The 137,384-nt window shown below is 45.5% G+C and overlaps 3 protein-coding genes across 8 annotated transcripts; 2 read left to right on the top strand and 1 right to left on the bottom strand.

Moving 5' to 3' along the window:
- Positions 1–43,041: 43,041 nt before the first annotated feature.
- On the bottom strand, positions 43,042–53,622 carry CEP19 (centrosomal protein 19). 3 transcript variants are annotated; one of them, XM_069727900.1, is made up of 3 exons: positions 53,524–53,622; positions 50,024–50,190; positions 43,042–45,458 (listed from the first exon to the last, which is right to left on the bottom strand). In XM_069727900.1, exons 2-3 carry the CDS (start codon positions 50,157–50,159, stop codon positions 45,097–45,099), a joined length of 498 nt encoding a protein of 165 aa, XP_069584001.1. In that variant the 5' UTR covers positions 50,160–50,190; positions 53,524–53,622; the 3' UTR covers positions 43,042–45,096. The 3 variants fall into 3 exon arrangements, with proteins under 3 accessions (XP_069584001.1, XP_069584002.1, XP_069584003.1); XM_069727901.1 differs by lacking the exon at positions 53,524–53,622 and adding an exon at positions 53,475–53,521; XM_069727902.1 differs by lacking the exons at positions 50,024–50,190; positions 53,524–53,622 and adding an exon at positions 48,707–49,099 and having other exon boundaries at positions 43,824–45,458.
- Positions 53,623–53,734: 112 nt separating this feature from the next.
- PIGX (phosphatidylinositol glycan anchor biosynthesis class X) lies at positions 53,735–69,922 on the top strand. 2 transcript variants are annotated; one of them, XM_069727898.1, is made up of 7 exons: positions 53,735–53,864; positions 54,481–54,556; positions 57,674–57,731; positions 60,353–60,494; positions 61,125–61,335; positions 62,964–63,064; positions 68,040–69,922. In XM_069727898.1, the coding sequence occupies exons 2-7, from the start codon at positions 54,487–54,489 to the stop codon at positions 68,340–68,342; spliced, it is 885 nt and encodes a 294-aa protein (XP_069583999.1). In that variant the 5' UTR covers positions 53,735–53,864; positions 54,481–54,486; the 3' UTR covers positions 68,343–69,922. The 2 variants fall into 2 exon arrangements, with proteins under 2 accessions (XP_069583999.1, XP_069584000.1); XM_069727899.1 differs by having other exon boundaries at positions 53,854–53,936.
- A 4,683-nt stretch (positions 69,923–74,605) lies between these two features.
- PAK2 (p21 (RAC1) activated kinase 2) lies at positions 74,606–136,964 on the top strand. 3 transcript variants are annotated; one of them, XM_069727895.1, is made up of 15 exons: positions 74,606–74,727; positions 111,357–111,568; positions 112,950–113,044; positions 114,098–114,248; positions 114,392–114,426; positions 117,637–117,741; positions 118,107–118,233; positions 119,013–119,076; positions 120,487–120,535; positions 121,037–121,149; positions 123,660–123,777; positions 127,406–127,505; positions 131,024–131,220; positions 131,456–131,593; positions 132,994–136,964. In XM_069727895.1, the coding sequence occupies exons 2-15, from the start codon at positions 111,379–111,381 to the stop codon at positions 133,078–133,080; spliced, it is 1,569 nt and encodes a 522-aa protein (XP_069583996.1). In that variant the 5' UTR covers positions 74,606–74,727; positions 111,357–111,378; the 3' UTR covers positions 133,081–136,964. The 3 variants fall into 3 exon arrangements, with proteins under 3 accessions (XP_069583996.1, XP_069583998.1, XP_069583997.1); XM_069727897.1 differs by lacking the exon at positions 74,606–74,727 and adding an exon at positions 83,795–83,898; XM_069727896.1 differs by lacking the exon at positions 74,606–74,727 and adding an exon at positions 97,734–97,752.
- Positions 136,965–137,384: the final 420 nt, after the last annotated feature.

The following is a 137,384-nucleotide window of genomic DNA, read 5'->3' as shown; positions in this document are numbered from 1 at the left end:
GCAGATACTGCTCTCAGTGAGTGGGCTTTTAGGTGATCTGGAGGAGATTCACCGGCTGAAGTATACGCAGCGCAAATGGTAGATTTAATCCATCTGGTCAGAGTCGCTTTTGAGGCTTTTTTGCCTCTATTCTTCCCAGACATCTGGATAAAGAGGTTAGAGTCAATTCTCCAGCTGTCTGTAAGTTTTAGATACTGCAATATTGTTCTCTTAACATCCAGGGAATGAAGAGAACGTTCTTTTTCGTTATTGTAATTCTGACAGAATGTAGGTAAAACTATTTCCTGGTTTCTGTGAAAGTTCGTCACAACTTTTGGAAGAAATGAGGGATCCAACTTTAAAACGATGCAATCTTCCTGTATCTTTAAGTATGAGTCTTGTTGTGAATTCTGTGATCAAGCTCCCTCCTGTGGTCACGAGTGGTACTGCGGCTTCTGAGTTTCCTTCCTCAGGTGATGAGGTTAAGCCGTTAGGTGCTGCTCTATTTAACTCCACCTAGTGCTTTGATCCTGGCCTCCAGTCAATGTTCTAGTATTGGTCTTGCTTCCTCCTGGATCGTTCCTGTGGCCTGTCTGCTCAGCATAAGCTAAGTTCTGCTTGTGTTTCTTTTGTTGCTATATTTTCTGTCCAGCTTGCTTTTTTGATTTTGCTTGCTTGCTGGAAGCTCTGAGACGCAGAGGGAGCACCTCCGTACCGTTAGTCGGTGCGGAGGGTCTTTTTGCCCCTCTGCGTGGTTGTTTGTAGGTTTTTGTGTTGACCGCAAAGCTATCTTTCCTATCCTCGGTCTATTCAGTAAGTCGGGCCTCACTTTGCTAAATCTATTTCATCTCTGTGTTTGTATTTTCATCTTATCTCACAGTCATTACATGTGGGGGGCTGCCTTTTCCTTTGGGGAATTTCTCTGAGGCAAGGTAGGCTTATTTTTCTATCTTCAGGACTAGCTAGTTTCTCAGGCTGTGCTGAGTTGCATAGGGAGCGTTAGGCGCAATCCACGGCTACCTCTAGTGTGGTTTGATAGGTTTAGGGATTGCGGTCAGCAGAGTTTCCACGTCTCAGAGCTCGTCTTATGTTTTGTGGTTTTTGTCAGGTCACTTGTGTGCTCTGAACTTCAAGGTCCATTGTGGTTCTGAATTACCTATTCATAACAGTACTGGAGGCCCAAAGTACTATGCTTCTCAATAGGGGGAAAAAAGAAGTTCTGAGACCATTTTTTTCATGTGAAGCAGGTCAGAATGGTGTTCCAGGTCCTGCGTGCGAATTCTTTGTTTGTGAAGGGATCAAAGTGTCTCTTTGGTGTTCAGAAGGTTTCATTTTTGGGGTTTATTTTTTCCCCTTCTACCATCGAGATGGACCCTGTTAAGGTCCAGGCCATTTATGATTGGACTCAGCCGACATCTCTCATGAGTCTGCAAAAGTTCCTTGGCTTTGCTAATTTCTATCGTCGCTTCATCTGTAATTTTTCTAGTATTGCTAAACCATTGACCGATTTGACCAAGAAGGGTGCTGATGTGGTCAATTGGTCTTCTGCTGCTGTGGAAGCTTTTCAAGAGTTAAAGCGTCGTTTTTCTTCTGCCCCTGTGTTGTGTCAACCAGATGTTTCGCTTCCGTTCCAGGTTGAGGTTGATGTTTCTGAAATTGGAGCGGGGGCTGTTTTGTCGCAAAGAGGTGCTGATTGCTCGGTGATGAAGCCATGCGCCTTCTTTTCCAGGAAGTTTTCGCCTGCTGAGCTAAATTATGATGTTGGCAATCGAGAGTTGCTGGCCATGAAGTGGGCATTCGAGGAGTGGCGTCATTGGCTTGAAGGAGCTAAGCATCGCGTGGTGGTCTTGACTGATCACAAGAACTTGACTTATCTCGAGTCTGCCAAATGGTTGAATCCTAGACAGGCTCGTTGATCGCTGTTTTTCTCCCGTTTTGACTTTGTGGTTTCGTACCTTCTGGGCTCTAAAAATGTGAAGGCGGATGCCCTGTCTAGGAGTTTTGTGCCCGACTCTCCGGGTTTGCCTGAGCCGGCGGGTATTCTCAAAGAGGGAGTAATTGTGTCTGCCATCTCCCCTGATTTGCGGCGGGTGCTGCAAAAATTTCAGGCTAATAAACCTGATCGTTGCCCAGCAGAGAAACTGTTTGTCCCTGATAGGTGGACGAATAAAGTTATCTCTGAGGTTCATTGTTCAGTGTTGGCTGGTCATCCTGGAATCTTTGGTACCAGAGATTTGGTGGCTAGATCCTTTTGGTGGCCGTCTCTGTCGCGGAATGTGTGTTCTTTTGTGCAGTCCTGTGGGATTTGTGCTTGGGCTAAGCCCTGCTGTTCTCGTGCCAGTGGGTTGCTTTTGCCCTTGCCGATCCCGAAGAGGCCTTGGACACATATCTCTATGAATTTTATTTCGGAGCTCCCCGTCTCTCAAAAAATGTCGGTCATTTGGGTAGTTTGTGATCGCTTCTCTAAGATGATCCATTTGGTACCCTTGTCTAAATTACCTTCCTCCTCTGATTTGGTGCCATTGTTCTTCCAGCATGTGGTTCGTTTACATGGCATTCCAGAGAACAGAGGTTCCCAGTTTGTTTCGAGGTTTTGGCGAGCCTTTTGTGCTAGGATGGGCATTGATTTGTCTTTTTCCTCGGCTTTCCATCCTCAGACAAATGGCCAGACTGAACGAACCAATCAGACCTTGGAAACATATCTGAGATGTTTTGTTTCTGCTGATCAGGATGATTGGGTGTCCTTTTTGCCGTTGGCTGAGTTCGCTCTTAATAATCGGGCCAGCTCGGCTACCTTGGTTTCACCGTTTTTCTGCAATTCTGGGTTCCATCCTCGTTTCTCTTCAGGGCAGGTTGAGTCTTCGGACTGTCCTGGTGTGGATACTGTGGTGGACAGGTTGCAGCGGATTTGGACTCATGTAGTGGACAATTTGACCTTGTCCCAGGAGAAGGCTCAACGTTTCGCTAATCGCAGACGCTCTTTGTGGGTCCCCGACTTCGTGTTGGGGATTTGGTTTGGTTGTCATCTCGTTATATTCCTATGAAAGTTTCCTCTCCTAAGTTTAAGCCTCGTTTCATTGGTCCGTATAGGATTTCTGAGGTTCTTAATCCTGTGTCTTTTCGTTTGACCCTTCCAGATTCTTTTTCCATCCATAACGTATTCCATAGGTCATTGTTGCGGAGATACGTAGCGCCTGTGGTTCCATCTGTTGATCCTCCTGCCCCGGTTTTGGTGGAGGGGGAGTTGGAGTATATAGTGGAGAAGATTTTGGATTCTCGTGTTTCGAGACGGAAACTCCAGTATCTGGTTAAGTGGAAGGGTTATGGTCAGGAAGATAATTCCTAGGTCTTTGCCTCTGATGTCCATGCTGCCGATCTTGTTCGTGCCTTTCATATGGCTCATCCTGGTCGGCCTGGGGGCTCTGGTGAGGGTTCGGTGACCCCTCCTCAAGGGGGGGTACTGTTGTGAATTCTGTGATCAAGCTCCCTCCTGTGGTCACGAGTGGTACTGCGGCTTCTGAGTTTCCTTCCTCAGGTGATGAGGTTAAGTCGTTAGGTGCTGCTCTATTTAACTCCACCTAGTGCTTTGGTCCTGGCCTCCAGTCAATGTTCTAGTATTGCATTTCAAAAAACCTGATCTGCACATCCAAACATAGACACAGTGTGAACAGGTGCTGAACCCAGAGTCGCCAACTCGTATATATTTAAGTAAATAGGGCAGCACACTGCAGCGCCAAAACATGCAAACTTGAAAACACAAAATTTGAACTGCATTACTGCACTGAAAATATGAAAAATGAGAGCTTTTAGCGCATAAAAATGGCCAATTTTATGTGTACCTCGTAGCCACGATAAGGCATCTCTCTTATACGAGGCCCTACGCTTGACCTACCTCTCTGAGAATAAACGTCTCCATCTGAATGGGTACATGTGAAACCTCTCCTTGGACTCAAATTCTCTCTCACTGTGGAGGGGTATTGGACCTATTATAATTAAAACACCTGAAGCTAGGAGGCGGGGAGTGCACGATCAGAAGGCTAGAGAATACATTTCAAAAAACCTGATCTGCACATCCAAACATAGACACAGTGTGAACAGGTGCTGAACCCAGAGTCGCCAACTCGTATATATTTAAGTAAATAGGGCAGCACACTGCAGCGCCAAAACATGCAAACTTGAAAACACAAAATTTGAACTGCATTACTGCACTGAAAATATGAAAAATGAGAGCTTTTAGCGCATAAAAATGGCCAATTTTATGTGTACCTCGTAGCCACGATAAGGCATCTCTCTTATACGAGGCCCTACGCTTGACCTACCTCTCTGAGAATAAACGTCTCCATCTGAATGGGTACATGTGAAACCTCTCCTTGGACTCAAATTCTCTCTCACTGTGGAGGGGTATTGGACCTATTATAATTAAAACACCTGAAGCTAGGAGGCGGGGAGTGCACGATCAGAAGGCTAGAGAATACATTTCAAAAAACCTGATCTGCACATCCAAACATAGACACAGTGTGAACAGGTGCTGAACCCAGAGTCGCCAACTCGTATATATTTAAGTAAATAGGGCAGCACACTGCAGCGCCAAAACATGCAAACTTGAAAACACAAAATTTGAACTGCATTACTGCACTGAAAATATGAAAAATGAGAGCTTTTAGCGCATAAAAATGGCCAATTTTATGTGTACCTCGTAGCCACGATAAGGCATCTCTCTTATACGAGGCCCTACGCTTGACCTACCTCTCTGAGAATAAACGTCTCCATCTGAATGGGTACATGTGAAACCTCTCCTTGGACTCAAATTCTCTCTCACTGTGGAGGGGTATTGGACCTATTATAATTAAAACACCTGAAGCTAGGAGGCGGGGAGTGCACGATCAGAAGGCTAGAGAATACATTTCAAAAAACCTGATCTGCACATCCAAACATAGACACAGTGTGAACAGGTGCTGAACCCAGAGTCGCCAACTCGTATATATTTAAGTAAATAGGGCAGCACACTGCAGCGCCAAAACATGCAAACTTGAAAACACAAAATTTGAACTGCATTACTGCACTGAAAATATGAAAAATGAGAGCTTTTAGCGCATAAAAATGGCCAATTTTATGTGTACCTCGTAGCCACGATAAGGCATCTCTCTTATACGAGGCCCTACGCTTGACCTACCTCTCTGAGAATAAACGTCTCCATCTGAATGGGTACATGTGAAACCTCTCCTTGGACTCAAATTCTCTCTCACTGTGGAGGGGTATTGGACCTATTATAATTAAAACACCTGAAGCTAGGAGGCGGGGAGTGCACGATCAGAAGGCTAGAGAATACATTTCAAAAAACCTGATCTGCACATCCAAACATAGACACAGTGTGAACAGGTGCTGAACCCAGAGTCGCCAACTCGTATATATTTAAGTAAATAGGGCAGCACACTGCAGCGCCAAAACATGCAAACTTGAAAACACAAAATTTGAACTGCATTACTGCACTGAAAATATGAAAAATGAGAGCTTTTAGCGCATAAAAATGGCCAATTTTATGTGTACCTCGTAGCCACGATAAGGCATCTCTCTTATACGAGGCCCTACGCTTGACCTACCTCTCTGAGAATAAACGTCTCCATCTGAATGGGTACATGTGAAACCTCTCCTTGGACTCAAATTCTCTCTCACTGTGGAGGGGTATTGGACCTATTATAATTAAAACACCTGAAGCTAGGAGGCGGGGAGTGCACGATCAGAAGGCTAGAGAATACATTTCAAAAAACCTGATCTGCACATCCAAACATAGACACAGTGTGAACAGGTGCTGAACCCAGAGTCGCCAACTCGTATATATTTAAGTAAATAGGGCAGCACACTGCAGCGCCAAAACATGCAAACTTGAAAACACAAAATTTGAACTGCATTACTGCACTGAAAATATGAAAAATGAGAGCTTTTAGCGCATAAAAATGGCCAATTTTATGTGTACCTCGTAGCCACGATAAGGCATCTCTCTTATACGAGGCCCTACGCTTGACCTACCTCAAGACCTACCTCAAATTTTGTGTTTTCAAGTTTGCATGTTTTGGCGCTGCAGTGTGCTGCCCTATTTACTTAAATATATACGAGTTGGCGACTCTGGGTTCAGCACCTGTTCACACTGTGTCTATGTTTGGATGTGCAGATCAGGTTTTTTGAAATGTATTCTCTAGCCTTCTGATCGTGCACTCCCCGCCTCCTAGCTTCAGGTGTTTTAATTATAATAGGTCCAATACCCCTCCACAGTGAGAGAGAATTTGAGTCCAAGGAGAGGTTTCACATGTACCCATTCAGATGGAGACGTTTATTCTCAGAGAGGTAGGTCAAGCGTAGGGCCTCGTATAAGAGAGATGCCTTATCGTGGCTACGAGGTACACATAAAATTGGCCATTTTTATGCGCTAAAAGCTCTCATTTTTCATATTTTCAGTGCAGTAATGCAGTTCAAATTTTGTGTTTTCAAGTTTGCATGTTTTGGCGCTGCAGTGTGCTGCCCTATTTACTTAAATGTTCTAGTATTGGTCTTGCCTCCTCCTGGATCGTTCCTGTGGCCTGTCTGCTCAGCATAAGCTAAGTTCTGCTTGTGTTTCTTTTGTTGCTATATTTTCTGTCCAGCTTGCTTTTTTGATTTTGCTTGCTTGCTGGAAGCTCTGAGACGCAGAGGGAGCACCTCCGTACCGTTAGTCGGTGCGGAGGGTCTTTTTGCCCCTCTGCGTGGTTGTTTGTAGGTTTTTGTGTTGACCGCAAAGCTATCTTTCCTATCCTCGGTCTATTCAGTAAGTCGGGCGTCACTTTGCTAAATCTATTTCATCTCTGTGTTTGTATTTTCATCTTATCTCACAGTCATTATATGTGGGGGGCTGCCTTTTCCTTTGGGGAATTTCTCTGAGGCAAGGTAGGCTTATTTTTCTATCTTCAGGACTTGCTAGTTTCTCAGGCTGTGCCGAGTTGCATAGGGAGCGCTAGGCGCAATCCACGGCTACCTCTAGTGTGGTTTGATAGGTTTAGGGATTGCGGTCAGCAGAGTTTCCACGTCTCAGAGCTCGTCTTATGTTTTGTGGTTTTTGTCAGGTCACTTGTGTGCTCTGAACTTCAAGGTCCATTGTGGTTCTGAATTACCTATTCATAACAGGGTCTGTTATGGACAGGGCTTGAATTTCGCCTATTCGCCTTGCTGACGTTATTGCGACAAGGAAAACAGTCTTGAATGTCACAGATTTTAGGTCTGCCTGATCAAGTGGCTCGTATGGAGCTTTTCGTAGCTCATTTAGTACCAAAGTGAGGTTCCATGAGGGTACTGAGCTTCGTATTGTTGGTCTGATACGTTATGTAGCTTTGATGTATCAAATTATCCAGGGATGATTCGCTAGTGGATAATCATAAAAGGCAGTTAAAGCTGAGATTTGTACTTTTAGCGTACTAGGTCTCAAGCCCATATCAAAACCTGTTTGGAGAAAATGTAGTATTTGAGGAATATCTGGTTGTTGGAGAACGGATATTGGAGTATTGGTCTGCGCACAAAATTTCTTCCAAATCTTCTGGTATATAGCCGAGGTCACCGGCTTTCTACTTTTTTTCATGGTTGAGATAACTGACTCAGACAGTCCCTTTGATCTCAAGATCTCCCTTTCAAGATCCACGCTGAGAGTTATAGCATCTTTAGATTTTGATGGACCAATGGTCCCTGTATTAGAAGATCCCGTCTCAGTGGTAGTAACACTGGGTCTTCCACCGCCATCCACTTCAGCAGAGGAAACCAGCTCCTCTTGGCCAATATGGCACTATTAGGATTACTACGGCTAGACTTTCCTGAATTTTCCTCAAAACTCTGGGAATTAGGGCTAGTGGAGGGAACGCGTATGCGAGTTCCATATCCCAATTTTGAGCCAATGCATCTATGCCAGTTGGATTGTCTCTTGGATTTAACAAAAAGAATTCTTTCGTTTTTGTATTGCCCTTTGAGGCGAATAAATCTATTTGTGGGGTGCCCCATTGTTGAATTAGCTGAGTAAAGATTTCTTCGTTTAGAGACCACTCTGACGGCTGTACCTTCTCTCTGCTGAGAAAGTCCGCTATTTGGTTCTGTGAACCTTTTAGATGTACTGCTGTGATGGACTTCACTTCAAACACTAGCAGAAACAATATTCTCCTGGGCGGAAGATACCGTGGACGGTGCCTTGGTCCTCCCTGATGTAGGAGAAAAGCTACCGTGGTCGAGTTGTCTGAGAAGATTCGGATGTGGTGTCCCTGAATCTCATGTTGGCACCTCTTTAGTGCTTCCCAGACCGCTCTGAGTTCCCTGTAATTGGAGGAACTGTCGCGTACCGACGGTGGCCATGTCCCCTGAAGGTATCGACCTTCTATGTGGGCTCCCCAGCCCCTTGAGCTTGCATCGGTGGTTAGGTTTATGCATGGAGACATTTTCCATGGTTTTCCTCTTTTGAGGTTTTTTATGTCGATCCACCATGAGAGGGACTGCTTTACCTCGCTGGGTAACCGCATCCTGTTGTCTAATGAATCTTTTCTTCCGTTCCATACTGAAAGAACTTCCCTTTGAAACGTTCTGGAGTGAAACTGGCTCCACTGTACACTGGGAATGCATGAGGTCATCAGACCTAGAATCCTCATAGCTTTCCTGATTGAAATGTATTTCCGTTTTTTTATTGATTGAAGTTCTTTTTTGATCGACCGCTGTTTTTGGTCTGGTAAGAAGGAGTATTCCAGTTCGGAATTTAGTAGTACTCCCAGAAATATCTTTCGCGTCTCTGGTTCGAGACTCGACTTTTTTGTATTTATTACCCACCCCAGACGTTTCAGGAGTGACATGGTAATTTTTAAGGATTCCTCCATCTGCTGAGATGAATCTGCGATTAGCAACAGATCGTCCAGATATGGTGCGATGAGAACTTCCTTTTGTCTTAAGTAGGCCATGACCTCCGTCATGAGCTTTGTAAATATCCTTGGGGCAGAGGAGAGACCAAATGGTAGGCACTGAAACTGGAAATGAAGTATTTTCTTGTGGTTTCTTATTGCGAATCTGAGGAATTTTTGATCTGAGGGATGGATGGGAACATGATAGTATGCATGTTTGAGATCTATCGTGCACATTACCGAGTTCTTTTTTATTAGCGGTGTAATTGATTTGAGAGATTCCATCTTGAAGCGTTTGTACGCCACCCATTTGTTTAACGGTTTTAAGTTTATTATTGTCCGGTAATCTCCGTTGTTTTTGTTTATGGAGAACAGACTGGAGTAATGCCCCTGAAAATGTTGATGATGGGGTACCGGTATTATGACGTTTAATTCTAAGAGTTCCTGTATGTCTGTTAGCAGTCTTTGATGTACTGCTGATGACTCCGTCTGTGTTAAGCAGAATCTCTTGGGGGGTAGATGAGTAAACACTATCTTGTAACCCTGTGCAACTGTCTGTAGAATCCACTGATTCTGAGTTATGTTCTGCCATCCTTCTTGAAAGTATTGTAGTCTCCCTCCTATATTGTTGGCGTCATTGTTTGCTGGGTCCTGTTGATTGGTCTCGAAAGGAACCTCTTCCTCTGCCCCCTTTAGTGTAGCTCCACCTGCCGGACTTTCCTTTTCCTCTGTAGTCCTGTCTTGGGTGGGAGCGAGTTTTTCGAAGAATTGTGGTTTCTTTGGCTTCTCCTCAGGAAAGCCTTTTTTCTTATCGGACGCTTTTTCAAGTAGCTCGTCAAGGACTGGACCAAAGACGTGAGATCCTGAGAATGGAATTGAACACAGCTTGTTCTTGGATTGGGTATCTCCCGTCCACGATCTCAGCCATAAGGCCCTTCTTGCTGCGTTTGACAGCGCATTATTCCGGGCAGCAAAACGTACGGATTCCGCTGAAGCATCTGCCATGAAATCAGTCGCCATCTTTAAAACTGAAAAGGATTTAAGGATTTCTTCTCTTGGAGTTCTGTTTTTAATATGACTCTCTAGCTCATCCACCCAAAGACTCATGGACCTTGCTACAGAGGTAGCCGCTATATTCGTTTTCATAATGGCGGCTGACGACTCCCAGGCTTTCTTAAGAAGATCTTCTGACCTCTTATCCATTGGGTCTTTCAACCCTGACGAGTCCTCGAAGGGAATAGCCGTTTTCCTTGTGACTTTGGCCACAGGAATGTCAATCTTTGGAACCGATTCCCAGACCTTAGTTTCTTCCGGGTCAAAGGGAAGACGGTATTTGAAGTCTCTCGGGACTACTAATTTTTTTCCCACGTCTTCCCATTCTTCCACTATCATCGCAGTTATGTGATTGTTGACCGGAAAAACTCTATTCCTGCGAGTTCTCAGGCCCCCAAACATCTCGTCTTGAACCGATAGAGGCTCAGACGAGTCTTCTATTTTCATAGTGCTTCTTACTGCTTTTAGCAGTATATCCGTATTTTCGGATGAGAACAAGTATTTCTTCCGTTCTTCTGGAAGCACAGTCAATGTATTATCCTATTCATCCGAGCCTGGATCGGAATAACCCGAGACCTTTCCTTCCTCGGAACTCACATCCATATCCCATCTAGGCCTTTTAGGCCGCGGAGACTGGGGTGGCACCATTGTAGACACCGTAGCTTGGACTTCGTCTCTAATCATAGATTTGATATTATCTAACAGCGAAGCCTGTTCGTCTTTAAGAAGTTTAGCGATGCATTTTTCGCATAATTTCTTTTTATAGCCCTCTGGGAGTTTGGTGGTGCACAATGGGCATCTAATAGTCCTTTTTTTAGTAGTTGACCTCTCGGGAATGTCCTTATCCTGAAAATGTAAAGGAGATCCCTGTAGGTACGGAACTAAAGTTTTGTAATGCATCCCATACCACGTACTACTCACGTGGTCCGTGTGTAGCTCTGAGGATTGGACGTCTGGGCGAGTAGCACCTTCCATGTTACTGGGTCAAGTGTGCTGTCAGATTTCAGTCATTAAGTAGTCAGTCTTACCCAGCTTCAAGACATCTGATTCGTCCTCCTTCCGAGCTCAGCTGCTGGCCTCCACGGTGATTTCAGGTTCCCAGCTGTACTGCGCATGCGTCATCTGGAACGCATGCTGACTAGCCTGGGACCTAGATTCCGGCGCATAATCCAGACATTGTTCTGGCTCTGATTTCCCCCTGCAGCTCCCAGGCGCACCCGGAAATGATCGGCGCCGCCGACCCCCGGAATCCGGCCACGCCCCCCGGAAGTCGTCACCTCCGACTGGAGCACCGGACCGGAAGTCAGGGGAGCGACGCCAGCACCGGCCGCATGTGGAGCCTGAGGGAGCGCCGGACACTGCCGCCGCAGCTGCTGCCTCAGCGCCCCTTTTCTGAGGGGATGGGGCAGCCCATGGGAGCACACAGCTCTACCTAGTCGCGGAGGGACCTCCATCGGTATCCTGCGACTTGGGGAGTCGCCAGACTCTCGCGGCCAGAGCCCCCTCCAGGAGGATGGGACCGCACTCAGGAGCTCCTGCTCTACCGAGACCTGACCTCGAATCAGGTAAAAAGAAAAATCCAATCTTCTGGAGATCTCTCTCCTGCGTCTGTCCCTGATAGGGACAGGAAAAACACTGAAGGGTGGAGGTGGGGAGGGGCTATTTAACCTCTTCTGTGTTCCTGTCCCTATCAAGGATATGAAGAGCAACCTCCTGTGGTGCTGTCATGAGGGACGACCTGGAAATAGATAATTTAAAATAACCAATATTTATTTCCAACATTTAAAACAATAGTAAAAATTCAAGCAAGACCAACGAACAGTGACAAATACAAGTCAATACATCTAACGAAATCAATCCAAATGGATATAAGCTCATAGGTATAGTAGTATTTCAAATATATCACTAATAGTCAATTTTTCAGTGTATATAGGTACAACCAAAAGTCCCTATATAAAGTGCATGTGCCAAACAATACCAGGGATTTTTGTGCCTAATACTATACTAAAGCCGAGAGATTGCGCTCACTAAGTAGGACAAAGGTGAAAGCAAAGTGCCTTTTTTGATACTTACATAAAGTGCCTAGGAGCTTAAATGAGGTAGACTTGATTAAATGTCACCACCGTGACAACGCCATTTTGCCATATGCTTCTTCAAAAAGGGGGCGATAGTTTCTAACAGAACTGCCTTCTTTCTATAGACCGGTGTGAACCTCTCATTGGTGGTCAGTGTTCATTCGGCGCATGTCAGTTACATGCTGCATCACTTGTTTAAGAAAGACTTCCGAGTCAGACCGCGCTGGAACGCAGCGTGGAACGCAAGCGATCCTCAATGCGCAGGACCAGAAGTCAGCAGAGCAGCTGAATCGACATGCGCACTTTCTGACCAGAAAGGAGTGTACCTATACCGTGGCGCAGTGTGCAGGGGGCGGAACTAAGTCCCAATATAACCAGGAAATGTATACCGATAGGATAAAGTGGAGAAAATAAGGAGGAAACTATAAAAAAAAAAGCTATGTGAGAGTTTTGTGAAAGTTCTACAGGGAGAACCTTTAGGTGTAGATACCTTTATAGAAATGTCTACTTACCCCCACTTGCTAGCTAGCTTTGGCATAGGCATTTCTCTGCTGCCACCTTGCTTCTCCTCCATTTATGTTCTCTGCAATGCAGCATCATCCTTACTCAATAACACCCTGTGCTAATACACAACATGACATAAAATAGCAACAATGTTACATCTGCATAGGAATAATGCAATGTAGGTAACTAGATGGTACCAACAAAAGGTATCTTAGTCCTGTTTCGCTAAGAACATTAAAGTAAAGATTCAATGGTACAAAGCACCTGTTGTACATCTGATAGCACATGGCACAATCTTTATCTATTGAATTCATATGCAGTTTGACAAATCTCTATATGCCTAAGAATAAAATCAAAGGCATCCTTCGGTACTCGGTTCTCATTCGCCACTATTTTTCCCAGTGTGCTCTCCCCGCCTTACACCAGCATGTGTCCTATAACATCACCAGTGCACTGGCCAGCACAGTTACTGGGAAGGTCCACTTAATGATCAACACATGAAGAAGTGCTTGTGATCAGGGATGCTACATTTCCCTGACGGCACAATGGATGAACCTAGTGGACCATGGGCTGGCACACATGATCACAACACAGAGGATTGCAGGTCCTAGTTTCATCAGGGTTTCCTCCATCTCCTACACCAATTCCTGCATCCTCTCCTCCACATCATCTTCTATCTCTGAATGGTCATCCATATCAGTCGCAAGATAGAAGCACTGTAGCATTGCATTGGTGAAGTGTCAAAATACCCTGCTGAAACTAATTTGTTTAGAAGAGTTGTTGAAATTTTAACAGACCAGACAGATCTGTGGTTCTAGCCATTGAACCTACAACCAGGCATGCTTGTATGTAATAATGGTCGAAACCTGGTGGCGGCTCTGAAGCTTGGCAAATTCACACTTGTACCATGTGTGGCCCACATGCTTATCTTAGTGGTTCAGCTGTTTCTGAAAACCTGCCCAGATTTTCCGGTGCTATATTAGAAGGAATGTCGTGTGTGCACTCATTTCTGCAAGTCAGATACATCTACCGCTGGTCTGGCAGTGCTGCAGCAGCGCTTGCATGTACCAGCTCACCAACTAGTAAGCAATATTCCTGTGATGCTAGTCACTTCTCACGGCTAAGCCGTGAGTCAGAGTGGTCAGGGTGTCCAAGGTCAGAAGCCAGGGGGGTATGTCATAAACAGAAGGAAGAGACAAAAGCGTAGTCAGGTAACGTTCCGAGGTCAGAATACCGGGAGTCTAATGGATCAGAACTGATGGGGTTAAACAGGCGGATGGTCAGAACGAAGTCCAAAGTCAGGCAACGATCAAGCATATAGAACTCAAAGCCCAAGAAGCACAAAGCACAAACCTCACAAGATGAATGTACGTCTGGCAGTGGTCTGGGAGAAGCTGTTCAGTTAAGTAGGCATGTGTTATGCGAGGCAATTCAGTATCACAATGGACATGGAGGTCAGAGCACATACAGTGATCTGACAATAACCCAAAATAATAGAACGAGCTCTGAGATGTGGGAACTCTGCAGACCGCAATCCCTGATCCTCTCCAAACACAACTAGAGGCAGCCGTGGATTGCGCCTAACGCTACCTATGCAACTCGGCACAGCCTGAGAAACTAACTAGCCTGAAGATAGAAAAAATAAGCCTACCTTGCCTCAGAGAAATACCCCAAAGGAAAAGGCAGCCCCCCACATATAATGACTGTGAGTAAGATGAAAAGACAAACGTAGGGATGAAATAGATTCAGCAAAGTGAGGCCCGATATTCTAGACAGAACGAGGATAGGAAAGATAACTTTGCGGTCTACACAAAACCATAAAGAAAACCACGCAAAGGGGCAAAAAGACCCTCCGTACCGAACTAACGGCACGGAGGTACACCCTTTGCGTCCCAGAGCTTCCAGCAAAACAAATAGACAAGCTGGACAGAAAAAAATAGCAACAAATAGCAAAGAAGCACTTAGCTATGCAGAGCAGCAGGCCACAGGAATGATCCAGAGAAACACAAGTCCAACACTGGAACATTGACAGGAAGCATGAATCAAAGCATTAGGTGGGGTTAAGTAGAGAAGCACCTAACGACCTCACCAGATCACCTGAGGACGGAAACTCAGAAGCAGCAGTACCAGTTTCCTCCACAAACGGAAGCTCCCAGAGAGAATCAGCCGAAGCACCACTTGTGACCACAGGAGGGAGCTCCGCCACAGAATTCACAACAGTACCCCCCCCTTGAGGAGGGGTCACCGAACCCTCACCAGAGCCCCCAGGCCGACCAGGATGAGCCACATGAAAGGCACGAACAAGATCGGGAGCATGGACATCAGAGGCAAAAACCCAGGAATTATCCTCCTGAGCATAACCCTTCCATTTAACCAGATACTGGAGTTTCCGTCTTGAAACACGAGAATCCAAAATCTTCTCCACAATATACTCCAATTCCCCCTCCACCAAAACCGGGGCAGGAGGGTCAACAGATGGAACCATAGGTGCCACGTATCTCCGCAATAATGACCTATGGAAGACATTATGTATGAAAAAAGAATCTGGGAGGGTCAGACGAAAAGACACAGGATTAATAACCTCAGAAATCCTATAAGGACCAATGAAACGAGGTTTAAACTTCGGAGAGGAAACCTTCATAGGAATATGACGAGAAGATAACCAAACCAGATCCCCAACACGAAGTCGGGGACCCACACGGCATCTGCGATTAGCGAAACGTTGAGCCTTCTCCTGGGACAAGGTCAAATTGTCCACTACATGAGTCCAAATCTGCTGCAACCTGTCCACCACAGTATCCACACCAGGACAGTCCGAAGACTCAACCTGTCCTGAAGAGAAACGAGGATGGAACCCAGAATTGCAGAAAAATGGCGAAACCAAGGTAGCCGAGCTGGCCCGATTATTAAGGGCGAACTCAGCCAAAGGCAAAAAGGACACCCAGTCATCCTGATCGGCAGAAACAAAGCATCTCAGATAGGTTTCCAAGGTCTGATTGGTTCGTTCGGTCTGGCCATTAGTCTGAGGATGAAAAGCCGAGGAAAAAGACAAGTCAATGCCCATCCTACCACAAAAGGCTCGCCAAAACCTCGAAACAAACTGGGAACCTCTGTCAGAAACGATATTCTCTGGAATGCCATGCAAACGAACCACATGCTGGAAGAACAATGGCACCAAATAAGAGGAGGAAGGCAACTTGGACAAGGGTACCAGATGGACCATCTTAGAAAAGCGATCACAGACCACCCAAATGACTGACATCTTTTGAGAGACGGGAAGATCTGAAATAAAATCCATAGAGATATGTGTCCAAGGTCTCTTCGGGACCGGCAAGGGCAAAAGCAACCCACTGGCACGAGAACAGCAGGGCTTAGCCCGAGCACAAATCCCACAGGACTGCACAAAAGAGCGCACATCCCGCGACAGAGACGGCCACCAAAAGGATCTAGCCACTAACTCTCTGGTACCAAAGATTCCAGGATGACCAGCCAACACCGAACAATGAACCTCAGAGATCACTTTATTTGTCCACCTATCCGGGACAAACAGTTTCTCCGCTGGACAACGATCAGGTTTATTAGCCTGAAATTTTTGCAGCACCCGCCGCAAATCAGGGAAGATGGCAGACACAATTACTCCTTCCTTGAGGATACCCGCCGGCTCAGATAAACCCGGAGAGTCGGGCACAAAACTCCTAGACAGAGCATCCGCCTTCACATTTTTAGAGCCCGGAAGGTACGAAACCACAAAGTCAAAACGGGCGAAAAACAGCGACCAACGAGCCTGTCTAGGATTCAAACGCTTAGCAGACTCGAGATAAGTCAGGTTCTTATGATCAGTCAATACCACCACGTGATGCTTAGCTCCTTCAAGCCAATGACGCCACTCCTCGAATGCCCACTTCATGGCCAGCAACTCTCGGTTGCCCACATCATAATTCCGCTCAGCAGGCGAAAACTTCCTGGAAAAAAAAGCGCATGGTTTCATCACTGAACAATCAGAACCTCTCTGCGACAAAACAGCCCCTGCTCCAATCTCAGAAGCATCAACCTCGACCTGGAACGGAAGAGAAACATCAGGTTGACACAACACAGGGGCAGAAGAAAAACGACGCTTCAACTCTTGAAAAGCTTCCACAGCAGCAGAAGACCAATTGACCAAATCAGCACCCTTCTTGGTCAAATCGGTCAATGGTTTGGCAATACTAGAAAAATTGCAGATGAAGCGACGATAAAAATTAGCAAAGCCCAGGAACTTTTGCAGACTTTTCAGAGATGTCGGCTGAGTCCAATCATGGATGGCTTGGACCTTAACAGGATCCATCTCGATAGTAGAAGGGGAAAAGATGAACCCCAAAAATGAAACCTTCTGCACACCAAAGAGACACTTTGATCCCTTCACAAACAAAGAGTTAGCACGCAGGACCTGAAAAACCGTTCTGACCTGTTTCACATGAGACTCCCAATCATCCGAGAAGATCAAAATGTCATCCAAGTACACAATCAGGAATTTATCCAGGTACTCTCGGAAGATGTCATGCATAAAGGACTGAAACACTGATGGAGCATTGGCAAGTCCGAATGGCATCACTAGATACTCAAAATGACCCTAGGGCGTATTAAATGCAGTTTTCCATTCATCGCCTCGCCTGATTCGCACCAGATTATACGCACCACGAAGATCAATCTTGGTGAACCAACTAGCCCCCTTAATCCGAGCAAACAAATCAGATAACAAAGGCAAGGGGTACTGAAATTTAACAGTGATCTTATTAAGAAGGCGATAATCTATACAAGGTCTCAGCGAACCATCCTTTTTGGCTACAAAAAAGAACCCTGTTCCTAATGGCGACGATGACGGGCGAATATGCCCCTTCTCCAGGGATTCCTTCACATAACTACGCAAAGCGGTGTGCTCAGGCACGGATAAATTAAACAGTCGACCTTTTGGGAATTTACCACCAGGAATCAAATTGATAGCACAATCACAATCTCTATGCGGAGGTAGGGCATCGGACTTGGGCTCATCAAATACATCCCGGTAATCAGACAAGAACTCTGGAACCTCAGAAGGGGTGGATGACGAAATTGACAAAAATGGAACATCACCATGTACCCCCTGACAACCCCAGCTGGACACCGACATGGATTTCCAATCCAATACTGGATTATGGGCTTGTAGCCATGGCAACCCCAACACGACCACATCATGCAGATTATGCAACACCAGAAAGCGAATATCCTCCTGATGTGCAGGAGCCATGCACATGGTCAGCTGGGTCCAGTATTGAGGCTTATTCTTGGCCAAAGGCGTAGCATCAATACCTCTCAATGGAATAGGACACTGCAAGGGTTCCAAGAAAAACCCACAACGCTTAGCATATTCCAAGTCCATCAAATTCAGAGCAGCGCCTGAATCCACAAACGCCATGACAGAATATGATGACAAAGAGCAGATCAAGGTAACGGACAGAAGAAATTTTGACTGTACTGTACCAATGCTGGCAGACCTAGCGAACCGCTTAGTGCGCTTAGGACAATCAGAGATGGCATGAGTGGAATCACCACAGTAGAAACACAGCCCATTCAGACGTCTGTGTTCTTGCCGTTCAACTCTGGTCAAAGTCCTATCGCACTGCATAGGCTCAGGTTTAAGCTCAAGTAATACCGCCAAATGGTGCACAGATTTACGCTCACGCAAGCGTCGACCGATCTGAATAGCCAAAGACATAGACTCATTCAAACCAGCAGGCATAGGAAATCCCACCATGACATCCTTAAGGGCTTCAGAGAGACCCTTTCTGAACATAGCTGCCAGCGCAGATTCATTCCATTGAGTGATCACTGACCATTTTCTAAATTTCTGGCAATATACCTCTATCTCATCCTGACCCTGACAAAGAGCCAGCAAATTCTTTTCTGCCTGATCCACTGAATTAGGCTCATCGTACAGCAATCCGAGCGCCAGGAAAAACGCATTGATATTACTCAATGCAGGATCTCCTGGCGCAAGAGAAAATGCCCAGTCCTGAGGGTCGCCGCGCAAAAAATAAATAATAATCAAATCCTGTTGAACTGGATCACCAGAGGAACGAGGTTTCAAGGCCAGAAATAACTTACAATTATTTTTGAAACTCAGAAACTTAGTTCTATCTCCAAAAAACAAATCAGGAATAGGAATTCTTGGTTCTAACATAGATTTCTGATCAATAGTGTCTTGAATCTTTTGTACTCTTGCCGAGAGCTGATCCACAAATGAAGACAGACTTCTAATGTCCATCTCTACACCTGTGTACTGAACCACCCAAATGTCTAGGGGAAAAAAAAGACAAAACACAAAGCCAAGAAAAAAAAAAGGTCTCAGAACTTCTTTTTTCCCTCTATTGAGAATCATTAGTACTTTTGGCTTCCTGTACTGTTATGCGAGGCAATTCAGTATCACAATGGACATGGAGGTCAGAGCACATACAGTGATCTGACAATAACCCAAAATAATAGAACGAGCTCTGAGACGTGGGAACTCTGCAGACCGCAATCCCTGATCCTCTCCAAACACAACTAGAGGCAGCCGTGGATTGCGCCTAACGCTACCTATGCAACTCGGCACAGCCTGAGAAACTAACTAGCCTGAAGATAGAAAAAATAAGCCTACCTTGCCTCAGAGAAATACCCCAAAGGAAAAGGCAGCCCCCCGCATATAATGACTGTGAGTAAGATGAAAAGACAAACGTAGGGATGAAATAGATTCAGCAAAGTGAGGCCCGATATTCTAGACAGAACGAGGATAGGAAAGATAACTTTGCGGTCTACACAAAACCCTAAAGAAAACCACACAAAGGGGCAAAAAGACCCTCCGTACCGAACTAACGGCACGGAGGTACACCCTTTGCGTCCCAGAGCTTCCAGCAAAACAAATAGACAAGCTGGACAGAAAAAAATAGCAACAAATAGCAAAGAAGCACTTAGCTATGCAGAGCAGCAGGCCACAGGAATGATCCAGAGAAACACAAGTCCAACACTGGAACATTGACAGGAAGCATGAATCAAAGCATTAGGTGGGGTTAAGTAGAGAAGCACCTAACGACCTCACCAGATCACCTGAGGACGGAAACTCAGAAGCAGCAGTACCAGTTTCCTCCACAAACGGAAGCTCCCAGAGAGAATCAGCCGAAGCACCACTTGTGACCACAGGAGGGAGCTCCGCCACAGAATTCACAACAGGCATGGCCATTACCCGGGATAGTGAACACCTGAGACAGCCGACGTCTCCCAGTCACAGATTGGCTAGTCGAGATGTCAATAAACACACCAACAGCTCAACATGCTGCTGAACAGACTGGATGGTCACGCTGTCAATCAAAATACTGACAGCTTCAGCACGCCCCTGTGCCAGATTGGACGCCCGAGCTGTCAGTAACTGCATCCCAGACATCCTGAGGGGTGGAACCATGACAGTACCAAGGGCTGGAACTCCACATTACACATGTTGACAAGGCTTTGTGAGCAACAGAGGGCAATAGCTGAATACCAGCTGCAACATGCCCATCGGTATTCCAGTCAACCTCCGCACATAACAGATGAGTGGGCATGGATGTCTGACATCGTGAGGTTCTCCAAAACTTTGAGGAATCAACCAAGATGGGTAACCATGATTACATCATAATCAGTGTAACCATCCCACTTCTGTGTCTATTCAAACTCTCGTTGCTCACGGAAGCTTTGCATATGCACCAGGTGGAGATAGAGGAAGAAAACACACAGGGTGATATTACCTAGCCCAGCCTCATTGCATCTTCTCAGTGCAGATTGGGTGACAGTGGAGAGGAGAAGGCTGAGCAGGAGGAACAAGAGATGGTTGCCTACGCTACAGCGGGTACTACACACACCAGCTTCATCTAGTCTGTTGAGCATGGATGACCTGAAGGGGAGGAGGAGAGTAAGGAGGAGGATATGGAGTCATCCTCCTGCTGGGGACAGGAAAGCCTCCTGTTGGGAGTCTGGCAAGTCTCTGCCATTCCCAAGACCCTTGCGTTATACGCATTTTGGCCAACACTGATTACTGGTTGTTCACCCTTCTTCCTGTTGCAGAGAGGGGCAGTAAAATGGTGTAATGTCATGATCCAGGTTGTGCTTTGCCTCTTGCTTTTCCTTCCCCGTCCTGGTTATGGTGGGGTTAACCTATCCTGTCTCTCTTTGGTTCGTGGGTGGCTATTTATTGGTGCCAGTCCCTGGCTTGAGCAGCTGACCTGTATACCCTAGAGATCCTTCTGCCTCCGATTACCCATATTTGTGCCTGACCCGTTCCCTATACCTGATGTAGTGTGTGTTTGGTGGTTCCTACAGTGTATGACTTGGGTTAAATTCTGAACCCTGCCTCCTGCTTTCTGTCTCTGCTACTATGTTTCCCGTCTGGCTCTGATTCTTTGGCTCATACCCCAACTATGTCTTTTGTCTCACGATTTGGATCCCGCGCTCCTGTCTAGTTCTGATCTCTGGCTTGTCTCTGACCATGTGCATTGTTGTGACTTCTGGTGCTTTGTCTTCCTGTTTGCTGCTGAACAGCCTCTCTAACTACTCTACCGCCTTCTGGTGGCGCTCCTCGCTTTGCACTGTTGTGCTGCACTGTGAGTGCTACCTTTTCCCCCTTACCCGCGCCCCCTGGTGGAGGTTTCCTACAACTGCCTTGCAGTTGCATTACATTATCACTGGCCCAAAGCATTTAAAGGGGATTTTGCACTTTTTTCTTTCTCTGGTATGGATCCGCTCTGTACTCTGGCAGACCAAGTGGCTAACCTTACTCAGATGATGCAGGAGTTATCTGTGGAGCACAGGGCTTTGGTGACTTCCCAGAAGCAGGTGCAGAGGGAGATGGCTGAGACTGCTAAGATAGTCTGGGGGACTCCCTCCATCAGTAAATCTGGTGAGGTGACTGACTTGTATCTGCACTCTCCTGAACCTTCGGTGAAACTCCCTGACACCTTCTCTGGTGAGAAGGATAAGTTCAGCATGTTCAGAGAGGGTTGAAAACTACAATTTTCCCTTAGACCCTGATCTTCAGGAGATGAGTCAGTGGGTGGGGATAATTATATCTTTATTGAGGGAGGGTCCACAGTCTTGGGCTTTTTCCTTACCCCCCGACTGCCCCTGAGAGAATGTCTATGGACAGGTTCTTTGAGACTCTGGGCCTCATCTATGATGAACCAGACCGAATCAGAGGCAGAAAGTTTACTAGGGTATACGGGTCAGCTGCTCAAGCTAAGGACTGGAACTATCACTGACAAATGCTACAGTGAGTTGCACCAATGAATAGCCACCCACTAACCAAAGAGAGGCAGGAAAGGTTAACCCCACCATAACCAGACCGGGGAAGGAAAAGCAAGAAGCAAACCCCGACCTGGATCATGACACCATGAAGGTTCCAGCTGCTTAAAAACAGTCCCAAACCATAATGCTGCCTTCACCATGCTTCATTGTGAGTATGGTGTTCTTTTGATGAAGTGCAGTGTTGACTTTGCCCCAAAAAGTCCTATTGGAATTATGGCCAAAAAGATCAACCTTGATCTCAACATACCAGAATAAAATTCCGACTTGCTTTTGGCAATTGGCCAACTTGTGTGAGTGTAATTAACAGGCAGGCTAGTAGTTGTGGCTAAACATTTAGGGCTTGGCTCTCCCAGGCCTTTCTCACATAGATAACAGGGTCCATTCTTTAACCCAGCACATACAGTACTTGCGGTGCTGTCAGCTTCTTCTCCACTGCTCTGGCTGACGGCCATCCTCGGTTTCAATGGAATAGAGGCACAGTCCAAAGCAACTTTTAACAAAATGAATTTATTTGCTTCAGGATACAGCACATCCATATGACTTCCAACATCATCTTCACAGTTAAAACAGCACATCTCCTTATCTGTCCCTTCTCTCTTCTCTACGTCAAAAAAAGTGTTTCCGTGGGTCGGAGTGCCTCTTTCAACCCCTCAGTGTCTCCCTAGTAGAACGTCACTACGATATAGCCTTCTTCTGCCTGTTTTGCCCCAGACATCAGATATACTACTTTCATAGCTTTACACCACTTAATGGGATGACCTGCCCGTACACTTTTACGGTGACCACTTATCTTCCTTTGCAGGCATCCTGAGTCTCTTCTCTGCTGCTGCCCATGCTGTGCCCTCTACTCTCCAGTTCCCCTCCTTGGATGGCTGGGCATCTGCTTCAAACGTTGCGGGGGTAGTTAAACAGCTCATGCCATAGGCCACCAGAACACACAGGGGTCTAGCCCGACTGAGTCTAACCAGGAAGATATCCCTGCCTTATTCCCCAACTATCTCCTCCTACAATTAACTCCTATTGTCCTACAGCCAAACCTATCATACAGTGAACTCAATGCCCCCATTTAGTGGCCCCTTTTCCATACTGCACTGTCCCTATTAAAATGTAGTGTAACATATATTACAATAATAGTGCAGCAACATCAAATATATGAAAACATGTAGCAACGATATATAGTATATTTACGTATAAATGACAGCACGAGGGTTCAAAGCGGTAAAACACTCAACCCCTTACATAAGTTTGGGCGCAAGATAGCCAGGCTAGGATATTTTTCTCTGTAAGAAAAGGCTTCCAACCTCACTCTTTACCCCACAGGCTACACATATAAAGAATAAGTGAGTTTGTTGTCACATGCAGTACAAATCTAGTCAAACATTCCTGCAGCTCCTTTAATGTTATTGTGGTCATTTGGCAGCTTCCCAAACTAATTTTCTTCTTGTCATTTCTCCAATTTTTTTAGGGACATCCAGTTCTAAGTACTGTAATATAATTGTGCCAAATTTAATTCACTTCTTGGTGACTGTCTTCACAGTTTTCTACAGTATATCCAATGTCTTGGAATTTTTTTGCACCCTTGTCCTGAATGATAATTTTCAACAATGAGATCCCTAAGCTTTACATGGGGTTAATCAGAATCACTGTAAATGATGGCAGCTGTGTACTGACTACTATTCAACACGAGTTTAAATGTGATTGGCTAATTCTGAACACAACCACATGTCGAAATGGAAGGTACAGTATACATATATATGCTCACACTTATGCAGCCACTCTATTTTAGTTTTGTTATTTTTATTCTCTCCCACAAAATGATTTCAGTTTATTTCTACAGCTTTTGTACAGATTATGGGTGGCATTAAAAGGTAAAGAAAGTTCTGAAAGGCTTCTTTGTATTATTTTTCTTTATATGGCACAAATTTGGCATTTTTACTGAGCTGTGTAGACTTTTTATGTTCTCTGCATATACAATATATGCCTTAATTGAATAAAAAATATAAACATAATACATAAAATTTAGGGATTTATTCTAGTTTTGACTTGTATTCATAACTGAAAAGAATTCTTCTGCAGTCATGCATTGCAACATTAAGAGTTTTTAAAGGGGAAGTGTAAGTGGCGTAATTTATCTTATCATAGCTTGTCGTGACAAAACAGTACTGTGGAATTTTGGGGGTATTTTAGTGAGTAAAGTAAGTGACTGCATTAAGCATTATGATCATTCTGTTTAAACCTGTAGTTTGATTCTCTGGAAATAGGAGGTGCTTATTCCGTTAAATTTAATGTAAGAAAACTCTACTCATGCTGCCCGTACAGATTACACTGATGTTAGGAGATGCTATTATTTTTGTCCTGCTGCACTATTGCTTCTCATAGGCTTTGCAATCCATTTGATGACTGGATAAGATGCCTGACAAGTCTGTCATTGTCCTGAATGGAATGCAGGCTTGATCTTAGCCGCCCATAGGTGTGCTGATGGGCTGAAAGTATAGATTAGATTGGACAAGTGACAGAGAGGCTGAGTGGAAGCAGTGCCCTCGGTGCCGTCAGATTGTCAGTGTGGTCAAGAGACGGAGATGACACCAAGAAGCAAAGACTGAGCGTTGGCACGGTGGAATTTAGAGGGGTCAGTGTTAAGGAGAACATTATGGAAAGCGAGAGTTTCAGGCTGCCGATCTCTTAATATAGAAGCAAAACTCTTATTTGTTGGGTGACATGATATTTTGGTTTGCACAAAAGATCTTGGTTCTCGGCAGCACACTTTCTTGAGTAAACTGGACAAGCGTAAAGACCCTCTATGCACTACTTAAAAAACTACTCTAGAAATCCATGAATGAGACCAGACATCCCTTCCTACCCAGTGGGAGACACTTAAATGTGCTATAAGGGGTCTTTTGATAAATCATGGCTCTAGATTAAAAAAGGAGATAGCTTTGCTAATGTCCAGTCTGCTCCAGCGGACTAATACATTGGAATCCTCACATAAACAATCTCTATCCTCTTCTGTGTATGCGGACCTGTAAAAAGCAAGGGAAGAGCTCAGGGTCCTACTGGATCAAATATATTCCCATCAAAATATCAGATTCCATCGATTTATGTATGAACATGCGGATAAAGGTGGCAGGGCATTGGCTAGGGTGCTACATCCCAGGAAGGACACTAGTTACAGTATATCCCACAAATCATGCAGATCGGGTTGGCTCGCACACAGGATCCAAGCCAAATTCCTTAATCCTTTCGAGCCTATCTTTGACCTATATAATATTAAGAGCCAATTCAGGGACATGTCAGCTTTGTCTCTTCTCCTTAAAATACACGGCAAAATAAATAAATAAATCAGACAAAACGCCCGCCCAACTGTCCATCCTGAACTTGCAGATTCTCTGGAAGAGGACTTTTCAGAGGAAGAGATTCCTGCCATCATTAAATCAAAGCAAAGCATGAACCTCCTCAGAAGCACAGAAACACTGACATTAACCTCCCACCAGAAATGAAAATAATCAGAAACAAAAGGAGGAAATGACATCTTTAAATCTGCCTCCCAGCAGTCACCTGACCACTCTGGGGCAATGCCCATTCTCCACCCCTAGACCACAGTGACTCTGGAGGAGGGGAGAGAAGACAGAAGGCAACCTCCCACCATCTGACTGCCCCAGCAGGTATGATGTCCCATACCCGTCGGCAGCAGCTAACACCAGGGGAGCCAGAGTTCCAAAGTCCCCGCCCAGCATAATCGCTGGAAGCGATGCTAGGAGTGCATCTCCTAGAATGCGATATCCGGACTGATCGAGTACCCCTGCAAGGTTAGTCCCTGGAGGTGAGACTCTGCCGCTCATGGCCAGTGAAGGGCGACGGGCAGGGCCATCATTAACAGCAGGCAGACCAGGCACCTGCCTAGGGCCCTCGCTCCCCCAGGGGCCACCAGCCAGAGGCGTGCCATTAATAGCAGCACATCAGGCAGCCGCTATGGGGCCCATGAATCAGGGGAGCCCACCAGCGCCGACTCCCCCCTGCTACCGCAGCATTCAACTGTGCAGCATTCAAAGCAATGATGGAGAAGAGAACTTCATATGATGCTCTATCTCCCATCATTCCTCTCTGCCTCTGACACTGCGGGTGCGCAATGACATCACTTCATCGCGCACCCACTGTGTGCCGCCGCTGAGACAGGAGCCAAGTCTGAGGCTCTGCTAGGGCCGGATTGGGACTAAAATTCAGCCCTGGCAATTGAAGTTACACAGACCCACTTGTCACATGGTGACTGTATAATATCTTTGTACACTTGTAGGTTACAACTGAGGGGGGTGTAACGCGACTATATAACATATAATCACAGCTGTATCCAGCATTACAGCTCCGTCCTATTTATTGCTTTTTGTTGCAGTACCAAGAAAAGCCGCTACTTTACCTACATAACTGGATCTCGTAGATAATGAAGGGATAAGATGACCAAAGGCTATGGAACCTCATTCTGATGCTCCATAAACTTTGCCTACAGCCACTTTTGGTTCCGCTGCGCAGCACGAGACCCGGTGACTCTGAAGAGCAGTGACATCAGTAACGTCACCGCTATTCAGATATTCCGGGTCTTGCGCTGAGCTCGGCGACTGTGAAGAGCGGTATTGTTACTACCGTCACCGCTCTTTAGAGTCATTGGGTCTCACCAGGTCTGGGCTAGTAGTTGGGGTGTCTGAAAGACACCTCTCCATTACTTACACCAGGAATTGATAGCAGCTGACATCAACCCTAAAAATCATTACAAATACCAGAATGAAATGCTCTGACGGCTGGGAAAAGCAGTAGAGTTAGCGCTTTACCCAGGCGCCGGGTGCTAACTACAACTGTCGTCATCCTTGCCTGGTCTCCCTGCGAAGCATTTCTGCTGTATTTACATGCTCTGATCTCAGGCCACTAAACAAGTGTGATCGACAATACTGAAGTCGTTCGCTTGTTTCCTGGCCTCTTTACACCAACTGAGAAAGAATGAAGGGAACAGAACAATCACAATTAGATCAATCTGTCCCCATACAGTATCATGTTATCAGCAGCACATCTACAGTTTACACCGGCGATGTGCTGCTGAGAACAAGGATTTCTGTTCCCACATAAACAATCCAATCACTCGATGAATAGGCAGCATTTTGCTTGTTAAGTATAATACACCCCATAGTCCTCCATATATTATAATGTGCACCTCAGTCCTCCATATAGGAAACAGGAAACTTGGCATGGTATTCGGCAATCAACTCATTGCCATGAATGCACCCCTTGCACAATTTATCTTCTGGTCCATACCTCTTCCAATGAATTAAATATTGAATGGAATTCTGCACTTTTCTGGATGAGAAAAAGAGGTTAGATTATATTCACCCAGGGGCGGTCCCACTGCGGTCCGGTCCGACGGGCGCCGGGAAAGGTCAGAGAGGCCCGGCGCCTGCGCACTGCAGTACTTTACTCTGCCATTAACAGTGCAGACAAAGTACGCCTGCGCCAGAGCCGCAGAGTGAAGACAAGAAAAGGACATCATCCTATGAAGATGGGAGGCCCCGGACCGCGAAGCCCATCGGATAGGACCGCCCGCCCAAGTGAATATAATCTATCCTCTTTTTCTCATCTTTCAGGATACATCGGGGGCTTATCTACAGCATTGCAGAATGCTGTAGATAAGCCCCTGATGCTGGTGGGCTTAGCTCACCTTCGATTGGGGGTGACAGGTTCCCTTTAAATACCCACCAGAACTGAAAATAATCAGCAACAAAAGGAAGAAATAGCAGGTTTAAATCTGCCTCCCTACAGTCACCTGATCACGCTGGTACAATGCCCAATTTCGCCCCTCAGACCACAGAAACACCGGAGGACGGGAGACAAGACTGGAGGGAACCTCCCACGATCTGACTGCCCCAGCAGGTACAGCGTCCTGCACCTGCTGGAAGTGATCACCGGGGGACGTGGCATCCTGGAGTCCCCGCACAGCGTAATCGCTGGGAGCAGCGGTGTCCCTCCTCCCAGCGCTAGGAGTGCATCTCCTAGGACTCGATATCCGGGCTGAGCAAGCACTCCCTGGAGGTAATACCCCACCCATCATGGCCAGTGAAGGGTGCCGGGTGACCCCCTGGAGAGCCATAGCCATAGCTCACCCAGGAGCACGAGGGGCCAGCTCAGATATGGAGCTACCATTCCTGACAGGTGCATTTTATACAAGATGTCTCCCAGTTATTGGCTGGGAGACACCTTACAAGGGCTCACATTAACTAAATGTCTCCCAGCTATTAGCTGGGGTCAATAACCATGTGCATGCACTGCCCCTTTAAGATCAGGGGGAGCACAGAGCAGCTGCACAGCAGGAAGGAGGAAGCAGAAGATAGGAGCATGACAGGGATCATGCTGAGGACAGAGGCAGTTAGTAAACCGGCGTCCCTGCATGGATAGGAAAGGAGACACCATGCAGGGTCACCGGTAGTAGCGCTACAGTGGAGACCTCACCGGCTCGCGCAGGTGCACTTTGCTCTGCATTACTTTGGGCAGAGCAAAAAAAAAACATAACTGCGCATGCGTTGTCAAGGTCCACACAATAGAGCAGGGAAAAGTTCACCTATGGGAGCTGGCGATGTGCCTGAGCAGAAGTAAGGGTGGTGCTGTTATGGACAGTAAGGAACACGCTGTCACATTAAGAGTCTGCACCCCTTTGTCTGGTGTGATGGAATGTTCTGCTTCTCCCCTGCAATTAGACTGTGTGAATGAACTGAACTGTGCAGAGGGTGGGGGTGGAGCCTGAACAGCATGTGTGAGCTGAAGCTTCTGCAGAGAGAACTTTGTGCTGTTTTCTGCAAGAGAGGACCCACAGCCTGTAACAGAGTGGACTTGTGAAATTTGACAGACTTTTCCGGGTGCAGCGAGAGTGGCTGTCCTGTGTGAGTTTGAGAAGCCACAAAGATACTGAGAAAGGGATTTACAGTTTCCAGGAGCACCTCCAGGACCCAGAAGCAAGGAGAAGACCAAGTTTCATGGAGCTGGCAGAAAGCCGTGCGCACCACCGTACTGGACTGTTGGGGGCCCCCGGGACTGGATCTGAGTCCCCAACATCACCGTGAGTTTGTTCCTGTTTTGTGCACATGTTAGGGCCTAGTGTAGGCTTCAATAGTCAGTATACGGAAGCCGTGTGGCCTGCTTAGTAAAGGACAGGAAGGTTATATGTAGAGTAGCATCATTATTTGTTTATTGTTTGCATTTACTTGTGTGACGTATGTTGATTCTGTAACAGTTGGAGCACCGTGCTATTTTACGGACAAGCTAAAGAATATAACTCTTGTAAATTATGTTTTACCATTGCATACCCCTGTTTGCATCTTCCTCATCCACTTCATTCCTTGCCTTCCAATAAACCTACCCTTTGTTGTTTGCAGCTCATCTTGTGTACGGTAGTCTTCCTGCACCATGGTGGTCCCCCGGCCATCGCTTTACAGATGCCAGATTTCTTATTGTATGTGTATGATGGAGGATACGTCATCCACATTAATCAAAGCTGGAGGACAGTGATTAGCAGCGGAGGGGTGGGACAGATGCCGCAGCAATGACGCCCATCGGACCGTCCTAATGTGCTTATAGCACAGGAGAAATTCAAAAGGTTTTTTTGGTGTATACAGGGAGATAATATACAGCTTTGTTCATACACACAAAAAATGGTGACAGGTTCACTTTAAAATAAAGATTCTGGGCAGAACATCATACCACATATATTGGGAAACCTAAAGAGAACAGATGTGATTGGAAATTGGCAGGAAAGTAAAATGGGGGAGTTTTCATGCCCACTCAGTTCCCCTTTCTGTGCAGTTCTCCAAGCTCTGCACCTTTCTTCAGAGGAAACCAGTTGCTGAAGGATAAAAAAAGAAGACCTGCATAATAGCCGCTTCCTGCTCAGAACTTCTTCTTTCTCAAGGGAAAGCAAATGTTCGTGCTCACTCTTAGATTGCTCAAGATGAATCGCTCAAACAGAAGACTATGCAACTACTAAGGGTCCGTGCCCACGATTGGGAACTGCTGCAGGCTTGACGCTGCATATTTATGCAGCCACAGCAGCAAACCCGCAGTGGGTACCTGTGACTGCATAGAGGAAGGGATTTCTAGAAATCCCATGTCCACTATGAGTGCTTAGTTGCCTGCGGATCATTTGCGGACACTGACATGCAGCACATCTTTTCAGACAGCAACATGCTAATCAGTCTCTGCAACAGAAATTACATCAATAGAATGGAATGGATGCAGTAAATCCGAACGGTTCAGTGAACACATACGGATGATTTACCTGCGTTCAATAGGCAGCACTTTGGACGCAGAGAATATACGCTGCTTCCAAAGAGCTGCTTGATCTGGATCGTGGGCACCTGACATAATATATTTTGCACAGCTATTGGTAATAAATGAATCCGCTGCACAAGCGTGCTTCAGATTCTACTTTCTTATTTGAAAAAAAAGTCCATCTTGATTCATTCTTCATTACACTAGTAAGCAAAAAAAAGTATCCATTAGGCAACAAAAATTTTTTTTGTAAATAAAAAAAATAAAATTGCAAGTTAAATACTTTATTGTCCCCCCCAAAAAATAGACCATGATTAAAAATACATAAAACACAGCAGAAATATGATAAAAAAGGATAAAAGCACAAATTGCAGTGGAACAAAAAATGCAATATAAGGCAGTGCCAAAAAATATATGTAATGAGAAAATCACAAATCTAATAATAATAATAGATATACTACAAATATACATTGCTCAAAAAAATAAAGGAAACACTAAAATCCCACATCCTAGATATCACTGAATGAAATATTCCAGTTCTAAATCTTTATTCATTACATAGTGGAATGTGTTGAGAACAATAAAACCTAAAAATGATCAAAGTAAATCACAACTAATATCCCACGGAGGTCTGGAGTTAGAAAGATGCTCAAAATTAAAGTGGAAAATGAAATTGCAGGCTGATCTAACTTCAGTGGAAATGCCTCAAGACAAGGAAATGATGCTCAGTAGTGTGTGTGGCCTCCATGTGCCTGTATGACCTCCCTACAATGCATGGGCATGCTCTTGATGAGGCGGCAGATGATCTCCTGAGGGATCTCCTCCCAGACCTGGACTAAAGCATCCGCCAACTCCTGGACAGTCTGTGGTGCAACACGTTGGTGGATGGAGCGAGACATGATGTCCCAGATGTGTTCAATCGGATTCAGGTCTGGGGATCGGGCGGGCCAGTCCATAGATTCAATGCCTTCATCTTGCAGGAACTGCAGACACACTCCAGCCACATGAGGTCTGGCATTGTACTGCATTAGGAGGAACCCAGGGCCAACAGCACCAGCATATGGTCTCACAAGGGGTCTGAGGATCTCTTCTCGGTACCTAATGGCAGTCAGGCTACCTGTGGCGAGCACATGGACGGCTGTGCGGCCCTCCAAAGAAATGCCACCTCACACCATTACTGACCCACTGCCAAACCGGTCATGCTGAAGGTTGTTGCAGGCAGATCGCTCTCCTCGTCGTCTCCAGACTCTGTCACATCTGTCACATGTGCTCAGTGTGAACCTGCTTTCATCTGTGAAGAGCAAAGGGTGCCACTGGCGAATTTGCCAATTCTGGTGTTTTGTGGCAAATGCCAAGCATCCTGCACCGTGTTGGGCTGTGAGCACAACCCCCATCTATGGACGTTGGGCACTCAGACCATCCTCATAGAGTCGGTTTCTAACCGTTTGTGCAGACACATGCACATTTGTGTCCTGCTGGAGGACATTTTGCAGGGCTCTGGCAGTGCTCCTCCTGTTCCTCCTTGCACAAAGGCTGAGGTAGCGGTCCTGCTGCTGGGTTGTTGCCCTCCTACAGCCCCCTCAATGTCTCCTGGTGTACTGGCCTGTCTCCTGGTAGCGCCTCCAGCCTCTGGACACTACGCTGACAGACACAGCAAACCTTCTTGCCACAGCTCGCATTGATGTGCCATCCTGGATGAGCTGCACTACCTGAGCCACTTGTGTGGGATGTAGAGTCCGTCTCATGCTACCACGAGCGTGAAAGCACAACCAACATTCAAAAGTGACCAAAACATCAGCCAGAAAGTAGTGGAACTGAGATGTGGTCTATGGTCCCTTCCTGCAGAACCACTCCTTTATTGAGTGTTTCTTTATAATTGCCAATAATTTCCATCTGTTGTCTATTCCATTTGCACAACAGCATGTGAAATTGATTGTCAAACAGTGTTGCTTCCTAAGTGGTCAGTTTGATTTCACAGAAGTTTGATTTGGAGTTATATTCTGTTGTTTAAGTGTTCCCTTTATTTTTTTGAGCAGTGTATTAAGTAAATTTGTCCATGATTCCACAATGGAGGCTAACATGTAAATGTGTGTAACTAAATAACACTGAACGCAGATATATAATGAACTAATAATGAAGTGACAGTGCACAGGGATAATCTATTTATTATATTGCATCTGCCTGAGCAAGTTACACATTTACACAAGAAATGTAATGATAATTATGTGCGTAAGGCCAGGGTCACACTTGCGAGTGTGATGTGAGAAACTCACGCGAGTCTCTCACATCAATGCCCAGCGCTGCTGCCGGCACTCGGCACCGAAATGTGCGGCTGCATGTATTATAGAAATACATGCAGCCGTACACACTCCAGTCCCGCAGTATCAGTACCAGTTTTTCACACCTGGATTTGGGGGATCCTCTGCCATTCTTCCTTGAAGATCCTCTCCAGTTCCATCAGGTTGGATGGTGAACGTTGGTGAACAGCCATTTTCAGGTCTCTCCAGAGATGCTCAATTGGGTTTAGGTCAGGGCTCTGGCTGGGCCAGTCAAGAATGGTCACAGAGTTGTTCTGAAGTCACTCCTTTGCTATTTTAGCTATGTGCTTAGGGTCATTGCCTTGTTAGAAGGTGAACTTTCGGCTAAGTCTGGGGTCCAGAGCACTCTGGAAAACGTTTTCATCCAGGATATCTCTGTACTTGGCCGCATTCATGTTTCCTTCAATGACAACCAGTCGTCCTGTCCCTGCAGCTGAAAAACACCCCCATAGCATGATGCTGCCACCACCATGTTTCACTGTTGAGATTGTATTGGGCAGGTGATGAGCAGTGCCTGGTTTTCTCCACACATACCGCTTAGAATATCACCAAAAACGTCTATCTTCATCTCATCAGACCAGAGAATCTTATTTCTCTTAGGCTGGGAGTCCATCTTCTGTATTTTTAGCAAACTCTATGCAGGCTTTCATATGTCTTGCACTGAGGAGAGGCTTCCGTCGGGCCATAAAGGCCCGACTGGTGGAGGGCTGCAGTGATAGTTCACTTTGTGGAACTTTCTCCCATCTACCTACTGCATCTCTGGAGCTCAGCCACAGTGATCTTTGGGTTCTTCCTTACCTCTCTCACCAAGGCTCTTCTCCCACGATTGCTCAGTTTGGCTGGATGGCCAGTTCTAGGAAGACTTATGGTGGTCCCAAACTTCTTCCATTTAAGGATTATGGAGGCCACTGTGCTCTTAGGAACCATGAGTACTGCAGAAATTCTGTTGTAACCTTGGCCAGATCTGTGCCTTGCCACAATTCTGTTTCTGAGCTCCTTGGTCAGTTCCTTTGACCTCACGATTCTCATTTGGTCTGACATGCACTGTGAGTTGTGAGGCCTTATATAGACAGGTGTGTGCCTTTCCAAATCAAGTCCTATGAGTTTAATGAAACACAGCTGGACTCCAATGAAGGAGTAGAACCATCTCAAGGAGGATCACAAGGAAATGGACAGCATGTGACTTAAATGAGTGTCTGAGCAAAGGGTCTGAATACTTATGACCATGTGATATTTCAGTTTTTCTTTTTTATTAAATTTGAAAAAAATTCCAAATTTCTGTTTTTTTTCAGTCAAGATGTGGTGCAAAGTGTACATTAATGTGAAAAAATGAACTTTTATGAATTTACGAAAGGGCAGCAATGAAACAAAGAGTGAAAAATTTAAAGGGGTCTGAATACTTTCCGTACCCACTGTCTGCTAGGTATGAACTGAAAGAGTCTTAGGCCGGCCTCACACTAGCATGTTTTACGAACGTAAGAGAGGTGCTGAAAATACGGATTGCATACGGTACAATGCTTCTCTATGGCCAAGCTCCTATCTGCCGTATTTTACTGATCCGTATTATATGGTCTTCTACGGCCGTAGAAAATCGCAGCATGCTGCGTTTGTCACCGTACGCCAATGAAAGTCTATGGAGGCCAGAAAAATACGGATTACACACGGACCAGCAGTGTGACTTGCGAGAAATACGCAGCGGTGTTAGAGAGAACAGCGGTGTTAGAGAGAAAAGCCGGCAATTCAGTGCGGTGTACAGTAAAATCACACTGACAGCTTACAATAGAATAGGTAGAATAAATGTGTACACATAGTATAGGGGTATATATATATACTAGATTGTGGCCCGATTCTAACGCATCGGGTATTCTAGAATATGCATGTCCCCGTAGTATATGGACAATGATGATTCCAGAATTCGCGGCAGACTGTGCCCGTCGCTGATTGGTCAAGGCAACCTTTATGACATCATCGTCGCCATGGCAACCATTATGACATCTACGTCGATACTGTACCCGTCGCTGAATCAGAAACGTGGGATTTCTACGTCCTTTATGACATCATCGTCGCTGTGCCCGTTGCTGATTGGTCGAGCCCTGGCGGCCTCGAACAATCAGAGACTCGGGATGTCTACGTCTTTTATGACATCATCGTCGATACTGTGCCTGTCGCTGATTGGTCGAGGCCTGGCGGCCTCGACCAATCAGAGACGCGGGATTTGCAGGACAGACAGACAGAAAGAAAGACAGACAGACAGACAGACGGAAAAACCCTTAGACAATTATATATATAGACTAGATTGTGGCCCGATTCTAACGCATCGGGTATTCTAGAATATGCATGTCCCCGTAGTATATGGACAATGATGATTCCAGAATTCGCGGCAGACTGTGCCCGTCGCTGATTGGTCGAGGCAACCTTTATTACATCATCGTCGCCATGGCAACCATTATGACATCTACGTCGATACTGTGCCCGTCGCTGAATCAGAAACGTGGGATTTCTACGTCCTTTATGACATCATCGTCGCTGTGCCCGTTGCTGTATATATATATATATATATATATATATATATATACTAGATTGTGGCCCGATTCTAACGCATCGGGTATTCTAGAATATGCATGTCCCCGTAGTATATGGACAATGATGATTCCAGAATTCGCGGCAGACTGTGCCCGTCGCTGATTGGTCGAGGCAACCTTTATGACATCATCGTCGCCATGGCAACCATTATGACATCATCGTCGCTGTGCCCGTTGCTGATTGGTCGAGGCCTGGCGGCCTCAACCAATCAGAGACAGGGGATGTCTACGTCCTTTATGACATCATCGTCGCTGTGCCCGTCGCTGATTGGTCAAGGCCTGGCGGCCTCGACCAGAGAGGCGGGATTTCCAGGACAGACAGAAAGACAGACAGACAGATGGAAAAACCCTTAGACAATTATATATATAGAAGATATATATATAAATTAAGGCAGCACTGAGAGAGACTTGCATCTAATTTTACTTACTAAAATTCAAAGATGTCTTCAACCCCCCTAAGACCAATGCATATTGGCATAATGTTAGTTGTTGCTTATTTCTGCTTTACTAAGTTTTGCTGCTTCTGACATTACTTTTGTATTGTGTTTTCTCACGCCTCTCCTGTGTCATTCCCTGTCATTCTATATAACACTAGATTGTGGCCCGATTCTAACGTATCGGGTATTCTAGAATATGCATGTCCCCGTAGTATATGGACAATGATGATTCCAGAATTCGCGGCAGACTGTGCCCGTCGTTGATTGGTCGAGGCAACCTTTATGACATCATCGTCGCCATGGCAACCATTATGACATCATCGTCGCTGTGCCCGTTGCTGATTGGTCGAGGCCTGGCGGCCTCGACCAATCAGAGACGCGGGATTTCTACGTCGATACTGTGCCCGTCTCTGGTCGAGGCCGCCAGGCCTCGACCAATCAGAGACGCGGGATTTCCAGGACAGACAGACAGACAGACAGAAAGACGGAAAAACCCTTAGACAATTATATATATAGATATGTCATTGAGACACATATACAGTGGGGCAAAAAAGTATTTAGTCAGTCAGCAATAGTGCAAGTTCCACCACTTAAAAAGATGAGAGGCGTCTGTAATTTACATCATAGGTAGACCTCAACTATGGGAGACAAACTGAGAAAAAAAAATCCAGAAAATCACATTGTCTGTTTTTTTATCATTTTTTTTGCATATTATGGTGGAAAATAAGTATTTGGTCAGAAACAAACAATCAAGATTTCTGGCTCTCACAGACCTGTAACTTCTTCTTTAAGAGTCTCCTCTTTCCTCCACTCATTACCTGTAGTAATGGCACCTGTTTAAACTTGTTATCAGTATAAAAAGACACCTGTGCACACCCTCAAACAGTCTGACTCCAAACTCCACTATGGTGAAGACCAAAGAGCTGTCAAAGGACACCAGAAACAAAATTGTAGCCCTGCACCAGGCTGGGAAGACTGAATCTGCAATAGCCAACCAGCTTGGAGTGAAGAAATCAACAGTGGGAGCAATAATTAGAAAATGGAAGACATACAAGACCACTGATAATCTCCCTCGATCTGGGGTTCCACGCAAAATCCCACCCCGTGGGGTCAGAATGATCACAAGAACGGTGAGCAAAAATCCCAGAACCACGCGGGGGGACCTAGTGAATGAACTGCAGAGAGCTGGGACCAATGTAACAAGGCCTACCATAAGTAACACACTACGCCACCATGGACTCAGATCCTGTAGTGCCAGACGTGTCCCACTGCTTAAGCCAGTACATGTCCGGGCCCATCTGAAGTTTGCTAGAGAGCATTTGGATGATCCAGAGGAGTTTTGGGAAAATGTCCTATGGTCTGATGAAACCAAACTGGAACTGTTTGGTAGAAACACAACTTGTCGTGTTTGGAGGAAAAAGAATACTGAGTTGCATCCATCAAAAACCATACCTACTGTAAAGCATGGTGGTGGAAACATCATGCTTTGGGGCTGTTTCTCTGCAAAGGGGCCAGGACGACTGATCCGGGTAAATGAAAGAATGAATGGGGCCATGTATCGTGAGATTTTGAGTGCAAACCTCCTTCCATCAGCAAGGGCATTGAAGATGAAACGTGGCTAGGTCTTTCAACATGACAATGATCCAAAGCACACCGCCAGGGCAATGAAGGAGTGGCTCCGTAAGAAGCATTTCAAGGTCCTGGAGTGGCCTAGCCAGCCTCCAGATCTCAACCCTATAGAAAACCTTTGGAGGGAGTTGAAAGTCCGTGTTGCCAAGCGAAAAACATCACTGCTCTAGAGGAGATCTGCATGGAGGAATGGGCCAACATACCAACAACAGTGTGTGGCAACCTTGTGAAGACTTACAGAAAACGTTTGACCTCTGTCATTGCCAACAAAGGATATATTACAAAGTATTGAGATGAAATTTTGTTTCTGACCAAATACTTATTTTCCACCATAATATGCAAATAAAATGTTAAAAAAACAATGTGATTTTCTGGATTTTTTTTTCTCAGTTTGTCTCCCATAGTTGAGGTCTACCTATGATGTAAATTACAGACGCCTCTCATCTTTTTAAGTGGTGGAACTTGCACTATTGCTGACTGACTAAATACTTTTTTGCCCCACTCTATGTATATATATTAATATCTCATCCAGCGCTAGATAGCTTTAAAGCCGGTAATTCAATTGCCGGCTTTTGCTATCTCCTTCCTAAACCCGACATGATATGAGACATGGTTTACATACAGTAAACCATGTCATATCCCCATTTTTTTTTGCATATTCCACACTACTAATGTTAGTAGTGTGTATGTGCAAAATTTGGGCGCTCTATTAAATTAAAGGGTTAAATGGCGGAAAAAATTGGCATGGGCTCCCGCGCAATTTTCTCCGCCAGAGTAGTAAAGCCAGTGACTGAGGGCAGATATTAATAGCCTGGAGAGGGTCCATGGTTATTGGCCCCCCCCTGGCTAAAAACATCTGCCCCCAGCCATCCCAGAAAAGGCACATCTGGAAGATGCACCTATTCTGGCACTTGGCCACTCTCTTCCCATTCCCGTGTAGCAGTGGGATATGGGGTAATAAAGGGTTAATGTCACCTTGCTATTGTAAGGTGACATTAAGCCAGATTAATAATGGAGAGGCGTCAATTATGACACCTATCCATTATTAATCCAATTGTCTGAAATGGTTAAAAAACACACACACACTTTATTACAAAGTCTTTTAATGAAATAAAGACACAGGTTGTTTTCATATTTTATTAGACTCTTAATCCACCTGAAGACCTTCGCTCTGTAACAAAGAAAAAAAAAAAAAAACAACAATATCTCATACCTTCCGATCTGTCACGTCCCACGCTGTAAATCGATCTGAAGGGGTTAAATTATTTTACACCCAGGAGCTTTGCTAATGCAGCTGTGCTCGTGGCTGTAAAACCCCAGCGAATGAATTGAAAGTAGGTCAAAGACCTGTAGTTACCTTCATTCGCGGTGATGCGCCGTCTGCTGGTTGTCCTCATATGACCTCGAGCGTGGGAACTTTTCAGAATATTTTCCCAGCCTCGAGGTCATATGAGGACAACCAGCGCATCACCGCGAATGAAGCTGTCATAATTGACGCCTCTCCATTATTAATGCAGAATGGGAATGGGAAGAGAGTGGCCAAGTGCCAGAATAGGCGCATCTTGCAGATGTGCCTTTTCTGGGGTGGCTGGGGGCAGATGTTTTTAGCCGGGGGGGGGGGGGGGGGGAAATAACCATGGACCCTTTCCAGGTTATTAATATCTGCCCTCAGTCACTGGCTTTACTACCCTGGCGGAGAAAATTGCGCGGGAGCCCACGACAATTTTTAACCCTTTAATTTAATAGCTAGAGCGCCCAAATTTTGCACATGCATACTACTAACATTAGTAGTGTGGAATATGCAAAAAAAAATGGGGATAGGAGATGGTTTACTGTATGTAAACCATGTCTCATATCATGTCGGGTTTAGGAAGGGGATAGCTTTAAAGCCAGCAATTCAATTGCCGGCTTTTGCTATCTCGCGCTGGATGAAATATTAATAAATATATATATATATATATATATATATATATATATATATATATATATGTGTGTGTGTGTGTGTGTGTGTCTCACTGACATATATATATATATATATATATATATAACAGTATATATGATGTTACGATTTTTTGAGAACATGGATCCATTGTATGTCCGTATGTTCCATACGGATTACATACGGAGGATGCCATGCGCAAAATACGCTGACACACCCTGCCTACGGAGGAGATACGGACCATTATTTTGGGGACTTTTCTGCGTATTACGGCTGTAAATTACGGACCGTATTTTTATATGGTGAGTGTGACGCCGGCCTTAGGCTTAAACAAAGTTATTGTTTGTGCACTAAATGTCTGAAAACTGCAGAAACTTGTGCACGCATAGTCTTAGGCCATGTGCACACACTGAGTATTTGGTCAGTATTTTACCTCAGTATCTGTAACCCAAAACCAGGAGTGGATGATAAATACAGAAGTGGTGCATATGTTTCTATTATATTTTTCCTCTGATTGTTCCACTCCTGGTTTTGGCTTACAAATACTGAGGTAAAAACTGACCAAATACTCAACGGGTGAACGTGGCCTAATCTAACAATGCATCATTCAGAAAAGTTTTTTCTGTAGATTTCTCAAACTACAATACAGACTCTTTCCTAAAGGTACCGTCACACTTACCGACGCTGCAGCGATACCGACAACGATCCGGATCGCTGCAGCGTCGCTGTTTGGTCGCTGGAGAGCTGTCACACAGACCGCTCTCCAGCGACCAACAATCCCGAGGTCCCCGGTAACCAGGGTAAACATCGGGTAACTAAGCGCAGGGCCGCGCTTAGTAACCCGATTTTTATCCTGGTTACCAGCGTAAAAAAATAAACAGTACATACTTACATTCAGCTGTCTGTCCCTTGCCGTCTGGTTCCTGCACTGACTGCTGGCCGTAAAGTGAAAGTACAGCACAGTGGTGAGTCACACAGCGGTGACTCACCGCTGTGGCTGTGCTCTGCTTTCACTTTACGGCCAGCAGTCAGTGCAGGAACCAGACGGCAAGGGACAGACAGCTGAATGTAAGTATGTACTGTTTGTTTTTTTACGCTGGTAACCAGGGTAAACAGCGGGTTACTAAGCGCGGCCCTGCGCTTAGTTACCCGATCTTTACCCTGGTTACCAGTGAAGACATCGCTGAATCGGTGTCACACACGCAGATTCAGCGATGTCTACGGGGAGTCCAGCGACGAAATAAAGTTCTGGACTTTCTTCCCCGACCAGCGATCTCCCAGCAGGGGCCTGATCGCTGCTGCCTGTCACACTGGACGATATCACTAGCGAGGACGCTGCAACGTCACGGATCGCTAGCGATATCGTCTAGTGTGACAGTACCTTAAGGATAAGCAATGAATATCACATTAGTGGTGGTCCAACTCCCAGCACCCTGCTGATCAGTGAATAAGGACTGGAGCCATTGTGTTTCAGCCAGTACTGCATCCTTCTCATGTGCAATATTTATTTTACCATAAAATGTACTGGAAAATCTGAAAAACAATTTGAAATGTGGTGACATTGCAGAAAAAAAGGACTTCCGCCATTGTTTTTTTAGGTTTTCTTTTTATGGTGACATAGCAATATGATATTACAGGTCAGTACGATTACGATGATCCTGAACTTGTATAGGTTTTTTTATTTTAATAGTTCCAAAAGAAAGACATTTGTAAACAAAAGAAAAATTGGTTTGTGTCACTATTATCTGAGACCCCTCACATTTTAAAATGTCTGCCTATTGAGCAGTGTGAGGGCTTGTTTTGTGTGTGGCAAGCTGACATTTTTATATGGACACCATATTGGGGTACATACAGTGTTTTGATAACTCTTTATTGCATTTTTTTTATGGAGACTTAGCAATTGAAAAACAGCAATTCTGGCATTCCAATTTTTGGGGGTTTTTACCATACCCGTTCAATAATACCTTTTTTTAGATCAAACTTTTACAGGTGCAGCAACATGGGATTTTTTTCTTGTGTTTACTCTTAATAAGGGAAAATATGGGTCCGAAAATAGTTTAATTTTTCAGCTATTTTTTTTTATTTTCTTCTTCTTTTATTTAATTTTCCCACTTAGGACACTTAAATCTGTATTTATATTATTGCTTGTTGCATACACTGTATTGCAATATATAAAACTAAAATATACAATACCATGTGTTGCTGTATATAGCTAAAAGACTCTGATGGTTGTGCTTTACAGGAGTACCAATATGGAAGCAATGGGGGCTTTCAGCATGCCCCTTGCTGTCAAAGTAGTCCATCACCATCCTTTTATTGGGTCACAATGAATGCTTGCAGTGGAGTGCGCCTTATATGTTGCTGTCAAAGATTGATGTTAGGGGTCGAGTTCCCGCCTCTGCACAGGTGGAGTCTCAAACCATCTCCGCTGCGGTCTCCTATTCTTTTCCAGCCGCAGTGGAGCCTGCTCAGCAGAGAGGTCAGTCTCAGCATCTGGCTCAGCCCGATACTGTGCGGATGGTTACTGCTGCCTTTCCAGGCTCAGCCATTGTAGCCAGTGCTGGTCAGCAGCAAGCAGACATCTCTGGGACTAAGTCCCGCTTTTCCCCTTCTGAGCATGCCCAAGGTAAGACCTCTCATTGGAGGTCAGGGGTCACATGCTCAGGTACTGCAGCAGCTCCCATTGGTCCTCTAGGAAGGTCCTGAAGTTGCTGCAGCTATAAAAGGTTTGCATGGCCACACGGCCATGCGCTAGGATCAGCTTATGTCATGAGCTTTTGAGGAGGTGTTTGCGTGCTTGCTACTCCCTGACCACTGATTGCTTTTGCTCTGTCAGGCAGCTGTGTTCCCCTGTGACGCTAACAGGGCACAGCATTACTGTTTTCCAAAAAGAAGTGAAAAAAAACATATTTTACTTATTTTTTTTCCAGCATTATTGTTGTCAGTTTTAAAGACCACTAAAAGACCTCAAACTATTAAAGGGAGTGTGTCAGCCCAACCTGGTAGTATTAGCACACAGCCTTGTAGGGGATGAAGTCTGTATGAAAATTGTACCTTTAGGGAATGTTCACATGTGGTGTAATTGCAATGTTTTAGTTGCGGATTTTACAATTTTGGTGCATACAATATGTAGCGCTTTACAGTGCCAGTAAAGTCAAGGAGATTTCTGAAATATTATCTAAACACTATTTTCTTTTGCACATTTATTGGAGTCCTGTTGTATTTTTCCCAAAACGAAGCATGTCAATTATTGCAGCATTTTTTGCAGTAATTTTCACCCATTCAGATGAATACCTGAAAAATGCAACTGAAAAAGCGTTAGAAAAATGTAATGTAAACAGCATTTTTCATGCCTTGTGTGGACATATCCTGATCGTTCTCATCACTGCCTCCATTCTGCAGGTACCAAAGCGCTATAAAACATACCGATTAGGGTGTTTAGTGCACCTGGAGGGTCGCAGAAACGTTCCAGGCACTATTCTGCCTTCTGGTCTTACATCCCCCCACCTCCGTTACTGGTGACATGCCTGTTTTTTATTGGCGTCACGAATAAAAGTCCCCCATACAAGTCTAAAGGTCAGCGAAAATCACGAACAGCACATGGATGTCCTCTGCTGTCCGGGAGGTTATGAACTTTATCCCCTTCCCCGGCAGCCTCACGATTTTAGTCACAAGGGTGGCGCTGGCACAGATTCTGTAACTGCGCCACTGGTACTGACTGACAACCGAACCTAATTATGGGCCAGTGTCAGTCAGTACCGGCGGCGCGGTTAAAGCCTCCACTCACTATGTACCGAGCGGTGACTGATACTGTCAGCACCATGCGTGACTGAAAGAATGCGGCTGCTTGGGGGGAATAAAATTAATTTCCTCCTGGCAGAGGGGCTCTCAATGTCAGCTCTGCATAGGGTTTGAACGCTATTATCCTGCAGATTAACCCCATATCTGCTGGGTAATAGTGTTATTTTACATGAGGGTTTCCCTTCAATAACATTGAAATGAATCTGAGAAGCTTTGCAATTTATTTATTTTTACATACGATAAGTAAAAATTACTGCTAAAAAAATTGATGGTAAAAAAACGGCACTGACCAAACACTGATGAAACTTGGATGAAAAATACAGATGACACTCCGACAGGTTTTTGCCTACGTGACAAATCACAGAGGTGTGAATTACGCATAAGAACAGTAGGACTAAGGTCAGTCTAATTTTACGTAACGGACTTTTAAATATAAAGTGTATTCCTGGATCAGTGTTCATATTTAACATTTAGCACCAGAAGGTGAATCTCTTCTCATTAATTAGCAGTATGGCTGCAGTGTGCAAACCAGAGGGAATTACGAGAAGTGTCTGATTAGCCAGAAGAGTTGGAAGAGCACTATTCCGCTGAACAACGCATTTACAGGTGATGCTTTTCACCATGTAGTTACACCACAAATTGTATAGGTGAAATATATTTATTAAATGTGTTTCCTTTGTAATAGCTGCATGATAAAACATAAGAAAATCCCAAGAACATTTTGGGTAACTGCAGTCTGAAACCAAGTCTCACGTTACTGCATATCTCAGGACATGGAGCAGCACACTGCGGCTACGTCTGTACTGTATAGATAAACCCCACTGACATCACTTTGTTCCGCTGGGGTGTCCTTCAATTTGACAAGAAGAAAATTGCTGCATGCAGTGTAAGGCCGGGGTCACACTTGTGAGAAACCCGCATGAGTCTCTCGCATCAGCACCCGACACTACCGCCGGCACTCGAGACCGGAGTGTGTGGCTGCATGTATTTCTATGCAGATGAACGCTCCGGTCCCGAGTGCCGGCGGCAGTGCCGGGTGTTGATGCGAGAGACTCGTGCGGGTTTCTTGAATTGCACTCGCAAGTGTGACCCCGGCCTAACTGTGACCATCTAAAGCTACCGCTACCAGGTGCGACAATCTGTCTCCTACAGCTCATTTGGCACCAGGTTTCCCAATATAAACTGCACACATTATTAGATGGATCTTTTAGACCAGTTAAAGGGTTTGTCTGGTCTATAATGACAAGTCTGCAGTCTCCCCGCGCTGTGAGGATTCTCTGGTGTCCGCATCAGGAACAGTGGTCAAATGACAGCGAGTATGTGATATACCTGCTCCCGGCCACAATCAGACTAGACTGTTTATGGTGCGCTCAATGCAAGTGTATTGCTTAAGGCCAGAAACAGTCTAGTCGTATTGTGGCAGAGATCGTGCATATCACATACTTGCGGGGTCATGTGACGCCGACGAATCCTCATAGCGCGCAGTGACAGAGTGACTGCAGACTTGTTGTGTTAGACTGGACAACCCCTTTAAGCTGTTGAACTTACTTTGAAAATCCATGTCAGAATGGATCTGTAATCCTAAAATATCAGGAAACATTTTTTGCTCGTTTATGCAGGGAAACTTTTGAAAAGTCTGACACGGATTTTGAAAATAAACTCATCAGCTTCATCAAATCTAATCTATGTAACAATGTATCTATGTAACAATGTATTCATTCATGTATGCAGCGGTAGTTTTCTTCAAGCATCTTTTCACTCGATTTTATATGGCGGCTCCGCCATCTTTGCTCTATACTTTCCAGTATATAGAGTGGGCGGGTTGCAAACAAATCCACCAAAAGAATGAATATAAAATTTCTTTTAACCGATTCAAGATTTCTGAACCCTGAAACTGTTAAAATTCCTGATGTAAGATGGAACGTGCACAGCAATGTCGGTTTTTCTGTTGCTGTGTAACGTTCATTTTTTGTGATAATTTTTTCAGATGCAATCCGATTGAATAAGTAGTGTGCTCATGCCCCAGTTAGGTTGTTCCTGAGCCACACAGTCCAACAGTAAAAGGCTTTTTTGAGCCTCGATGAGCCAGTTAGGTTTTGATTCAATTACATTTCCAAGAAAGTGCAGGCACTAAAATAAAAAATGCTGTGAGATTTCAGCTCTGAATGCCGGAGGATTGGGAATAAACTCTGTAGTGTAATAATCTTTAAAAAGAATTGTCAGCGTCACTTCACACATCAGCCCTGAGTGTTACGGACAGTGGTCAGAGGCCGATCTCAGATTCATCATCCCAACCACAGCTTTCCACAACCCCGTCCTCAGGAAAATCCATCTCTACATTGTACTCAAAGTCCGGGTCATCTTTTTTCTTTCTGTTCTTTTCAAAGAGTTCATCCATGATGCTCTTTCTCTTGGCAAGCTCCTTGTCATCCAGTTTGTTAAGATCTTCATCTGGATCTACAGTTTCTTCTCTCCGGATGGCATTGAGGCTAACGTCTAGACTCTCGCCTTTCAGATGCGCCTTCAGTAACTTATATAATCTTTCCATCTGCTTCAATGAAACGCCTCTCAAGTATTCCCTGTGTCGGGGATTGTTCTTAAGTTGTTCCGCTGCTCGGCCGCAATCTATGGGCACAGAAAACCAACAACACAAAGTATCACAAAACCCACCAGGATAAAACATCACCAATGTCACGTAGCCAGTCTCAGTCACAAACGATGTATGTATCACCGAAAAATAGTTGTCACATATGGCGTCTGCCCATTATCTAGACTCGGCCTGCACAACATATGGCCCACCGAAGGATGTTGTGCAGCCACTGGAGCTGTACGGGATGCGACTGCTCCTTCTTCCCATATTGAAATATATTTGTGTCTTTCGCGGACCTGACGTGCAGCGGCGTGATGAGGTCAGAACCCTGATGCCAGCGTCTCACAGGCAAAAGAGACGTCGGGCACTGATAAGCACTCCAAACAGGAGCTGAAGATTAAATGTCATGTTATATGAGGAGCTGGCGGAGGGAAGGGTTGTGTTAATACGATGGCACATAATGTGACAATTTGGGACATTATGGGGCATTGTAAAAGTGGGCATAGTATAGCGAGGGACAGTGGGTGGGGGAACTTGGAAAAACAGTTTAGGGGAAATATGGAAAGGAGCAGTATGTGTGGGGACATTATGGAGAGGGGTTGTGTGGGGGATATTTTGGAGAGGGGCAGTGTAAGGGGGATATTATACAGATGGGCAGAGTGGGGGATATTTTGAATAGGGGCAGTGTAAGGGAGGTATTAAAAGTGAACTTGTCACCAGGTTTGGCCGATAAGACATACGGCCACCACCTTTCAGGGCTGATATACAGCATTCTACAATCCTGTATCTCTGCCCCCATCGTGACCTGTAAGAGAAGAAAAGTAACTTTTATTATACTCACCAGGGGGTGGTCCGGTCCAATGGGCATCCCTGGTCTTGGTCCGACGCCTCCCATCTTCTTACGATCTCCATCCTATGTATCTTTGGCATGCTCGTATATTACGTTTGCATCCCTGCGGCTGTTAGGCTGGACACATGTGGGGATTGCCTGTTTGTTAGGGAAACCCCACATCTGATCAGGCTGTCTAACACCCACAAATCATGCAGCCGCAGGGATGTGAACATAATATACGAGCACGCCCAAGATGCTTTGATAACACCCGAGCATGCCCTGATACAACTTTATCAAGTTCGCTTATCACTAGAAGAGACTTATCAATCAAGCCAGCTTGGTGGGAAGCCATTCCCATAACTCTTCTTCTTTATTCACGACTTATTGTTCGATTATATGGAACACTTAAAAATATACAGGTATAAACAGTATTTTTTCACTTAAATGGAAGCATTTTGGCATAAATTGCAGTTGGGTTTCATTAAAAGTTATCCAATGTTTGCCTCCTATCATCTTTGTGCTACATTGTCTCTTGTTAGCTGCATAATGCGTTAAAGGGACTCTGTCCCCAAAAATCGTATCTGAGCTAAGCCCACCGGCATCAGGGGCTTATTTACAGCATTAAGTAATGCTGTAGATAAGCCCCGATGTATCCTGAAAGATGAGAAATAAAGGTTATATTATACTCACCCAGGGGCGGTCCGGTCCGATGGGTGTCGCGGTCCAGGGCCTCCCATCTTCTTACGATGACGTCCTCTTCTTGTCTTCTTGCTGCAGCTCCGGCGCAGGCGTACTTTATCTGCCCTGTTGAGGGCCGAGCAAAGTACTGCAGTGCGCAGGCGCCGGGAAAGGTCAGAGAGGCCCGGCCCCTGTGCACTGCAGTACTTTGCTCTGCCCTCAACAGGACAGACAAAGTACACCTGCGCCGGAGCTGCAGCCTGAAGACAAGAAGAGGACGTCGTCGTAAGAAGATGGGAGGCCCCGGACCGCGACGCCCATCGGACCAGACCGCCCCTGGATGAGTATAATCTAACCTCTTTTTCTCCTCTTTCAGGTTACATCGGGGGCTTATCTACAGCATTACAGAATGCTATAGATAAGCCCCTGATGCCGGTTAGGGGGTGACAGGTTCCCTTTAAGTAAGAATCCATCAGTGAGCTTCTACTAAGAGTGTTTATAAGCGTATGGTCACACTGAGGTTTTTTTTTAAGCAGAAACTCTCCAAAATTCTCTATAAACACTGCTTCAAAAACACTAGTAAAATTCTTCCAATTTATTTCTATGACTGTTTTCGTTCTGAATAGTTCGTGAAAAACTCCTGGGGGTAAAACAGAAAGTGCTTGTCACTTCTTTGTAGCGCAGGGATGGGGAACCGCAGGCCTGTGGGTTGTTCATGGCTCTCTATTACCTTTTAGCCGCCTTCCCCCTCACTGCTTGAGCCAGTACCTGTGCTTTGGTGGCAACCAGCTCATTAGTTCCTTCTTGCTCTGTGAGCACGTGCACGCAGCATTTGTGCCAGTGTTAGGACATACTTTGTGGGCAGAGTTAGCGCACAATTTGGCACAAAAAGATTCCCAACCCATGTTAGAGCAGAAGGAAACTTCTCCCAACAAGGAATTGTCTAAAAAAAAGGCTGTAAATAACTACTCAGGCAAAAAAAAAAAAGTGTCCAACATTCCTCCAAACAACTTCAGAAAAAAGAAAAACTCCTCAAAAATGAGGATTTCGTAAAGCGGTTTCTACTTGAAAAGTCATTGTTTGTCAACTTCTCAAATAAAACTTAATGTGAACAATGCCAAAGCTCTGCCTCCAAAGCTTTAAAATAATCTCTGGAGGCAGATACACAGGGAGATCTAAAGGGGCTTTTCACAAAATTAGAATATCAAAAAGTTTATATATTTCAGTTCTTCAATACAAAAAGTGAAAATCATATTATATAGAGTCATTACACAGTGATCTATTTCAAGTGTTTGTTTCTGTTAATGTTAGAATAATTGACAAAAAAACACCTGCAAAGACTTCCTAAGTGTTTAAAACGGTCCCTCACTCTGTTTCAGTAGCTCCACAATCATGGGGAAGACTGGTGACTTGACAGATGTCCAGAAGGCAGTCATTGACACACTCCACAAGGAGGGTAAGCCACAAAAGGTCATTGCTAAAGAAGCTGGCTGTTCACAGAGTGCTGTATCTAAGCATATTAATGGGAAGTTGAGTGGAAGGAAAGTGTGGTAGAAAATGGTGCACAAGCAGCTGGGATAACCGCAGCCTTGAAAGGATTGTTAAGAAAAGGCCATTCAAAAATTTGGGGGAGATTCACAAGCAGTGGACTGTTGCTGGAGTCATTGCTTCAAGAACCACCACACACAGACGTATCCAGGACATGAACTACAAGTGTCACATTCCTTGTGTGAAGCCACTCATGACCAATAGACAACGCCAGAAGCATCTTACCTGGGCCAAGGAGAAAAAGAACTGGATTGTTGCTCATTGGTCCAAGGTGTTGGTTTAAGATTAAAGTAAATTTTGCATTTCATTTGGAATTCAAGGTTCCAGAGTCTGGAGGAAGAGTGGAGAGGTCACAATCCAAGCTGCTTGAGGTCTAGTGTGAAGTTTCCACAATCAGTGATGGTTTGGGGAGCCATGTCATCTGCAGGTGTAGGTCCACTGTGTTTTATCAAGACCAAAGTCAGTGCAGCCGTCTACCAGGAAATTTTAGAGCACTTCATGCTTCCTTCTGCCAACAAGCTTTCTGGAGATGGAAATTTAATTCTCCAGCAGGACTTGGCACCTGTCCACACGGCCAAAAGTACCAATACCTGGTATCACTGTGCTTGATTGGCCAGCAAACTCGCCTGACCTTAACCCCATGGAGAATCTATGGAATATCATGAAGGGGATGATGAGACACCAGACCCCACAATGCAGATGGACTGAAGGCTGCTATCAAAGCTACCTGGGCTTCCATAACAACTCAGTAGTGCCACAGGCTGATCACCTCCATCCCACGCCACATTGATGCAGTAATTGATGCAACTTTTTGATGATATTCTAATTTAGTGAGAAGCACTTGTATGTCTGGACCATGGATCTTAACAGCTCATTTACATGAAGAAAAACATGAATGTCTCTTGAATAAGACAAAAGATCGCAGATATCAAGGAATCCTTTTATTCAGCCTCCTATGACCTGCATTCACATGTGGATGGCTTAGGAGAGTGGATTCTACTGACAGATTCCATTTAATAGTGCTCTTCACCTGCTTGATAAAACAGAAAAAGCCCTTTACTGCCACCTACAGGCAGATCAAAAGCAAGAAAACTGTCACATGTCAAATTTAGGCAATCGGAGAAAAGAAAAACGCCTGTCTCTCTAGTTCCATCTATAGGTAATTGAATAAAGTTCATACCAAAGACTACAAAAAAACATGAAAGTCAGTACACTGTCAAAGGTTTAAAGATATGGTGATTTCTGGCAATTAAAGCAAGTTTCCAGATTCCTTATTGAAATTGCTATAATTTCTCCTGACATCAGAATATAGCAGGTTGGTAGATCCTAGTGTGTGATGTCAATGGCAGCGTCCATCTTCTTCATTTGTATAAACCGTGCAGAAATAGCCGCCATCAGCACAGTCCTACACTACTGATTATCACCCATATTGTCACTGAACGGTGGTCTGATAGTTAGGCGGGTTTCACCGAGTATGGACCGTGATGTATGTTCTGGCCACAGCTCTCCAGATCTGACCTATAAGTATCTACATCATCTTACCAGAGAATTTGGAGAAGTTCCTGATGGGCATAATGCGTTGTCTGGATTTCCCTTCTGTCTTCTCATATACTAAGATAATGGCCGGCGGCTGAAACCGAATGCCACATTTTTTAGCAGTGTAACTCGTATTATCCATTCAGAATAAGAATTCACCAACGCGATACCACCTAGAAGATCAAGAGCAAAAACACAAAGAACAAGAATTATTTTTATAGATTCCTGCAGGAAGGTTTTAGACAGACCGGGAACCTCCACCTCTTCAATGAGTTTTCCATTATTATTTGCACCCTTGGTGTTCCTGAGTGGCTCAGTGCACCCCCTACATACTTGTCTTCAATCTATCTCTGCCTTCCTATGTAAAGCAAGAGCTGTCAATCAAGAAGGTGGAGGGAGGAGATAGATGAAAAACAAGTAGGTGGGAAGGTGCTCTGACCTGCTTGGCCACACCAAGGGTGCACTGAGCGACTGTGATTAGCCACACCACGGGTGCACCCAGCGTCTGTCCTTGGCCACACCAAGGGTGCACTGAGCGACTGTGATTAGCCACACCAAGGGTGCACCCAGCGTCTGTCCTTGGCCACACCAAGGGTGCACCGAGCGACTGAGCTTGGCCACACCAAGGGAGTACCCAGTGCCTGTCCTTGGCCACACCAAGGGTGCATCCAGCGCCTGTCCTTGGCCACACCAAGGGTGCATCCAGCGCCTGTTCTTGGCCACACCAAGGGTGAACCCAGCGCCTGTTCTTGGCCACACCAAGGGTGCACCCAGCGCCTGTCCTTGGCCACACCAAGGGTGCACCCAGCTCCTGTCCTTGGCCACACCAAGGGTGCATCCAGCGCCTGGCCTTGGCCACACCAAGGGTGAACCCAGCGCCTGTCCTTGGCCACACCAAGGGTGCATCCAGCGCCTGTCCTTGGCCACACCAAGGGTGCACCCAGCGCCTGTCCTTGGCCACACCAAGGGTGCACCCAGCGTCTGTCCTTGGCCACACTAAGGGTGCACCCAGCGCCTGTACTTGGCCACACCAAGGGTGCACCCAGCGCCTGTACTTGGCCACACCAAGGGTGCACCCAGCGCCTGTTCTTGGCCACACCAAGGGTGCACCCAGCGTCTGTCCTTGGCCACACCAAGGGTGCACCCAGCGCCTGTCCTTGGCCACACCAAGGGTGCATCCAGCGCCTGTCCTTGGCCACACCAAGGGTGCATCCAGCGCCTGTTCTTGGCCACACCAAGGGTGAACCCAGCGCCTGTTCTTGGCCACACCAAGGGTGCACCCAGCGCCTGTCCTTGGCCACACCAAGGGTGCACCCAGCGCCTGTCCTTGGCCACACCAAGGGTGCATCCAGCGCCTGTTCTTGGCCACACCAAGGGTGAACCCAGCGCCTGTCCTTGGCCACACCAAGGGTGCATCCAGCGCCTGTCCTTGGCCACACTAAGGGTGCACCCAGCGCCTGTCCTTGGCCACACCAAGGGTGCACCCAGCGTCTGTCTTTGGCCACACTAAGGGTGCACCCAGCGCCTGTACTTGGCCACACCAAGGGTGCACCCAGCGCCTGTACTTGGCCACACCAAGGGTGCACCCAGCGCCTGTTCTTGGCCACACCAAGGGTGCACCCAGCGTCTGTCCTTGGCCACACTAAGGGTGCACCCAGCGCCTGTCCTTGGCCACACCAAGGGTGCACCCAGTGCCTGTACTTGGCCACACTTAAGGTGCTCCGAGCGCCTGTGCTTGGCCACACCAAGGGTGCACCCAGCGCCTGTCCTTGGCCACACTAAGGGTGCACCCAGCGCCTGTACTTTGCCACACTTAAGGTGCTCCGAGCGCCTGTGCTTGGCCACACCAAGGGTGCAACCAGCGCCTGTGCTTGGCCACACAAAGGGTGCACTGAGCACCTGTGATTAGCCACACCAAGGGTACCCTCAGTGCCTGTGCTTGGCCACACCAAGGGTGCACTGAGCACCTGTGATTAGCCACACCAAGGGTGCCCTCAGTGCCTGTGCTTGGCCACACCAAGGGTGCACCAAGCATCTGTCCTTGGCCACACCAAGGGTGCACCAAGCGCCTGTGATTGGCCACACCAAGGGTGCACTGAGCGCCTGTGCTTGGTTTGAACAGTCACTTTATGCTGACAGAATCACTTTACATATGTCAAACTGTCCACATTTTCTGATAGTTCTGGAGAACATGCAGTGACGAAGAGGAGCAGTAAAACGTGCTGCCTGAGATCACACACAAGAAGATGGTGAGCATGGGCCACAGAAATATAGGGCTACATCTGTGTGCACACCCCAGTGCTGTCCCATTCTTTTCAAACAGTGCTCAGACCCATAAAGTACAAAGGAAGAGTTCACACATCCGATAAAATCAGTGATCACAGTGAGATCTGTGAGACACAGACCAACTCCTACTCCCATCCAGAGACACAAATCTACACCGGAAGCTTCCATTTTACATCTGTGGATCTCTTGGAAGAAAAACATGTGAACTTCCCAGGGTTTTCTTATTGGCTTGAAAGTAATCACACCTCTTCAGTGGGAAAAAATGGAATAGAAAAAAAGGGAGCAACTGAGAAAAAAAGGGACTTTATTTCTTGGATGGTAACACACACGGATGGGCGAACGTCATTTAACCATAAACCTTTAGTGCTGGGATTCTCATCATGAGCTTAAAAGGGTAGTCCGGCCGTAGGCTACAAGTCTGCAGTCACTATCGCGTGTGCACGCCGTGCTGCGAGGATTCGCCGTCACTGGGAGCGAGTGGTCATGTGACCACAAGAATGGGATTTGCATAATTCCGACATAATTGTTCGCTCAATTCTCCGGCATGGAATGAGGCAGCGCATGTCTAGCTGGAACACGACCTCATGTATGCGAGTCACACGCCGGAGAATCCTCACAGTGCGCGCGATGCGAGGATTTACAAGTCTGCAGTCACATATAGCCTAAGGCCGGACAATCCCTTTACAGGGGTATTCCCAAAATGTCAATTATCCCATAGGATGGGTGATAACTTATTAATCGCTGGGGATTCCGCCCCAATCCTAGCAGTAATTCCAAGTATCGATCTCAGGGACCAGGGGGCAGCGCTCGGCTCCTCTCAGCATTCCCATAGGCAATGGGTGGACCGGGGGAGGTGCGGACCACCACTGGCTTAGGGAGGGCTAGCTGCTGCCATGTTGGGTGCCCCATATGTCGGGCTCAGCAGACTGTGCTGTACAGTGATGGTAATAATAACAGAAGTGTTTCCACATGGCTGTCGGTGGGATTATTGGGGTACATCACTGAGGGTATAACGCGCCATATAACCCAGATACCTCACTTCACAGACAATGTGACAAAAGCTCAGAATGTGGAGGGAGACACCCCATGTACAGGAGTCTGGATCAGAGAACCACAAATCCCAGCATGCGGTGCCTGCCATGGAATCCCCGGGCCTGCAGGGCACACTCACATGTATCGTATCAGCTCGTTCTGAACGGAAACCACCTTGTATCACTCACCTGGAACCTGGCGAGAAGGCGTTACCAGGGCAACCAGCCGCCAGGCCCCGCACTGAGGCTGCCCTAGCTGCCTGCGGGAAGCCAGAACGGTAATTTATTTGTTAGCAGTGTACAGTAAGTGCCTCCAGGGCGGCGTGACAATGGTGTGTCGGTGACTACTGCGTGTTTATTTCGCACAGGCACCGTCCTATACGTCTATGACGGGTCCTTCGGAGGACCCCAGGTGGAACGCGGAAGTGGCTGCAGGCTGAGCAGAGAGGACATTGGTGAGCGATGACTGCTGCTGATGTGAGCAGAGCAGCTAGGCGCTCTGCGCATGCGCGCTGTTCTGTCCTGAGCAGGTGAGAAGCATGTGTAACGTGTGAACGTGGCTCTAGGGTCCACGGGCGTGTGACCGAGGCCTGACTGACATGGTATACCGGGTGTCCACATGATAAACTGGGGATGAATTCCGCCCAGGAGCAGCTGACTAGTCCAGCAGCCAGGCCTTAGGCTATGTGCACACTTTGCGGATTCCACTGCGGAATTTTCCGCAGCAGAATTCCAAAATCCGCAGTGAAAACCCATTGTGGTTTTTACTGCGGATTTATCGCAGTTTTTACTGCGGTTTCTTATGCGGATTTTCATCTGCATTTTCCTATTGGAGCAGGTGAAAATCCGCAGAAAAGAAGTGACATGCTGCGGATTGTGACATGATGCGGATTGTAACCCGCTGCGTTTCCGCACGTTTTTTTCCGCAGCATGTGCACAGCGTTTTTTGTTTCCCATAGGTTTACATTGTACTGTAAACTCATGGGAAACTGCTGCGGATCCGCAGCAAAATCCGCAAAGTGTGCACATAGCCTTATAGGCGGCGCACTCACTATGTAACTGTGACACAAGGGACACGTGATTTTGTGTAAATTAAGTTTTCTACCAATGGTCCTGATTAAACATTTTCTTACTTTTTTTTTACAGATTAACATGTCGAAATCAGCGGAGACTTTGGTGTTCTTCATACTGATAAGCTTCTTCTGTTCTGGGATCAGTACAGGTAAAATGAAATATTCTGGCATTACGGGGTCACAGTGAACTTTTTAGTACTTTTCCTTTTTTTTTCATTGTCCGTATGGCGGCACTTTTCCCTCTGTGTCTGGAGCTGCACCACCATGTAGTGATTGTGTGATGTATCATACTCTTATTCCATCTGATCTGTCCGCACATCACTGTGAGCTCAGTGGGGGTCTGACATTGGTCCGCGGCCGGATGTAACCATAGTATAGATCTGTACGGCACAGCCAGTGCCGAGTCCTGCTCCACAGAACAAGAGCTGATCTGCAGGACCCGGCAACGTCTGCTACACTCTGAATGTAGATTTGTCTTTCTGCTGCGCTGACAGCCCGCGATGCGCCACATTTATTACGAGGCTCATACCTCTTCTTAAATTGGTGCTTCTTGCTTGGGCTGGCTTGAAGTTAGGTCTTTTCAGATGTCTGGTTGGTTTTCTTTTGCGTGAAAAAAAACCAGACCGATTGTCATCAGTGGTCGGTGTATGTGGCAGCTTCTACCATCAGTGATTTTTTTTCGTATGCAATAAATAGAAAAAAAAAACATCTTGGAAGGTTCCCCTTGAGCTTTTTCAATTCCTGCAGTGTTTTGCTAGCACTTTTTTGCGGCGTTTTTTTTTTTTTTTTGAGGGTATCACTTCTAAAAATGGCAGAAAAAGTGCTTAAAAGAATCTTCCTATTAAATACTATGGTAAATCGACTTGCCGCTTATATGTTCAGGCTTCTGAGCATTTAAAAGATGCTTTTAAATGCTTCCAAAAGGCAATATTGGAGAAAAGAGAAATGTAGTCATGTCTCTGAAGTGGCTCCAATCAAAAGGCTACAAAAGAAATGTTTCAGGAAAAAAAACTTTGCAAAAACGCTGGTTAAACGCTTTAAAACTGTTGTAGGAAACCTAAAACTCCTCCAAAATCTACAAATCACCAAACAAAGCACTATACCGATAAGAATACAATAAAACTTAACTTTTAATAGTGTATATATAATGTAAGAAAACATACAAGCAAACAAACGGATAACCAAGGTCTGCTGTTCGGCCTTTGGTCAGAAAGTGCAGGGTAACCCTAATATTCAACTGTTAATCCCCTACCTTACTGCGGAGGTTGGCACCCTAGGACCTGCGCTGTGGTGACCCCGCAACGTAGACTCTCCCTAAGGGCTCATACTCACTTGCGAGAACCTCGGATGAGTCTCGCATGTTAATACCCGGCACTGCTGCCGGCACTCAGATCGGAGCGTGCGGCCGCATAGGAATACATACACCTGAGCGCTCCGCTCCTGAGTGTGGGGTGCAGTGCCGGGTATTAACATGCGAGACTCATCCGAGGTTCTCTCGAGTATGAGCCCTTATATGCCCTAAAGTGAAGGAAAATAGTCAGCCAGCAGACACAGTGATTCAGAAACATACACAGTGAGATAAAATAGGGGTGTATTCAAAAATAAGTGTTGTACATGGGAACGAAGAGGGGGTGCAAAAAGTGCAGTAAACAGAGAATAAAGGTTCAGATAAGTGGACACATATATAATGGGGAGCCCAATGGTAAGAAGGTGTAGATGAAAATTTGATGATAAAAAATATCAATTGCACCTATTTCCAATCCTCAGTTTTTTGAGGCACTTTATATATTGGCTTTTGGTGAATCAATCCTCCAAAAACTCCCCCCAAAAAAGAACAAGTTAAAGGACCCATAGACTTGGATGGCTCAGAATTTCATCCATGGCTCAGAACAAAAACAGATATGTCTCCGTGATTTTTTTTTTTTTGCAGGTGTCCAAAAAAACATGGTCATGTAAACCGCTCCATAAATTATAGTATTTACGCGTTCCATCTGTGAAAAACCTGCGTAACGCTTGTATGTGACAAAATGGACGTCTGAATGAGGCTTAAGGCTATGTGCACACGTTGCGGAATGGGGTGCAGAATTTTCTGCACAAAATCCGCATCTCCTGGCAGAAACCGCAGGTGCAGATTTGCCGCGGATTTTGTGCGGTTTTTATGCGGATTTTGTGCGGTTTTTACCACTGCGGATTTCTATAATGGAAGGGTGCAGAAACGCTGCAGATCCGCACAAAAGAAGTGACGTGCACTTCTTTTAAATCCGCAGCGTTTCCGCACAGATTTTTCCGCACCATCTGCACAGCTTTTTTTTTCCCCATTGATTTACATTGTACTGTAAATCACAGTGTGGATCTGCAGCCTTTCTGCGTGGAAAAATCCGCTGCGGATCCGCACTAAATCTGCATCGTGTGCACAGAGCCTAAGACTGACAAGCAATATTACATGCCAGACTTCAGAAACTCCCCCCAAGTGCTCATTACTGATTTTTTTTGTGTGTCTTTTTCGGAAAACGTTACTGCAGATGTTGATGTCTTTTTTCACTTAAAGCCAGAATTGGCTGTAGGAGCGAGCGGTAGAAGACCCTCCTGTATATTTTCCATTCCTTTTGTACCCACTTGTGGATTTGACTCAAAAATTGCATTTTAAGGTGCCACAAACTGCAGGTGGGGGATTTATGATGGGCTTTATTACAGCAGAGGATCGTATGTTTATGATGGAAGGATTGATGGCTTTTCAGGAGGAAAGATGTGACGCATGAATATGTCTCTGACTGTGTAATAAAGGAGACTTGTCCCATTTTCTTAGTGCCCTGGGCTAAGACTGGACCCTGAAATGCCGGCCTTAGGGAATGTCCAAGCGGCTTCTTTCCCAAGGCGAAACCGCTTCAGGAAAATGTAATGGTCGATATTTTTAAGCGTCTCCACCGGCGCATTATTGGTGGTTTTTGCAGCAGCACCGCCATCTGTGCTCCATACTTTCCAGTATGTAGAGCGGGGGGCTTCCATATCAGTCGTCTGAGGTATGAGCATGTCCCTCCTTAACAGTCTCAAGGTTCCTGAACCCTGGAGCGGGTAAAAGCCGTGACGTCTGGTGGAACGTGTGCGCAGCAATGTCATTACTACATGCTGTTACTTCATGCTCATTTTTTTGCTGGAGTCCACCTGAAGAACACGTCGTATCCGTGTAGCCCGGCTATCATTGCTTTTAGCTGCGGAAAGGTTTATCTTTTATGTAATATTTTATTATCTTTGTTTTTCAATTTCAGAAACTTTCTGCCCCAAGCTCACTGTAAGGAGAGAGATCTTGAAAAATGGTTTTCACAGGTACAGATTAATTTTAAGGGGTTATCTGCGATTTTTACATTTTGACCTCAAATGCAACTTGTCCGAAACTTTTTCTTCACCCCTTCACATTATCCCAGTACTGTGACATCACTGTGTGTAATATATGTACTAAGACATCACTGTGTCTATTATCCCTATACTGTAACATCACTGTGTATAATATATAGGTGCTTCTCACAAAATGAGACTATCAGCAAAAAGTGAATTTAAGTTTTTGAATACAAAAAGTTAAACTTCTATATTATGTCGAGTCATTACACACAGAGTGATCTATTTCAAGTGTTTATCTCTAATAATGTTGATGAAATGAAAACCCAAAAGTCGTTATCTCAGTAAATTAGAATACTTTATAACACCAGATTGGAAAATAATTTTAAAATCCGAAATGTTGGCCTACTGAACTGTATGTTTAGTTAATGAACTCAATACTTGGTCGGGGCTCCTTTGGCAGCAATTACTGCATCAATGCGGCGTGGCATGGAGGAGGATCAGCCTGTGGCACTGCTGAGGTGTTATGGAAGCCCAGGTTACTCTTATAGCAGCCATCAGCTCATCTACATTTTTGGGTCTGGTGTCTCATCTCTATTCTCTATGGGGTTAAGGTCAGGCGAGTTTGCTGGCCAATCAAGCACAGTGATACTGTTGTTTTTAAACCAGGAATTGGTACTTTTGGCAGTGTGGACAGGTGCCAAGTCCTGCTGGAGAATGACCTTATGTGGCTTACCCTCCTTGTGGACTGTGTCAATGACTGCCTTCTGGACATCTGTCATGTCAGCAGTCTTCCCCATGATTGTGGAGCCTACTGTAACAGACTAAGGGACCTTTATAAACTCTTAGGAAGCCTTTGCAGGTGTTTTTTGTTAACCTAATTTACAGAGATTATGACTTTTGGGTTTTCATTGGCTGTAAGCCATAATCATCAACCTTAACAGAAATCAACACTTGAAATAGATAACTCTGTTTGTAATGACTCTATACAATGTATGAGTTTCACTTTTTGTCTTGAAGAACTGAAATAAATTAACCTTTTGCATCCCTAAGCGGTCAGCTTCTAGTTATCAAGAATAGAGGGGTTCCCATGCCGTATTTTTTATTATTTAAATAAATAATCTTAAAAAAACGATGTCTGGTCCCCCCCCCCATTTTTGACAAACAACCTTGCTAAAACTCACAGCTGGGGGCTGGTACTCTCAGGCTGGTAAGGGGCCATGGATATTGGCCCCCCAGCCTAAAAATAGCAGCCCCCAGCTGCCCAGAAAAGGTACATCTATTAGATGCACCAATTCTGGCGCTTTGCCCAGTTCTTCCTACTTGCCCTGTAGCGGTGGCAAATGGGGTGAAAGTTGGGGGGGGGGGGTTGATGTCAAGCCCCGAGGTTAGTAATGGAAAGGCATCAATAAGACACCCCTATTACTAATCTCATAGTCACATTGTAAAGCCCCCGTCACACACAGCGAGATCGCTAGCGAGATCGCTGAGTTTTGTGACGCAACAGCGATCTCAGTAGCGATCTCGCTATGTGTGACACGTACCAGCGATCAGGCCCCTGCTGTGAGATCGCTGGTCGTGTCGGAATGGCCTGGGCCATTTTTTGATCGTTGAGGTCCCGCTGACATCGCTGAATCGGCGTGTGTGACGCCGATTCAGCGATGTCTTCGCTGGTAACCAGGGTAAACATCGGGTAACTAAGCGCAGGGCCGCGCTTAGTAACCCGATGTTTACCCTGGTTACCAGCGTAAAAAAACAAACAGTACATACTTACATTCAGCCGCCCCCACCGATGACAGGAGGTAATAGCGCAGATCGCGCGCTGCTTCTTCACGTGCGCGCAGTGGATTCGTCACTGCGACATGCGCACACCACTACGCCACCAACGTAAAGCTGAGGAAGAAACAGCGCTGTGACCACGCCCACCCGACCTGACCAGCCTGATTGACAGGCGAAAACGGCGACTTTGGTAAGTTATTTCGCAGCATAGGTGGGGAATCAGGATACACTATTGTAACGCACAGCGCAGGCCCTATTTAACAGTATTTTTATCTCAATCTGAAAAACCGGGGTGACAGGTTCCCTTTAATTCCCAGTGACGGGATAGTACGTCATATGCGATTGGCCGCGCTCACAGGGTGGCGCTCACAGCAATCCGGCATCAACAACCATAAAGGTCTCAAGAGACCTCAGGTTGTCATGCCGACGCATCGCTGCCCCCGATCACATGACGTGGCATTTAACTAGTTAATAGCGGCGGGTGGATCGCGATTCCACCTGCCGCTATTGCGCGTACATGTCAGCTGTCTTCGTGGGAACCGCGACTCTGACCGGCGGGGATGGTTACACCGCCTATCAGTAGCGTTGATTGTCGTGCTGTCTTTCACATTACAGCACCCCAAACACTGGATGTTCGGACCCCCCATTCAAGTGAATGGGATCTTGGTACTGTACTGGTACCCGAACCCGAACTTTTTGTAACTGTTTGGCCGAACCCGCCGGACCCGAACATCCAGGTGTTCGCCCATCTCTAGTTGTGGGACCTTTGTTGCAAATGCTTATATCGAGGCAGGACATATGTGTGTAAAATCCGTGTGTTTTGGTGGTTTTAGGGATGTGGTGACCAGAGTGCAGGTTTCCAGCTCCGCAGAGCAGATGGACGGCTGCAGCATATTGCTCCGAGAGACGCTGCCATCGGGGCTATTTCTGGACCCCTATCAGCTTTCCTCCCTGAGGCAGCACAATCTAACAGAGGTGAGGTCCTGGAAGATGCCACCACACAGCCTTCTTGTCACGGATTTCACGAGATAAAATACAACCATCCCAGAGCACTGGCCAGCTCGTCCCCTTCTGCTCAGGGCCTTCTTGTGGTGCCCTGCTGGCCAGCACTGGTAATGCAGAAAGTTCATCTTGTGACTGTCGAGGCCAATGATTGCATGTTATCCATTCTGCCATGTAGGCAAATATTCTTCATTCCTGCTGCCTCCCCTGACAATTCAGTTTTTTTTTTTTATGAATCCACCTCGCGGTTCTACAAATTTGGAACTTTTTATTTCTTGCTACTTTATGGTCTTCATCAATAGAGCGTGGCTTACAGGGTAACAATTTAGACCCCTCAGTGAATCCGCTAAGCCAAACCCCCTCGGAAAAGACCAGAAAAATCATCAGCACTAAAGAAAAGGTCACCATATGGCGGATTTATAAAAACCAAAACCCTAAGGGGAGCAGCAAGAATAAATTATGAAGTGGTGACTTTTCACCTGGTGACGGGTCCCCTGGACATCCGGCACATCTAGATCATACAGGTTGGATGTTGTCGATAAATCCACAAATGGCGATTTAATGAGTTCAGTAGTTACAATCTTGTGAATTGTTCCGATTCAGGTGTTTTTGATGAGTTTGGTGGATTTGGAAGCTCCGGAGTACCTGTCTGCAGAATCGCAGGCACTGGTGTATATGGAGCCGGACCAGTCGGGGGCCGGTGGTTTCATCTCTTCGGTACCAGTCCATGCCCGATACCACCGCCCATCAGCACAAGGCAGCGACGCGTCCATTGTGCTACCAGGACCCCAACTGCTCGTTCACTGCAGCAAAGGTAAAGTCACTAATGTTGGCCGAGCCGGAGTCATCCAGGGAACCTCAGCAGTATTTGGAAATCACTACGTGCACAAATGTCACTGATTCTGCTGTGTGCACCACAATGGCGCAGATATTTACTAACTTACTAAAGGGGATGTTCAGCTTTGGAGACATCTTTACTTAATTGCATGTATTTAGGGTGAAAAATTATATTTCCAATTGAGTTTCATTGAAATTGTTGCACTGCTTCACTGTCACAGACTCTGTTTCTCTGCGCGTTTGTCCTTTGATGCAATCTTTGGTCATAAATCAGCAGAGAGGAGCTCAGAAAAAGACAGATTAAAGAGTTAAAATCTACCCCATGAGAGGGAGCTCACTGATGGATTCTCAGTTAACTCTTTCTACAGCCATAAACAGACAGTGCAGCACGGAGACTGCAGAAGGCTAAAGTTTTAATGAAACCCAACAGCAAAAATGATTTTTAGCCCCACATACAGGCATTTTAGAAATCAAAAGAGCCCCAAAGGTGTACAACCCTTTGTAATCTGAGTTTGAATGGGATCAGAGTGGTAAGAATTGTTGGTTTTTTTTCCTTAAAAAAGTACCTTTTTTTATCATGCACATATGTGTTTTGTTTTTTTTAAATATAAAACTTTTACTCTAGTTGATTTCTTTCGGTTTTGCTTTTATTTCTTGCACTCGGTGACACAGGGTGCGGCCTCCATTTCTTTGGGTTGGCGGGTGTCCATAGCCGTGCCCCGCTCCTCCTCAGCCCTTATTCACATTGACATCACTATGACACATGGCAAGGTTTTTTTTTTTTTTTTTTAAACTGTAAATTTGTTACATTTTTCAGAATATAAAAATGTAAAATAAGAATTCAAAAATTCCAACAATTGCATGCGGAAACATTTTCCAAAGGACAATGTAAAGAAATGTAAAGGAGCTTCAAAGGCAAAAACCAAAATGTAGATTGATACAGTACATACTAGAACTCAGCTAAGCTTTGTAATAAAGTTATGTCTGGCACCACTGTAAACTAGCTCCAATGATGAACCTAGCAAATAATAACTACACATATGAAGACAAGACGGACGCAAGGGAGGATAGGGGGGAAGAAGCACAGGTCCGATAGTAGTAAGAAGAGAGAAGAAGGCGCCATTCTGAGCCCAATAATAGTCCCAAGGAGCCCTATCAGTGTCAAATCTGTCCACTCTGGCTCCCATCAAGGCCGCCATCTATTTTATCCTACGAATGTCAGCAATTCTGTTCCATAAAGAGGACCCCGCGTATTAAGGTTCTCGCCTCCTCCCAAGACACGTGGTAAGGTTTTAATACTAGAGGTTGGGACCATCCTGAATTTTGGCGCTGGTGAGGATGGCTTTTATGCCTTTTTTGATCAATATCTATGTACCCTGTGATATTCATCTGCGCTATTGCTTTTACTTACAGCAGGGTTTATGTTCATTTCTATATTGTTTTTTTTCTTCATATAATAGGATGTGACCTGGTCACTGTTAGTGCAGGAGTTCAGCACCTCCATCTTGCCCCCAGTACATACGTGTTGTTGTTGGTCAGTCTGACCACCCGTGACTTCTTTGTTGTTGTTTTTACTCGTGATGCTATTTTTTATCCCTTGCGTAGACTTCCTTCTGAGCGGCTGCTTGGATTATCCTTTAGTTGAAGCTCCTTGTGAACCTTCGGGTGCAGTGAAATGCCAGTGGATGAACCTGCCTTACGCCGAGGTCGGTGCCAGTCTTTGTGCCTCTCATACGGCTTCTTCTCTTGAATAGTTTGTCAACAAATCTTATTTTATTCTCTCTAATAATTACTCTCTATTCATCACTGTGTAGTGAAGCCCGTGAGCTGTCGGTCAAGGTGGGAGGCAGAGGCTTGGGAAGTGCTCTGGTCACACCCAGGGAACTTTAGCCTCATTTGTATTTTAAAGGGAATCTGTTTTTGCTATATAATCTGAGAGCAGCTTGATAAGGGGGCTGAGAGCCTGATGCTATCAATGTGTCAATTATTGGACTGCTTGGTTTAGTTTAAAAGAAATCCGTGTTTTATCTGTAGGAGATTATCACTAGAGGACTAGTAAACCTGCTGCCGTGTAGTTCTCCATATTCATGAGCTTTGTATAACCCGCCTCCACCCCTGATTGGCAGCTTTCTGCCTATGCACAGTGTACACATAAGGCTGCCAATCAGTGGTGTGGGAGGGGCTATACAGAGCTCAGCATTCAGAGAACTGCTAGTTCTGCAGCAGATACAATTGTAATTTTATCAAAATGACAGTAAGCAGCCCAGTAAGTGACACACCGCCGGTATCAGGGTCTCTGCCCCTTCATCATGCTGCTGTCAGATTACATAGTAAAAACCTGGTGACAGATTCCCTTTTAATTAAAGCAGCGATTTCTCAGGCAGGAAACAGACTGCATCAGTGAAGGTGCGGATGATATTATGTCTCAGAGAGCTACATGACCATACAAACAGGTTGGGGATGGTGGACTGTTCTGATTGTTTCCCTTTAAGCCAAGTCAAAGACGGCTACCCATATGGATACTTCCTGGCGCAGAAGAATAGTAAATTGCCAATTTCTCCACTGGTAAATAAATAAAAAGGTATTAAATGGAAAGCTGGGTTGTTCTGCCTTTGTCTTTTCAAGAAACAGCGCCATATTTGTCCTCGGGCTACGTTTGTTATTACGACTCCGTGCCATTCACCTGAATACCAAACACATTATCCGGACAGTCCTTGTAGTCAGACAAGTAAGCAGGCCACTTTTTCTAATCCCAGACAACACCTTAGGACCGATCTATGAGCTGACTTTATAATACAAATTGCATACATTATTAAGCAGATCTCTTAGACCTGATGATGCTGGTGTGCTGACTTTGAACATTCATGTTTGAATGGCTGCATTATCCTGATATTAAGGCTATGTTCACAATTTGCGGTTTTTACCGCGGATCCGCAGCGCTTTTGATGCTGCGGGTCCGCAGCAGTTTCCAATGCGGTTTACAGTACCTACCATGTAAACCTATGGAAAACCAAATCCGCAGTGCACATGCTGCGGAAAAAAACGCACGGAAACGCAGCGTTGTTTTTTCCACAGCATGTCAATTCTTTGTGCGGATCTGTAGCGTTTATGCACCCATTGACTTGTATTGAGTCGGGCACATCTGCAGCAAAACCGCAGATGTAAAAAAAGATCTGCAGTTTAGCTGCGGGTGAAACGCTGCAGATCGGGAGGGGGGAGTGTGTGGGCGGGCTCTGTGTGCGCGGGCGAGGTCCGTGCGAGCCTCTCGGGGGGGGGGTGTGCGGGCCTCTCGGGGGGGGGGGGGGGTGTGCGGGCCTCTCGGGGGGGGGGGGGGGTCTGTGTGGGCCTGCCGGGGGTCTGTGTGGGCCTGCCGGGGGTCTGTGTGGGCCTGCCGGAGGTCTGTGTGGGCCTGCCGGGGGTCTGCGGGGCTCTCGGGGGGTCTTTGTGTGTGAGTGCAGGCATCGTCAGATGGGACTACAAGTCCCATCGGGCTATGCCTGCTACAATGACAGTGATTGACACATTAGCCAATGATGGGACAGTAAGTAGTCCCATCATCCGGCTAATGTGTTGAATGTAAAAAAAAAAAAAACCACAAACATATAACATACAACATATCACGGAACATACAACATATCACGGAACATACTCACCATCACTTGTCACTTTGATCACCGAAGCCAGTGTCACCTGTAAAAAAATATTAAAATAATAAACAAACACTATACTCCCTAATCCGCAGATATCCAATAAAAACGAGTCTCCCACGACGATCTCATGTGGAGAGCAGCATCAGCTGATGCGACTGCTCTCCAGGGGCTCCAGGAATACAATGACGGAAGGTATCCTTCCGCACTGTATTCCTCCACCACTGTAAAAAATAGTCCCTAGTCTCACTTGTGGTACTGCTGTGTGAGAGAGTTCCCACGCAGCAATGCCTTAAAGTGAGAGAGTAAACTCAGGTAACCTCAGTGATGCACTGCAGGAGCCATTGTCTCCTGTCAGTGTGTCAGTGAAGGTCTTTAGAGCAGTGACATCACCCGATCTTACGATGTGCCATTTCTGGGGCGGCTGCAGACTGGTATTTGAAGCGGGGGGGGGGGGGGGGGGGGGGTGTTAGGGGGCAATATCCATGGCCCCTCTCTAGGCTATGAATATCAGCCCGCAGCTGTCTGCGTAGCCTTTCTGGCTATAAAATATAGGGGGACCCCCACGTTATTTTTTTTGGGGGGTCCCCCTATTTTAATAGCCAGTAAAGGCTACGCAGACAGCTGCGGGCTGATATTCATAGCCTAGAGAGGGGCCAGCCATGGATATTACCCCCTTCCTAGGCTATAAATATTGGCCCCCGGCCATCGGCTTTCCCCCTCTGGCACAGAAAATTGCACGGGAGCCCACACCACTTTTTCCGTTTTTTTTTTTTTTTTAAATTAAACGTTCATTAAGAAACATAGGCCTCACTATTATATATCTATGGATATATCCATAGATAAATCTATATATCTATACATGGATATCTATGCATATATGTAAAGATATAACTGGATATATCTATGGATGGATAACTATGGCTATATTGATGTATAGATATATTTATAGATATATCTATGTATCTACAGATATATCTATCTATCCATACATCTATCTGGCTACTTTAACACATCAGGTTTTTGCCGTCAGGCACAATCCGGTGAGTTTTGAAAAAAAAAAAAAGGATCCATGTTTTTTTTCCCGCCGGATCCGTTTTTTTCTCATAGAGTTGTATTAGCGCTGGATTGCGTCTGATGGCCACACGTTTCATCCATTTTTTGCCAGATCCGTCAGAAAAGCTGTTTCCAGCGGACGGAGAAAACATACAGAAGAACAGTTTTTCTGTCCGGCGAAAAAACAAAACGCAACGGATCCGGCGAAAAATGTATGGAACTGAGATGTGAAATGAAGAATCCGGCCTCCGAATCCAGTTTTTCATGCATTTTTTCCATTGAAATCATGAACATCTTTCATTCTCTCTCTCTCTCGCTCTCGCTCTCTCTCTCTAAAAAAAAAAAAAGGATCAGTTGCATCAGTTTTTCACTATTTGCAATGGATCCGTTTTTTTCAAAAACTCGCCTTTCACACGTCAGTTTGTTTCCGTCAGGCAGGATCCGGTGAATTTGTGGAAAAACGGATCCGCTGCAAATAGTGAAAAACTGATCCCTTTTTTTAGAGAGAGAAAACAGAAAATGTGCATGATTTCAATGGAAAAAATTCATGAAAAACCGGATTCGGAGGCCGGATTCATCATTTCACATCTGTTTCATACATTTTTGCCGGATCCGTTGCTGTGCGTTTTTTCACCGGACAGATAAAAACTTTCCTCTGTATGTTATCTCCATCCGGCGGAAACACTTTTTTTTTTTTTTACGGATGAAACATGATGCAAAAAACGGATGAAACATGTGGCCATCAGGCACTATCCAGCGCTAATACAACCCTATGAGAAAAAAACGTATCTGTTTTTTTTTTTCAAAACTCGCTGGATTATGCCTGACGGCAAAACCTGATGTTTGAAAGTAGCCTATCTGTCTATCTGTCTATCTGTCTATCTGTCTATCTGTCTATCTGTCTATCTGTCTATCTGTCTATCTGTCTATCTGTCTGTCTGTCTGTCTGTCTGTCTGTCTGTCTGTCTGTCTGTCTGTCTGTCTGTCTGTCTGTCTGTCTGTCTGTCTATCTGTCTATCTGTCTATCTGTCTATCTGTCTATCTGTCTGTTGGACAAATGTAAAAGAGGAGGTTGGACAAGACATGACATCACAAATCTTTTTTTTTGTTTTATTTTATCAATAATACATCTTTATTTAGCTTTCAAAAACGCATACAAAACAGCATAAAAGAACGCATGAAAAAAAGCATCAAAACCACGCAAAAAACGCACCTGCGTTTTCTGCCAAGAGCTGCGGATTTAGTGCAGAAAAATCCGCAGGCAAATTTGCAACGTGTGCACATAGCCTTAGCTATATAATGAAATAACTCAGGATCCCCTGTATTCAGCCTCCAAACACCCAGCCTGACTGAGTGCTGCAGCTTGTACTAAGCAGTGCGAGAGCTCAGCAGCGGCAAGGGAGGAAGTGAGTGGCTGTCTGCATCAGTATTAGGCACCTGTGCTGCCCCTGCACCCTGCTAAATATATAAATGTCTTTAATTAGTAAATCTCACTCTTTTTGTCTTGTGGGGTAATGAATAATTAATATGGCCAACATCGACAGATACCGGTTGCAGTTCCGCTGCTGTGACCTGTAACTAGCCTGTACCAGGTACGGTCACGCTATCACAGGTCACAGCAGCTGTAGTCTCTGAGGACCATCTCTTACATGATGGCATCCATGGCTCCTCTTGTGATTAGCCAACCTGGCGCCACATCACATGTGCATCATGCCACAATGATGAAGTCGTTCCAGGCAGGCTAGTCGAAACGAGCTGTGGAGGCTGGGACGTAGGACGTGGTCCTCCAGGCTCCCATCTCGCGCCCGCAGATTACTGACCCAGCCGATTGATACGGACCCTGTGAGTGGATTTGCACCATCTCTGCTGGTGACGGATATTCTTACACTTTGTTGTGTTACAATACACACATCCACACTTTTATTCGTCTGATTGCTGTGGTATTTCTGAGACTGATGATGCTGTTGTACTTACACAGGTTAAAGAGAAAGCTGCTCTCCAGGTGCCAGTGGGCAGAATACAACATGGACCCGCAGTCTGCATCATTACTGTCGCTGTCACACTGTTTTGCACTGGACTGATACTCGCATCCGTGTACAATCACAGAAAGGTTTACGGGTTATACAAAGACCCCCGAGACGTTAGATCTTGTCCAAATGATCCCCCACCTTTCCCATTTGCAGGAACACTTGGCTCGGCTGAACATTCATGTCTTCATATGAGTGAGCCGAGAAAGCCACCGCCAGACGGCTTCGGCAGCAGCTCTTGTCCTGGGGAATGACAGAGGCAGGTGCTAAAATTCAGGCTGCCCGATGCTCGTCTCCCCCAACATCATCTGACGGGGCGAGTCCGGAGGTCCCTACACGCATGAGACCGGAGTCTCCGAAATGGGCTGTGCTCAACACCTGGATGACAATGCTTCTAATATCCCAGAAGTTACAAAGGACTCGATGGGATGTCTCCAGAAACCCGGGGATATCGGCAGAACAGAAACGAGCAATGGAGGACGATAGTGTTGTGTGTTACTTTCACATATGGAAATGGGGTTTATAATGGTAAATCCTCATGGATTTATGGTAAAGTGATAAATCAAAGTGGAGTTTAGAAAAGAAAGAAAATCATGAAAAGTAGCCTGGGTTTCGTAATAAAATATTATGGTGTCACTGAGTGGGGAGGAGATGGGACGATGGTACATGACCACATACCGCCATGACGGCTCATGCACGCGTCTAGGGTTTGGCCGTACAAGATAATCCGTCAGTCACCAGCATTTTTGATCAAATGGTGAAAAAAAAAAATTCTAAAAACTTGATTCCAGCTCACTTAGTTGGTCTATGCTCATCCACCGGCCTCGCCCTGGCCTCACATCAAGGAAAATAGAAAAAATTGGAGTCCGGCTCAACAGGACTGGATTTTACGTTTATTTTTATCTTTCAAAAGAAAATATAATGCATACAAAAGAAAAATTTACACAGTCGACATGACCCAGTTGACGCGTTTCGACTGCACTAAGCAGTCTTACTCATGACTATATTTTCTTTTTAAAAAGAAAAGGGAAATCCAGTCCTGTTGAGCCAAACTCCTATTTTTTTTCTATTTTCCGTGAAAAAAAAAAAAGTTTCTCACCAGGCTCCTAGCCATTGGTCTGTGGGGGCGTCCCAGCGCTCTGTTTTTTTTTTTTTCACAGACCCATAGACTTTCATTGTCAAATCAGATCAACATAGGATGTCTCCTTGAATTTGAGCTGATCACGCACATGTGAAAGGGCCCCTATCATGAGTATGAGTGCCATCTGAAAAACACTGATCTGACGCGTACGTGAAAAACTGATGCCTGAATAAGCGCCAAGGGCTCATTCCGATGTCTGATAGTTCCTCGTACTAGAAAAACAGACTGATTATTCGGATCAGAGTTTGGTCCGAGTGTCATCGGTTTTTCTCGTACGTATAGAAAAAAAAGTTTCTTGACCGTCTCCTTTCTGATAGTCTGTGAACATTGGATGACATCCGAGTGCAGTCCCATATACTTGCATCGCCAATTTGATCCGACCCTTGATCCAAGATGAAAATTGTACATTTCCGCTGACTGCTCGCTGCCCAAACCATCACGGACATGTAACCTTCCTCATAGATTATCACAGGTATGAGTGCCAGCCATGAAAATAACTGGATAGCCCTCATACACAGAAATCAGATGTCTGAATGAGGCCTAACAGAAGGAAATGTGGCCTTAAAGCTGGGTTCAGATGAGCGTATTGTCATCTGTATTCCGTCCGTGCGCTGTCTGTCCGTCTGCTTTATTTTACATCTGCCCGTCATCTGTTTTTATACAACCAAAGTTAATAAAAGTCACAAGACTAAATTCAGTTTTCCAGGTTTAATACCTGCAATGTAAGAAGAAATAGCCATAAAATCTCACGCCATACACATGATCCATTTGACATCTGTTTTTTTTTTTTGGGCCCCCATAGATTTGGATAGGTGAGTCTCATCAAAATACGGAAGAGACGCTCGGCCTCGGTGAGGAAATTCTCATTGAACAGCCCTATTGAATCACATTGGTCAATGTGCGGATTTTAAGCTATGTGCAGACGTTCAGGAATTTTCACGTTTTTTCGGCGGTTTTCCGCATAAAAAAACGCTAAAAAAAAACTTACATTAAGCATCCTATTATTAGAATTGAATCCGCCATTTTTGTGCACACGTTGCATTTTTTTCAGCAAAAAAAAAACATCGCGGAAAAAACGTAGCATGTTCATTAATTTTGGGAGATTTTTCACGGATTTCCCACTATATTATTATTGCATTGGGAAGCTCTGGAAAAAAACGTGAAAAATCCGCACAAAAAACGTGTAAATACTCTGGCTGGATTTCCTCAGGAAAATTCTGCACACTTTCCTGAACGTGTGCACATAGCCTAAAGGTCACATTCACACTAGCAGTATTTGGTCAGTATTTTACCTCAGGATTTGTAAGCCAAAACCAGGAGTGGGTGATAAATCCAGAAGTGGTGCATATGTTTCTATTATACTTTTCCTCGGATTGTTCCACTCCTGGTTTTAGCTTACAAATACTGAGGTAAAATACTGACCAAATACTGAACGCATGAATGTGGCCTTACTTGTCTGAACGAACGGCATCCCCTCAGAGCAGACATCACAAAACATTACATGATAAGGGCCTTAGAGCCTTGGTGAATGATTCTCAAACTATAATGTTCCCAAGGTCAGGAACTAGCAGCGCTTTGGAGGCAGCACATGTCCGCTCCGTCCGTGTTGCCGGCTTGTGAACGCTTGTGATTCCTCCTGTGTTCATTGCACCGTGCAGAATCACCACATCCTATACATTGCACTGGTGATATTTATCTTGTGGAGACTGAGTGCCTGGAAAGACGCACCTCATGTCCATGTCTGCGGGTGAGCTGTGGGTGTCCCTGCACGCAGAGTAGAGATGAGATTTCTTGAACTGCCATCCGTTGTGCTGTAACATCTGGCCGCTGGGGGTTGGATGCTGCGGATGTATGCAGGGTCCTACCCGCAGCGTTTACTGACAGTAGGAACATACCCTAATAATAATAATCTTTATATAACGCCAACATATTCCGCAGCGCTTTACAGTTTAACGGTTCATACACAACAGTCATAAGTAACAATGTTAACAATACGATAATTAAAGCAAAATAAGACGACCCTGCTCGTGGGAGCTTACAATCCACAATGGGGTGGGAGAGATACAAAATACAGCCGGTTTCACACGTCAGTGGCTCCGGTACGTGAGGTGACGGTTTCCTCACGTACCGGAGCCACTGACACACGTAGACACAGTTAAATCAATGCATCTGTCCAGATGTCATTGATTTTTTGCGGACCGTGTCTCCGTGTGCCAAACATGGAGACATGTCAGTGTTCGTGGGAGCGCACGTATTACACGGACCCATTAAAGTCAATGGGTCCGTGTAAAACACGTACCGCACACGGACGTTGTCCGTGTGCAGTCCGTGTGCCATGCAGGAGACAGCGCTACATTAAGCGCTGTCCCCTCCCACTGGTGCTGAAGCCGCGATTCATATCTTTCCTGCAGCAGCGTTTGCTGCAGAGAAGATATGAATAATAGTGTTTAAAACAAAGATCTATGTGCCCCCCGCCCTCCCACCCCCTGTGCGCTCCCCGCTGTTCTGAAAATACTCACCAGGCTCGCTCCCTCGCCGGCGCTGCTTCCTGTTCTGGCCGCATCTTCTCCTGTATGCGGTCACGTGGGGCCGCTCATTTACAGTAATAAATATGCGGCTCCACCTCCCATAGGGGTGGAGCCGCATATTCATTACTGTAATCGGCGGCCCCACGTGACCGCATACAGGAGAAGATGCGGCCAGAACAGGAAGCAGCGACAGCCAACGAGGGAGCGAGCCTGGTGAGTATTTTCAGAACAGCGGGGTGGGGGGGGGGAGAAGAGGAGGGGAGAGGGCGCACAGGGGGCGGGGGGCACATAGATCTTTATTTAAAACACTATTATTCATATCTCTGCAGCAAACGCTGCTGCAGGAAAGATATGAATCGCGGCTTCAGCACCAGGTGCTGGTACGTGTGGTACCCAGCACGGTGCGTGTGGTACCCAGTGGGCACACGTGTGCCGCATGTGTGCCACAGAAACGTAGGGCCACACGGACACGGATAATTCCGGTACCGATTTTTTTCCGGTACCGGAATTATCTGTACGTGTGAAACCGGCCTACAGGTGTGCATTTACAATGATGGTGCAGCCATCTTCAGGGAGTGGGGGATAGGTGTGTTTTGAGCGAGCGCCTAAAACTATGCAAGTTGTGGATGGTCCTAATATCTTGGGGTAGAGCATTCCAGAGGATTGGCGCAGCACGGGAGTGGGAGGTACGGATTAGTGCAGAGGTTAGTCGAAAGTCATTTGCAGAGCGCAGCGGTCGGCTAGGCCGATAGACAGAAATGAGGGAGGAGATGTAAGGGGGTGCCGCACTGTGGAGAGCTTTGTGGGTGAGGACAAGTACTTTGAATTGTATCCTGTAATGAGTGGGCAGCCAGTGTAACGACTGGCGAAGAGCGGATGCATCTGAGTAACGATTAGGTTAGTTTCACACTAGCGTTTAGCCTGGCTGCGGAAGGATGCGGACTTCCTCCATGAAGCTCCGCCCACTACCACGCCTCTTCATTCAGCTCCGCCTACGGCTGCATGCGGCATGCACACCCTATCTTTAACATTGGGTACGCAGGCCATGCCGCAGTATGCGGATGCCTCCACCTGCGTTTTGATGGTGCGACGATCGGCGCCGAATGCAATGAGTTGCACTTTCATGCAGATGCCGCACCGTCAAAACCGCATGCGGCGGCATCCGCATACAGCAGCATGGCCTGCGTACCCAATGTTAAAGATAGGGTGCGCACGCCGCATGCAGCCATAGGCGGAGCTGAATGAAGAGGCGTGGCAGTGGGCGGGGCTTCACGGAGGAAGTCCGCAGCCAGGCTAAACGCTAGTGTGAAACTAGCCTTAGCCAGGTAGCTGACCCTGGCTGCTACATTGAGAATAGACAGAAGAGGGGAAAGTTGAGTGAGGGGGAGGCCAATTAATAGAGCGTTGCAGTAGTCCAGGCGGGAGTGGATCAGGGCGACAGTGAGGGTTATTGTCTCCATGGTGAGAAAGCGGTGGATTCTAGAGATGTTCTTTAGGTGTAAGCGGCAAGAGCGGGCAAGAGATTGTATATGGGAGGTGAAGGAGAGATCGGAGTCAAACATAACACCCAGACAGCGCGCCTGCTGCCGGGGTGTTATGGTGCCACCCACGGAGAGGGAAATGTCAGATTTCGGGAGGTTAGTAGATGGCGGGAGCAGAAGAAGTTCAGTTTTGGAGAGGTTGGGTTTCAGATAGAGAGTGGACATGATGTTGGAGACTGCGGACAGACAGTCAGTGGTGTTCTGTAGTACAGCGGGGGTAAGGTCAGGGGATGACGTATATAGTTGTGTGTCGTCGGCATAAAGATGGTACTGAAAGCCAAATCTGCTGATGGTCTGTCCAATTGGGGCTGTGTAGAGGGAGAAGAGAAGGGGGCCAAGGAGTGAGCCCTGAGGTACCCCAACAGCGAGAGGAAGAGGAGATGAAGTGGAGCCAGAGAACAGAACATTGAAGGAGCGGTCAGAAAGGTAGGAGGAGAACCAGGAGAGAGCAGTATCCTTAATGCCTAGTGACTGGAGCCTAGAGAGCAGGAGAGGGTGGTCAACAGTGTCGAAAGCTGCAGAAAGGTCGAGGAGAATGAGCAGAGAGTGGTCACCATTACGTTTTGCTGTCAGAAGGTCGTTGGTCACTTTGATGAGTGATAAGGTTGTGGTTGGAAGAGAAAGGAGCTAGGCTGGGAAGAGCGCAGAACAGAAGAGCTGTGCCCGGCCACTGCGTGGCTCTTTTTTTAATTACTGAAGCACCCTGGGCCAATTGATAAAAGTAGTGGACAATCCCTTTAAGGCCTCGCTCACACTAGTGTATAGATTGGATGAGTGCGGTCCGGTAAGTCAGATTGTACAGGGATCAACGTTATTCGATGAGGCCGTGCAGATCTGTGTATCGTTTCTCTGCTGTATTCGCGCCTCCTGGGTACACACCGCTGGTTATCAAGGGGGAGCCGCCCCTTTAAGAGAATGACAAGAAATGATGTTGTGACATTACATAATATCGCAATAACACACTCAGGGCAAAGTTAATAGATCCCTAGGGAAAAAAGGAGTACGCAACCGTGGTAACATGAAACTGTACACCCTGCCAGTGGATTGTGTAGAGTGTGAGCCCTAATGGGGACAGCGATGATGTGTGTACAGCGCGGCGGATATGATGGCGATATGTCAGGTGAAGGAATAATATGGCACTGAGCAGAGGCTCTGTAGTGCTCCCAGCAGAGGGCGCTCTACACCCGGCGACCTGCAGGAGCCGCACTGCGCAGGATGAGCAGCAGAGGGCGCCCTCAGTGAGCAGGAAGAAGGCGCCGCCGTGCAGTGTGTCCAGGCCGGAGGGGAAGAGGAGGAGGTGTGGCAACCCGGAAGCGGAAAGGGTGAGGAGGAGGAGGAGCCGTGCATCGAGAGAAGGGTCTGAGCAGCACGCAGGAGGGAGCCGGCACCGGCGGGGAGTTCAGGCCGCAGCTCTGCATTATAACGCCCGGTAATTATTAATCCGCGCTCTGTGCTGCACACTTCTCTCGGCCTCCTGCAGGGGGCGGAGTGCGCGCTTGTGATACCCGGATGTTAGGACTGCCGGTTTCTGAGGCAGGTGTGTACATGGCTGTGCGGCTTCTGACTGCTGCAGTCATGTGACTCCTCTCCAGAGCCCCTGTGTCTGGAGGCTGCGGTCCCTGCAGAGACGAGTGTAAGGCCCGGAGCCACCGACGGGCGGGCAGTGATCTCCATAGCGGCGGGTACTCTGGGATGTACCTGCCTAATGTCAGCCATGTCTCTTCCTGCCTCCAGCAGCACTTAGGCTACGTTCACGTTAGCGTTGCGCCGCCGTGCGTCGGCGACGCGACGCACGCTAAAACGCGCGCGTTTTGAGACGCGTGCGTCGTTTTCCGACGAAAATCGGACGCACAGAAAATGCTACATGTAGCGTTTTCTTGCGTCCGACGCTAGCGTCGGAAACGACGCACGTGGCGAAAAACGCCACCAAAACGACGCACGCGTCCCCTATGTTAAACATAGGGGCGCGTCGCCGCTGCGTCGCCGGCGCAATAGCGACGCACATTGGCGGAACGCCAATGTGAACGTAGCCTTAGAGGGGACTTCCTGCAATCAAACCCTATGACTTGGCCAATGGTGAGGTGTCGGGTGAGCAGGGGTCCAACGGCGGACCCCCCCCACTGCCCCAACCGCGGACCCCCCCCACTGCCCCAACCGCGGACCCCCCCCACTGCCCCGACCGCGGACCTCCCACTGCCCCCGAGTACTTCTTAGTGTAAATGGAGCAGCAGTGCACGTGTCGCCATCGCTCCATCTAAAGGGAATCTGTCAGCTGATCATTGTCACCCACAGGACGGGCAGCACGTATCGCAGCATGAGCGCCGCAGCGTTTCAGAGCACATTATACCTTAAAGGGAACCTGTCACCCCCAAAATGGAAGATGAGCTAAGCCCACCAGCATCAGGGGCTTATCTACAGTATTCTGGAATGCTGTAGATAAGCCCCTGATGTATCCTGAAAGATGAGAACAAGAGGTTATAGTATACTCACCCAGGTGCGGTCCCGTTGCGGTCTGATGCGATGGGCGTCGCGGTCCGGTCCGGCACCTCCTATCTTCTTACGATAACATCCTCTTGTCTTCAGGCTGCGGCGCAGGCGTACTATATCTGTCCTGTTGAGGGCAGAGCAAAGTACTGCAGTGCGCAGGCGCCGGAAAGGTCAGAGAGGCTCAGCACCTGCGCACTGCAGTACTTTGCTCTGCCCTCAACAGGACAGACAAAGTACGCCGGAGCGTGACTACAAGAAGAGGACGTCATCGTAAGAAGATAGGAGGCCCCGGACCGCAGTGGGACCGCCCCTGGGTGAGTATAATCTAAAGGTACCTTCACACATAACGATATTGTTAACGATATCGTTGCTTTTTGTGACCTAGCAACGATATCGTTAATGAAATCGTTATGTGTGACAGCGACCAACGATCAGGCCCCTGCTGGGAGATCGTTGGTCGCTGAATAAAGTCCAGAACTTTATTTAGTCGCTGGACTCCCTGCTGACATCGCTGGATCGGCGTGTGTGACACCGATCCAGCGATGTCTTCACTGGTAACCAGGGTAAACATCGGGTAACTAAGTGCAGGGCCGCGCTTAGTAACCCGATGTTTACCCTGGTTACCATCCTAAAAGTAAAAAAACAAACAGTACATACTTACCTACAGCTGTCTGTCCTCCAGCGCTGCGCTCTGCTCTCCTCCTGCTCTGGCTGTGAGCGTCGGTCAGCCGGAAAGCAGAGCGGTGACGTCACCGCTCTGCTTTCCGGCCGCTGTGCTCACAGCCAGAGCAGGAGGAGAGCAGAGCACAGCGCTGGAGGACAGACAGCTGTAGGTAAGTATGTACTGTTTGTTTTTTTACTTTTAGGATGGTAACCAGGGTAAACATCGGGTTACTAAGCGCGGCCCTGAGCTTAGTTACCCGATGTTTACCCTGGTTACCGGCATCGTTGGTCGCTGGAGAGCGGTCTGTGTGACAGCTCTCCAGCGACCAAACAGCGACGCTGCAGCGATCCGGATCGTTGTCGGTATCGCTGCAGCGTCGCTTAATGTGAAGGGGCCTTAACTCTTGTTCTCATCTTTCAGGTTACATTGGCAGCTTATCTACAGAATTAGGTAGATAAGCCCCTGATGCCGGTGGGCTTAGCTCACCTTCGATTTTGGGGTGACAGGTTCCTGTTAAGGATCCAGCTGAGAAGCAGAAACGTGATTCTTGTCCTGCCCAGATCTTTGAAGCCGGTCTCCGATATGTGCCGCCTGTGGTGCGGGCAGCATAACCCGGCTGACAGGTTCCCCTTAGTGTCTGTGGACTGATAGAGATACTACGCTTCTGGTGTGGACGCTCCACATGTAAAATCTGCTTTCCCCAGTACTGGATGAGCCTGGGCTTAGAGGGACGCTGTCAGGTGATGTATGCTGCACAAACCATGGACAGCACGTGTCCGGCACTGGTTGTACCATCACGGCTGTCAGCTGCCGGTGTCTGAGCCGTGTGGGTGACTAGTCATACAGGCGGCCCCCGGCGGTTTCTCGCTGGCAGTGACTACCAAGCTGCTGCCTCTATGAGCATGTGGGCAGAGACTTACACTCACTGTCAGTGAATAGGGACCCGCCTGTACTAATAGTCACCCGTGTGACTCAGATCTTGGCAGCTGTTAAAAATGTTTTTCCTCTGAAGCTTCAGACTATGTGCACTTGCTGCGGATTACTCTGCAGATTTTTCCAGACTGATTTTGGTAAACCACATTGGATTTCCTGCGGATTTACCACGGTTTTTGTGTGGATTTCACTTGTGGTTTTACACTTGTGGATTCCTATTATGGAGCAGGTGTAAACCACTCGGAATCTGCACAAAGAATTGACATGCTGCGGAATAAGCAACGCTACGTTTCCGCGCGTTTTTACCGCAGCATGTGCACTGCGGATTTTGTTTTCCATAGGTTTACATGGTACTGTAAACTCAGGGAAAACTGCTGCGAATCCCCAGCAAAATCCGCAGCGTGTGCACATACCCTCACAGCGTTTCGGACATCACGTGCCTGATGGTGCCCATGGATTGGACAGCGTGTATCATCACCAGACAGGCTCCTCTTAAGCTCATGCTACAGGATTTGATTTTGTGCAGAAAATGGCTTTGTTTTTTTTTGTTTTTTTAAATCCGCAGCATGTCAAGTTTCTGTTGCGGGAATGCCCCCTTTTGGTGCAGATTTTAGACCTGAATTTTCCCATATTGGGACCCTATATTTGCAGATTAAACCACTGGGCCAGCAATGTTCTGGTGTGTTTTCTTTTTTTTTTTTTTTCTTCTTTTTTTTTGCAGGTGTTGACTGAACCCCAAAATCCCACCATAAAGCTATGAATGAGTACAGGAAATAAGCACTGATTGTTAGACATGCTTTCTATTCAAGCTTAGAAATCCGTGTGTAAAATCTGCCCCAACTATGCAGCATGAGCCTCGGCCTTACAGTAGCACTGCCATTAAACGTCTTACTGCAGCTGTGTAAATGGAGGCTAACGTTGCCCCCCGACCCATCTGCCCCGGTCTCCGGCTTCGCTCCTCTTCTGGGTCACACAATGCAGTGTTCCTCAGTGCCACGAATAAGAGCGCACAGGCCGGGGTTATTCCCGTCAGGGTGTCCGGTTTGTAAATATATGTACATTTTATTCTTTTTGTTTCCGCTAATAAATGTTAATGATTTTATTTTTACACTGGAGACCCTGTGCTGGAGTTTGTTGTTTCTTACCTGGATTCATATTTATCCTTTTCACCTGAGATCCGTCCTCTCCTTACACACTCGGCCTAGTTTGTTGTGAGCTGAATGTTTTTGTTTTTTGTGTTCCTCATCTCCACTCCTCCTGACCACCAACCGATCCTGGTTTTGGTGATTCCTTAGTATTGTGCTGGTGATAATTCCCTCACCTATGCAATACTGAGGAATCCTGAAAACGCGATCTGTGGAGGAACACTGTCGTATCTGCTATTCCGACTGGCCGGATGACAGCGGGGTCTATGGAGTGTTGGAACCAGGCTCCATAAACTTACATTGTAAAAGCAGTTACCGGCTCACGCACAGCGATCTGGCAGTTCAGGGTGGCCGTCGCCTGATCGGAGGACTTCAGCGACGCCGATAACTGGGGCGCATGGTGATCGTTGTGTATACTGCACTAACATTACGCAGGTTTAGCTAATAAGTTTAATGGTGCCTGCGTACTTTGAGGGTGGTCTGCATGGTATATTCAGTGTGTTTTATGTAACAGCTTCTCCAGATCTCTGTATATCTCCGCTGTCCATGGACCCACTGTGTCCGCCATATTAGTGGTTCCTATATATGCTCCCCTAAAGCTTCTGGATAATGAGAACTTCATATAGAAGGACGGTCTCATGTGACAATGTAAAAGTTTTATTTATTTATTTTAATTTTTTTCATAAGTCTTTAAGTTCTGTGGTAAATGTGCAGTTTTGCAGCCAGTAATGGCAGGAGATAAGAGGTCACTTATCTAGAAATGCATCACTACACATGGATATGGAAGTTCAGCCATTGCAATGTTTAGGCCCCCGGACTCCAGCTGTACGGTGGTCGCTCTTCATGGTTTTTCTTTTAAACTCCTTTATTGGGAACATTGTCCCCCCTATAACTCCATGTCCCCCTGGGGCTGTGGAGTCAGTAAGCCAAGCCCACGACTCTGACTCCTTAGCACTGTGTCCCCCCTATAACTCCCGTGTCCCCCCGTTCTACTTCCAGACTTTGCTTTCTCAGCAGCTGCTGAACAAACAGTCTCCCGGGTTCATTCTTTCGGAGTGGCCATGTCTGCAAGGTGTAAAATCAACACCACCGTGCCCACGTTATGTGAAGACTCCGCAGGCTGTTGCTTGGCAGACTGCATTTTATGGACATATCGGACAAGACATCCAGTCAGCAGCGCAAAATTAGCATTTTTTTTCTCTTAACACTTTAACTGAGAATACAATTAAGGGGGGCTGTAAGGATGCCTGTTTATGGGATCAGTGGGGGTCAAGGAGCTGTATCCTTCACAGCTCAAAAACCTTTATTTGGAGGTTTACGAAACTCCTTCTTGGTCACCTCGCGTAGGCACCCGCGACTATTGCTGTGATACAGTTTGCTCATCCTCCTATTAGCCAGATGTGTAAGGCGGTGTGCACACTGCGCCTTGTCAGGCGGATCATGCCCCGCCGTGTCATACGGACATTCCGCTTTTGTTCCTGTGTTTACTTTAGGATTCGGTTAGCAGTGACGTGCTTCTTCAGGCAACTTCTGCTGGGAAATCGCTCGCTCTTTACACTTAGCGGTATAGCAAAGCCGCTGCTGGCAGAGGCGCTGCAGGAACGACGGAGAGGCCGCCTCTGGAAATGATTGCCGGTTTCTGAAGCTGATACGCCTGGGCAATCTCTAAATGATGCCTTGTCCTAAGGCTGCCGTCACACTCGCAGTATGTGGTCAGTATTTTACCTCAGTATTTGTAAGCCAAAACCAGGAGTGGAACAATCGGAGGAAAAGTATAATAGAAACATATGCACCACGTCTGTATTTATCACCCACTCCTGGTTTTGGCTACAAATACTGATGTAAAATACTGACCAAATACTGCGAGTGTGACGACAGCCTAAGGCTGTATTCACACAAGGGGGTCACTGGGTGTGGGCTTCCTGACATGAGCTCCCCAGCCTCATATGGATCTATGGAGGCTTTTGTGTTTTAGGCCTCAGTCTGTGAATCCAGCATAAGGGAGCACTAGCCGAGGCCGCTATGTATTACCTGTCCGCCTGTTCATGAGCCCCTGCAGGTCCCCAGATGGGTGTGAGGGACACAACTGATCAGTCAGGGAGAACGCTTGCTGCTTGGAGTTCTGCTACCACTTGCTGCTTGGAGTTTTGAGATTTTTTTATTTATTATTTTTTTATTTTTACACTAAGCAAAAGAATTTCCTGTGATCTTGTTGTCACTTGTAAGAAATAGTTGATCTGTTTAGAGACGGGATCAGGAGGCCGGGGATGAGCGCCGCAGGCCTGTCTGTCAGCGGCTGTGATGGTGCGCGGCCCCCTCTGCACATCAGTTACTATTTCATGCTTCATCTCCGCGTCCTGGCTTATGTTCAGATTTCCAGAGAGCCAGCGCCGGACCAGGGGAGGGTGAATAACCACATCTGATGTTATTATTTTAATCCCATGCTGACCTTTTAACGTTACAAACCCCTTTATTTAATAAAAGCCACCACCAGAGGGATTTCTTGAGTTCGACTTGGTGTCATCCTCTGTTATACAGGTCCTTCTCAATAAATTAGCATATAGTGTTAAATTTCATTATTTACCATAATGTAATGATTACAATTAAACTTTCATATATTATAGATTCATTATCCACCAACTGAAATTTGTCAGGTCTTTTATTGTTTTAATACTGATGATTTTGGCATACAACTCCTGATAACCCAAAAAACCTGTCTCAATAAATTAGCATATCAAGAAAAGGTTCTCTAAACGACCTATTACCCTAATCTTCTGAATCAACTAATTAACTCTAAACACATGCAAAAGATACCTGAGGCTTTTATAAACTCCCTGCCTGGTTCATTGCTCAAAACCCCCATCATGGGTAAGACTAGCGACCTGACAGATGTCAAGAAGGCCATCATTGACACCCTCAAGCAAGAGGGTAAGACCCAGAAAGAAATTTCTCAACAAATAGGCTGTTCCCAGAGTGCTGTATCAAGGCACCTCAATGGTAAGTCTGTTGGAAGGAAACAATGTGGCAGAAAACGCTGTACAACGAGAAGAGGAGATCGGACCCTGAGGAAGATTGTGGAGAAGGACCGATTCCAGACCTTGGGGAACCTGAGGAAGCAGTGGACTGAGTCTGGTGTGGAAACATCCAGAGCCACCGTGCACAGGCGTGTGCAGGAAATGGGCTACAGGTGCCGCATTCCCCAGGTAAAGCCACTTTTGAGCTACAGAGAAGCAGCACTGGACTGTTGCTAAGTGGTCCCAAGTACTTTTTTCTGATGAAAGCAAATTTTGCATGTCATTCGGAAATCAAGGTGCCAGAGTCTGGAGGAAGACTGGGGAGAAGGACCCACAGTACCCACAGTCAGTCACAGACCCACAGTCAGTGATGGTGTGGGGTGCCATGTCAGCTGCTGGTGTTGGTCCACTGTGTTTCATCAAGGGCAGGGTCAATGCAGCTAGCTATCAGGAGATTTTGGAGCACTTCATGCTTCCATCGGCTGAAATGCTTTATGGAGATGAAGATTTCATTTTTCAGCACGACCTGGCACCTGCTCACAGTGCCAAAACCACTGGTAAATGGTTTACTGACCATGGTATTACTGTGCTCAATTGGCCTGCCAACTCTCCTGACCTGAGCCCCATAGAGAATCTGTGGGATATTGTGAAGAGAAAGTTGAGAGACGCAAGACCCAACACTCTGGATGAGCTTAAGGCCGCTATTGAAGCATCCTGGGCCTCCATAACATCTCAGCAGTGTCACAGGCTGATTGCCTCCATGCCACGCCGCATTGAAGCAGTCATTTCTGCCAAAGGATTCCCGACCAAGTATTGAGTGCATAACTGAACATTATTATTTGATGGTTTTTTTGTTTGTTATTAAAAAACACTTTTATTTGATTGGATGGGTGAAATATGCTAATTTATTGAGACAGGTTTTTTGGGTTATCAGGAGTTGTATGCCAAAATCATCAGTATTAAAACAATAAAAGACCTGACAAATTTCAGTTGGTGGATAATGAATCTATAATATATGAAAGTTTAATTGTAATCATTACATTATGGTAAATAATGAAATTTAACACTATATGCTAATTTTTTGAGAAGGACCTGTACATACTGAGCAGACGACCCCTGAAGGGACCAGGACCTGTCCGATCGACATTATTTCTAGTTGTGCAGTAGTTGAAAGCCATAAAATTCATATTTTTTTTATTTTCAGTGCCGTCGGTTCTCCATCCATGTGTGTGGCAGAGGGCCATCGTTTTGTTCTCTTCTGCACACAGTACACGAGGGGCTGTGTAATGATAAATCTGGCATGGACTGAACCATGGCCAACCATCGCCCCCATCGTGTCTGTACCCCAGTCTTTTGGCATCATAACTAGTGATCAGCGACTTTACTCGTTGCTCGGGTTTTCCAGAGCATGCGCTCGGGTGACCTCAGAGTATTTGTTAGTGCTCGGAGATTTAGTTTTCATCGCCCCAGTTGCATGATTTGCAGCTTCCAGATACGCTGAATACATGTGAGGAATGCCTGTTTGTTAAAGGGAACCTGTCAGCTGAATTTGGCGGGACTGGTTTTCGGTCACATGGGCGGAGTTTTCAGGTGTTTGATTCACCCTTTCCTTACCCGCTGGCTGCATGCTGGCCACAATATTGGATTGAAGTTCATTCTCTGTCCTTCGTAGTACATGCCTGTGCAAGGCAATCTTCCCTATCTGGAAGCCTTAAATCATGCAGCTGAGGTGATGAAAACTATATCTCCGAACACTAACAAATACTCGGAGGACACCCGAGCGCATGCTCTGGAAAACCCCAGCAACGAGTAGACTCGCTCATCACTAATCATAATCCATTAAGGGTCATTACACCTCTATTCTACCCACAAAATTACTTCCCCCTGTGCTAATGGAGGTATAACAAGCCATTGCAAATATTTTATTAAAAAAAGTAAAAAAAAAATAACAAAAAAAAAAAAAAAAATATATATATATATATATATATATATATCTATATCTTTATGTTCATGGCTGGTTCCTTGCTGCACACATGAAGCTTCCTCTGTCTGGCTTTGTCCCTTTAAATCGGCCCAGCAGTGCCCGGGTCTGGATCCAGTTTCTGTGCTCTCTAAGCCGCAGCTCTTTGATTGCTTTAGTTTTGGCTTGTTTCTACATGTCTCCCACATTCTGCAGCAAATTCCACCTGCTTTCACAAAGTCCATGCCGGCGGGCACCTCCAGCTTCAGATGGCGCGGCTGCTTCTGCTTTTACACATAGGTGAAGGGAGTTTTGTCACGTACCACATCCACCACGTGCCATAATGTTCTGGATTACCGCCAGGGGGGCACAGACTTATCCCACGCCTATAATACAGGTATGTCCCTGCAGCTTCCTTATTCCACAGAAGAATGACAACATTGATCTGTTTGATCTGCCGGACTGCAAATACAAAAGGAATGTTCACATTGTCGGACGGCGCAGCGGAGCTGACAATGTTCCCTCAGCTTCTAGGCAGATCCCTTTTTTTATTATTATTTTTTTAACTTATAACTTGCTGAATTTGTCTTTTCTTTAGGCTAGAAGCAAACATGTAGTTTTGTAAGTAGCCAGAAGTGGCTAAATATAAAGTAAGACCCCTCTGTCTTTTTTTATTTTTATTTTTCTTCTCTCTCATGTGACCCCGTCCTCATTTGTCCTGCCCAAACCACGGGCTGCAGGAAAGAGGAAAACTGCGGCGTTTTCAGAGAAAATGTAGTTTAAAAAATTGTCCAGGAGCAATGGGTCCAAATCATTGTGGTGGGTTTAAGTCACTTTTCTTTATTGTGTTGTATTTTTTAGCAATTTAGCCCAGGAAAAAAACAAACGCACAATTCTTTTGTGCAATTCTAAAAATGCTTTTTATTTGTCGTTTTAACCTTATTGCGATGCTGGCGCACTATACATATGCAGTGGGGGAAATAAGTATTTGATCCCTTGCTGATTTTGTAATTTCGCCCACTGAAAAAGACATGAACAGACTATAATTTAAGGGTAGGTTAATTTTAGCATTGAGAGATAGAATATCAAAAATAAAATCAAGAAAATAATTGTATAAATTATATACATTTATTTGCATTTTGGCAGTGAGAAATATTATACTATTAAGTGTTCTGGCTCCTACAGACCAGCTAGACGCTCCTAATCAACTCGTTACCTGCATTAAAGACAGCTGTCTTTATACATAGTCACCTTTTATAAAAGACTCCTGTCCACAGACTCAATCAGTCAGACTTTAACCTCTACAACAGTGTTCCCCAACTCCGGTCCTTGAGAGCCACCAACAGGTCATGTTTTCAGGGTTTCCTTAGTATTGCACAGTTGATTGAATGCTTGCCTGGCCAGGTGATGAAATTATCACCTGTGCAATACAAAGGTGATCCTGAAACCATGTACTGTTGGTGGCTCTCGAGGACCGGAGTTGGGGAACACTGCTCTACAACATGGGCAACACCAAAGACCTTTATAAGGATGTCAGGGACAAGATCATAGACCTGCACAAAGCTGGAATGGGCTACAAACCCGTAAGTAAGGCTGGGTTCACATTGCGTTCTGCGCCTCCGTTAAACGGACTACGTTACACCGCGGCATAACGCGGTGTAACGTAGTCCGTTAATGCCGCCATTGAAAGCAAGGTCGGACGCATCGCTAGCGCACGCCCACCATGGTGTCATTGAGTGACGGACCCTGAGACGCGGGCTGCAACGTTTCCGGGTCCGTCACCGCTAGCGCAGATAGAGCTAGCAGATGCTCTATCTGCGCTTGCGCGCTGCAAAACCAGCACTTGCGTTAACAGCAGCCTGTTAACGTATGTGTTGAACGGGCTGCTGTTAACGCAATGTGAACCCAGCCTAAGACGCTGGGTGAGGAGGAGACAACTGTTGGTGCAATAGTAAGAAAATGGAAGAAATACAAAATGACTCAATCGACATTGGTCTGGGGCACCATAATAATCTTTAATAATCTTTATTTTTATATAGCGCTAACATATTCCGCAGCGCTTTACAGTTTGCACACATTATCATCACTGTCCCCGATGTGGCTCACAATCTAAATTCCCTATCAGTATGTCTTTGGAATGTGGGAGGAAACCGGAGTACCCGGAGGAAACCCACGCAAACACGGAGAGAACATACAAACTCTTTGCAGATGTTGTCCTTGGTGGGGTTTGAACCCAGGACTCCAGCGCTGCAAGGCTGCAGTGCTAACCACTGCGCCACCGTGCTGCCACCATGCAAAATCTCACCTAGTTGGGGTATCCTTGATCATGAGGAAGGTGAGAGATCAGCCTAAAACTATATGGGGGGGACTTGTTAATGCTCTCAAGGCAGCAGGGACCAGAGTCACCAAGAAAACCATTGGTAACACATTACGCTGTAAAGGTTTAAAATCCTGCAGTGCCCACCAGGTCCCCCTGCTCAAGAAGGCACATGTGCAGGCCAAAATTGAGGCCTTTGGCAATAACTCAACTCACCATGTTTGGAGGAAGAGAAATGCTGCCTATGACCCAAAGAACACCGTCCCAACTGTCAAGCATAGAGGTGGAAACCTGTTTTGGGGGTGTTTCTCTGTTAAGGGCATAGGACTACTTCACTGCATCAATGAGAGAATGGATGGAGCCATGTACCGTAAAATCCTAAGTGACAACCTCCTTCCCTCTGCAGGACATTAACCCCTTAAGCCCCAAGGGTGGTTTGCACGTTAATGACCGGGCCACATAGTGCCGGATGTCAGTTGCGATAGTCAGCTGACACCCGGCTGCGCTCCCCCCGTGAGCGCGACCGATTGTATATGACGTACTATCCCGTCACTGGGAATTAACCCCTTCCCGACCTGTGACGCCACGTAGGCGTCATGAAAGTCGGTGCCAATCCGACCTGTGACGCCTATGTGGCGTCATGGAGGGATCGCGTCCCTGCCGATCGGGTGAAAGGGTTACATCCAATTTCACCTGATCTGCAGGGACAGGGGAGTGGTACTTAGAGCTAGGGTTGGAAATCTGGTTAAGATTAGGCTTGTGGTTAGGGTTAGGGGTGTGTTGGGGTTAATGTGGTTGGGGTTAGGGCTGTGATTAGGGTTATGGCTACAGTTAGAGTTGGGGGTGTGTTGGGGTTAGTGTTGGAGTTAGAATTGAGGGGTTTCCACTGTTTAGGCACATCAGGGGTCTCCAAATGCAACATGGTGCCACCATTGATTCCAGCCAATCTTGCGTTCAAAAAGTCAAATGGTGCTCCCTCCGAGCCCTGATGTGCGCCCAAATAGTGGTTTACCCCCACATATGGAGTACCAGCATATTCAGGACAAACTGGGCAACAACTATCGGGGTCCAATTTCTCCTGTTACCCTTGCAAAAATAAAAAAATTGCTTGCTAAAACATAATTTTTGAGGAAAGAAAAATTATTTTTTATTTTCCCGGCTCTGCGTTATAAACTTCTGTGAAGCACTTGGGGGTTTAAAGTGGTCACCGCACATCTAGATTAGTTCCATGGGAGGTCTAGTTTCCAAAATGGGGTCACTTGTGGGGGAGCTCCAATGTTTAGGCACACAGGGGCTCTCCAAACGCGACATGGTGTCCGCTAACGATTGGAGCAAATTTTTAATTCAAAAAGTCAAATGGCGCTCCTTCCCTTCCGAGCCCTGCCGTGTGCCCAAACAGTGGTTTACCCCCACATGTGAGGTATCGTTGTACTCAGGAGATATTGCCCAATAAATTTCAGGATCCATTTTATCCTGCTGCCCATGTGGAAATAAACAAATTGTGGCTAAAAGAAATTTTTTGTGGGAAAAAAAAAGTATTTTCATTTTTATGGATAAATTTGTGAAGTACCTGGGAGTTCAAAGTGCTCAATATGCATCTAGATAAGCTCCTTGGGGGGTCTAGTTTCCAAAATGGGGTCACTTGTGGGGGAGCTCCAATGTTTAGGCACACAGGGGCTCTCCAAACGCGACATGGTGTCCGCTAAAGATTGGAGCCAATCTTTCATTGAAAAAGTCAAATGGCGCTCCTTCCCTTCCGAGCCCTGTCATGTGCCCAAACAGTGGTTCCCCCCCACATATGGGGTATCGGCGTACTCAGGACAAATTGTATAATAACTTTTGGGGTCCAGTTTCCGTTTTTACCCTTGGGAAAATAAAAAAAAATTGTTGCTAAAAAATCATTTTTGTGACTAAAAAGTTAAATGTTCATTTTTTCCTTCCATGTTGCTTCTGCTGCTGTGAAGCACCTGAAGGGTTAATAAACTTCTTGAATGTGGTTTTGAGTACCTTGAGGGGTGCAGTTTTTAGAATGGTGTCACTTTTGGGTATTTTCAGCCATATAGACCCCTCAAACTGACTTCAGATGTGAGGTGGTGCCTAAAAAAAATGGTTTTGTAAATTTCGTTGTAAAAATGAGAAATCACTGGTCAAATTTTAACACTTATAACTTCCTAGCAAAAAAAATTTTGTTTCCAAAATTGTGCTGGTGTAAAGTAGACATGTGGGTAATGTTATTTATTAACTATTTTGTGTCACATAACTCTCTCGTTTAACAGAATAAAAATTCAAAATTTGAAAATTGCCAAATTAACATTTTTTTTCACAAATAAACGCAAAAATTATCGACGTAAATTTACCACTATCATGAAGCCCAATATGTCAAGAAAAACAATTTCAGAACAGCTAGGAGCCGTTGAAGCGTTCCTGAGTTATTACCTCATAAAGGGTCACTGGTCAGAATTGCAAAAAAACGGCCAGGTCATTAAGGTCAAAATAGGCTGGGTCATGAAGGGGTTAAGTCCCAGGTCACCTCGACGGGATAGTATGTCATATGGGATTAAGGGGTTAAACATGGGTTGTGGCTGAGTCTTCCAGCAAGACAATGACCCAAAACATACAGCCAAAGAAACAAAGGAGAGGCTCAAAAAGAAGCACATTACGGTCATGGAGTGGTCTAGCCAGTCTCCAGACCTTAATCCCATAGAAAACTTGTGGAGGGAGTTGAAGCTCCGAGTTGCCAAGTGACAGCCTCAAAGTCTTAATGATTTAGCGATGATCTGCAATGAGGACTGGACCAGAATTCCTCCTGACATGTGTGCAAATCTCATCAACTACAAAAAACGTCTGACTGCTGTGCTTGCCAACAAGGGTTTTGCCACCAAGTATTAAGTCTTGTTTGCCAGAGGGATCAAATAATTATTTCTCACTGCAAAATGCAAATAACTTTATACAATGTGATTTTCTGGATTTTATTTTTGATTTTCTATCTCTCAATGTTAAAATTAACCTACCCTTAAAATTATAGACTGTTCATGTCCATATACCACTGTGCTGTATGATGTGGTGGCACACTATACATATTCCACTGTGCTGTATGATGTGGTGGCGCACTATACATGTACCACTGTGCTGTATGATGTGGTGGCGCACTATACATATACCGCTGTGCTGTATGATGTGGTGGCGCACTATACATATACCACTGTGCTGTATGATGTGGTGGCGCACTATATATATACCACTGTGCTGTATGATGTGGTGGCGCACTATACATATTCCACTGTGCTGTATGATGTGGTGGCGCACTATACATGTACCACTGTGCTGTATGATGTGGTGGCGCACTATACATATTCCACTGTGCTGTATGATGTGGTGGCGCACTATACATGTACCACTGTGCTGTATGATGTGGTGGCGCACTATACATGTACCGCTGTGCTGTATGATGTGGTGGCGCACTATACCGCTGTGCTGTATGATGTGGTGGCGCACTATACATGTACCGCTGTGCTGTATGATGTGGTGGCGCACTATACATATTCCACTGTGCTGTATGATGTGGTGGCGCACTATACATATACCGCTGTGCTGTATGATGTGGTGGCGCACTATACATGTACCGCTGTGCTGTATGATGTGGTGGCGCACTATACATGTACCGCTGTGCTGTATGATGTGGTGGCGCACTATACATGTACCGCTGTGCTGTATGATGTGGTGGCGCACTATACATGTACCACTGTGCTGTATGATGTGGTGGCGCACTATACATATTCCACTGTGCTGTATGATGTGGTGGCGCACTATACATGTACCGCTGTGCTGTATGATGTGGTGGCGCACTATACATGTACCGCTGTGCTGTATGATGTGGTGGCGCACTATACATGTACCGCTGTGCTGTATGATGTGGTGGCGCACTATACATGTACCGCTGTGCTGTATGATGTGGTGGCGCACTATACATGTACCACTGTGCTGTATGATGTGGTGGCGCACTATATATATACCACTGTGCTGTGCTTTTCAGCCGCTGTCGTCTCTAAGGGTATGTGTCCACGTTCAGGATTGCATCAGGATTTGGTCAGGATTTTTCATCAGTATTTGTAGCCAAAACCAGGAGTGGGTGATAAATGCAAAAGTGGAGCATATGTTTCTATTATACATTTCCTGTAATTGTTCCACTCCTGGTTTTGGCTTACAAATACTGATGAAAAGTCCTGACCAAATCCTGATGCAATCCTGAACGTGGACACATACCCTTAGAATTTTGTGATATTTTCCTACAACCTTGGCTCCATTTAGAACTTTGTTTTGTGTTGAGATAATGGACAGGAATTCCAGAAAAGTTACCCCTCCTCCCCATAAGTCTTCATCTTGACTCTTTTCTGCAATCCTCCAGTAATATTTACTTTCTTGAGCTGCTTCTTACCAAACTTCCCTCCATTGTAACACTTTGTAGCAGATTACAGCCCAATAAATACGTGTACAGCTGTGATAAATGGAGTGTAAAGGTACCGTCACACTTAGCGACGCTGCAGCCATACCGACAACGATCCGGATCGCTGCAGCGTTGCTGTTTGGTCGCTGGAGAGCTGTCACACAGACCGCTCTCCAGCGACCAACGATGCCGGTAACCAGGGTAAACATCGGGTAACTAAGCGCAGGGCCGCGCTTAGTAACCCGATGTTTACCCTGGTTACCATCCTAAAAGTAAACAAAAAACAAACACTACATACTTACCTACCGCTGTCTGTCCCCGGCGCTCTGCTTCTCTGCACTCCTCCTGTACTGTCTGTGTGAGCACAGCGGCCGGAAAGCAGAGCGGTGACGTCACCGCTCTGCTTTCCGGCTGACCGACACTCACAGCCAGAGCAGGAGGAGTGCAGAGCGCAGCGCTGGAGGACAGACGGCTGTAGGTAAGTATGTAGTGTTTGTTTTTTTTTACTTTTAGGATGGTAACCAGGGTAAACATCGGGTTACTAAGCGCGGCCCTGCGCTTAGTTACCCGATGTTTACCCTGGTTACCAGTGAAGACATCGCTGAATCGGTGTCACACACGCCGATCCAGCGATGTCTGCGGGGAGTCCAGCGACTAAATAAAGTTCTGGACTTTCTTCCCCGACCAGCGACAGCACAGCAGGGGCCTGATCGCTGCTGCCTGTCACACTGGACGATATCGCTAGCGAGGACGCTGCAACGTCACGGATCGCTAGCGATATCGTCTAGTGTGACTGTACCTTTAAGCTGTGTCCACATGTCATGGTGAGATTTTCTTAGAATATGACCTTTTGCCTGGAGTCTGAAAAATTGGAAAAACAGTGAAGTGTGAATACAATTTAAAAGGAATTTGTCAGCAGAATGTCACCCCCTAAACGATGTATCTGCACATGTAGCTGTTTCAAGGACAAGCCCAGCAATATCTTTACATGGCCGTCCTGTTTTTCCATTACTGAGAAATAGCCATTGGAATTTGATATGCAAATCAGGCTGAAGAGCTCTGGGTAGATCTGAAGTCTGTTACTCCAGCTCTATTCTCCCAGCACCGCCGCCTCCTGCTTGATGGCTCCTTTGCCTGAAGTCGCTCAGCATGGAGACCATCAGTCAAGCAGGAGGAGGTGGTGGCGCTCATCAGAGAATAGAGCTGGAGTGACAGAGGCTTTAGATCTACCATAGCTCTTCAGCCTCATTTGCGTATTAATTTTTTCCCTAACAGAGGACCGGACTGGTCATGTAAAGTTATTGCTGGATTTGTCTGTAAAATAGCTACATGCGCATATACATAGTTTTGAGGGTGAAATTCCCCAAAACCCCATCCAAATGTAGTCAGGAGAGGAGGGGATCAGTACAGTCAAATTAACAAGATGAGCTTCTCAATTATTAGGGGTCTTTTGAACGATCAGTGTTGGGGGGGATGTCGTGGGCAGCGCGAATCGGGCTCTAAACTCAGTCAGGTGGCGTGTAAGTCGGAAGGATATCTGAACGCAATGCTCGGACTGGCCGGTGGCTCCCCCGATCCGAGCGTGACGGCTATATAGAAATATTCAGATCGGAAGAGTCGCCGACCAGTCCGATGATTGCGTTTCCATCTCTGTCTGATTTGACTGTGTCTCCTTGATGCGTTTTTTCTGCAGCGTTTCCGGGAATACAGACTGTGAGCGGTTGGATCGGCCTCAGACAAGTCATTCTAGTTGCATAGTGGCAACCGACAGCTCTCCCCCTGTGTGTATTGTAGGGAGGGGAGAAGTGGCCGGAGGTGGAGAAGTGGCCGGAGGTATTAGTGTCTGAACCATGGCCACCATGGAGCAGCTGTAAGTTACCTTATAGGTAGTGTTGTGGTAATGGCACCATTTTTTATCTTTGTTTTATATTTTTAACTAGGTCACCAAAAATTACTGAATAACCCATGTCTAATTTCCGACATCTTGGTTTTGACTATCCCTTTTAGTGCTCACTCACCCTGGTGTAGATCTCAAGTGACAGAATCGGGCCAGTTATGATAATGACACTCGGCCCAAACTCTGTCTGGTCTGAGTGTAATCTGATTTTCTCCGCCTGAGAGAATCACAGCACAAGTGTGGAGGAGAACTTAATTTTTCCATCTTCACCGTCTCAGTGAGTGCACTCGGATGTCATCTAAGTGCAGTCCGATGTATGGTCTAATGTTTCACAGAGTCGCTTGATCTGAATATCCACTCTGCATGAGAAAATGATGGCAGATCTGCCCCATAGTATGACATGGGCTGAGTGCTGTGTGATAAAATGTCAGCTAGCACTCGGCCATGTTATCCTCCCGTGTGAGCGAGCCCTTACACTTAGTCTACATATTCCTTACCGTCTGCTCCTTGGTGTGAGGTCCTTTGTATACTCGGTGTATGAACCTGTTGATCTTGGGATGCTTGCTCTGTGCCGGCAGGATAAACAATGGCGTCCTGGCGCACTAGCTGGTACCCTGCCCTGCAGTATGTGTGCACAGGGTTATAAGCAATGATTACAGTCCACCTTCATTGAGTTTAGGAACATGCCTTCTGCACAGTTGACTGATGTCTGGGACTTGTAGTTCATTGTACTTTTAAACGAACATTTACTAAGTTAAACAGTTGTTCCACAAAATAAAAATGGTGATTGTTTGGGTCTAACCACTGGGGCTGTGATCACAGGGTGCCAGTAGGTTGTTGTAGTCGCCTGGGACCCTGTGAATCCCTGTCATGGCTACCATCTTAGTTCTCCTGTGATACTCAGCCTGTGAATGGGTTCATTTTGCAATGTAGCATTACAATAGACAGAAGAGACAGTTATATGGTCGCAGGTTTAGTCCCCTACAGGGGCTAAAGTAAAAAAAACAATAGTTTTAAAATATAAAAGATTCTAATTACCTGTTGGACTTAGTCAGAATGTTTTTTTATTGCACTAAACTGTCATAAAGACAACACTAAGAAAAAAAAAAAAGTGGTGGAATTGTTTTTTTGTTTTTTCCCCTCCATTGTTCAGCTTGTTTTATGGTAAAATAATGTCTTTAAACTGCAACTCGTTCTTCAAAAAACAAGCTCTGGCTCTAAGTAGGGAGAAATTGAAAGTTAAGAAAGTGAAGTAGTCTGGTCATAAAGAGGTTAACCATCTTAGATGTGTGATCATTACCTCACATGCTAATTGTCTCTTCAGAGAGGAAGAGGACTTGAACTCTATCCCCAACTATTGGCAGTAGCAATCCTAAAAGTTAATGTTCCTTACATGAGCATTGTGGCAAGGCTCGTTAAAGGGTCAATAGTGACTTTTAGGATTGCTATTTCCAGTAGGTGGCGCTACAGTTCTAGTCCTCCACGCTAAAGAGAATTTTGCATATTTAATTTCCCAGAGGCGCATGCATGGCATCTAAATCTCCTCACTCTGACATGCCAGGCTAGGCATGTCACTCTCCACAAGGAGAAACCTTACCACTCAGATCCCATAACGTCATAAGAACAGGGGCTTCTGAGCTCCATGCTTGGGATTGATAGGGGTCCTAGCAGATAGTGATAAATTATTGTAGTGGACCAACCCCTTTAGGAAGAAGCCATCCCCTTTACATACAATGTACATTTTCCCAGTATGTGGGCGTTGAGATGTTTTGCCGTTGTCTGGTCTGTCATGTGATAATGTGTATTAGAATATCATCACAACGTTTCAGTTTAAATTTCAGTTTTTCAATACAAAAAGTGAAGCTCATAGAGTCATTACACACAGTGATCTATTTCAAGTGTTTATTTCTGTTAATGTTGATGATTATGGCTTACAGCCAATGAAAACCCAAAAGTCATTATCTCAGTAAACTTGAATAATTGATGGAAAACACCTGCAAAGGCTTCCTAAGTTTTAAAAGGTCTCTTAGATGGTGTCAGTAGGCTCCACAATCATGGGGACGATTGCTGACTTGACAGATGTCCAGAAGGCAGTCATTGACACACTCCACAAGGAGGGTAAGCCACAAAAGGTCATTGCTAAAGAAGCTGGCTGTTCACAGAGTGCTGTATCCAAGCATATTAATGGAAAGTTGAGTGGAAGGAAAAAGTGTGGTAGAAAAATGTGCACAAGCAGCTGGGATAACCGCAGCCTTGAAAGAATTGTTAAGAAACGGCCATTCAAAAAGTTGGGTTAGATTCACAAGGAGTGGACTGCTGCTGAAATCATTGTTTCATGAGCCACCACACACAGACGTATCCAGGACATGGGCTACAAGTGTTGCATTCCTTGTGTGAAGCCACTCATGGCCAATAGACAACGCCAGAAGCGTCTTACCTGGGCCAAGGAGAAAAAGAACTGGACCATTGCCCAGTGGTCCAAGGTGTTTTGAGATTAAAGTAAATTTTGCATTTCACTTGGAAATCAAGGTCCCAGAGTCTGGAGGAAGAGTGGAGAGGTCACAATCCAAGCTGCTTGAGGTCTAGGGTGAAGTTTCCACAATCAGTGATGGTTTGGGGAGCCATGTCATCTGCAGGTGTAGGTCCACTGTGTTTTATCAAGACCAAAGTCAGTACAGCCGTCTACCAGGAAATTTTAGAGCACTTCATGCTTCCCTCTGCCGACAAGCATTTTGGAGATGGAAATGTCATTCTCCAGCAGGACTTGGCACCTATCCATGTGGCCAAAAGTACCAACACCTGGTTTAAAAACAACAGTATCACTGTGCTTGATTGGCCAGGGAACTCGCCTGACCTTAACCCCATAGAGAATCAATGGAGTATTGTCAAGAGTAAGAGGAGACACCAGACCAACAATGCAGACGAGCTGAAGGCTGATATCAAAGCAACCTTGGCTTCCATAACCCCTCAGCATTGCCACAGGCTGATCACCTCTGTGCAATACCGCATTGATGCAAAAGGAGCCCCGACCAAGTATTGAGTGCATTTACTGAACATACATTTCAGTAGGCCAACATTTTGGATTTTAAAATCATTTTTTCAAGCTGGTGTTATAAAGTTTTCTAATTTACTAAGATAATGACTTTGGGATTTTCATTGGCTGTAAGCCAAAATCATCAACATTAACAGAAAAAAACTTGAAATAGATCACTCTGTAATGATTCTATATGAGTTTTGCTTTTTGGATTGAAGAACTTAAATAAACGTTTTGATGAGATTCCTATTTTGTGAGAAGCCCCTGTATATTCAGTGGGTGCCTCTGTAGCTCTGTACATACAGTGCCATGTGGTTGCTGGCAGATGTGGGCAGCTATGTGCACTCGCTGCTTGTAGTCCTGCTTTCTCACACAGGTGTGTGACATTGACGGCGCAGTATACAGAGGAGGGTCCCATCTTTTCACATCGGCGCCCCTGTGGGCTGCACACCACCTGCTCTCATGGTGCTGTAATCTGACTACCTGGTAACAGGGCGGGATGGTTGGAATTTGGCCTTTACACAATCCCAGTGTTTGTTCCTGCAGACCGTGCGTATACTGCGTCTGCAGCAGGACGGGATCATCAGTGTTCACATTCCTGTTTCATCCGTCTCTGGATTCCTGGCTATGACTCCATTTCTGCACCAGTGTCTCTGCTTCCTATTGGCCGGGCCACTATGGGGTAGACAGGTTGTTGTAACCAGGACGGTGCGCTGCCATTCATCATATAAGCAGGAGCATGATGACTTTTTACACTTTGTTTCTGGTATTTCATGTGCAGGTTGTATCTGTGTTGCGGGTAGACTCGCAGGGGGCGGGAGTCCTCTGTTTATTGTCGATAGGTGGTCTCCTTATGGGTTTTTGGACAGCTGTATGACACAGAAGAAAATATGTAATCTTGGAATCTTTACCGGCCCCCCCCCCCCCCCACCCCGACCTCAATATATCCTGCAAAACCTCGACTTGGCCAAATGTCCAATTATCTCTTCTTCAGAGACTAAAGCATTTGCCATAAGGAATTATTTAGCATAAATCCATAATGCACCATCGATGCGAAGACTGTAAGAATCACTGGACAAGGCTTGTGTACCGTATAACTATATGGCTGGAGTCACAGCGGCGTATCTCATCCGCAGGGATATGGTAGTGACCTCTGCTCCAGCTCTGCCGAGTGTCAGCTCTGTGCTCCCATCCATCACACAGCTGGGGAGGAGGCGGAAAATGACCTTCTCCATCTCCTCTGCTGTCGGCTTACATTGCGCTGCACTTGGATGATAAGAGTGCTGTGTGTTGTCACTCGCTCCCATAGACTTGTATGAGTGAGCCGAGACTCGCAGCCTTCGCAGCATGCTGCCATTGTTCTATCATGCCGAATGGCAGATCTGAGCTGCCCCATAGAGCATCACTGGGCCAGTGCTATGCCATGTTTTATCACATAGCACTCAGCCATGTTATGCATCACTGTATTTCCATGTAACTGTTTTGAGTTACATGTTGAAGAAGCTACCAACATTTATTCTACTCGTGGGACGTTTCCACTGCTGAATTCCCACAGTGGGCAGTCCACAGCTGATCCAACAATTCTTGCAGATTCTGCTGTGGAAATGCTTTGGCCTCAGACTTCCATCTTTGCATTGCAAAATATCCTCTGAAAATCCTTATCCTAAATTGACACACTGCATGATTAATCTCATCTGCAAAATGCTGCAGATTTTATGCTTGGAAAATCCAACCTGTGTGCACATAGCCTACCATGAGCACCATATGGCGGCACACTTAATCCAGCCCTGTAGAGCCTCTGTACAGGGTCTGTGCACACAGCTATTACCTAGCGCGCACATATTGAGTTCCTGTTGCTTTCACCTATGGGTAACGCATTTGCTTCTTTGGCAGATTATCCTGGTAATGTGAGATCATGATGACCCTCCGATTAGAAGGAGCAGTGAAGCTGCAGATACATCTCCCTCCGGTGTGCAGAGTGTAAGCCTCCCATCAGGAATAGAAGCTGTGCTGTAAATGTGGTGAGCGTGCAGCACACAGATCCACACGAACAGCACCAATCCGCTCACCCCTTCCCAGCTGTATACAGAATAATCCCCCACACTGACCCCTCTCAGATCTGTGGGGACAGACCCCAGTCCCGGGACCGCTGAGCTGTGCGGAGCTTGGGACCCTGCTTACTGCCGCTTATTTGGTAATGGTTCTGTTTGGAGCCTTTTTTATTTGATGTCCTCGGTCACAGTGTCTGGACCTGTTTTCCTGAAGTGCGTGTTTGCGGCCGACCGAGGAGTCGTCTCGTCATCTGTAAGTCTAATTATGCCTGTGCGCTGGGAGCGCAAGTCCTTCTGTAATAGGAAATCCTGCAGGGAACTTCCTTCTATATCCACATTCTTAGGCTGTGGAGCCCGGTATCCTTTTTCCTGTTGAGCTGAGCTTACTTTACACTCATTATGGGGCGCAGATGAGACCTGCTGTTTGTGCACCTGCAGGCAAAAGTCATGGTTTACGGTGTGGTCCGGATCTCGCGGCTTTGTTCTAACCTTGTATCCAGAACTTCAGGTAGGATCCTATTTATACCTGTGCCAGAGCAAGAACTGGGTTGTGTGCCCATCGGCCCATTCATGTCCACTGCAAATATACGGCAGCCGCTGGCACTTTATCTTCCCATCCGGTCACTGGATTTTCTCACCCTAAACCTCCATCGCACTAGATAGTGTACCATCCTCAACGTTTCCCTATGTAAATAAATTACATCTCAAGAGTCATCTGGTGCTGCTATATGGGAGAAGGCAGTTTGGTTCCATTCTTGGCTTGATCCCGGCTGGGATATGTCATCCACAGCCAAATCCTGGCGAGTGGGGTCTCGTGTGGGGGGCACTGTGGGGAGGCCATGTGTGGCACCAGGGCTGTGGAATCATTAAGCCAAACCTCCGACTCCCCAATTTCCATGACTTCGGCTCCACCAAAATGAACTCTCACTCCACAGCCCTGTGTGGCACTGATTTTGGGTTTTATTTTGAACACGTGCCATATGCGGTCTGCACCAGAGTGCCCTGTGGCGGATGTTATCCACGGTGATGGCGACATCCTCAGCATGTGCAGCTTGTGAACTCGGGCTCATTTTACAGATTCTGTATTTAAAAGCATTTATCTTAATCTTCTTTCTCTTCTGTCTAAATATTTCTTGCAACGCAAATCGGTTTCAATGGGAAAAATTGTATTGATTCTTCTGAGGGGAATGCCAGGCGTCTGTCGCCAGTACAGGGCCCCTATGGGATCAGGCTTTATGAACCGTTTTAACCCCTTAGTGATGGAGCCAAATTTTAAAAATCTGACCAGTGTCACTTTGTGATAATAACTCTGGAACACTTCAACAAATCCCAGTGATTTTGAGAATGTTTTTTCGTGACACATTATACTTTATGATAATGGTAAATTTAGGTCGATATGTTTTGTTTATTTTTTAAAAATATCAAAAATTTGTGAAAAATGTTAAAAAATTAGCAATGTCAAACTTTTAATGATTATCCCTTTAATCCAGATAGTCATACCACAAAAAAGCATTAATAAATAACATTTCCCTCATGTCTGCTTTACATTAGCACCATTTATAAAATGTTATTTTAATTTGTTAGCTTTTTAAGAGGTTTAATAATGTAGCAGCAATTTTTCATTTTTTCATGGGAAGTAAAACATTTTTTTTTTTTTTCTTTTTTTAGGGACCTTTCCAGGTTTGAAATTACTTTAGGGGTCCTGTATATTGGTAAACCCCCAAAAGTCATACCATTTTAAAAACTGCACCTCCTGACACACTGAAAACTGCAGTCAGGTTGTCTGTTAACCCTTCATGTGCTTTTCAGGAATGAATGCACAGTGGCATGACGGGAATGAAAATGTGTATTTTTACCACCTAAATGCCGCTAACTTCTGAACAGGTTACAACAGCCGTCAGACTCTAAGGTTAGGGTCACATTACGTTATGTGACCGCGTTTAACGGACTACGTTACACCGCGGCATAACGCGGTGTAACGTAGTCCGTTAACGCCACCATTGCCTGTAATGGCAAACGCATCGCTAGCGCACGCCCACATTGGGCATGCGCTAGCGATGTGCCGTCATTTGAGTGACGGACCCCGAATGCTGCTTGCAGCGTTCGCGGTCCGTTCCTCGCTAGCGCAGATCGGGGATCTGCACTAGCAGGATCGGCTAACGCGATCCCTTTTGAGACATTGCGTTAGCGCAGTCCGTAGCGCTGTGCGCTAAACGGACTGCCCTAATGCAATGTGACCCTAGCCTTAGGCCGCTATTTGGTCGTGAATTGCCATGGCAAACATCAGGACCACACAATCATCATCTTGGGGCACAAATTGGGATAAAGAGGAATCCCCCACACTCTGTTAACCATTTATATGATGTAGTCACTATTGACAGCAGCATCTAAGGGGTTAAACAGATTTTGACGGTGCAAACACTCATCCTGGCTGATGCAGCAAGTTGTCAGCTATATCGTACAGCCAGTAGATGCTGTATTGTCACCTGTATGGGAATGCTATTCTGTTATATCTCAGGTCAGTTAAAAGACGTATTGGCTGTCATTAAGGGGTTAATCCCTGCAGATCTATAATACATGTACCAAGTGGCTTTTGAGTGTGTAGCTTGTGCCTGTGCTGCAGTTGAGGTGGTGTGTAACTGGCGTTGTGAAACGAGCTGTCATCACGGCAGGATTTCCTCCGCACACGGCTGAGCGCAGGCAGCTCTGCGTTTCCACGTGTGCATTCCTGCTATACAGATGTGACCTGTTTCCCAGAATGAAGCAGCTAGGAAGGGTGGACATTTGGGAAGAGCTCTGCCATCCTGAATTTATTCAGTGGATCCAACCAAAGCTGAGTGTACAGTACATAAATACTGAACTCTGTGTTTTATAACGCACAACCTCAGTAAGGCTGGCGGCACACATAAAGCGGACGGCGCACCTTGGGATGGAGTCTTTTTGCTGAGTTTTTGGAGCCGAAACTCTTTTGAGGATTATTTTGAGTTTCTGCGCTTACCCTTTTAGATGACTGTCGGCTCCACGCTCGTGTGGGCGATTGTTTGTTCTTCTGACTGTACACATGTATGCTCAGCTGAGCAGAGCGTGCACGTATTCTGCATGGGGAAAGGAGAGGAAGCGGCTGTCAGACATCTGGGGCCTTATTCCTCTGGGAGCTGACCATAGCTTCACAGATCGGGGATACATGGTAGAATACAAGCTGTATAGGCCATCCACATATTGCAGTTTTGCACATTGATAGCTGATTCTCGACTCTTTAGAGGGAACCTGTCACTAGATTGACGCTGCCCTAACCACAGGCAGAATGAATCTGAGCCTCGCACCCAGGTATGTCTTACTGTCACTCACAAACCGCGTGGGGCACCAGTAGACAAGTTGGGTGTCTCCCTTTAGTCCTCAGCCGGTTTTGCAAACTTTTTTTTTTCTGAGAAGTCACGGTAATCGAGTGAAACATGCCTGACTCGAGTTGTGAAGCGTTAATCTAATGACTGGTTCCTAGAGGGATTGTCTAAAATGTGATAAAAGGAGTTTTTTTTTCTCTCCCCCAGTTGATAATGATTTAGTTAATCCCACTTTCTAGATGTCTCTCCTTATCTTATGCAACCAGATTTCTTACATTCACTTCCTCCATAGCCCAAGATCTGGGTGTTAGGAGAGAGGAGGAATGTACAGGTGTGTAGGACCTGCACGTACAGGACTTGCAGCTTGTGAATCACAGCATTACTAATCCCGTCACTGTACATGAAATACAGCCTGTACATCGGGAACTGTTCACCAGGGACTGCAGTTCTATAAAGTTCTGGGCATTTGGGGTTGCCTTGCCTCGCCTACTTCTGCAGCAGAGGGGCGCTAATGATGTCACAGCTGCACATTCGCCCGGTGCACGCGTGCACGATGATCGGTGAGAGGTGGCTGCTCATTAGAGATTTTGGGCAGTAGTTTTCTGAAGTACTGTATGTGCCATTTTTATCATTGAAGGATGATGCTGTGGACTTCATTGCCAAATGTTACAGAAGCGTCCAATCCATCTCCGCTGTGATGTGTGGACAGGTCTTGATTTCCATTGATCAGATGCACATCTGTTATTTATAATGAGCATCGAATTACAGGACCCAACAACAGCTCCACAAAATCAACTATTTGTCAGTTAGCGGCCATCCACAACCACAGGTAATAAACACATGCCATTGGGTGTAAGATGTCATTGTCACCGAAAGCTCCTGCACTTGTTCTCTGTCTCAGATGGGCATGGCTTAGTCGTCACTACGAGACCCTACACTGCAATAAACGTACTGATGTGACGTGACTGTAGCATTACACTGTAGGATTACACCACGGGACCCTACACTGCAGTAAAGGTACATGTGGATGTGCACCAATGAATACAGAGATCGTAAAAACATTTTAATATAATGCTGGTCATACAGGGACACAGAAGGTGTTTTTTGGGGTAGTCTCAGGGGCAAAAAATGCCACCGCGTGCTCCAACATGTGCTGCCTCAGACCATGTATTTTCCTAGAGGCATTTATTCTGTGGTGGTCCATAGAGCTGCCAGAGACCACTGTACGTGCCCATTACGATATATATATATAACCTGACAGCAGATTCATTCTGTCCAAACTACATTCCGCATGAAACTAAAACCATGGAAAGGTGACCAGGGCGGAGCGAGTTCCCTCTGACCTGCTTCTTGGTCTAGTTGTGTTGGTCACCTTGTTCCTGCCCATTTTGTTTTTTAATGGTAGCTTGTGTTTTTTGAAATTCTGCATTGTCAGAGTAAAGCCCACACGTTTGACATAACAGCTGGTGTCTGATACTCTCCGCCTTGGTTTGGGCAGCATGAATCACCTGTTGGCTCCTGGGTTGCCTTTTAAGCTGCAGTCCGGATGCCTCCACAAATTGAAATCTTAAAGGGAACCTGTCACCCCGTTTTTTTCAGATTGAGATAAAAATACTGTTAAATAGGGCCTGCGCTGTGCGTTACAATAGTGTATGTAGTGTACAGTGATTCCCCACCTATGCTGCGAAATACATTACCAAAGTCGCCGTTTTCGCCTGGCAATCAGGCTGGTCAGGTCAGGTGGGCGTGGTGACATCGCTGTTTCTTCCCCAGCTTTCCGTTGGTGGCGTAGTGGTGTGCGCATGTCCAAGTTACGAATCCACTGTGCGCACGTGAAGAAACAGCGCGCGAGTTTGCATCTCGGCTTCAGGAAAATGGCCGCCGCGATCTCCATCTGCGCACGCGTGGCATCCCGCGGCCATTTTCCTGAAGCCCCGTGCAGCAGAGCACTCCATCTGCGCACGCGCGGCCTCAGGAAGATGGCCGCCCCCACCGATGACAAGGGTAATAGCGCAGATCACGCGCTGTTTCTTCACGTGCGCACAGTCGATTCGGCACTTGGACATGCGCACACCACTACGCCACCAACAGAAAGCTGGGGAAGAAACAGCGATGTCACCACGCCCACCTGACCTGACCAGCCTGATTGCCAGGCGAAAACGGCGACTTTGGTAATGTATTTCGCAGCATAGGTGGGGAATCAGGGTACACTACATACACTATAGTAACGCACAGCGCAGGCCCTATTTAACAGTATTTATAGCTCAATCTGAAAAAACGGGGTGACAGGTTCCCTTTAAGGTACGTTCCCATGGGACAATAAAATAGTGGATTCTCCATTCAAACCTTGCAGCTTCTTACAGTATTGGCTTTATAAATCTGCAGCTGCATCACATCTATTGTGGTGTACTTATTTATTTGTGCTAAATGTCCAACTGGGGGTCTGTATGTAGGGCTAAAGCTTAGAACAAGGATGAATTCTCATCGCCACACAATAAAAGGAAAAAGAATAGATTTACCTGTGGCCAAATATTTTTGTATCCCTGATAACAGCACCATTGACATGAAATTACAAGTATTAAAAGGTAACTTCAAATCTGAGAGACGGCAAGATCTGGGAGTATAAACTCATGATCCTCAACCATCTTTTGTAGATTGTGAACCCTCGTGGGCAGAGAGGATCACAACTGTTTATCCTTCTCCCGTAATGGTAGTTCTGCTTCACGTCACCTGTCTTATCTATTTCATTATTTCTGTGCCCTGTTGTGTTATAAATGTGACTCTTCAGATTTTTTATTAGTCTTTGCCTGATGAAGAGACCTGTGTAGTCTCGAAAGCTTGCAATTTATTACCATCTTTTCAGTTAGCCATTAACCCCTTCACCCCCGGAGCTTTTTCCGCTTTTTCATTTTCGTTTTTTGCTCCCCTCCTTCCCAGAGCCATAACTTTTTTGTTTTTCCGTCAATATGGCCATGTGAGGGCTTATTTTTTGCGGGACGAGATGTACTTTTGAAAGATACCATTGATTTTACCATGCCATGTAACAGAAAACGGGAAAAAAATTCCAAGTGTGATGAAATTGCAAAAAAAGTGCAATCTCACACTTGTTTTTTGTTTGGCTTTTTTGCTAGGTTCACTAAATGCTAAAACTAACTTGCCATTATGATTCTCCAGGTCATTACAAGTTCATAGACACCAAACATGTCTAGGTTATTTTTTATCTAAGTGGTGAAAAAAAATTCCAAATTTTGCTAAAAAAAAAAAAAAAAAATGCGCGATTTTCCGATACCCGTAGCGTCTCCAACTTTCGTGATCTGGGGTCAGGTGAGGGCTTATTTTTTGCGTGCCGAGCTGGCGTTTTTAATGATACCATTTTGGTGTAGATACGTTCTTTTGATCGCCCGTTATTGCATTTTAATGCAATGTTGCGGCGACCAAAAAAACGTAATTTTGGCGTTTTGATTTTTTTTCTCGCTACGTCATTTAGCGGTCAGGTTAATCCTTTGTTTTTATTGATAGACCGGGCGATTCTGAACGCGGCGATACCAAATATGTGTATGTTTGATTTTTTTTTAATTGTTTTATTTTGATTGGGGCGAAAGGGGGGTGATTTGAACTTTTATATATTTTTTATTTTTTTTATATTTTTAATCACTTTTTTTTTTAAATTTTGGCATGCTTCAATAGCCTCCATAGGAGGCTAGAAGCATGCATAACTCGATCGGCTCTGCTACATAGAGGTGAAGTACAGATCACCTCTATGTAGCAGAAATGCAGGGTTGCTTTGAACGCCGACCACAGGGTGGCGCTCAAAGCAATCGGCCATCAACAACCATAGAGGTCTCAAGGAGACCTCTGGTTGTTATGGCGATGCACTGCTGACCCCCGATCATGTGACGGGGGTCCGCAGTGCGAGCACTCCCGGCCGCGTGGCCGGGAGCGCTAGTTAAATGCCGCTGTCAGCGCTTGACGGCGGCATTTAACTAGTTAATGGGCGCGGGCGGATCGCGATTCCGCTCGCGCTCATTGCGCGCACATGTCAGCTGTACAAAACAGCTGACATGTCGCGGCTTTGAGGTGGGCTCACCGCCGGAGCCCACCTCAAAGCAGGGGATCTGCCAGCTGACGTACTATTCCGTCAGCTGGCAGAAAGGGGTTAAAAGGTATCAACCACTGAGGACTCTCAATTCTAAATATTTTTCTAGTCCATTTTTTAAATTGATGTGTTGGAAGCTGAAGAAATGGACCAGTACAACAATAGTTATTTTTATGAAGGACTAAATTTGTGACCGATGGACGACTGGGTCAGAGTATCTCCAAATTGGCAGATTTTGGCAATGTGTTCCCGATGTGTAGTGATTAATAACTACCACTTATGGTCCAAGAACGGACAAGCAACATGTTCTTAAGTGCCTAAGGCTTTAAAGGGGTTATCCCATGAACACAGCATGTTTTAATTAATCCTGGAGTAATAATTTCTACAATTTGATGTGTTTAAAATAAAAATGTTTCTGTGCTGAGATTTTCCAATTGCGTCCTTGCTATGTACTGTGTAATGGCTGACTCTGACCATGCAGAGCCGCTCCAGCTCATGGTCTGATCATACCACGGTGTGGACGGTGCGAAGTAAAGGTACCGTCACACTAAACGATATCGCTAGCGATCCGTGACGTTGCAGCGTCCTGGCTAGTGATATCGTTCAGTTTGACACACAGCAGCGATCAGGATCCTGCTGTGATGTCGTTGGTCGTGGCAGAAAGTCCAGAACTTTATTTCGTCGCTGGACTCCCTGCAGACATCGCTGAATCGGCGTGTGTGACACCGATTCAGCGATGTCTTCGCTGTTAACCAGGGTAAACATCGGGTTACTAAGCGCGGCCCTGCGCTTAGTTACCCGATGTTTACCCTGGTTACCGGCATCGTTGGTCGCTGGAGAGCGGTCTGTGTGACAGCTCTCCAGCGACCAAACAGCGACGCTGCAGCGATCCGGATCGTTGTCGGTATCGCTGCAGCGTCGCTTAGTGTGACGGTACCTTAAGAGTATACAGACAGGATAGCATGGATCATAGCCAATTCTTTTTGGGAGTTAAAGGGCCACTATCACCCCTTCCAGCCATTATAAAATAAAAGAGCCACCTTGTGCAGCAGTAATGCTGCATTCTAACAAGGTGGCTCTTTTAGTTTTTGGTGCATTTAATCCCAAAATAAAGCATTTTATAACTTCTCCAAAATACCTGTCTTTAGACAGGGAGGCAGGTGCTCACCCCCCTGCTTGAAACGCCACACTGCCGTCACTCAAATCTTCAGGGGCGCCGCCAGCTCCGTGCTGTTTTCCCATGAAATCCGGCGCCTGTGCTGTGTAGTACTGTCTGGTGCAGGCGCAGAGCACTGGCCATCTTGACGTCACAGCCAGGCTTGCAGACTGCACCTGTGCGGCCAGTGTGTCCACCCACCTTGGGAATCCCGGCCCCGCACTGTTATGCATTATGCACAGTGTGGGGCTGGGATTCCCAAGGTGGGCGGCCGCACAGGCGCAGTCTGCAAGCCTGGCTGTGACGTCAGACGGCCAGAGCTCACTGCGCCTGCACCAAACAATACTACACAGCACAGGCGCCGGATTTCATGGAAAAACAGCGCGGAGGGGGCGGCACCACTGAAGATTTGACTGATGGCAGTGTGGCGTTTCAAGCAGGGAGCTGAGGACCTGCGTCCCTGGATAAAGACAGGTATTTTGGAGAAGTTATAAAACGCTTTATTTTGGAATTAAATGCACCAAAAACTAAAAGAGCCACCTTGTTAGAATGCAGCATTACTGCTGCACAAGGTGGCTCTTTTAGTTTATAACTGCTGGAGGGGGTGACAGTGGCCCTTTAAAATGTTTTTAAACAGCCATGAGTGACAGATATGTTTTACCTCACAGAATAATGTGCTGTCCTGTGTGTATACTTTTTTGCTTTCTCCCTGCCCAGGAGCTGTGGAATGATCAGACCATGACCCTGCACTGTCAGACACGGCCATTACACAGTACACAGCAGCGGCACATTTATAAGATTATCTCAGCACAGGGACATTTTATTTAATCACATCCAATTGTGGAAATGTAGTATTCCACGATCTGTTGATTAAAATGTACTTTGTTCTTGGGGGAAAAAAAAACCAAAACTTTAATCCTTCCCGCTGAGAAGCGTCTGGCTGCGCTGGCTGTCGGTTTGTGCCCATACCCCAAGACCGCCTGAATTCTGTCCACTAACACTGTGTCTAAGATGACCCTGTACCCGCACTGTTTTTGCTATAGACAGATTCTTTAGGAGAACACAGGTAGTGTTTTTCCTAAATTGTCTTCCTAGACACTTTTTGTATCATTTTTCCATAGTCTTTACTCTTGACTTTAAAAAAAAAAAACATTTTCATATATGATTCTCTTTTCTTCTAAGCAGAAGCCCCCTGAAGATAGATCAGGAAGTTGCAGAAGACGGGACACATGCACGGCCATTGCTGTCCATCTGTTGTTTATTTTCTGCGTTTTTCTAGCACTCTTTCAGGTGGGATCGGATCCACCTGTCAGACATAGTGGGCACATTGTTATTTTCTGATTGGGTTCTTGGGTTTTGCTCCCTGCGACCTCCTAACCTGCCATCTCTGACAGTGACGCCGCGTTGGTCTGGCCGCTTTCAGCTTTTTCTGTTGCAGCCACTTCCTCCACAGACGTGTCTCTCCACAATAGGCACCGATACTTAACGCTTGGTATGTCCAGTAACTTGTCAGCAGAGGGGGTTTCCCTCCATGTGTAATGTGTAACTCGTACAATGTGGCCGTATCCCTTCAGGAAGGGCACAATGGTCTAATCCTTGTGTAAAGAAGCCTGCACACTGCTGTGTAATCCCCAGCCAGGGTTCTCTCCAGATCAGGTCACATTCACAGGGGTGTAAGTGTCTGTGCAGGTTCTCATGGAAATAATCATGTTTACGTATACACGGGGGAAGGTCATGGACCTGTCCAAAACGTGCAGACTGGACTAATCCGATAAGACTACCTTTGTCTGATCATGGGCGCAAAGGGGGGGTACGCCTGATATACAAAACCTTCTGCCGATCGTTGATATAGTTTTTCTAATGTACTAGACTTTACTCGGCCTCCTCAGTATTAGCGCCTGCTCCCCGCTGAGCTCCATGATTGGCTGCAGTGTTGTCGTCGTGTCATGACTGCTGCAGCGGTGGAGACTCAGTGCTGGTCCCGGGAAGGTTAACAAAACCTCGGTTTGTCCTTTTTAATACTGTATCTGCATATGGCAATACGTTTTCTAAAAGAGGACAAACCCTGTAAGTCCTAACTCGCCCATCATTATTTTTGCGTCAGTGTTTGTATGGCAAAACCTGGAGTGGAGCATACAGGGAAGAACGATCATTGAAGATTTACACCAGTTCTGTGGTTTGTTTTGTTCTTTATAATACACATTCCTAGTTTTGACATAGAAATAGTGATGTAAGGCTATGTTCACAAGTTGCGTTTTTGGTGTCTTTTTTTTTTTTTTTCTGCAGGCAAAACCTGCTCTCTTGGCAGTAAGAAACCGCGGTTTTGCCAGATTACTTTTGTCTCTTGTGTATGCTGATAGTTTACTGCCTCCCACAAAAATCTGATTCTACTTAATCAGGTTTTAACACCAAAAAAGCAGAAAAACCAAATACATGTGGTTATTTTTTCATCATTTTTTTTCACCACCCAGTGCTTTCAAAGGGTGAAAGAAGTGACATGCTGCATTTTGCAAAACCATGGTACTGCACAAAACACGGAGGCAAATAACCAAGACCATTAGAATATTTTGGGCATGTGAATTACCCTATAGGCTTTGAAAGGTACGAGTGCTATCTGCGGAGATTACGGATAGACCTCACTTGAAGAAAAACGGACTTGTGAATGAGCCGGTACCTAGATGTTGTTCTTTTTTCCTAAAAAGGTCCTGATAGTATAATGGCCAATTCTATTTTTGGTATCTTCACAGCTGTATTGGAGGCATGACAGGAAGGCTTCTAGTAACATCCGTTTGGCACTGCTGTTAAAAGCCTTAGACAAAGTAAAGTGACCAGGGCCTTACTGTCAAATATCTGGCTGCAACACTGCATGTGTGATTACAATGATGGGAATAGGTCTTTCTATAGTATATAGATCGATCTAGCACAGCAGTCAAGGTCCATGTTTGCCGACGCTTTTTGGTTGATTTGGATGATTGAACAAGCCCTCTTTCCAAAATACATGGCTGTGAAAAAATGCCGGTTATCACCCAACGAACAATCAAAATGCTCATTCATCAGGTGTTGGATCGTTCATGATTACAAAAATGTAATTGTCCTCGGTAGGACATTGCCCACAGTATATAGGAAATGTTCTGCCAATAACATACTATATGGAGACAGTACTATCATATTACGAAAAAGAAGCGCAGAGTGACTTGTTAAAAAGGTGACTGTCACTTGATGGGATGAAATTGGTATGTCTCAATGCACTGTTATTTTAGGGAATGAATTGCATCTATATGTTGGTGTCAGAAAACCTTAAAATGTTCAGTACCTGCTAAGTGGTTACTTGGGAGCCGTGGAGGGGCCGATCCCCTCACACATACACATAAGAGTAGACTATGGGGTCTGATTCCCTCATATATACACATTAAACTATAGGGGGTTTCTCCCCCTCAGACATTCGCATTAGACTTTAGGGGGTTGATTCCACCCCCCTCTCCCTCACACATACGCATTAGACTATGGGGTGCTGATCCCCTATCACACATACGCATTAGACTATGGGGTGCCGATCCCCTATCACACATACACATTAGACTGTGGGGTGCCGCTCCCCTCACACATATGCATTAACACATACGCATTAGACTATGGGGTGCCAATCCCCTCACACATGTAGAAAAGCCGTGGAGACACCAACACGTGATGGTGTCTCAGCAGCTTTTCTACATGCATTTGCATATTTCCCATAAGGGATGGGAGCAGTGTTCTGGATCACTGCGTTGAGAAATACGTGATGGCGTCTCCGCGCTGTTGGATGTTTTGATCTCCCCGAGGTCATTATTATGTTTATAATCCCCTTACACATACGCATTAGACTATGGGGTGCCGATCCCCTCACACATACACAGTCTAATGACTGTAGTCGTCTGAACTCCACACACATACACATTAGACCAGGGTTCCCCAACTTCGGTCCTCAAGAGCCACCAACAGGTCATGTTTTCAGGATTTCCTTAGTATTGCACAGGTGATGGAATTCTTGCCTGTCCAGGTACTGCAATTACCACCTGGGCAATACTAAGGAAATCCTAAAAACATGACCTGTTGGTGATTCTTGAGGACTGGAGTTGGGGAACACTGCATTAGCCTATAGTTGTCCGATAGTCTGATCTACATGGGGGCCCAACTCTTCCCCACCCCCTTTCCCATAGCTGGTGTTAGGGGGATCCAGCTGTTGGAATTTCAGGGGCCGATCCTTTTCTCCGGTGCTGAGACAAGACGTTGTCTGGGGGAATTTTGCAGAGAACACAGGAAATCGCACCTGAGCACCCTCTTTTATGGGGAGATTGGGTGAGCTGGTGGTCGGCTAAATGATCTAATGTGCACGGGGCCTTTAGACTACTGGTCAACCTAATGACTGGTAATGTGAGCCAGACCAAATGATCGCCGGCTCTGAAGATTCTCTGGTTGCATCATTTACTACTTGACGCTTGGTTTAAGGCTATGTGCACACGTTCAGGATTTCTTGCAGAAAATTCCTGAGAATTCCAGACATTTTCTGCAAGAAAACCGCATGCGTTTTTGCCGCGATTTTGCCGCGGTTTTTTCCAGACACTTCCCAATGCATTTTGGAGTGGGAAATCCGCAAAAAAACCGCAAAAAGATAGAGCATGTCCGGATTTTGTGCGGTATGCGGTTTTTTTTGCGGAAAAAAACGCATCATGTGCACAAAACATGCGGAATTCATTCTAAATGATGGGATGCTTATTGTATGCGTTTTTTTTGCGGTTTTATAGCGTTTTTATCGGGAAAAACCGCGAAAAATCCGCGAAAAAAACGCAACGTGTGAACACAGCCTTAAGGCTATGTGCACACGTAGGAAATGTGGTGCAGAATTTTCTGCACTACATCTGCATCTCCTGGCAGATTCCGCAGGTGCGTTTTTTTAATGCATTTTTTGTGCAGATTTTACCACTGTGGATTTCTATAATGGAGGGGTGCAGAAACGCTGCAGAACTGCACAAAAGGAGAGACGTGCACTTCTTTGAAATCTGCAGCGTTTCTGCGCAGATTTTTCTGCACCATGTGCACAGATTTTATTTTTTCACATTGATTTACATTGTACTGTAAATCACAGTGCAGTTCTGCAGCGTTTCTGCTGCAGAAAAATCTGCTGCAGTTCTGCATTAAATCTGCACTAAATCTGCATCGTGTGCACATACCCTAAAGGGTTTTGCCACTTTCAGGAACCCCCAAAAGCTGTAACATAACAGAGCACAGTGATTGGCTACAGCGGTAATGGGAGCTATATGTGCGATGTCACCGCTGCAGTCAAAACGCTGCGACTCGCACAGTGGCCGGGAGCCAGCACTGGACCCAGGCAGGGGAGCATCTGCTCTATTATTTGTTTATTTTCTTGAAGTGAAAAACCTCATTTTATGTCACTTTGACTTGCCAATGATTTGTATTATTGCTGTCATGTCAGTGTGGAAAGTATTGTGACACTGTATATTTTATATATTTTTCCACTTTAGGTTTCTGTCAGCTGCATCAACCATGTCTGATAATGGAGAGCTCGAAGATAAGCCTCCGGCCCCCCCAGTGCGGATGAGCAGCGCCGTCTTCAGCTCTGGGACAAAAGACCCTCTGTCCAGTAACCACAGCCTGAAGCCTTTGCCACTGATCCCTGAAGAGAGGAAATCCTCCAGAAACAAAATCATCTCCATCTTCTCGTACAATGAGAAAGGTGAGCGGACATGTGCACATAAGGGGCTGTAGTAGTTTACATCCCCTAACACAGAGAAGGGGTCGGACCCTCCCTCCATTGTGATCTGGCAGGGGATCACTCCTCTATGGGGGCTGTACTGTATTGCATGGTGGATATGGGGCGTCATGGATCACATGAGCCGGAGCTGCTCTGACAGATCTGGCTGTGTATGGAGGGGTTGCTGTCATGCAGGATCCTTCCGCTTTATGACATCGGTAGTGGAATATTAAAGTGTATAGACATTTGTTGTCTTGACAACCCAATATACGATGCCGATGTAGGGTTTATGTAGATATAGCAGAGACTGTCTCTTTTCTTGATATCTGTAAATGCCAAAAAAAAAGAAACAAAAAAAAACTTACAGTACATAAACCTGATTCTCGTGTTGCTAATGCTTTTCTACTTGCAATCTGACACTTTCCGGGTTCCCTGCTGGTATCCACTTCTTATTTACTCTCAACACACAGGGGTAATGAAGGCTCAGCCAGTCACCGGCCCCTGCAATGTCTCACAGGGGTCACTTGTCTCTATACTAGAGACCGGCAGGGGACCAAGCCGCTTCAGTGCAGGAGTGGCAGGTGATCAGTCAAGCAAGCACTGCTTCCTTCGTTTATTTTATAAGGGTCTGAATAAGGCTAGGTTCACATTGTGTTAGTGGGTATCCGCTAACGGAATCCGTTACATAGCGCCACTAACGCAATGTAACGGATCTGTTAGCGCACCCATTGACAACAATGTATGTAACGAATCCCTAACGCATGCCATTTTTGGCATGCGTTAGCGATGTTCCGTTATTTTGTGATGGACCTCGAACGCTGTCTGCAGCGTTTTTGGGTCCGTTCTCGCTAGCGCAGATCGGGCATCTGCGCTAGCGCGATTGCTAAACGCGATTGCTAAACGCGATCCCTTTTTGGACATTATGTTAACGCAGTCCGTTGGCGTATGTGCTAAACAGACTGCACTAACGCAATGGGAACCTAGCCTAAGTTAAAAATGTAAATAAAGTGGACAACCCCTTTAAAAGAGGTATTGTTCTAACTTATTGTCACCTGCGATCCTCTGCTCGGCTGTCAGTCAGTGCCAGGCTCTGTTACCACTGTCTCTATACACAGACCGGGGCTGCCGGAGGATTAAAGGTCGTTTCCTCCCGCCATCTGGGCTTACGGTGCCAGAATCAAAACGCTATTAACCTGCAAATTAACCCCATATCTGCAGGTTAATAGTATTATTTTACGTGTATTTGCTCCTAGTGGGTAACGTGAGATTGGGGAATGTTAGGTGTGATCACAGTAGCTTATTTCAATGTATGTTTGTATTCTTAATGAGTTTGTAAGACGTTTACCTCTTTATCTAATCACAGTGGGTAAGAAGAAAGAACGTCCCGAGATCTCCCCGCCGTCCGACTTTGAGCACACTATACATGTGGGCTTTGATGCCGTGACTGGAGAGTTTACTGTAAGTTATATGGGTGATCACTGCACATATAGAATGGGCTTACAGAGACACATCAATCATGTCTGCCAGGACCAGATGCCATATTGTCAGCAGGAAGATGTATCTTACCCTCTTCAGTGTTCACTGTAGGCTTTACATCCATGCACAAGAACTTAAAAGGAAAGGATCCCCCCAAAACTGTGCAGTAAAGGAGACTTCCAATGCTATAAAGTGATAAAGTATCATCAGGATATTCCATCACTTCATGACTGGTGGCAATCTCCTCTCATGGACCTGCACCAATTTATGAGGAAAAAAGGAGCACATTGGCGTTCCCAACCACTAGGCTGGGCCGGGACCTCCATTGGGCCACTGCAGTTTTTACATAGTGCTACAGCCCTTTAACTGTCAGGATCATTGAGGGTCCAAGAAATTAGCTTTTCCTGGAACACATCTCGCTGCTTATATAAATTTTTTCCACCATTTTTTTTTTTTTTTTGATTTAATCTCACACATGTAAAAAATAAATAAATAAACAACTCTGGTGGGCATTCACAAAGCCTTATTCTGCCAGAAATACTAACCCCAAATAGTGTTAATGGTGGTGTCCGGCTCTGCCAGAGCCTCTCAGGAATGTGTCCTATACCTGCTACCTAGGACTGGTTGCAATTTTTAATGGCACAATTCATTTTACCATAAAATCTACTTTAAAAAAAATGCAGTGAAAATTGTTTTTTGGACTTTGTTTTTACAGCATTCATTGTGCTATAGAAATTCTGTGGCAGAATGATTCTTCAAGTCGTATGATTATAGTGATGCCAAACCTGTATAGGTAGATGTGACAATTTGATCGCTTCTTATTTCAATTTTTGTAGTGTTGTGTTAACTGCAAAACCACAATTTCTGGCATTTCGATTGTTTCCTGTAGTTACAGGCAGATTCCATCTGTATATTACAGCTGACATCTGCCTCGTACGGTCTTAAGTTGGGAAGGGGTTAAACAAAGCAGATTTCCAGTTCTCTGTATCATGGACGGTTATGTAGCAATGTCATTATCCATGTGGCTTTGTACAGGGAATGCCAGAGCAATGGGCACGGCTGCTGCAGACCTCAAACATCACCAAGCTCGAACAGAAAAAGAACCCGCAGGCCGTGCTGGACGTGCTGAAGTTCTACGACTCCAAGGACACCGCGAAACAGAAATACCTGAGCTTCTCCGCCCCAGGTGAGTGGTCTGCACCACATGTGTAACATGTCGTCCACTCTGCTAAACGGAAAATGAGCAGCTGCCAAATCTACCTTTCCTGTAGTATTCCCCACTCCTTCCACAGCTGACTGCACCTAACAGCATTTTTGTTATTTATTCAGATAAAGATGGCCTCCCTTCTGGCGTGTCACCTGCAGTAAGTATCGGGACATTTTCACCTTTATGCTTACATGACAGGGTTAAAGGGGAGTCCAGCTTCTCTTCCCTCCACATCGGGCGTGGAGTGTGACCGGTGACATCATGTCTGCAGATATGTACTGACTTGTGTGACTATGGATACCTTTTGCATTTAATTTTTTTAATAATTTTCCTTTCACTTCCTAAACGTAAAATAAATCAAGTTTCTATATATTGATTAAAACTTCTTTACCTGTTACGGAGTCTATACATCCTGTGTAAATAGCTGGCTGTGAGGCTGTCTGACATGCATCCCACTCCGTAGCTGGCAGTACTGGCTCTCTGCTCTTTCTCCTCACTTCTCTCAGTGTTAGAGATACTGGTAGAGAGGGAGGAGGTTGTTACATGGCCAGTAGTGTTGAGAGGAGGCATTCTTATCAGTAATCCACCCCATATAATTTACAAATCCTATGCTCCTGCTCTGCCCTTGTATGTTGATCAATAGCCCCCAACACCATATGATGCCCCCACAAGTATTGACAATTTGAAAAAAAAAAATACTATTCTCCTTTCCCTGTTCTCCTCCTGCTCCGATCTTTACAGTTTATGGAGGCACAGCTGCCGTGCCGCCGTCGCCCCTGCTGCCGTGCCGCCGTCGCCCCTGCTGCCGTCGCCCCTGCTGCCGTGCCGCCGTCGCCCCTGCTGCCGTCGCCCCTGCTGCCGTGCCGCCGTCGCCCCTGCTGCCGTGCCGCCGTCGCCCCTGCTGCCGTGCCGCCGTCGCCCCTGCTGCCGTGCCGCCGTCGCCCCTGCTGCCGTGCCGCCGTCGCCCCTGCTGCCGTGCCGCCGTCGCCCCTGCTGCCGTGCCGCCGTCGCCCCTGCTGCCGTGCCGCCGTCGCCCCTGCTGCCGTGCCGCCGTCGCCCCTGCTGCCGTGCCGCCGTCGCCCCTGCTGCCGTGCCGCCGTCGCCCCTGCTGCCGTCGCCCCTGCTGCCGTGCCGCCGTCGCCCCTGCTGCCGTGCCGCCGTCGCCCCTGCTGCCGTCGCCCCTGCTGCCGTGCCGCCGTCGCCCCTGCTGCCGTGCCGCCGCCGCAGTCTCCAGACACACAACCTTCACAATTGAATAGGGAGCGAACTGTCCCATCATTGTACATTTGCGCATAGCAAATGTGGTGCCAATATTCAAAAAGGGCTCTAAAAGTGAACCTGGAAATTATAGGCCAGTAAGTCTAACCTCTATTGTTGGTAAAATATTTGAAGGGTTTCTGAGGGATGTTATTCTGGATTATCTCAATGAGAATAACTGTTTAACTCCATATCAGCATGGGTTTATGAGAAATCGCTCCTGTCAAACCAATCTAATCAGTTTTTATGAAGAGGTAAGCTATAGACTGGACCACGGTGAGTCATTGGACGTGGTATATCTCGATTTTTCCAAAGCGTTTGATACCGTGCCGCACAAGAGGTTGGTACACAAAATGAGAATGCTTGGTCTGGGGGAAAATGTGTGTAAATGGGTTAGTAACTGGCTTAGTGATAGAAAGCAGAGGGTGGTTATAAATGGTATAGTCTCTAACTGGGTCGCTGTGACCAGTGGGGTACCGCAGGGGTCAGTATTGGGACCTGTTCTCTTCAACATATTCATTAATGATCTGGTAGAAGGTTTACACAGTAAAATATCGATATTTGCAGATGATACAAAACTATGTAAAGCAGTTAATACAAGAGAAGATAGTATTCTGCTACAGATGGATCTGGATAAGTTGGAAACTTGGGCTGAAAGGTGGCAGATGAGGTTTAACAATGATAAATGTAAGGTTATACACATGGGAAGAGGGAATCAATATCACCATTACACACTGAACGGGAAACCACTGGGTAAATCTGACAGGGAGAAGGACTTGGGGATCCTAGTTAATGATAAACTTACCTGGAGCAGCCAGTGCCAGGCAGCAGCTGCCAAGGCAAACAGGATCATGGGGTGCATTAAAAGAGGTCTGGATACACATGATGAGAGCATTATACTGCCTCTGTACAAATCCCTAGTTAGACCGCACATGGAGTACTGTGTCCAGTTTTGGGCACCGGTGCTCAGGAAGGATATAATGGAACTAGAGAGAGTACAAAGGAGGGCAACAAAATTAATAAAGGGGATGGGAGAACTACAATACCCAGATAGATTAGCGAAATTAGGATTATTTAGTCTAGAAAAAAGACGACTGAGGAGCGATCTAATAACCATGTATAAGTATATAAGGGGACAATACAAATATCTCGCTGAGGATCTGTTTATACCAAGGAAGGTGACGGGCACAAGGGGGCATTCTTTGCGTCTGGAGGAGAGAAGGTTTTTCCACCAACATAGAAGAGGATTCTTTACTGTTAGGGCAGTGAGAATCTGGAATTGCTTGCCTGAGGAGGTGGTGATGGCGAACTCAGTCGAGGGGTTCAAGAGAGGCCTGGATGTCTTCCTGGAGCAGAACAATATTGTATCATACAATTATTAGGTTCTGTAGAAGGACGTAGATCTGGGTATTTATTATGATGGAATATAGGCTGAACTGGATGGACAAATGTCTTTTTTCGGCCTTACTAACTATGTTACTATGTTACTATGTTACTATTGTACTCACTAGTGAAATTGAGATGCCCGAAATGTCATTGTCTTCAGCATTGGTGTTTGTGCCCACAAGGGGCAAGAGATGTCTCTTGTGGGCGACATAAGGGAACTCCGTACAGGAAAGCATCTGTGCTGATAGAGGGAGGCAGCAGCACCGAGGACACAGAGACCTCACACCCGGCATCTATCACAGGGAAGCACACCTCTGCATGATAAAGGCCTGAAATTAGGAAATGCCTGCGGAGAGAATTAAAAAAAAAAATCACTCCATTCTTTTTTTTTTTTTTTTTATACACAAAACTGCCACAAATATTAATAAAAATAATTCTATCAATGTCAAAGGTATCCATGCAAAACGTGTCTGCTCCGGGTTTTCTGCAGCAGATTTAGTGGTTTCTTACAGAAGTCAGGTGTCTGCTGGGAAAGGTGTGCAGCTTATTTGACGTGATGTAAATATCAGCCGCACAGCGACGGTCAGTTCCTGCTGCAGATTTTCTCCGCAATATGTGGATGACATTGTGTAAAATCACTCCCACAATGCTGGTACTGTGAGGCACAGCACATTTTGCCCTGCATATTTGAACATTTGTGATGTTTCTTTTTTTTTCTTCATAGCCAAATGCTAAAGGATCTGAGCCTACAAGAGGAACCGCAGAGGATGATGACGACGATGATCCTGTTCCTCCAGTTATTGCTCCGCGACCCGAACATACAAAATCGGTAGGAACTGAGAGAGAGCCACGAGTTTAATTGGGCTTGAACGTATGGCTTTCAAAGGGTTAAATTGTCTTCTGAAAATCATTTATGGCCCATCGTTATAATATGGCAGATATTCCTTATGAATGGGGCTCCCACCTCTGGGACCTGCTGAGCCATATGAAATAGCAACTATCTCTCTATTAAAGATGAGGCACCTGTTCACCGCTCTTGTCCAATTCCAAACGTGGAAGCCTGTCCCCATCGTGTGACAGATAAAATAAATGTTTCACCGGCTGTATGGAGTCTTGGTGGCAGGGCTGCAGGGTATAGGTGCTTGGCTGCAAAGTTTGGAGAAGTAAGAAACCTGTTCATCAATTTCCCTCCAGATGTATACCCGATCTGTAATTGACCCAATACCGCCCCCTGCTGGAGATTCTGACAGCGCAGCCAGGAATGCAGACAAGCAGAAGAAGAAGACCAAGATGAGCGATGATGAGATCATGGAGAAGCTACGTGAGTTATATGTCGCTGTGCACAGCTTTTATAGATGTGTTTGTGTATATATGCGTTAATTAATGGTGATGGGGGATAGACCAGTAAATTTAGCCATAAAAAATATTGCTGATTAAGGCTACATTCACATTTGCGTTGTGCGGTGCTGCGTCGGCGGCACAACGGAAACCAAAACGCATGCAAAACGCATTGTTTTGCGAAGCATGCGTCCTTTTTTGGCATGATTTTGGACGCAAAAAAAATGCAACTTGCTGCGTCCTCTGCGCCCTGACGCATGCGCCAAAAAAGACGCATGCGTCACAAAACGCAATGCAACGCATGTCCATGCGCCCCCATGTTAAATATAGGGGCGCAAATGTGAACGTAGCCTAAGAACGGCTGTCATCCTATGTAACATCTAAATGTCTGATGGACGCCGGTCACTTCTCTGGGACCTGCACCTGTCCTTGGAACAGCGTCCCACATGCTCGGTTCTCTCCATTTACTTCTATAGGAGTGCGATTATAGCCAAGCTACCATGTGACCCAAATCTACCAGATTTGTTTTATTACATGGATCCCTATTTTGTCTTCCATATTGTTTGCTTGTGCTGTCTGTGCAGTATGCTCTGATTGTGGTTTTGAGATGGCATGGTTCTATCTTATTTATTTATGCTCTGAAATTAATGATTTAGACATAGAAAAAATGTATTCCCATTGTGTAAGAAAATTTGAAGAGTAGAAACGGATAAGACTTCTATTCTTTTGTATTCTGGTTCTCACCGCCTTATGTCTTTCCAGGAACCATAGTGAGCATAGGTGACCCGAAGAAGAAGTACACCAGATATGAAAAGATTGGTCAAGGGTAAGGATCTTTATTATTATTGAAGTGGGAGTGCCTTCTGGAATTGTCTGGTCACCCTTCATGGCCTCCTGCCCTCCCATGGTTGGGTGTCTCAGAAGTTGATCTACTGTGACACTGACTTATGTCCTGTCCTTAAGATAGAAGTCCCCGGGGCTCTCCCTCCATTTTATTTGCAAAATTCTGATGTAAAGTAGAAAGTATAATCTATGTTTGACCAAAATGTACCAACAAGGTTATAGATCCCCTTACTACAACAGAGTTTTGTTGGCTAATAAAATGGGTATCGCCTAAACTGTGGACAACCACTGATCCCAAGAATGGGGTTCTAACACTATGGCAGGATTCATTCTGCATTGGCCTTACGAAAAAGATAAATGTTGTACATGGGCATCAGTCTATAGGGAATTAAAAGACCGGAGGCATGAGACATTTTGGAGCCTTGGTTCTCAGGATCTGTGTTGATCTCTTAAATGCCACTGTCAATCTGACAACGACATGTAACACGCACCGTTGGGGGGCACATCATTCCACCCACCCATCAGTGTGCCCCCTTGACTTGATCACAGGGCGCCAAGCGGTTGCCATGACAGCCGGTGGTCTGCTGATGGGCCCCCCGTACCTGTTAGTGTGAAATGCTTGTGAAGCCAGCCTGTGGCTGGTCTTCATAGGAGATTGTGATTTCTGCTATACATAGCAATGCTTCAGCTCTGCTAGGACAAGCGATCAGATAATTGCAGCTTCAAGTCCCTTAAGGGGACTATTAAATACAGTAGAAAGCTATATAAAAAAAATTTAAATGTGAAAAAAACAAAACAAACGCAAGTTCAAATCGCACCTCTATCCCCTCTTGGCCCTAATAAAAATCAAACAAAAAAAATACACATTTGGTATCGCTATGTTCATGTCCGATCTGGAAAAATATAAAATGAATCTAATCTGTAAACTGCTTAACCAGAAAAATAAAACCGAAGAGTTCTTTTTTTTTTTTTGCCACATCAAGATTGCAGTAACTGGATCAAAACCTCTTATCTAGCCCAAAATGGTATCAGTAAAAACATCAGCTGAAGGCGCAAAAAGAAAGGCCATCACACAACCCCAGATCCTGGAAAATTAAAACGTTATGGGTCTCAGAAAGCTGCAAAAAAAAACAACAAATTCTTTTTTTTATGGTAACTAAAAAATCCCAAAAAAACAATTAAAAATAAAAAACTCGTCCTGTAAAAAACAAGCACTTGTGGTTATGTGGACGTATAAACAATTATGGCTCTTGGAAGGAAAATGTAAAGTCGCCCGCCCAGGTGTGAAGGGGTTAAAGAGATCTATGTTGCTTACTGCCAATCACTATCTCATGTGGCAAATAGCGGCTAAGCTCAGGACTGTACCCCTGACATATTTATCTTGTCCTCTTAGCGCCTCTGGAACTGTCTTTACTGCTATCGATGTTGCCACTGGTCAAGAGGTAAGACTAAACCTGTAGAAAAAAACCTAGATTATGGGCTTGTTCACACTGTTTTCCCTTTTAAAAAAGCCGCTTTCTACAGTATCAGCAGAGTGAATGTAATTTCTGAAACCTCATGCACACGCTGCTTATTTTTTGCTTGCGGATTTTTTTTCATATGTGCAGCGTGTTCTTTCAGTGTTTTTGTAGCGTTTTTAATTCTCTCTAATTAAATGGGTAGAAAAAAAGCTGCAAAAAAAGTGTATTTTCCGCATTGTTTTTTCTGCCAACACTCGAGTATTTGCAGCTGTTTTTCTGCAGAAAAAAAAAAAATACAAAAGACATTGCATAGTCTGCTGCATCTATTCATACAACACCATCATTCTGCGGCAGTCTACAGTGTGGCCTGAGCTGTTCATTTGAAACCTATGCCTTCTATAAATTGTGAAGCGGGTGCTGGTTATGTTACAAATTGCTCTTGTAATTTGACAGTTTTTTGTACTTTTTTTTTTTTCTTCATAGGTTGCGATTAAACAAATCAACCTCCAGAAGCAGCCGAAGAAAGAACTGATCATAAATGAAATTCTTGTGATGAAGGAGCTGAAGAACCCAAATATTGTAAACTTCCTGGACAGGTACAAGTCTACTGTCCCACTGAAAACGTGTTCACTGATTTTTATATCACTAAGGTTAAGCTGGTAGTGCTAATAGGTAAAAGAAATAAATAAGATGTCCCCGTACCCACCAGTGATTTCCCACACGGAATGATAACTATTGCCGCCTTCAATATTTCCTTCCGTATAACAGACTAAGCTACTGCGTGTACAAAAAGGCGGCTCCGGAGCCGGTCGTGTCTGCAATTTTGACTTTACAATTTTTGTTTTTCATACAGATGTCTGAACCTGGCTTTATGGGGACAACTAAACGCATTTTCCCCTTCATTTTATTTGATGGGTGCAACTAATTCCCCACCTATAACAATTTTAAATGGAACTAGTCAAATAGATAAATATATATACATACAGATGTATCAGGCGCTGGCTATATGATCTGATCTGGTTTGTCTGACTCTGAAATGCTGCAGTGTTTGAGTTAAACCTGCATTAAAAGCTGCAGAGGATCAAGCCGTGGTACTGCTCATTACAGTAATGAATACAGACCCGACTCACTCCCATAGGATGGAGCCGCATATTCATTACTGTAATGAGCGGTACCATGTGACTGCTCAATACAGGAAGAAGCTGTCAGCGCCCGGAGACCCAGGGACACCGCGCCAGGAGCAGGTGAGTATAACGGGGGCATATTCACCTGTCCCACTTTCCACCGTCTGCGCCACTCCGTCTTCCGCATCCTCTGCAGTGACGCTCAGGTCAGAGGGCGCGATGACGCGATTAATGTGCGCGCCGCCCTCTGCCTGAACAGTCAGTGCAGAGGACGCAGAAGACACAGCGGCGCTCAGCGGTGGAACGGGAAAGGTGAGTATAGCAAGTGCCGGGGGCCTGAGCAACGAGAGGTGAGTATGTGATTTTTTTTTTTTTTTTTTTACTTTTTTTTTTATCGCAGCAACAGCATATGGGGCAAATATCTCTATGGAGCATCTTATGGGGCCATGTGCAGCATTATATGGGGGCAAATATCTCTATGGAGCATCTTATGGGGCCATAATCTGCATTTGTGGAGCATTATATGGGGGCAAATGTGTCTATGGAGCATCTTATGGGGCCATAATCGGCATTTGTCCAGCATTGTATGGGGGCAAATGTGTCTATGTAGCATCTTATTGGGCCATAATCAACATTTGTCCAGCATTGTATGAGGCAAATGTGTCTATGGAGCATCTTATGGGGCCATAATCAACCTTTGTGCAGCATTATATGGGGCATATTTTAATATGGAGCTTCTTATGGGGCCCATCATAAAGTTTATGGAGCATTATATGGGGCGTATTTTGTATGGAGCATTATATGGGGCCCATCATGAAGTGTATGGAGCATTATATGGGGCTCCTGATTCAATATGGATATTCAAAAACACTTATCCTACTGATGTCTCAATTAATTTTACTTTTATTGGTACCTATTTTTATTTTTTGACATTTACCGGTAGCTGCTGCATATTCTATCCTAGGCTTATACTCGAGTCATTAAGTTTTCCCAGTTTTTTTGTGGCAAAATTAGGGGTCTTGGCTTATACTCGGGTCGGCTTATACTCGAGTAAATATTTGTTTCCAATTGTCTGAAATGTTATTATGATAAATGATCTCGTTGCTCCGGTTTCCCCGAGCACGCTTGGGTGATCCCCGAGTATTTTGGCATGCTCAGAGATTTAGTTTTCGTCACTGCGGCTGCATGATTTGTGGCTGCTAGACAGGCTGAATACATGTGGGGGTTGCCTGTTTGTTTGGGAATCCCCACATGTATTCAGCCTATCAGCTGAAAATCATGCAGCTGCGGCGATGAAAACTAAATCTCTGAGCATGCCAAAGTACTCGGAGACCACCCAATCATGCTCGGGGAAGCCCAAGTAACGAGTATACTCGCTCATCACTAATGAGCACCAAAAAGTGACTAATAGAATGTGTTGTCCCAATGCATGAATGACCTTCACGTGCGTGTTTCAGAATTTCAACACTTTGATAAGGGCTTTTTAATATATCTTAACCAGAATTGGAGCTAGTGAGGTATAATAGAATAACTCATAGGCTTTCATGTAGACTGTTGTAGATGCATCACAGTTGTAACGTTATGATCTCTGCTCCCTGTTAATTCTGTTCTTCCTATAGTCCCTGCTCTCGATCTCGCACATTGTGTCTTTCTCTGTAGCCTGTGCCCTATCTTCAGTAGCCCCTGCTTCTGGTGTCATACTTTGTGTCTTGCTCCTGGTTTTGTATATTGTCTCTTCTTCTATGGCCCCTGCTCTCGGTCTCGTATATTGTCTCTTCTTCTATGGCCCCTGCTTCCGGTCTTGCATATTGTGCCTCTTCTTTAATAGCCCCAGCTCCCGATCTCGTATATTGTCTCCTCTTCTGTACCCCCTGCTCCTGTGTTCTACAGTCTCTTTTCTTCTTTAACACCTGCTCCCGGTCTCTGACATTCTCTTCTTCTGTAGCCAGTTCTCTTGGTCTCATACTTTGTGTCTGTTGCAGCTTCTTGGTTGGAGATGAGCTCTTCGTTGTGATGGAGTACCTGGCCGGTGGCTCGCTCACTGATGTGGTAACAGAAACCTGCATGGATGAAGCACAGATAGCGGCTGTATGTAGAGAGGTATGTACAGCTGTAACCAAAGCATAACATGGTGAAGCTCCACGAGAAGAGCACAGAAGCACTGGCAGCAAATAAGTTTGGCCACATCCGACTTCTTCTATACTCTGACACATGGAATAAAAAGTTGTATCCACCTTAGTAAGCATAAACCATATTTTCGTGTCCCCATTGCAGGCACAATACACTGACTTCATGTGGATTTGGTAAACTCAAATTACCGTATCTATAGTGATTCAATGCTGGTTTAAAGCGTTGCTATTTTATCTTGTTGAAGTAGTACAATATGGTAGGCACACAACAGCAGATTAGGTGCTTAGAGGTAGAAAATTGAGCTGTGGTTTTAATGTCGTATGGTCAGCAAAACGATTCGTTCACATGACCTTAATCACGGCCACATGGGGAATAGAGAAAAAATGCAGGCTGATGTACCCTACATACCTACAGCAGTGCAGTTGGTCAAAGTGCTGGGACATGCTTACAGTCACTGCTTTCAGTGACGTGAGCAGGGATTGTAGTCGCATCAGCAAGCATGCATGACTGAAAGCCTGTGGTTCCCGGGAAAGAGTTTTTCTCCTGAGAGCTCCTTCCTTAGTAAGATGGACAGACACATTTCTAATGCTATTGATCTGCAGATATACGGTTAAGAGCAATATCTGACAAGACAGGTTGCCTTCACATTCACTCCCTCACTACTTTCCGCACTCGCTGCAGCAAAGCAAAACTTACTTTTCTCTCATAACAAACAGGGCTCAAAACCCTAAACTGCTATACAACGCTTTCAATTTTCTCCTCCTTCTCTCATATCGGCTGAAGACTTTGCCTCATTCCTTTAACAAGAATATTGATAACATCAGACAAAGCTTTGGCCTAAAGTCCCCACAGCCCCTCTCCATAACTATTCAGCCCTCCTCCTCCAAAAAAGTCACAGAGAAAAAAGCAGAGATGTTCCACCTGCTGAAGCCTCCAACCAAATGCACCAGCAGGGCGCAGTGGACCAGATAAATGATGGCAAACACACAGGTGCAAAAAATACAGATGAAACAACCACTTTCAATCCAGTGTTGGCTGTTTGGCAGTAGTGCACAAAAAGATAAGAGATACTAGTCTGTATATGGCATAATTCACACAAACAATGCAGAGCATCTGGTTTACAGCCTATTAGTAACGCACATACAGGCGGGCTGCCCAGTGCTACAAAATGCATGCTGTGCGAACAGGGGCCAATAGTTTACAGAGCCATCTTGGTCCGACTGCGCCCTGCAAGATAAAGTGCAAAAAGAAAACCACATATCAATGTATGTAAGGTATTAGTTTATATTGGGGCCTCAATATGTAAGCTGGCAACCCACGTCAAGGGTCCCTACAATTTGCCAGTCCTAACGCTAAACATTGAATAAAAGCTCACCGACACAAAAAGAGGACTTAAAAATCCTCCAAAAAATTCAAAAAAGTCAGAGAAAAAAGCAGAGATGTACCACCTGCTGAAGCCTCCAACCAAATGCACCTGTGTGTTTGCCATCATTTATCTGGTCCGCTGCGCCCTGCTGGTGCATTTGGTTGGAGGCTTCAGCAGGTGGAACATCTCTGCTTTTTTCTCTGTGACTTTTTTGAATTTTTTTGGAGGATTTTTAAGTCCTCTTTTTGTGTTGGTGAACCTCCTCCTCCAAAACCAGCTTCACCACCATTACGGAAGATGAACTTTCCTCTCTACTTTCTTTACATCTCACCAACTGTGCAATTGACCCAATCCCGTTCCACATCATCCCAAACCTCACCACAGTCTTCATCCCAGGTCTTCCCCTCATGCTTCACACATGCCTCGATCACACCCACCCTCAAAAAGCCATCACCTGACACATCTTCTCTGTCTAGCTATCGCCCCATATCACTTCTTACCTATGCCTAAAAACTACTGGAACAATGCGTCCATCTTGAACTGTCTTTCTGCTGCCTCTTCGAACGCTTACGATCTGGCTTCCGACCACATCATTCTACTGAAACTTTCCTGACTAAAGTCACCAATGACCTACTAACCGCTAAATCCAGGCGATACTACTCTGTACTCCTCTTCCTCCTGGACCTGTCCTCTTCCTTCGACCCAGTGGACCATTCTCTCTTGCTACAGATTTTCATCTCTTGGCATCACAGACTTGGCCCCATCTTAGATCTCCTCATACCTAACAGACCAGACATTCAGCGTCCCCCCACTCACACACCACCTCCTCACCTCGCCCCCTATCTGTCTGTGTCCTCCAAGGCTCAGTTCTGGAACCCCTGCTCTTCTCTATCTACATCTTCGGTTTGGGACAGCTCATAGTCCCATGTCTTTCAGTATCACCACTATGCTGATGACACACAGATCTACCTCTCTGGACCCGATATTACCTCCTTACTATCCAAAATCCCACAATGTCTGTCCGCTATTTTCATCCTTCTTCTCTGCTAGTTTTCTAAACCTTAAACATGGATAAAACAGAATTCATCATCTTTCCGCTGTCTCATTCAAACCCCCAACAGACCTATCCTTCATAGTCGATGGCTTCTCTCTCTACCCAGCCTCAGGGAAACACTGGACTCTAATCTCTACTTTCAAACCACCTATCAAAGCCCTTTCCTTCTGATTTCAAACTCAAAAATATTTCCTGCATCCGTACATTCCTTGCACGCCCTCATCTTCTTTCGCCTCAACTACTGCAACCTCCTGCTGTGTGGCCTCCCCTCTAGGGCCGGGTTCACATTGCGTTAACAGCAGCCCATTCAACACATGCATTAACGGGCTGCTGTTAACACAAGTGCCGACTTGTCATATCGCTAGCGCAGATAGAGCTAGCAGATGCTCTATGCGCTAGCAGTGACGGACCCGGAAACGCTGCAGACCGCGTCCCAGCGTCCGTCACTCAATGATGGCACATCGCTAGCGCATGCCCATTGTGGGCGTCTGACACGCGTTATGCCGCGGTGTAACGTAGTCCGTCTACCGGACGCATATAACGTAATGTGAACACAGCCTAACACTCTTTCGCCAATGTAAAACTTCGCTGCCCAACTAATCCCTTCTCCCTCCGTTTTTTCCCAGCTTCTCCCCTCTGTCTATCCCTTCACTGGCTCCCCATTGCCCAGAGACTCAGTTCAAAACTCAACACATGCCCCCAACACATCTGTGACCTAGTCTCCTGGTACTTACCTGCACACAACCTCTCCTCCTCTTCCCAAAATCGCATACAAGTTATTCCTGTGTATCCCCCCTCCTACTACTCTGGAGAAGCTCTACCCCAACATTTCGGACTCTTGCCCACCATGGAAACCTTCAAAAGGAACCTGAAGACCTACTCCTTCCGACAAGCCTACAGCCTGCAGTGACCCTCATTCCACCATACTGCTTGCACGACCAGCTCTACCCTCACCTACTGTATCCTCCTCACCCACCTTTTGTAGACACTGGGCCTTCACGGTTGGGGTCTTCTCTCCTCTAGTACCAATCAGTGACTCGTTTTTGTTCAAGATTGTTCTTGTTTTCTCTTATGTATCCCCCTTTTCACATGTAAAGTGCCATGAAATAAATGGCGCTATAACAATATATAATATTTTCGTAACCAGAAGATTTATTTGCAAAATGTTCTGATTTTAGTGTTTGCAAGCACTGGAGTTCCTGCATGCCAACCAGGTTATCCACAGAGACATCAAAAGTGATAATGTACTTTTAGGAATGGACGGCTCTGTCAAACTTAGTGAGTATATCCTAGATTATTATTTATAGATCGGTATTATATCTATTACTATTGTGCAAAAGTTTTAGGTAGTTGTGGCGAAAAAGTGCTGCGAAGTAAGACTGCTTTCAAAAATAGAAGTATGAGTTGGATCATTTCTTGGTGTGACCGCGCTTTACCTTCAAACCCACATCAGTTATTCTAGATACACGGTCAGGGGTTTTGTAGGATCAGGTGTAAAAGTAATTGGTTATACCAATCCGATGATGATGATCATTTTCATGTAGGTTGAGACCATTATTACAAATATTGCATGTAATTGGCTTCCAAACCCCGGCTTTTCCCCTGTTTGCCTGCCATTAGCGACATCGATGTTAGAACGCACACATTTGGAGTACTGATGACAGTAGTGAAAGGCTCGGCACCTCTGTCTCACTAACTCTGGGGACACTCTGCTGGAGGAGATTATTTTGATAATCACACCCTTTCACTGATCCCATCTGTACGCCAAATGATTACGTTCTGATAATGCGGATAAATATACAAGAGGCAGAAAAGCAAATGCTTGGAAGCCACATAGATACACATTTTTTTTAACAAGAATAAAGTAAAATCCCTAAATTTATTTACAACACTTCGTGTGTCAAAATTAAAAAAGAAATAAAAATTAGATTTGGTAACAATTGAATTAACCCCTTCATGACCTTGGGATTTTTTGTTTTTCCGTGTTCGTTTTTCGCTCCCCTCCTTCCCAGAGCCATAACTTTTTTATTTTTCCGTCAATATGGCCATGTGAGGGCTTATTTTTTGCGGGACGAGTTGTACTTTTGAAAGACATCATTGGTTTTAGCATGTCGTGTACTAGAAAACGGGAAAAAAAATTCCAAGTGCGGTGAAATTGCAAAAAAAGTGCAGTCCCACACTTTTTTGTTTGGCTTTTTTGCTAGGTTCACTAAATGCTAAAACTGACCTGACATTATGATTCTCCAGGTCAGTACGAGTTCATAGACACCTAACATCACTAGGTTATTTTTTATCTAAGTGGTGAAAAAAAAAATCCAAACTTTGCTAAAAAAAAAAAAAATTGCGCCATTTTCTGATACTTGTAGCGTCTCCATTTTTCGTGATCTGGGTTCGGTTGAGGGCTTATTTTTTGCGTGCCGAGATGACGTTTTTAATGATAGCATTTCGGTGCAGATACGTTCTTTTGATTGCTTGTTATTGCATTTTAATGCAATGTTGCGGCGACCAAAAAAACGTAATTCTGGCATTTCGAATTTTTTTCCCGCTACGCTGTTTAGCGATCAGGTTAATGCTTTTTTTTAATTGATAGATCGGGCGATTCTGAGCGCGGCGATACCAAATATGTGTAGATTTGATATTTTTTTTATGGATTTATTTTGATTGGGGCGAAAGGGGGGTGATTTAAACTTTTATATTTTTTTTATTTTTTTAACATTTTTTTCAACTTTTTTTTTTTACTTTTGCCATGCTTCAATAGCCTCCATGAGAGGCTAGAAGCAGGCACAAGCCGATCGCCTCTGCTACATAGCAGCGATCTGCTGATCGCTGCTATGTAGCAGAAATGCAGGTGTGCTGTGAGCGCCGACCACAGGGTGGCGCTCACAGCCACCGGCGATCAGTAACCATAGAGGTCCTTGAGACGCATCTTGTGACGGGGGTCGGCAATGACGTCATTTCCGGCTGCCCGGCCGGATGCGGTAGTTAAATGCCGCTGTCTGCGTTTGACAGCGGCATTTAACTAGTTAATAGGTGCGGGCAGTTCGTGATTCTGCCCGCGCCTATTACGGGCACATGTCAGCTGTTCAAAACAGCTGACATGTCCCGGCTTTGGTGTGGGCTCACCGCGGAGCCCTGCATCAAAGCGGGGCTTCTGACCTCGGACGTACTATCCTGTCCGAGGTCAGAAAGGGGTTAAAAGGGAATGTCATCAGAAAGTAGCCTATTATTTAAATGTAGGTTTTTGTGTCACATGTTTTGTATTTTCCCCCCTCGTATCACAATCTTTATTTAAAATAAAATATATAGAAATCTTGCAATTTTCACACTTGCCACTGAGGCTATTTTAGACTTGTACTTCTTGTTAACAATATATTGGAAAGTCAGCTCAGTCGCCAGGAGACAAGATGCATGGAAACTTGTAGTGCCACAAGGTCGGATGCTGTGCTGTAATAACAAGAAAATCCAGTGTCTTCTAATAAAAACCTGTCTTGTAAATAAAATCACATCCTCCATCACCAAGACAAGCATGCATGTTCCAGTCTTTAGTCATTGACTATGTACATGTATTTTTTTTGTTTAATTGGCAATGTGTTTTTCCATATCACAATCTTTATTAATAAAACTTTTCACCAAAGCTTTCATGTTGAACTGGACTCGCAATGCAGAGCAGAATAAAATACTTTTTTTTTTTTTTAATTTGCCTCTCTGCTGCTGAGATTTGCAATCAAAAGTATTTGCCACCTAATAAGTTATCACCCACTTAGATCTACCAAATAAGTTATCAGACAGTTCTTACTGGGGACATGCACTTCTCCCTGTATGACCCCTGATCCAATCATAAGCATACCTCAACACTCAAAGAAAAAATGTTTACACCCACACCATAGTTTAGAGCAGGGTTCTCGGTGTGTGAGATGTAATGATACAGCACTGATCTCCTGGATCTAACATTCTGCATGTCAGTGAGCGTTGGGACAGTGCAGCTGAGTTTAGTGGTGTCACATTACAAACACCTATATCAGCTCACTTAGCACTGTCAGCTCTCATGTACTACCTGTTCAGAGATGTCATGAATCAGATTTATCGCTCTGCAGTGAGATCTGAGCAGGGTGTCATTAAAAAACTGATATCTTGCATTTTCCAACTGGCCTTTGAGGCTATTTTACACTCCTTCCAGTTGTTTCTAGAACAATACATGTACAATAGAAGCAATTGACAGACACTATCTCTCTTGTACTGAAGTGTCTAATGAGCATGTGCAAAGGTCATTGGGAAGGGGTGAGCTGTGATATCGCCTGCTGTGATTGGTGGCTCCCGTGTGATCAGTTGTATATTAAAGTAATATTATTGTAAGCCTGGGATGATGAGAAAACTGACGGAAGCTTTTCCTGAAAGTGCAGGAAGTGTTGGGCTTCACAAGCACCAGGTGTGAAAATTGCATTATTATTAAAAGGAAAAAATCAATAGAAAGCTATGATGTGGAGGAAAGAAATGTCAAAAATTCTTGTACATGTAACACCAAAAAAATGTTTTCAGACAATAGACTAAGGGTTAAATAAGCTAAACCGTTTACCAGATTTGGATTTTGTTCCAGAAATTCATCTTTTATGTTCTGGTAAATGTGGGTGTGTAGAGCAAAGTATATGGATTGTGTGAACGTACCAGCACTGATAGCTTGTCTATACTCGTATTGGTTATAATGTTGTAAAATGTGATTCCCCGTTACCTGGACGTCAGAAGTTCTTCATTGTTTTCACTCTCACTAATAACCTTTATTTGTCCTTTGTCCCCTTCAGCGGACTTTGGTTTCTGTGCCCAGATTACTCCTGAGCAGAGCAAGAGGAGCACCATGGTGGGGACACCATACTGGATGGCACCTGAGGTGGTGACCAGGAAAGCATATGGTCCCAAGGTAGACATCTGGTCGCTTGGAATCATGGCTATTGAAATGGTGGAAGGAGAGCCACCTTATCTCAACGAGAACCCTCTAAGGGTAGGTACTATGGTTTTCACCCTACGTGGTTTGCTGAATGTAGCAAAAAGGCTTACCATGTTAGATTTTAGTAAAAGTAAGAGTGATAGTCCTCTGCTAAAAAAATATATATATTTTATTCATTTAATTCAGGGTTAAGCCTTACATTTAATATAAGAGGAGTCGCTGAAGTTTGAAATATAAAAATGTTCTTCTTGAAAGTTCTATTTCCTACCACTTTCTTCTCATTTCCCAGGCTTTGTATTTGATTGCTACTAATGGCACCCCAGAACTGCAAAACCCTGAAAAACTTTCACCAATTTTCCGAGATTTCCTGAATCGTTCTTTGGAGATGGATGTAGAAAAGAGAGGGTCAGCAAGAGACCTCCTACAGGTTAGTGGAAGAAATGCTCGAACTTTATGGAAATACTTTTTTTTACATTGGCTGAATATTTGATGCAAAATATCTGTTCTGCATATGACAGAACTAGTAACTGCTTCTACATTTTACATCAGTCTGAGATTAGATGATCTATCCCTTCCAGACATATGACACATACCATAGTGATATAGTCGCCTTCTTTCATGCAATTTCTGGATCTGGGATAATGGCAATCCAGCAGACACTGGCTGTGTTATACAGCCCACATCTGCCTCTAACAGCAGGTGCTGTCGCTCACTATACTTTATGGCACTTTTCACGAGACTGTATTGTTTGTTTGTTTTTTTTTCGTTTTTTTTTGGGGGGGGGGGGGGTGGGGGAGGGGGTGTCCTCAAAGAAAACTCACATTTTAAACTTTCTCTTTCTAATGAATGAAAAAAAATTGATGGCATTCAAACTAGTGCAGAGCGAACGTGCTCGATAAGCTATCACGCTTGGGTGCTAACAGATTGTCTTGGGTGTGCTAGAAAAATATATTCGGCTACCCACTGCTGCATTGAGTAAGTGGAAAAATAAAGTATAGTCATAGTTCAGGAAAGTTACGGTACTTACAAAGTGGCATGTGCATGGTTCCTGACCACCGCGTGCTCCTGCCCCGACAGCGCCATTTCGCATATGAGCTTCTTCCGAAGGGGCATGCTTAGTTTTCACTATGTTCTACTCAGTGACTTGCACTGGTCTCCTCTAATCATTTAATTCCGCATATCTGTTGTGATGTCTACAGTGGCAACTTAGTGGTCCACATCATTATATATGCACTTTATATTCATACTTGGGTCTTTTTATAGGTTGTACCCTTGTAATTTAAACAGTACACAGATATCGCATATACATTATTTTACACTATGAGTGGAGTGTGCATAAAAAAAGCTTTACTTTGAGTAAGCTGCATAGTCTGATCTGTGCATTTAATTATTGTCAATCTTCGCATTTTACTTCCGTGCTAGCGTGCTTTCTCATGTTCCATAGCTTGAATTTTAAAAATACTTTTTTTTTTTCTTTACTAAGTTCTAACGACAATAAAGATTTGATTTTTAATCTTAAAACCTTGCAATATATCGTCTTTCCTCATTTCATTACTTGAGGTTGTGTATCGTTATGTCTTTTTACTGAGTACACCTAACTTTATAAAACATGTACTACAGATAAACCTGCGTTTTGAATGCAGCTTTTTTTTTTTTTTTTTTACTGCCATAAGAGCAGGTTTTGGCAACTGAAGAAAAAAATAAAACCGCTGCGTGTGAATATAGCATTAGTGTTACTAGGAAAATGTCAAAATTCTATTTTTTTTTTCTCTTTGAGCACGGTTATACTTTAATAACTTTTTTTTTTTCCTTATTTTTTTTTTACAGCACCCGTTCTTGAAACTTGCGAAACCACTGTCCAGCCTGACTCCTCTCATCCTGGCTGCAAAAGAAGCAATGAAAGGCAACCGCTAACATCCAGTGAAGAGCTTCCTCCAGTACGCCCTCGGCCCTGTTAACCCTCCTAACATTTTACAAATGCCACTCCTCCTCTGCTCATCGGCAGCTGAGGCAATAATCGACAGATAACCGGACCAGAGATTGGCGCTCTCTTCTTGTCGTGGCAGTGAACGTACCTAGTGCGAGGGAGGACGTGGCACCCCCCATGCTGTGTGTCTTTCTTCCTGAAAGAAGGATTGAACTGGTGTGGCCATTTCAGGTCCCGATCTTTTTGGGATTCCGACTGCATTGTGGGAATAACTTTCTACGTCTCTGCCCTCTGAAGATGCCTGCTCTTGTTTTCTGGCCTTTTCTTGATACTTGAATAACTCTCATGCCAGTGCCGGGGCTTTTACCTCTTGCTGGCTTCTTTCTATTTCATTCACTGCCCGTGTGCCTGGGATTCATTGCTGTCTTGTGCTTGGGGCAGCGTGAATGCGTCACTCCCATACAGCGGCGTCCTGAGAAATTCATTGACGCTCCCGACCACCGCTGTTCAGGTCTATGATGTGTAAGGCATATCGCTGATGGGAAAGTGAATTGAGACCGTCTTAACTAATACTTATGTCATTGATTTTTGCAGTAGGGAAAGGGCTGAGGAAGTGAGGATTGTCCTTGCTTGCGCCATGCTATGTCGAGAGCAAAAGGATTCTTTCACAACAGTGGCCTCTTCTCCTCTTTTTTTTTTTTTTCTGTAATTAATATGGACACTTTGTAATCTTCAAGTGCTCTTAACATAACACCCAAGGAAACATCATCTGATTTTTAAAAAAAAAATGCTTTCTATAATTTCACATTAAGGGAAGTTGTGCCAAAGTTACAACCATTTTCTATGCAGGATGTTTTTTTTTTTATACTCAATTTGATACATTTTTATAATGTTCTTTAAAAAATACTGTAAGAATTGACAACATTAAGTGCCTATGAGTAAGTATTCTATGTTAGGCAACTAAGATCCCCCAAAGCATCATAACGTATTTTCTGGAACGGAGCTTTCGCTCTCAGTTAAAAGTTAGTTTTCTCTTTCCTTCCCCAGTACTCCATTTTCTTCTAAAACTTTGCGTTGAGATGTAGCTTGTGCCAAAAGTCCAAAAACTTCAGTGAAACTACAAGTGAGATACGGTCCTACTTGTAAAGAAGTTGCCAGATGTCCTAATCCTTTCATTGTGTTCTAACCCATTGGACAAAAGGGAATTCTAGTATCGTGATACACGGCGCAATGTGTGTCCCTGCATTGCTTTTCTCGTCCCACCTTTTCAAGCAGGAAGTTGAAGCTAGGCCTTGGACATTATATTGAAATATATCTGATCCTGCCAACACCAACGCGGCACAAAGAAACACCACATTGTCCTATTCTGAACAAGCTGTGTGATTGTGTAATATGTGCCTTTGACGTTGGCAAACAGCTTGGTATCTACAGTTTCCGCTTATACGCTCTAAACATATCAACTGCTGGGATTTATTATTCCAGATCAGTTTTTAGATCATCATATGTGGCCTTGTGCTGCTGCAGTCTCGGGAAGGATCTATCTATGTTAGTTTTGACTTTCAAAGCCCATTACTCTTCACTGATGCTGCTGGGAAGAAAGGTTTTTATAGAAAAGTTAAAATGGCTGAAAGCAGTGTCGTTACTTTTGTTCAACTAATAGTATTTAGTCCAAGGTGGTGATAAAGCCGTAGGCAAACCCAGACGTGAGATTTTGGAGGCCTCTGTGGCTAGTTGGTGTAGGACTATGCCATTGCTGAGTGTTCAGTTCCTCAGCTTGATCCTGTCCCCGTTTTTGCCTTAGTTAGTTCTTCCAAGACTGACATCAGTGTGTTCTCTGATTTTAGCCACTGGTACATATCTAAACCTGGTATTTGACAAATGTCTGTTCAATTAAAGGGGTTATCTCGGACTTAGTGCTTAGGCACATATTTTGTTTTTCACAAGCAGGCAGATAGTTGCTACCTACATGCCTGTTGTGCTCAGCGCCGTTCATTGCCAGGAGAGAGTGGTCACATGCCACTCTTGCCGAGGGTTCAGCTCTCTCCTGACGTTACCTCGACAGAGCCGCAGCTTTTTTTTCCCGCTCTGCTCTGTTGACAGGACTGGACTTTGACATCATTCTGATTGACAGACAGATTCCCACTGCCTAACTGGGAGCCGACTGTCAATCAGAATTACGTCAGAACCCATGCCTTATTGTCAGAGCAGGGCGGAAAAGAATCCAACGTGGCATGTAGGTAGCAACTACCTGCTTGCTGGTGCTTAAGCACAGTTTTTTTTCCCCAAAGTTCCGGATCTCCCCTTTAATGTGTGTCGGGATATCCCAAATTCCCCGTGACTGTAGATATTGGGGGATGGGGATAGTCTAGATGAGTAAAAAGATTTGCAGGACCCAGGACTGGTGTCTATATCCATAATCCATGGCCTTGGTCACTAGGCCTCTTGAGATGCCATGCCTTCACAAAGGCCTAGTAATCACCTGAGGATTTCTGCATTCAAGTGGTAGCCGGAGGAAGTTAGGATTTTCTTGGTCCATCTACTATAGTGAGCCAACTTGTACGTTGGATAAGCATCCTGCAAATCTTTTTGCTCAGCTATAGGATCGGGTTGTTGGATTTCAGTATGTTCAGCCCTTTTGTTCCCAGACGTGATCTGAGGCCAGAAGTGACATGGAATGGCTGATTCGCCTCTCCCCATTCAGAACACATCAACCCTTGTCCACCCTGAAATGGAGGCGGTGGGGTGTCTTTGGGAATAATAACTTCCAGCTAGTTGAGCATTAGCGACTACTGTCTTTAGTGATTTGCCAGCTTTATGGAAGAGGACATATCAAACCTACGGTGCTGATAATTGTGGGTATCAAGGGCTGCAATTACAAAGAACCATAGAAATATACAGTGTTTTCTGTTGAATCTATCAATTCAGGTAATGTCATTGGTTCCATTTGTCAGTTTTTAGCTTAAGAATTATACACGTATTCACTGAACTATAGAATGAAGCAGACTGTTCTTGATTCCCTACAGGGCTTCATGGTGGAAGCCGTCTGTCCTGTCCGTATTGATGTGGCATCGGCAGCAGCAGTCTGTGATTACTGCTTAGTATAGAAGTTGTCGCATTTGACGAATCATACTGTATCTGAGTTGTGTGAAGATGGCTGTAGTATTTCACCCGTAAATAATGCTTAGAAATGCATGTACATAGCGAGCATCTAGAGAATGAATACGTGAATGTTGTGTCCTTTTGAGTTTTTGTCGGAGATTGCATTAACAGAAACGTAGGGCATTTGTAATGATTTCTTTGCATTAATACCTTGGTTCCTTATTAACATTTGAGACTTGAAGGGAGACCTCATGTTCACAATATACACACAGGGTTTCGAAAAAGTGTTTTACAAAGCGTAATATTTTTCCTTGAAGACCCAGATGCAAAAGAACTATGCAAAAGTTGGACATCTTCAGGAACCAGCATCTCTAACTGCAAACATTCACGGCACTCTGAAGTGGAATCTCGCAACTTCTCCTAAACCAAGAAAGACTTTGAGAATCGTAAAGGTCACAGACTATGGGAATGGTTTAATGGTTACTTTGTTGAAGTTGCTCGGTTCCTCGTCATGAGACTTGGCAAGTGTCTCATATTGTGGTCTCCGTTCATAATAAACCCAAGATATTTGCCTTTCTGTCTTATGGTTCTTCTTCTCCCTGTAGCTTTTGCATGCAGATGTTACATATTTTTGTGGTTCCATTCTCTGCAGTACTTCCTTTTCCCGTCTTGTTTAATTTATCCCATCTTTTTATTTAATTACGGCAATAACTACTGAATCATTTGTGTGCATCAACTTTGCTTGGAATAAATGTTTTGTTTTATTTTAGAAGTATCCATCTCATTATTGCTGTTGCTTTAGAAGTGCATTGTGTTTGTGTAGATTGTATACTAAGAGGAGACTGCGCTTTTTTTGGTGTAAGAGTAACACTGGCAAGATTCGGGACTTGAAGATTATACACCACGCTCCCATAACATTAAAACAACCTGCCTATTATTGTAAAGGTCCCACGCCCTCCCCTGTGCTGCAAATGGCTTTCTGTAATGGAGTTGCCCATGTAGTTTCCAGCCCCATCTCCCACTATCATTGTGTCCAAGTCAAAACTAGGATTGATCACTGAAGAAAATAGACCTCCATTGCCATCTTGCTCTGCACCATAATAGCCTTTGGGAGCTGAAGAGTGAAGTGAATGGGATCACCTTCACGAGGGAGCATCACAACAGTGCTACTACTGACATTATGGTGTCGGGT

Source organism: Ranitomeya imitator, chromosome 5 (genome assembly GCF_032444005.1).
Source record: "Ranitomeya imitator isolate aRanImi1 chromosome 5, aRanImi1.pri, whole genome shotgun sequence".
NCBI lineage: Eukaryota > Metazoa > Chordata > Amphibia > Anura > Dendrobatidae > Ranitomeya > Ranitomeya imitator.
This window is presented reverse-complemented; position numbering and strand designations above follow the sequence as displayed.

What these genes read in the sequence shown, in the direction of transcription:
- CEP19 (XM_069727900.1), bottom strand. Translation starts at nt 50,159, where the DNA reads ATGGATAATACGAGTTACACTGCTAAAAAATGTGGCATTCGGTTTCAG. An exon ending in GAACTTCTCCAAATTCTCTG is followed by an intron (nt 45,459 to 50,023) that starts GTAAGATGATGT and finishes CTGTGCCCATAG; the next exon opens with ATTGCGGCCGAGCAGCGGAA.
- PIGX (XM_069727899.1), top strand. An exon ending in CTGTTCTGGGATCAGTACAG is followed by an intron (nt 54,557 to 57,673) that starts GTAAAATGAAAT and finishes TTTCAATTTCAG; the next exon opens with AAACTTTCTGCCCCAAGCTC. An exon ending in TGAACCTGCCTTACGCCGAG is followed by an intron (nt 63,065 to 68,039) that starts GTCGGTGCCAGT and finishes GTACTTACACAG; the next exon opens with GTTAAAGAGAAAGCTGCTCT.
- PAK2 (XM_069727895.1), top strand. Translation starts at nt 111,379, where the DNA reads ATGTCTGATAATGGAGAGCTCGAAGATAAGCCTCCGGCCCCCCCAGTG. An exon ending in CTTCTGGCGTGTCACCTGCA is followed by an intron (nt 114,427 to 117,636) that starts GTAAGTATCGGG and finishes TTTTCTTCATAG; the next exon opens with CCAAATGCTAAAGGATCTGA. An exon ending in ATGTTGCCACTGGTCAAGAG is followed by an intron (nt 120,536 to 121,036) that starts GTAAGACTAAAC and finishes TTTTCTTCATAG; the next exon opens with GTTGCGATTAAACAAATCAA.